At 37.4% G+C, this 120165-nt stretch overlaps 2 protein-coding genes and 1 long non-coding RNA gene across 4 annotated transcripts in view; 2 read left to right on the forward strand and 1 right to left on the reverse strand.

Moving 5' to 3' along the window:
* sfrp1a (secreted frizzled-related protein 1a) overlaps positions 1-8749 on the forward strand; it is a 10368-nt gene extending 1619 nt beyond the window's left edge. The window contains exons 3-4 of the mRNA XM_047819003.1: positions 1852-1932; positions 7414-8749. Coding sequence (XP_047674959.1) covers positions 1852-1932; positions 7414-7739 — 407 coding nt within the window. The 3' untranslated portion in view covers positions 7740-8749. The remainder of the gene's footprint in view (positions 1-1851; positions 1933-7413) is intronic.
* Positions 8750-31093: 22344 nt separating this feature from the next.
* Positions 31094-39674, reverse strand: LOC113639907. The gene is made up of 3 exons (XR_003439933.2): positions 39538-39674; positions 33665-34150; positions 31094-31753 (listed from the first exon to the last, which is right to left on the reverse strand). It is a non-coding gene; the product is annotated as an uncharacterized LOC113639907 (long non-coding RNA).
* zmat4a (zinc finger, matrin-type 4a) lies at positions 39660-99541 on the forward strand. 2 transcript variants are annotated; one of them, XM_027142143.2, is made up of 7 exons: positions 39660-39792; positions 50824-50925; positions 61028-61117; positions 68865-69021; positions 78402-78611; positions 88806-88902; positions 97572-99541. In XM_027142143.2, exons 1-7 carry the CDS (start codon positions 39706-39708, stop codon positions 97597-97599), a joined length of 771 nt encoding a protein of 256 aa, XP_026997944.1. In that variant the 5' UTR covers positions 39660-39705; the 3' UTR covers positions 97600-99541. The 2 variants fall into 2 exon arrangements, with proteins under 2 accessions (XP_026997944.1, XP_026997936.1); XM_027142135.2 differs by lacking the exon at positions 97572-99541 and adding an exon at positions 89732-90033.
* The last annotated feature ends 20624 nt before the right edge of the window (positions 99542-120165 follow it).

Here is a 120165-nt window from a genome sequence, read left to right on the forward strand (position 1 = left end):
TATGTGCATTCTTTCCCCCCTATATTTTGCTACTGCTGCATGTGGTTATACTAATTACTTTGTTAGAAATAGTTTCCCATTGTTTGTTTGAAGAGTGCTTTTTTTTTTCAAGAGATGCAGAGCTTCATTTAGTTAAGCTTCATTGTGACACAGAGCTGCCAGTAGCATCAATTTTTTTCTAAGATAATGCAACAATCTCTCAATGATGCATAGGGATGAGGCGGGGCTGAGATAGCTGCTTTTCTCTTACAGTACATATATCAACTTCCATGATTGGTAAACATTTAAAAAATAAGTTGTGCAAGTGTTCGGAAGGAAAGTCGATCCCAGAATGCCATCTTCATGCTTATATGTTTTAGTTTGCTGGAAGGTAGGCAGGGGTTCTATGGAAATTCAAAGTTCAGGGAGCATTAGAGAACAGTGGAAAGTACAAGCAGCTGATGTAACCGTCTCATAAAATTTTGTGGGTATTTCCAAACATTCATCAAGAAGGAGGAGGACTAAAAACAAGCTGAAACAAATTCTAACACAAAAAGGAGTAGAGTGATACACCTTTTATGTTCAGAAACTACAGTACTGAATAATCTATATATATCATTAACATACACACACACACACACACACACACACACACACACACACACACATATATATATATGTGTGTGTGTGTGTGTGTGTGTGTGTGTGTGTGTGTGAGTGTGTAACTTCTGATTGTTATGGTACACAGAACAGTATGGAAACCAGATAGATAAATAAATAAATAAATAAATAACTTGACATTCATGGAAGCCGTGCATGCTTCGGGGCTCCAGGAATTATCTGAGATCTCCAGCCAGTCTGTGTAATTCATGGCGCTGTAGAATAAATAGAAAACATAAAAAAAATGAAAACACATGCTCTTGGCAAGAGAAAGACTAGATACAGAAATGTTCGGCATGTTCGAATTGGAAAGCTATTGAAAATATAGTCAAGTGGCCAATAGGAATGGATTCTTGGAGGGAAAAAATGCCAGCAGTGAAGATTTTTTTGTGCTCTCTAGATTATTAGTGCTAATTTATATAAAAGATATGAAATGTTTTTGTTTACAGTGATGTGATTTTCACATTACCAAAATTTGCCAAAAGTAACTGCTCCTAATAAGAGAAATGACCACACAGAGTAGCACAACAAACATAACTGATGCTAATCAAAGAATGATTGAAATCTTAACAGAGTCTATGCAGATAAGGAGCTGTAATCTTTAGAAGATAAGGAAATAAGGAGTCTTATTTTTTCCCCTTTCCGTGACCTCAGGGGGCCCCTTCAGCTTAATGTTGCTAATAATTACAGTTGGCCTAGGGTCTTTAGGGTCTCGTCTCAAACCCCGTGCTCTTTTCACAGTAAACCGAAGAACAGCTGTTGACATACATGTGTAAATGATGTGGTCTCCAGCTAATTAGCATAACACAGAGATAGAATGGAGGAATTGGGGAGGAAAGCAGGATTAGCAGGATTTTTGTCTTTAAAATTCACCCTTGGTTTGGAATTTAAATACATAGGGTGAAAAGAGGGGGCTGTTGCAAGGTAAAAACTGCATTAACAGTGAATTTACTGTGATTTGACAAGTGGATTACAAGCAAAATGACAGGCTGAATTTCCTTAACATTTCCCTTCAATCCCAAGACTGTAAAGTTTGTCCCTGCTGTTTACGCTCATACACAAACTTTCCAAACACTTGGGAGGACGTAAATGAGTTGCTTAAGGAAACGAAGGGGAAAAACATTTGGTTTCTATTACCATGGCCCACAATGCTGATTGGGTATCTCTGTGCAGCATATTGGCCCTGACATTGTGCCTTGCTCTCTGTCTTAGGTTACTCGCCAGTCTGCCCACCATGCGACAATGAAATGAAAACCGATGCTATTCTGGAGCACATGTGTGCCAGCGAGTTTGGTAAGTGCTCTGAAACACTCCTCTCTCTCACACACGAACATATTTTGCGGTGAAAACTGAGATGGCACTTTCCAGACAACTAAAAACCTTACATTCCTGTTGGACACAGTGCTAAAACATTTTCCGTGCAGTGTGTGTTCCCAAATCATGTTCATAGTGGTAAGCGGAAAGTGGAGGTACCTCAATCCACAAATGCACATGAATTGTTTCCTGCATCACCATCCACTTAGGTTTGATATACAGAACTGAGAAAGTTGATTGTAGAACTATTTTCGTTGTCGTTTTCTCAATCTCTGTAATTGTGCAATTTGTGTGAATATAATACAATTTAATATAATTACCTTGGAGGGTTGACCAACATCCTGACATGTGCATGTTTAGTCACTGAGTAACTGAATAAACTTTTTTCCTTCTTTTCCGTCATTGGACAACACAGACTTTCACACTCTTGCCCAGGTTTAGTTAGTAGTCATGTTGGCAAAAAAGATACATGCATTTGGTTAAACTTGGTAACATTTACATAAGTAGTCACACATTCACACATTTCCCAAATAACGTTTCAGGATATTGATTGTTATATTAATTAATTTCATTACTTCCTAGGGACAAATATACTAATATATCACATGTCCTTGCATCGGCCCTTTCTGACACTATTTCTCAGGATTGCTGAAGCACGCTCATGTTTTACAATTGAACAATAATGCTGTCTTCGGTGCTTAAAATAACAGCTGCAGGCTCTTTCTAACCCTTGTAAATCCATGTCACAGTTTGGATGACCTTTTTAGAGACCACTACTCTGTGACTAATGAATTGAGGTAATTCACACAGGTCTAAACTCTTTATTTGGCCAGTGCTCAGAGCTGTAAATCAGGATGTTTGTTTTCCTGTCTGGTCCAGTGGACGTGACAACAGCACCAGAGCTGACCCCTATGCAGGGGTCAAATCAGATTTAGGTTGATATTGTTCCAGCAAATAAATGTAGTGCAGTGGTACAGTTTCCTAAGAATGATGCAGATGAATAGCACACCAAACCAAATATAGTATAAGATTTAGCTTAAGTTTTTCATCAATTCTTGTAATCCTCACCGCTTCAAATCTCATCTTTCGCTCTATATTTGTCACTTTGTTTTTTATACTCTTTTTGCTGCCAAGGATTTTCTAATGTGTGTTAAGGTTTAGACATCCATTTCTTCTGCATTGACATTTGTTCCAGCCTTCCAAGTTTCTATGAAAAGCAGAAAATTGGAAGAAACTCTCACATGCTTACTCTTGGGCCACTATTTCATTCCGGTTTTCCAGGGTCACATTCAACAATGCTTGTCCTTCTGGTTTTGATATTTGTATCAATTTTGAGTAAATATACTCATTCTGAGGGATGGCTACTGACCATTACAAATAGCCCATTACGCCTGTCATCAGGGACAGTCCCAGCAGGAGTTGCCTCAACAAAAGGAGGGTGCTGCACCAAGCACTTCCTGCTCTCCTCCCAAGAGGAAAACAAATGCTGGTTTCGGTTTGCCTCTTAGAAAACCATAAAAGCTCATTCAGACAGGGATTCGAAGGGGCTAAGCCATCATTGGTAAGCTTCCATCTTTCCTCTGGACAGCTTTGTGTAAACCAAGCCCACTGGCAACCCCCTTTGTGACCTCTGAGTTGAGCTTTAAAGCTAGCTATTGTCAGAGTGAGAAACGAGAGTGGTTCATCAGGTTTCTCATTCATGATGAATTGTCATCACTGAACAGTCACCTGGTTTGCATTAAAATCTTTTTGGTAAATAGGCTGAAAAGTTGCATGCCTTGCACCAACCCACTAGACCTGACTTTACATTGGTGATAACAGTCTTATCTAGTATGGGGTTGGCCATGGATTCACTTAGTTCAGCAATCGCGTGTTTATTACTAGATTTCGAAGGCTGTGAAATGTCACTATTGTTGTTCAGAAATTTCCCTATGCAATGCTTCAAGCAAGTTGTAACGAGCAAACATTTTAAATAGCATGGGAGATAACAAAATTCCAACAGCCCTTCTTAGAATGTTTGTTCTTGACAAACTGGCCAGACTCACTCACTAACCACTTAGCTAATAAACAGCAATGGTTTTATGGGGAATGCTGTTCATGTCCAGGACTGGCTTTTATGAACCCTCTTCCAAACCAAACCTCATGGCCTTCAACTGAGAACTTCTCTTCTCACACTTCTGTTGGCCGATCCTTCTGCGGTCAATGGCACATGTTCACTTTTAGAACAGTAAAATTGTACGGCTTGGCCATGCGCTTTGAATTCCACACACATTTATGCTTTTGAGACTGTGAAGGAAGTTGTGTTTGGGACTGTTTTCATCCCAGACGTCCCCTGCTGGGTTTATGACACTATCTGATCCGTCTGCAAGTCTGCCTCTTGTCTCGCGACAGTACAGAATGCCAAGTCAGGGAACAGAGACAGAGCTTAAAAGCTAAATCTCTGGAAACATTTATGGGTACAATACAGGGTTGTCCTGCTCTTGAAGACCCACCAAGATTCCACTTCTTAAAGTTTTCCAGACCCTACTTGTAGTGTTCAGTTCTTAATCTTACAGGCCTCATTCATCTAACCACAATCTCCCAATCCATCCAAATATTAGTCAGGTGGGCTAAATATTTCAGAAGGATGACTTTGGAAACATACAAGACCTAAATCATTCTTCATTCAAAACATTCTCTGCTACTTATCAGTGTTTGGGTTCTGCTTTCCTTGTTTACATTATAAATTATGTGCTATAAATCTAGAGGTCGCCAGCTGTTAAACAGGGTATATTTATGAGAGCTATCAAAGATTGTGTACTTATTTGGGGTGACAAACAATGTTTGGATAGAGATTAGAGCCCTACATTGCTTTTTAATAATCTGTAATGTCAAATCTAGGTATAAATAAGACTTAGTTTAGGGAAATTATGTATGTTCAGTTTGTCAATTTAAAATGAGTTCAACTTGGAGGTCAAAACGCCAGTGTTCTTCCCAGTCATTCCCTGTGACAGGCAAGCTTATGTATCCAATATATTTCATCTAGATTATTTAACCTGTATGGTGATGTGTCTAATGATAAAGCATTGTGTTTGCACCCTTGACAAAATCGCAGAAAGTGTTAAAATGTGAGATGACTATGTCTTGTATTGGTAATATAGAGTAATATAACGCATTTTTCATTTTGCTCAACATGGTCACTCCTGATTCTGGAAAAGTTGCCAACTGCATCTGTCCAAGCTCATCAATATTAGTATAGTGTAGAACAAGTCAGAGTATAGAACAAGTCCCTGCCAACAGTGTGCCAGTGTGCACAGTTTTGTCCTAAGCAGCAGTGGTCACCGGTACCAGCGAAATTAGCCATCAACCTGTCCATACATACAATACATACGTGCCTGGGATAACACCCTTTTGATTACTATGAACATTGTATTTGTCAATCTGGAGCACGTTCTTTTCTGAAACATTTGAATTAATAGAATTGTAAGAGTCTTTATTCATAACAAGTGCATTGCACTTGTTGTGCATGAACTCTGTTAACTGTGTTGTATTAGAATCATTGGTCAGGAACAGTTTTGGTATTATGGGTATAAGCACAGTCAAGGCGGTATTTAAATTGTGGCTTTGCAGCTAAGTGCACTGCGACTATGCGGATTAGAGTTACAAATGCCACAGGGTGCATAAAGAGTTCAACCAAGAGTTCGAGCTGTATTGAAAGCCCAGAAAGGTGGACTTTCCTGACTTGAGAACTCTGAAGCCTGACCAATGCTTTTATTTCATTAAACGTTAAGCCCTGTCAGAAAGCCTGTTTATGGAGCTAAGACTGCAGATCAAGTCCTTAATCCTTTCCATGTGCAGAGTTAATTCCTGAACACTGGACCATGTTTCTCTGCAGTGTTAATTTGCTATGAGCTTCTGAAGCAGTTGAAGTTACCTTTCTGAAATAATAAAATAAAACTTTGTAATGTAAAGCAACACTTTCACCACCCACTATTCAATGACAAACTCAAATATAAAATGTTATGCTGGAGCAGGAACTACTGTTTCCATCTCACAGCTCTACAGTGCCTGGTTCATTCTTGAGCTCAGGTTCCTTTACCTGTGTGTAGTTTGTTTCATTAATATTTTTCTAGCCACTAATATTCAGCACCACACAGGAAGGATTTAGTTTCAGTGTGGTCTGCTTGCTGACGGTTGATGGAGACTGATCAGCTAATTAGCAGTAAGTCATAGTTCATATGTTTTTCCATGGAAAGCTTTTTATGGGTATGCATGCAGGGTGTTTAATTGGGATAAATACCTCCAGAGGTTCACAGAAGTGTCAGACATAAAGTCATAATTCACGTTTGAGGAATTACATTAAAGCAAAGTGAATTTACCTGAAATCTACTTACAGCAACAAGCAAGACCACCCTCAGAAATGACTTAGGAGTGGCAAAAGGTTAAGCAAATTATAAGATTAGTGGATTAATACAAGGTTTCCAAGCAGCAGAGTTTTCCCAGAATATCAGTGCACTTGTTCTTACCTCTTCAGATAAGACAGTTTAAAAAGGGATAGTCGAGTCATCAAAAGTTGTTCTTAAATGCAAGCGTGGGACTTTAAGTTGCATAACAAATATATGATTAGCAATGCTAATGTAGACATATTGGCCATATTTATTTAATGAACAACTCTGATTTAAAAAAAAAATGCTACTCCTCCTGTTTAGTAAGAAAGGCTTGAAAAACAGATTATTGTCTACGTTAAATATGCTTATAATACATGGAACAAGAATTTCATTGAGTTACAGATCAAGTTTCATCTGGATGATCACAAGGCAGACAGAGTTGCAATTTGTGACCTTCTTGCCCCCTGGGAAAGCAGAGGGCAAAATAGGCATATTGATTTACATGGCCAAGACTTTATTCTGATGAAGACTCTTAAATTTGACAGAGCCTGAGACAGTGATATCTGAGTCATTATGAAGTGCTCTGGGACAACAAGAGTACCTTGGTATTGATTACAACCTCCCTTGCTGACCCCCTCCCTATCCTGTCCTCCAGATTGTCCCCTCCCTTTGTGGTCTGGCTCTGACTAAATTTCTGTGTAACCCTCATACAACCCAACTCCTGTTACTGTTTAGCCTTTCTGAGCTCGGCATACACCCCAAGGGAGTTCAGTGACTTTCTGCTTCCCAAAATGTTTTGCTGAACTGTATATATTTTAAGAAAACATGGTAAGCTTACCTAGCTGTCCAGGCTTTCCTATGTTGCCTTTTAAGTATGGAAGGTTCTCTGAAAAATGGCTCATGAGGTGAGTGAGTTTGGCGTGATGCCAGATTTGTCCTCTCTATAGCATAGCCAGCTTTTCTAAACTCTTTCTATTTTAAAAGTGAATTTTTTTTTAGCTTGAGGCTCTTGCCTGTCAATCAAAATGTCTGTTCCAAGCATATAGGATTTCATAAAATTGACTCCGCTTCATTTATGTGCTCTTTCCTCCAGCCATTAAGACCAAAATCAAGGAGGTGAAACGGGAGAATTTGGACCGCAAGGTGATCCTGCAAAAGAAGAGAAAGATTGTGAAATCGGGATCCCTTAAAAAGAAAGACCTGAAGTCCCTCACATTGTATCTGAAGAATGGTGCAGACTGTCCCTGCTCACAGCTGGACAACCTGAGCAGCGCCTACCTCATTATGGGCCGCAAGACAGACAGGCAGTTCCTCATCACCGCCATCCACAAGTGGGACAAATCCAACAAGGAGTTCAAAAAGACCTTGAAGAAACTGCAAAGCCACAAGTGCCCTGCTTACGAAAAAGTCTTCAAGTAATCCAGCAGCCAAAATAACATTTCCATCCTACTTTTGAATGAACTTGCACATATGAGCAACCTGAAAAGCTCCCTTTTGTTTATATACAGCCTATATTATATATTTCTATGTATTTTTCAGACCAACACTTTTGTCTGTAGGTTTTTTGTTTGTGCTGTTTAAGAAAAAGGACACTAATTGGAGTGATTTTACAATGGTACACTATCCAGCAAAGTACGAATCATTACTAATGTATATAGCCATGTCAGTCCAGAATATGTTCCAGAATGAACAGAATTTCTCATGAATGTATCATTACTTTTTTGAATCTGTAAACATCTAGCTTATTAGGACCACCCTTCTTGGATCATTTGAAAAGATACTTATATTTTAAACTGTGAACCCTGCACACAAGAATTTGAGCCTTGAATGTTATCACATATGTTGAACGGTATGTCTCACATTTTCAGGCATAGTTGTCTTGCTATTATTATTTTTTTTTCAATCGTACACTCATTATCATACACTTTGTGACATAATCCACAACATAACCTGTATTCAGTAATCAATCAAAAGATAATCAAGCTGCTTTTGTATTCGTTATGCTGTGATTGGTAAATAGTAGTAGATGTCCTGGTTCACACTTTCATGCAAAAAGAGACCACATACTATTTTAATACTTAACCAAGGGCAAAAAGCAAGCTTTGTAAACAACAACTATACACTATTATATTTTTAATTCCTTTTAGATCCACAAGATTCTGGTCTTGTTTGTTTTGCTATTGTTTTGGGGCTACGTTTTGTGTATTTTTAAAATTGCAATTCATACAACATCATATTACAAAATGCTTCTCGCCTAGTGGTTTAAAAAAAATGCACAATATAGATATCAAATGACTCTCTTTTTTTAACTCAGTGTAGCACTATTAGTACAATTTTCATTTGTGTCTTTTGTAAAATTATCTTTTGCCAATCATTTTGTACATAAAATTCTAACACAAATATAGAATAAAAACTGTGACACAAACACATCCTGATACACTTTGCACCTTATTGCTTGCTAATGAATAAATGTTATTTCAATGACACTATTTCAATGGTATGTATTTTCAAGGCACCTGCAAAGCCTGAGTAAACACTCTGGGAAGATTATCTTTCATTTAGCTAACACTGTAGGACTAGTATGATGACCTTTAAAACTAAATGTAAAAGTTACATTTTAAACTAAATGTCTAAATGATTAAGTTTATCTAGGAAGCTAGCAGGTAGATTGTCAACATTAGCCTTTATCAAACAGCTAATGCTGAATTAGAGAATTAGCTAAAGAGCTCACATTATTTTCCAGGGCTTACAATTCTCCCAGAACCCATGTAGGATTTTTATTAGGACAGAATGGCTTTTGATATCTTTTTTCTTCTGTGCTCCCAGGGTTGAAAATATTTTATTGTACTTGATGTAATTAATCTCCAGATCAGCTAGTTTTGCTTTGCACATGTGAAATGTATCACTAAACATGAGTGGTCCCTACTGCCTATAACCCACTAACACTTACCACTTACATATCCAATGCTCATTTTTCAATCAGGTTTTTAGCTTCTTATTCTAATTGGTTTAGTGTTTACAGCAAAATAGTTCTAATGACAACTGAATTGAAATTAATCCATCTGCAAGAAACTTACAATATAATCCTGCTTTAGAGTGTTTAGAGTTTTAAAGTGACTTTAAAACCTGCAAATAAATGAAATGCTTAAGGGATAAGAGAGTTTGTTTTACTATGCTATCAAATTCCTGATTCTGATCAGAGTCAGCACTTTCTAACTTTTAGATGTCATGGGGTTCTTTTCCAGACACGAAAAAGTCTTGAGGATCGAGGAGATTATGCTTGTTGTGGTTTCTCTGAAACAAAATTGCTTTTTGTCTTTTTTTTTAACAGGAGCTAAATAGACATTCCACAACGTAAAATGTAATAACCAGATTTTTTAAAAATCATGTTTTTATTTAATGTATTTTTATTTTTAAAAACAATAATTGTTGGCAAATTGCTGTTGGGTCAATGATTTGTTTCCAATAATAGCAGAAATGTTTTATTCCTCCATCATCCAATTTGGAGAAGACTACAATAAAGATGTTACTTAGTAAAAAAAAAAAATTATCTCAGGGAGCTCGTAATGTAGCTTAAATTTCTAACTAGGAATCTTAGATTAAGATTGATTCAGGACCAATCTCAGAGCAACTCTGAGCAAGGAAAACACAGTAGCTTTTATCTTAGAGAGAGGTATAAGATAGGTATACACATTATTTTGAAGACTGTGATGGGTTGTCTAATAAACATAAATATAGAATTGCTTTTAAATTCTTGTCTATTTTAAGCCTTCACTTTGTTTCTATGTTTAAATATCTGAGGCTATATTGTGTAGGGATTTCATTCGTGACCAGTTATATTAGAGATGCAGTGACATTTGTATGTTACAAATGTAATAAATGTAAATGTAAATATCTATGACAGCATAAAAATGTCCTAGAGCCAAATTAGACAATTTTGAAATTAGTAATTTTGGCTGTTTCAGACATGTTAGCATCTCTAAATGCCATAGTGGCAGTATATATGTATATGTCATATATAATATAATACTGATATATTGATGATTTGCTGTGGTGACCCCTAATGGGGGAAAAGGTGAAAATAGAATAACATTTATTCTCCCTCTTCCCTTTTTCCCATTTTCTCCTCTGTTAAGCCTCTTAAAAGTCTTCCTCCCTACAACCTAACAGTTTTTGACTTTAACCTAAAGAGCTCTAATGAGGGCTAACATGCTTTATAAATAACATTTATCTTTATTATGATCTTCACTTCCATTTGAAGGGGAAATGCCCACATTTCTTTGAATTATGTCACTAGGGGCAACTCTTTGCACTAAGAATATGGGCCCTGTACTCTGAGCTACTCTGGAATTTATATCTCAACCTGTGTTATCCCTATGAAAAGACATACAATTGCAGAAAGTATAAATGGTACAGATTTAGAATTAGCATTAGATTTCACTCAGGATTACACAAAGTGTTTTTGTATAAGAATAAGAATAGGAATAAGAATAATGTGATTTGAATTTGGATTGGAAAATGTACTCTGCAAATGCTTCCCTTTTTTTAATCCTAATTTAAATTTAATGACATACTTTTAATGGGAACATGGCTGTTCCTCAGCTTGACAGTTATTCTGCAAGTTTTAGGAAAATTCTCCTTCCTGGAACAGAAAATTGGTCCCATATCAACAGGAGCAGAGGTTACGTCAACAAGGATATTTTACGATCTGCGTCTTAGACACAGCGTATCCGATGGTGGCCATAAAACAGTGGAGTTCAGATCCTTCAGCAGGTTTTTTTTTTTTTTACACACTGTCTCCTGTTACACTTTGGAGCTTCTAATTCCTGTCTAGAATGTTGCAGCCATCTTAAATCCACGAGGAATAACAGCTCTTCAACAAAACCTGCCACTGGCCTGCCATGTTGCTTATGATTTATGACTTATTCTGACCAGGCTAAAGAAACCTTTGTATGAGTGAACTGACAGCCATGTCACAGATAATTATAGTTTATTTGACTGCAGGCTTTGCCGCAAGGCTTCTGGTTAGTATAGATTCCCCTTGTGGTTTTTTTTTTTTTTTTTTTTTTTTTTTTTGTCCATCACAGAGAAGCTCTTCAGGTTTAGCTATTTATTCATCCTTATGTGTGGCTACAAATTCATCCATCTGCTATTAACCAGTGCTATTAAATTAACTTGGATGTGACTTTAAAAAATCTTGTATATCAAATGCTGATTAAAATAAGCCATGGATTTAATAAAGTCATCTTTTTTAAGCCCAAGCACAACTAAAGATATCAAACAAAATGCAATTAAGACCAGCTAGAATGCACGACTTCGAAATTACGGCATAATGCGAAAACACCACTCCAAAACCTCGAACCTCATGTTAACATGGGGAGAGCAATAAAAACCAAATCATAACACAATTCTTTCTTTTATTTATTTATTTATTTATTTATTTATTTATTTATTTATTTATTTATTTTAATCTATAGAAGATACCGGAATGTCAAAAAGGCAAAAAAAAAAAAAAGAAAACAAAAAAAAGAAAACAAAACGAAAAAAGCCGTCTTTCTGGCCATGTGGTTTGAGTAAAGGCCTGCGATTTGCCAAATATATTTCAGATGTGGTTTAATCTTTGTGACAGTAACTGAAGCTGTCCCGGAAAGTGTGCCTGGAAAGGTTTAAAAAAAATGAAGAAGGAGTAAAGCCAAGATCCAAGCTTTGTAATATCCTGGAATTTATCTGAAGAAAACAAAGCAAAGCAACAACAAAAAAAACGGATGATGATTTTAACAGAGGCCATCTTTTTTTCTTTAAAGTTCACTTAAATGTTTTTTTTTTTTTCCTTTTTTTTTTTGTTTAATTTATGAATTTAACAGCATAAATTTTAAACTGGCCAAGCATCAGTCAGAGTGTATGAGAGTAAAATGATTCAAATTATTGTCATGTTCTCCAATTATTATTTCTAATTTTAAATATATTCCACAAAAACAATTTAGAAATATTTTTGGAATTTTCCAACCTTACTACAAAGATAGGTAAATAACATCATATTTCGTTTTCATTTTTGGCTTTATTTCTGATATATTTTGATTGTGTGTTTTTTTTTTTAAATAAATTGAGAAAGAAATCATTACATATGATTTGTCTAATATATTTACACACACATATTTATATAATTAATATAATGCACATATTTTGTCTAATTAGTGCATTTGTGTCTTTCAGTAGAAATTTTCTTCTTTAATGAAAGGATCTTTCAGTTTTCCCACAGCATCAAATTGAATAAACGTCTAACCAGAAAGGCTTGAATCTGTTTTTGAGTAGTTAGCAGGTCATGAGCGGTTCTTCTGCTAGAAATCATTACGATTCTGTGACAGATGAAATACTACACAAATAAAACTGAGCCATATTTTCCCCAGCAAAGTGGGACATACGAGGAATGATTTATTGGCTTGTAAACTGGATTTCCTCACATGTAGAGCAGCAGAGATTTTGCTAAAACAAGTCATTTCCAAGGAAAGATCTTTAAAAGGCTGTTCGTTGTATTCAATTTTACTGTTTTATTAGAATCACCATTAACTGTTCCATTTGTAGAAGCTAAGGTACACAATAAAATAGAAATCAAAAAAACAAAACAAAAAGGAAGATGTTATACGGCTCTGCAGGATTAGTCACTGAAAAGTCAATAAAAAATAAAATGCTGCTAATATTTAAGTACTTTATTATTATTATTATTATTATTATTATTATTATTATTATTATTGTTATTGTTATTGATATTGTTAATAACAATAACAATAACAACAATAATAATAATATATACCCTAATGTAGTTGCCATTGGTTTGTTCCAAAATCGCACATTTAAACAGTATTCAATGCCATTCTCTAGTATAAATAGTATAAATTGTGTTCACAATGAAAATTCTAAGTAAAAAAAGCAGAAGTGAAAGAAGTGCTTCCATCTGTCTACATAGGAGAAAAGGGGTGGAGAAAATTAAACATGGCTGACACTTTCATGCACAATACTCTTTAGGGTTTTCTTATGCATTTGACTGGGAATGTACTTTTAGTAAAAAAGCTTTCGTGTTCCATTTAAAAAAAAAAAAGCTGTACTTTTGCAAATAAGATTCTCAGGTTTTGGTTCCTCAGCACAAAACTCATTTAAGAGTCACTTATTGGTTTGTTTGTCTAGGGAAAACACAAAATCCTACAATACAGGTTTTCAAGTGCAATGGCTTGACCAACCAAACAATTTCCAAAGAACTATTTGTAGATTTAAAGAATGTTTCAGGCTCTGGGGTTTCTAGTGTTGACCTCTGAATCCATGCTTTGAAAATGCTGGCAAGCTCTGAATAAAAATATCAGTTTCACCTTTGACCCTTGATTGGTATTCTAGAACTCTTGTCTCTGAACTGGAAAAAAGGAGTTGATAAATATTTTCTAATAACGGCAGCTCTGTCAAGAATGTTTTACCAGTCTGATGAGAATCTACTGTACACCAATATGTATAGTTATAAATTGACACCAATTCATGATCTATCAAATGTTAACTCTATTTTTTTGGTTGTTTATATGTTACTCATTGTCATATCATGTCTTTGTCATGTCCCACTTAACAGTGGTGGTTAATAGGAAGCTCATATGAAAGTAGATACTGAAGTAGACACTAGTTTGTAGTTTGTCATAAGTATTTCTAGCCTAACAGGTTGGATATATTCTCTGAAAAGTTCAGAAATCATCCCAAAAAATGTTTTGTTTCTCCCTCCAAATACTATCTTCAAAAGAAATGGTGATATAAAACTTAGTTGTGCTCTCTGATATGCCCTCGGAGTCCTGACTCATTTTATATCAGACTTAAATAATTAATTTGTTTACACTGATTAAAAACGTCCCATAACTCAATTCAATTTCTCCACAGGACTGAACACTGAAGTACTGGGAAAAGGGTTAATAGGTAAAATTTTGCAATAGATAACCAATTGCTGTGGCATGATATATCAGAATAGGACAGCAAACACTATCCTAAGTGTTTTATTCCTTACAGAAAGATACAGGTACAGATTTCCTACTACAACTGACAGACCTGTAGATGAATCCATTAGGCATATAGCTTATAACTGTAAGCTGAAATCTTTATTCTAACATTTTTCCATCCAGCATGTCATCAAATGTTTTACACATCAAACTTCAGATCCACCCACTAACATTGTTGGTTCCTTGCACGCACCAAATTACAATCCTTCTGTGGAAAAAAGCTGACGTCAACTGAGAAGTAAATTTATTAATCTCTCCTGCTTAGACTTCTACCTGCATGATAACACAGATTCCTGGCCACGATTGGATATGTAAACACCTGGAACTTGAAAGATAGTTTACGATAATGCAGAGTCTGACGCAGTGTACGCTGGCTTATCTTCTTGTGAGGGCTGAGGGGAGATCCGTAATTTCAGGTTTGGTCTTGCCAATATAGGCCTGATGAATGGACTTGCCAACCTTTTCCTGAAACTCAATGAGTCTCTGAAAGACATCCTAAAAAGGCATTTTCTGTATCATAGCAGGCCAGAAGTTGCAGCAACTCAACACTAAGTAAAAGAATCCAGCATCTGATTCACCCAGATTTTCAGATAAAGAATATTTCCATGTAGGAAACAAATCATTTCAATCAATATACTCATCATCACTCCAGAACACTTCAGCAGGAGACACCTTTTGGACCGTTCTTCAGCTCATAGATCTTCACCCTGATCACGTCGAGCACTTGATCTTTTTAAATAAACCAGCTTTGTGCTTATCGAATCCATATGCTGCTTTTCTTGGACTATTATTAATTTGGCAGCGCATCTACATTCATCTCAATATTTATGACATCCTGCCACAACTCAGAAGTGCTTCCGCTTATGCCCATTGATAAAAACAGGACCTAATGAGCTTCACATTCAACCCAGGACAGATTTATCACCCATAAAGCTTTCCTAAAACTCAGTAGCCAAGACCAAATTTACAGCACTTTTGCTGAGTCCACGTGGCCAGTCCACAAATTTCCATTCACCAATTTCCAGTGGGGAATTTATCAGTCGGATCAAACAGTTTCTGGCCAGCATGAAACTTTCCTCTCCAGTGAAAATGACAAGCTGCAAACGGTTTAATGAGACTCCAAGAACAAATTCCATCTCACTTACCAACTTCCTATAATAGTTTGCCTGGTGTAAAGATTTTTAAACTTTTGTTCTTTCTGGACACAACCTGACTGAAAGCTAAGGGAAGCTACACAGATAACTTTACTTTTTTATTTTATTGCACAGAAGGTAGCAATGAGAAGGGATTAAGTAAAAAGCAGCCATCTGACATCTACACTACAGATAGTATCGTGTCATTTAACCCTTTGTCCCGGTACACTGCCGTTCATTCTGCAGATGGATTGGAAATCGATTTCTAGGATATTTTCTGTTGGTATAAACAAATGATTTTCTGATATAAAATTAGTCGGAACACATTTGCCATTCAGTTTGAGAAGCTTTCATTTCTGTTCAAAATTTCAGTTCTGTTCAGTTCTGGTCTGTTCTTTAATCCCTTTTAACACTGGTGATTTTTACATTTGGTCCAATGTTCTCAGCTGTTTCAGAATTACTTATTTATATATTTTAACATTTTTATTATTGTAGACTGTTTAAACTGTGGAGTATTTTTTTTATTATTTGATTGGTTATTGTTTTTGGTTTTTTCCATCCCTAACCGACTGATGTCTTTATGTCTATTATGCATCTGCCAACTTTTAAATATTTTTATATATAAAGATATATAAAAATTTAATTGCTCACACTTTTGCCCAAATGTTTCTTGCAGCCCTCAATAAATGTATGCATAAAACACACACATGCATACAAAAGCACACAAATACGGACACACACACCCAATAAAGCCGCCAGTTTTCTGGAAAAGTGGGACACAGCACTCTGGCAAGTGGTGAGCCTTTTAAAAAGGTCGCTGGCCATTACATTGATTTGTGCTTTCGCAGGGGGAAAAATGAATTTCTCTGAGCGTTTGTATGTTCAGCTGAAGCTCTGCTGTTGTAAGGTTCCTCCGGGCATAGTGAGGCCCTAAATGGAACAAAAAAAAAATTACTACGGTCTAAAATGTGTTGTTGGAGGAGGGGGGATGGAGGGGTGGGAGGGGTGGAAGAGGTGGAGGGAGGTTAAGGACTAGGCTGGATTTGTCCATAAACATTAGGCAAAGTAATGAAGTGCTAAATGACGGAGGAAATTTAGCTTGGTTGCAGCTATGACAAACCTATAAACCTGAGTGAGCCACTTAACATGATGTAGGCTCTGAGAACCAGTGCTAAGCAAATGCAGCATTCATGACAAGGAAATAGGTGGATTTTGGAAATTTGGGAAAATTTTAAACTCTTGTACTACAACAATTTGTAAATGTCTACAATACAACTGTGCACATCAAAATGTACAGTTTAAGCCTTTACATTTTTATACTGAGGAACATTCCTTACTCTTCAGCTGCTATAAACAGTTTTCCTCACCAGCATCAGTTTTTATAAGTTAATAGGATGACATGAGTGCTTCATGTTACATACAACCTAAAAGAGCTGATGCTGGAGACCCTTCGGACGTCTAAAGTCTGTTGTTCTACGAACTTACTATCTGACCAGGTCTTTAGGATTTTCTCTGATTCTTTTAATCCTTTCTGTTTGCTCAGGTTAATAATTAAAAACCCAGACAAATGACCCTAATGACATAAAAACAATGGTCACAGAGAGAGAGAGCAGAAACGAGGGGCTACAGTAAAGTGAGCCAGAATGAGGTTTAACACCCTGTGTTGCTTTATTGAGTCTTTCCACTGAATGCACTTTCATGCCCCTTTTGTTTATTCTTATCGCTCCATCACCTGCTAAGATCCTTCCTGGAAAGTGTCGAGTTGTGCCTAGGGGCTTTTATACAGATTTATACAAAGCAAAAAAATAAATAAAAAGGCATGTCTAAAGCATATATTAATGCACTTTCTCCTTCTCTCTCTTTCTCTCTCTCACACACGCGCTTCGTAGGGAGGCCAGTTGCACACCGCTGGCAATTTATGGCACTAATGAAACGGCTTTGATCGCTGACTTCCAAGAAATATGCTTGTTCTTTCATCATGCTGAAGTAAAAGTGCCTTTTGCAGTGGCACAACTCCATTGTGGTGGTCTGGATTTATTTACTTTACTGACTGTAGCATTGTTCTTAAGTGTTATTGATCAACCAACCCCCTCCACCTCCAAATGACGCAAGGCAAAGCAATCAGTATATTCCACAAGCAGCTCATAAGAAGCAAGTTATTAAAGCACAGAGAGCTCTGGACGGGATCGTATTCCTCACGGCTGAATGGAAGAGTGAACTTTTCATTAGCTGAGAGGCATGGGGCAAAAAGAGGGCAAAGAGAAACGGGGAGGTGTGTGTGTGTGTGTGTGTGTGTGTGTGTGTGTGTGTGTGTGTGTGTGTGTGTGTGTGTGTGTGTGTGTGTGTGTGTGTGTGTGTGTGTGTTTGGGGGTTGGCTAGATAGTGATTAACACACTTAGAGGGAAACCTGAGGATGATTGGGATAAAGAAAAAGAAACGGGAAAGAAAACAAAACCAGCCAATACGAGCATGTGTTCTTCCAGGGAAAGAATTAACAAGCAATGAAGCAGATTTACTGTGAAGTTTTTCCAATAAGAAGTCACCATGACCAACACAATACGCTTTTGTCCATTTATAGATACATTTAAAGTTGTGGAACCATCACAGTCTGACAAGTTCTTCATATTTCTTTCTCTAGTTTCAATTAATTCAGGGTAACACAGTGGTGCAGTGGATAGCAATCACCTGCACTGCCTCTACCTTTCCACCCCTCGAAAACCCCTTACAGCCTCAGGGTCTGGGGTTCAGTCCTGATCTCAGGTTACTGTCTGTTTGTCTGTCTGGAGATATGTATGCTCTCCCCATGTCCTCTAGCTTCTCTGATTTCCTTCCATCTTCCAAAAACAGGGCATTAGATGGATTGCAGACTTCAAATTGCCCCAGGTGTGTGTGTGAATGTGCGTGTGCATGCAGGGAGCACAGCAATGGACAACAACATCTAATCCTCACACATAGTGTTCCTGGGGTGGAATCCAGACAAAGATAAAGCAGTTACCGAAGATGAATAAAGAAATGAATAAATATGAATAAATTAGTGGTAAATGTGGAAACGTGTTCAAGTAATCAAATAAAAAATGTTCACACAAGCCTGTTTGAACTAAAACTTTTACACCATTTAAAACTAGGTGGGTTTATAGAATAGTGTGTGTGTGTGTGTGTGTGTGTGTGTGTGTGTGTGTGTGTGTGTGTGTGTGTGTGTGTGTGTGTGTGTGTGTAAGTACAGAAGAATAATATGAGTTTATTAAGCTATTGTTCCCCTTTTTAATAACTTGACTATTTGACCAGTAAGACAGTACGTTCAGATGTCAGAGATGTGAGTTAGGTTTAAGGACGAATAGTGAAATGTGTTTAGTCTGCATGTGTACCATCGCTTCCTCATCAAACCTCAAATTTCTGCAACATAGCTCATGTGAAACAGGCATAAAATGACACTGCTGGTTAAGAGAGAGAGAGAGAGAGAGAGAGAGAGAGAGAGAGAGAGAGAGAGAGAGAGAGAGAGAGAGAGAGAGAGAGAGAGAGAGAGCACGTTTATATTCCGGCTAATGAGTCCTAACTGGACTCATACCTGTGTATTTCTTCAACAATGTCTCTTTGTGAACACTTTGGAAATGCAGTAATATCATCTTTCCAACTAGCCCATGCTTCCTGAAACATGGAGCGAGCGAGGGAATGAGAGAGAGAGAGAGAGAGAGAGAGAGAGAGAGAGAGAGAGAGAGAGAGAGAGAGAGAGAGAGGATTCCCATCTGTGTGTGTGTGTGTGTGTGTGTGTGTGTGTGTGTGTGTGTGTGTGTGTGTGTGTGTGTGTGTGTGTGTGTGTGTGTGTGTGTGTGTGTGTGTGTGTGTGTGTGTGTGTGTGTGTTTGTGTGTGTGTGTGTGCAGATAGCCATCTGTAATGAAACTTTTTTCCCAAATTGGACAAAGAGAGAGAACAGGAGAGAAAGAAAACCGAGAAATAGAGACTTCATTGTAGTAGAACTTGAAACAGGCCAAGTGTCTGAGGAGTTCTGACTCCCCCTTTTGGGCTGAAGTGCATGAAACCATGTCTGTCCTACTGATTTTTTTTTTTTTTAATTTGTATGAAAAGTAAAGTAAAATTCCATTTTAAACACAGGTAAAGTGTATATGTGCATGTTTTAGAACACAGCTCCACACCCAGCCATCTATAACAACACTTTACTGGATTACTCCACAGGTGTTTGCAACACCACTGTGTTTCTTAAGGATAGAAAAGAAAATAAAGTTTAAAAAGTTAAGTTTTCTTATTCCTGTTGCTTAATTTTTTTCAGTGCCATTGTGTTTTTTGATTGATGAAGAACTTTGTACAACCCTCTGACCTAAATTGTAGCTGCTACCACATTCTGCAAAATTGCCTACAAACAAACTCTGTTTTATTACTTATTTATGAGCAGCCTGATAGATTAATGAGGTTAACAAACATTTTAATTGTAAAAATGTTTGCTGGTTGCCGGCCTAGTGGTTAGCATTTTTATGTTTATTTCTTTCCCATTCTGTGTGTGGAGTTTGTCTCTTCTCTCAGTGCTTCAAGGATTTTTTCCATGTTTTCCTGTTGCCTCCCCAGGTCCTAAGACATACAGTATGTTGGCTGGCTGACAGGTTGGTACCCTGTCCAGGGTGTCCACCACCTAATCCCCCGAGTCCCCAAGGATAGATTCCATGTTCATTCCATTGTATTTTTGTGTATTTTTGTTGGAGAAAGGCTATAACTTAGAAAAGGGGTCTATAATTGGTTGGTTAATAAGATTAGCTTTTAGCATAGCATGTAATTAGATTTTTTTTATTTTATTTTTTTTTTTGTTATTTTTAAAACAAAACCCTCTGTTTTATGTCTAGTTTGGTAGTTTGGATAAATTTCACTCTTCAAGAAATCCTGAAGTTCTGTTAAAAAATTTAAAAGACAGTTATTACCATTCAGACTTTATTTTTCTTCAAAAAACAATCTTTAATACTGTATTGCCAGTTAAATAATTCCAACTAGTTCTAGTTAAAGCAATCCCATTGACACTTTGTATGTTTATGTACATGGGGCAGTGGTGACTTGATATTTAAGGTTGTGGGTTGACAGTCCCAGCACTGCTAAGCTACCACTGGCCCTTAAACCTTAAACCTGCTGTACCATGTCTGACACATGACTGTAAGAAACTATTACATCTTCACCTTGTAGCCCATCTGCTGTATGTCCATGGAAATGGTCCACCATAGTACTTTAGGGATCAGTAACAGGTTTGTACAGTAGGTTAAAGCATGCAATCCACCCTGGAGCTGACTCAATAGATTATCCAAACCGAACACACCTATTGTATCTCATTGCTGTTAAGGAAGAAGAGGATCGTTGTCTCCAGGATGGGTTTGGTGTTAAGCCAAAAGCTGCTGACTTAATAGCCCTAAAAAAAATCTAGAGAAAATTTTGATTCAATTTAGTGTCTAACTATCCAGACAATCAACAAGGTTGAAGTGAGTAATAAAAGAAACATATTCAATGGCAAATTTGCTGTGGTATATGAAGAATCAAACACTTCATGGCATGAAGGTTAAAAATGAATTGCCATCCAAATACTTCCTGCTTGATCACTATTTGTGATTTCAGACCTCTTGTGCATACATGATCTCACAAACAGTGATTGACATGGGAGAAAGATCATGTTCCTTCCACAAAGTGAGCACATTTGGGTGCAGTAAATTTATGGAGTTTATTGTATTCTGTAAATGTATCACAATTTATGGATGTAAATCTGCATATGTCAAACTTTGCTTTAAAAATGACAGCAGTTGTAGTGAGAATTCAGATGTCAGGCAAGCTGGAACGGATTTTGCGAATGAATCACTGGAAGCCTTTCTAGAAAGTTATATTTCTCAAAGCCTCTGTGGTATAATTTTTTTTTTAATTTTGGCTCAAGTTATTATAAATGGAGCAAGACAAAGTCACGTGACACATTAGTAAAGTCATCCAGGTGCACCCAAAAATGTAGTCTTGCTCCATATGCTAAAGAAAAAAGATCTAGATGCAAATGTACCTGTATTACAGTATTTGGACATGTGTTAGAAATGTCTAAGTGACTAGCATTACATTAAGGGCTTGTCATTGCAGTAGCTAAACATAATTATACTTCAGCTCTGTTAAATTTTTGACTTTGATTGGTCAGAAGGTGTTGATTAATTTTCTAGTAGTGGAGCTACTAATCATAGGTAATTATAATGCACTCCTTTTAATAAGCTGTTGTTTCTATAGCAACAGCTTGAAGATGTAAGAATAGATGGATAAAAACGGATTTGTTTTAATTAATTCATATAATTTCCATCTCTAGCTGCAATACCATAGGTGATAACATCAACTCACTAGCTAGCATTACAGTGAAACACCATTAGAGTAGCAAAATGGTATCTAAATAAAGTAGCATAGGCTCCAAAAGCAAAGATAGATAAATATATTAAATGCTGCTAAAATGTTTATGACTCATCTTCTTTTGGTTGAGACAAGTATTTACTATCTTATGTGCTTACATCATTGCTGTTAAAAAATGTTTAAAAATGATATTATATTAAAGTGATTAAAAATCTGAGCCAAAATAGAACATTTTAACGACAACACATAAAAACAGCTTCTTTTCATCATTATTGCCTACTTTTCTAAACATTGAAATGAAGCAAATCTGTACAGGATACTGCATTGCAAATAATAAATGTCCTCCAAAATATATGATCTTTAGCAATGAAAGACTGTCACTGGGTTTTTCTAACCCAGAGGGAAAACTGGAAAAATGCCTTGTGGCCACAGAGCCAGAGGTGAGACATTGTTGGACATTTGCACCTGAACCTGATACTCCTCCTGGGAGAAAACGACGGGAACTTGTCGTCTCTCCAAGCCTGAAGAATGAGTCCGGACCGATCCAAGTCTAACAGCCGAGGGGTGCTGGCTCCCCCTTCATTGTCCACCGCCAAATCCTCCTTGGCTTGTATTCTACTTTTTTTTAGGATGCATATTTTACCTCACTGCTCAAGCTTGAGCCTGACTTAGCCTGATTATTTCTTGTTTGTTTGCTTTGGAGAATGGGAATGAGGCATAACACTTAAGGAGCTGTCAGAAGGCCGAAGCACGCTGCATTTTTTACTAAATACTCCCTTCCTCTCTGTTTTCTCTTCTTTTCCTGCCTTACAGGTTTTGAGATGGAACTCATTAGATCTTTATAGTTTCTCCTTCACATGACAAATGCATTTTTTTAGGTCAGATTAACTTTGCTGTTAAAATTAAGTAATGAGATGTTTATTTTGCATTTTTTGAAGGAGTACCCAGAGCTAGAGAATCCAGTCATCTATTGAGGAAACTCATCTATGGAGGAGTTGGTTTATGGCTTTTATTTCATGGCGTGGGATCCATGGCACTACTGTATTTTGTACTAATGCAGTAATATAACATATAGAATAAGCCTATGCCCCTAAATAGAATATCAGAGTTAACCAAATACAAGTAGCACTAGATTGCTTTCATTTTTTTGTTGTTGTTGTTGTTACTTCAAACTATTTATAAAGCTTTATAAAGCTCTATAGCAGTATGAATGCGTGTCCTGTCAACCGTGCTTGCATTTTATAACCGCAAGAGGGAGCTATAGTCATCTATATGAACATGACAAACACAATGCTAGGGGAAAAAAAGAAGATCTCCTTTAGACCAGTCATATGTTTCTCCTGAATTTGACTGGTGCACATTACATCATTTTTTTAAAGATTAGTACGAGGAAGTGATGAACAAATTTCCTGCTCTAATAGTACATGATGCGTTAACTGAAGAGTGCCTCAAAAAAGTACAGTCAAAATCAGACACTGCCATTGGTGTGTCATATGAAATGCATTATGGTACAGAAAATATGTTTTATTCATTTTTTTTTATCCAATGATGGGTTCCAGGGAGCCTGAAGTCTTTCCCCGGGACTTGGGGCACTGGGTGGAGTTGGGAATCAGATACCTTGGAGGTGCGAGACAAATGTCATTCAGAGCAGAGGGTTACACCACTATATACTAAGTAGAGATATGCCTTCACTGGCCACATTAATAGGAACACCTGTTCTCATGCAGTTTTTTGACCATCCAAGCCTATGGACTGGTGAAGGTTTCTAGTCTTCAGCTGTCCAGGTTTATTGAGTCTGTGCCCACTGAAGCCTCAGAGTCCTCTTTGTGACTGACAGGAGTGAAACCTGCCTCAAAGTTTTTATAGTCTAGTGTATTCCAAGATACCATGCTTTTTTTCCTGGACTTCCAAATTAAAGAACACATTTGATGCTCCTGCCTAAAGCAGTCCTCATTCATTTGAAGTAGATACACTAGGTCTATTTTTCCACTTACATTTCTTTGTTTTTTGAGAAAAACTAACAGAATTTGAAACTTGGAATTTCTTCTCAATTATCAGATTTCTAGTGTTATATTAATCCTTTGTGTGCAGTTTCAGAAAGGGTGAAATTAACAAATCATGCTCTTTAATAAGTGTAGCAGACTTAGTATACAAATATTAATGCACATATTTATATTCTGTTAAAACTAAAGTGGTCACTGTACTTTTACTTAAAAAAAAAAACTCTATCTTTTATATACTTTATCTTGACAATTTAAGTATAACAAGAGCATAGTGTACATTTTATTTCTGGCCATCATGGATATATAGAGATCTGAAATGCTGAAATAGAGTGTGTCCTGATCTGCACCAGTCTGTGTGTGTGTGCGTATGTGTGTGTGGGGGCTGATTATATACTCTGCCCACCATCTTTCCAGAGGCCGATGACTCACACTCACTAAGATCACAGTGTGATGAGCTGGTCAGAGCCCAAGCTGTGAGTCAGGGTGAAGAAAAACCCACAATAATCTATCAGCCGTTTAACTGCAGCCACGGCTTAGTAATGACAGTCGCTTGTTATTTATCAAGAAACCAGCGTTCTTACAGATGTACTGCTCTTAATAAATAAACCACCATCCGAAAAAATACATCAGCTGGAAATGCAGTTACTTTTTTTACATGGTCATTTGCCTTACAGGCTTTCATTATTTTGCAGATTCCTTTTTTCTATAAGAAAAAAACATAGCTACACAAGAGAATTTTTTTATCAGTTTAAATTTTACAAACAAATACAGCATCATTTCATATTTTCCATTTGAAGGGTGGCCTGTATTCATGATTCATGAGGCTCATGATTTCAAATTAAGAAAGAAAATACTGAATTCAGAAACATGACAGTGAATTTGGAACCACAATAACAAACAGAAATAAGACAACAAAATCACAAAAGCAAATAATAAAAAAAATTGGAAGACATTACTGCAAATACAGAAAGTAAACAGCAAATTGAGAAAATTCAGAAGCAAAATTTGGAAACACAACAATAAATTTTAAAACATTACAAGAAAATCCACAAAACTGATAGCTGGTGAAAGACGGAGAATTGGGGGATGTTTGCATTAAAAATGATGAAATATGACACTAATATTTATTAGTGCTGTTATCAAGGGTGTCTATATAACATTATATTAGATAATACATCAACTTTATAAGAAAATTATGAACACTGTGAAGCCTCCAAAGGAAGCTTACTCATCATTAGAGTAACATAAATGTACAAGTATGATGAAGCAATCCATATTTTTCATTGTCAGTTAATAGCTGTCATGTAAAGTTTAAGGTAATGTACAAACTTTGCTTGGAGTTACAAAATTATACAGTGGCCAAACTCCAGATTTAGCAACAACACATTGCTGCTCCATTGAAATAAAATTACTTGCGGCCAGAGTTTAATTATCTCATCTCTGCTAGCGTCAGGGTGTTCTGCCTTTTATTACTGCACGTTATGTTTGTTAATAAGGTTCATCAGCAGGGGCGACAGTTATCTATATCAAATGCGTGTTTCTCAGATTGACCCCATTTGACCAGTTTATGTATTACACAAATGGTGTTCATGCGAAGGTTAATTGTGTTACTTCAGATATTAAAAAAAAGCCTGTTAATGGCCAGTTTGAGATATTTTAGGCATCAGGATACACAATTTTCTGCAAATGCACTTATTTATGTTGTTATTTTACATTATTGTGTCTTTTTTCTTCACCCTGAGTCACAGCTTTTGCTCTGACCAGCTCATCACACCGTGATCTTAGCAAGTGAGTTTGGAAATACAGTCAGCAGAGCGTGTAATCGGCCCACATGTGAATTAGGACACTCGTCCATTTAGAAGGTCGACGCACTCTGTGATGTTAGGAAAACAAACACATTGCATTTTTGTATGGATTATCTGTTTGCATTATCTGTTTATTTCAGTTATTATATTTCTGTTTGTTTGTCAGTAGTGGTGTACCCTGATATATGATCTGCATGCACTTTTAAAATGCACACAAACTAGCAACTCAGTCAAGAAAGAGGCAGAGCAGCAACACTTTGTTTTTCTATTTAAAGTTAAACACGTGTAAGGATCGTAGTCCCTAAACTACCATGAAAATGTTTCAGGAATAAAGTTACAAATCCTGTTTACAAGTACTGTAGCACAGCGAGAACGGAAACACGTCACTCATGATATGTAGAGGTTTTCACATGCCATTGACTGTGAGAAGACAGAGTAATTCACCTCAGCGTTATGAGCGACGTCTCTAATAGCAAAAGGTTTTGCGCAAAATAATTCTTCATCTCTATCACCACCATCATTATTGTGCCACATATGACTGTGAACTTGATTTCAGAGGATAAGTCATGTATACTCTTCTGGTTTCATGCCAGAGTGGAGAAAAAAAGAATGATCATGGCATCTTATCCTTCCTCACAAACTTTAAATGGGCTTCTGAAAGACTGACAATCTGCAGACAAAACCAATCACAAATTATGCCTCTTTCTGTCATGCTAATTAATTAAAAGAAGCAAGTCACCTTTCCACAGCATGCATGGGACCATATAAGCTCAATAATGTTGAATTTACAAGCTAAAATAACACTATTTTTTTTCCCTATATGTGAAAAAAGTTCTATATTTAGTAGTCCACTACAACTAACATGTATATCACGGTGTACAGTGTTATAATCAAACAAGTCATCCAGGTTGTGTATTCTAACTGGGGTGCAAAAACATTTGCATAGAACAGAGTAAAGTCTTTAGTGTCTGTGCCAGTAACATTTACAATATATCATCTATCTAACATTAGCAAGCTAGTCCATTTATTGTCATACTGACATTAGCTAGTTGATTGCCCAATATAGACCCTAGCATTAGCTAGCTAACATGTTTTCAAGTTTTTCTCTAATGATAGCTGGGAAGCTTTTTATTCTCATTAAACATTAGTTAGCTGATGGTTTCAGTTTTCTTTTTCTAATGTTAGCCATCTAGCTTATCTGTTTAAGTAAGGGTAGCTTGGCTAACCAGGTTTAACATGTTTTTCTTGGCCTTCTTTTGAACAGGTTAATACATCTGACTGGCTGATCTCTGACATATCACGTCATGGCTCCACTCTGGATGTGATATGTTACATCCTTCTCCCTTCTCACATTGTTAAATCTAATGAAACATTAATAATGCTGAGGGTCATGTCATTGAAGGGTCAGGTATAACAAACAGAGTTATAAGATAAATTATGTATATTTGTATGACATACGTCACACAGAGGTCAAACTCAATTTCTTGCAAAATAGAAGGAGATACCATTTCTCCCACTTTAAACTGCTTCTTTAATGTTTGCCTCAGTGCTGGTCATTTTAAGAGCACTGTAAGTGTAGTCATGTGTTCACACAGAACATTCATGCGTGAAATCGTTTTTATAGATTGCAGACCAGTGGTTGAACTCAGTAGAACTTGTCTGCTTTGTCTGAATACCAGAGTGAATTTTAATATGCATGTAAATACTCCAGCGATGCTTTAAACATACAGAAATAAATGACCATGAATAAATCTTTTTATCATCAGTAAAGTCTCTTAAGTGGGATTTCATGGACTATTATCAGGATAATTCACTCCTGATGCTTATGGAAGGAGCTCATTTTATTCTTCTTCTGGAATGATATCTCTTGCCATTCTGTAGTGGCTATTATATAATATAACCAAGAAAGAGTTAGATATGATTTACTTGAAGGACTTTTGTTTTGCTGTGGTGTAGTAAAACAGCTGGAACTGAGATGCCAATGAGAAGGTATCTTTTTTCATTTTTTATCCCCCAAACCATATTTTACTACATAACCCATCAAACTCATATTGGATTGTATAATAACTATAACATGCTGTATTAAAATCCTATATTTTATTGGGTGCCAGTATATCAGGTCATAAGTACTGCTTTCTCTAGGAACTCCATATCTATCTATCATACACATTTACAGCTCTAGCTTTCCAGCATACTGATCTCTCAGACGTGCACACACACACCTATAACTCATCTCTTATAATCAGTCTATACAGAATATATACACCTCATATTGCACATTTCAAGTCTCTTCTTGTGTTACTAATGGTGTCTCACTCAGCTCTCTAGGTCATATATCAGTACTTGGACACTGATTATTTGATTTCACTACATACTTATGTTGTAAAACTGGCATTTATCAATAATGATATTTTTTCCATGCTGTTAAAAGTTCTTGTCTATATCTTTGCAACATTTCTAACCAGTGGACTTTTCAAAAAAAAAAAAATGTATATATATATATATATATATATATATATATATATATATATATATATATATATATATATATATATATATTACACACTGCAGAGTCAGACCCTGTATAGAAAAGTGCTAACATATACAGTATAATCAATTTGGTTTTTACAAGCAACTTATATCATTGTTTCTACTAAGGGAACATAATGGTGGTGCCTAGTTTTTATGGTTTCCATGGTAGCTTTTTAGGAAGCAAACATCCCAGTGCACTGAGACAGCCCTTAAAATGGCCGACTCCCTGATCAGTGCCCTGAGAATTAAAATCAGGAGTTGATTGAGACACACCTTAAACCTTCCTCATGTCTGCTGTTGCTTGTTTGACCCTGAATTCATCTTCCAGTTTTGTTTTCTTTTCTTTTTTGTAGACCTTCTGCCTGTATTTTGGTTTCTGTCACAACCGGGAAGGAAGGAGACAGACCCGTACGCAGTATGCTTCAAATGAAAGGGGTTTAATAACCGATAAAGACAACACAGTAAAAGACGATAACTAAAACAATATAAATGACACCACTTAACAATTACTACATTTAACTAATGATTCCACGATGCCACCAGCAATGCGGCTCAACGAACAACAATAACAATAGCACATGGCCAAATGTCCAGACTGATCCCTGACAGGTTCTTTGCCAGAATCTTTAATACCAAACCTTATCTGTCTGTCATTGTGTAAATAACTTAATTTCACTAATTTCATACACAATTTCACTTAACTTTAAATATTGATCTTTCCTAAAATACTACATCCTTAAAGCATTCTTTTCACACATTTTTACTCATATACTTATACCTATGGAATATTTGGAACGTTCCATAAGTCACATGATCAATAAGGAAACGCATAACCAAATTTCCTGAAGATTATAAAAAAAAAGGGGGAAGCTTATATTTACTATTTGCTTTATTTTCAGTAATATTGGCTGACGAGGTCACTTTTCTGTTTATTATAAATTAAAATTAAATAAAGAATCAATTTTGAGTACATCATTGACATGTCCTCAATTGTCCTCATGTCATTAACATGAAATGTTAAGCACATTCTCAATAATTAAGCACATTCTCACTTTAAGGGCAAAATATACAATAAACAAGTTACACAGGGAAAAAACTTTCTGTAATTGTGTCCTTCTACAAACCAATTAAATGGAACAGTAAATTTAGCACATAAAATTAGTGTACCTAAATATGGGCATAGACAAATCATGCAAATGGTGCAGAGAACATTATGCAGCAGCTAAGTAAACAGATCGATATTGAATTAGCGAATGAAGGATGGCAAACTTAAATCTTCTCTGAGTCTTTCCATGCTTTTTATAGGACAATGGTGTCTGAGACTCCAAAGCAAGATTTAACAGATAAAAGTTTAAATAAGATTCTTATGGATTAGTTTCTAATATGGTGTTTTGCTAAGCTCCAGGTGTCTAGTCCGGTTTTAACCCCTGTGGATTTTCACTTCCTCTGGGTTCTCTGGTTTCCTCCCACTTCCCAAAAACAAGCCAGATTGAACATAGAAACTGAGGAATAACGGAAAAGATAACATTACAGCAGCCAGTAAAAACTGACATATCCTGGAATTCGGTAAGATCACAAGGATGGAAATGACAAATTGAAGGCACACAGCAATGTGCGTTGCTGCCTGGAAGATGCGATGTCGGACTAGAAGAATAGATCTTTTCTTAATGTGCTAGAAATAAGATTTCATAATTTCTGTAAGTCTTAGTATGCAGCTATTAACGTTATTCGATTAGGTGTTTGACATAACTTAGCATTTATGACATCATTATCATCATCATCACTGTGGTCTGGGCTGGCATGATCAAGCAAGTGCTTACACATCATTTTTGGATTCCAATACAGTAATACCTCGAGATACAAGTTTAATTCGTTCCGTGACCTTGCTCTTATCTCAAATTGCTGGTATCTCAAGGCAATTTTCCCCATTTAAATGAATTGAAATCCCATTAATCCGTTCCAGCTCGCAAAATTCCACTCCAGTTGTTTTGTTTATGTGTTTTGAATATGAAAAATGTACAGTATCTGTATTTATAAATGAAAAATATTGTATAAAAACATACAAAAATAAAAGAGTATGTTAAAAAAAAAACTGGTTTTACTATAAAGTATTATTTACCTTGGAGATCAGACGACTTGAGCTAACGGAGGGAGGATTAAACAGGCGGAATTTTGTCTCGTACGTACACTTTCACTTTCGTTCACTTACTCGCTACTTTACACTTAAATGGTAACAAAACTTCACTAAAATTAACGAACTTAACTGAAATTCTCTTAACTGAACGTAATTGCTACAATTTCTGTTTTCTTTACATTCATTTTGCTTAATTTTCTTCATCGCTTTTCTCTTCACTTGTTTTTGCCTTTTTTGTCACTCTTTCCTCACTAACATCTGCCAGTCGTTTTAATAAAAACCTGTCCGGTCGGCATATCAGATGCGGTGTACTCGCACAAGTTCAATTTTTTTAACGGATCCAACGCTCAAAACGGATCTGAAAATTACGGATCCGCAGATGGTCGGCACCTCACGCAGCACCTTTGCGACTCTCCATAGAAAATGAATGACTTCGTTTGTGAGCAGTCTAAAGGCGGCTTTAACCGAGTGAGACGCGGGAAGCAGAGCACACGTGCTTGTTGGGGATCTTTGTTTTTCGGCGGCGGCGGCTCGGATGCTCGTATCTCAAAAATTTGTTCGTATCTCAAGGCAAAAATTTGGTCGAATCACAGCTCGTATCTCATAAAATTCGTATGTCAAAGCACTCGTATCTCGAGGAATCACTGTACTAGAACAGAGACCAGAATTGTATTGAATAATGGAAACGTACAAACCAATTAATATTTGACCTTCACTTTTCTGCTCTTACTAATGCCTTCAGTTTTTTTTTTATTATAATCAAACCCAGAACCATATTCCTTTTCCCACTGCAGACTCAGACTCCTGTTCTGGGAGTGGGATATAATATGGGATCACTCTGAGATGCTTTTCAGCTCATTATGGTTGCACAGCGTGTTTTTTATTCTGATGTTTGATACAAACTTTAATCAAAGCTCTTGTCTTGTATGTGTATGATTTGATGTAATTCTGTTTGGATAACTTGAATAACTGAGTTTTAGGTGTTCCTAAAAATATGGATGTTGAGTGCTAATTTTTACTCTAAAATATGGAAAACTGTACAAAACATGGCAGGTGTAAACCTGAGCACCAGACACATAGGTCTCATCAAGGTTTGAGAACATGAGATTCTTATATCTATCATGTAAAATTAAACTGTGTATAGATTAAATAATTAATATAGGTATATATTGATATTCATGCTTCAGGATCAGATTGCACATTGTTTGCGATTGTACATGTTAATTATTCACACCCGATTTAATTATGTATGCGCTCGGAGTCCCAGTGATGTAGAAGCACTACAACAGACGTCAACTTGTGCATCAGTGATGCCATGGCTCTGTGTGGCACCACAGCTGCTGCAGATTTAGCCAGGATTAAATGAGAAAATATTGCTGTAGTATTTCCCTGAGGGCTGACAAGCCAGTTGTCCTCTATCTGTCTTTTATTTCTTCTTTTTCTGTGTGAAGTGAGAGAGATAGATGAGATAGATGAATGCCTCAGGAGAGAGCTGTCATATTATTGGGTAACCTTGACATGTACGTGTGTGTGTGTGTGTGTGTGTGTGTGTGTGTGTGTGTGTGTGTGTGTGTGTGTGTGTGTGTGTGTGTGTGTGTGTGTGTAATATTGTGGGGAAATGTGGCTAGACCTCACTGCTAATAAAACAGAAAATCCTGTTGATCACTGAGCTTATGTTCAGGGTTAGGTTTTAGTACAACATTAATTAACCACAGTAATAGTGCTACTTGGGAGTAGTAATGTCCATGGAAAGTTCTCACAAAGTGTGTGTGTTGTGGCCATTAAAAATACTCAATTAGGTCATAAATCAAAACTACACCAGGTTATGTATGTAACCCGGATCCCTGAGAAGGAAACATGCTGCATCAAGGCTGACACTGTGAGAACGCTTCTTTGAGGGAGTGGTGTCTGAAGCTCTGTGTGCACACATGCCAATTTAATGGCCCGGGAAGAACACGTGATGAAGTGAATACACACCAGCAAATCCATATAAGGGCATCTACGTCACATTACTCCAGTTTCTGTCTGAAGGAAGCGCGAATGGACGCCCAGGGCATGAACAGTGACGCAAAGTCTGTTTCCTTCTCAGGGAACTGGGTTACACACGTAACCTGGTGTATTTCCCTTTCCAGGGAACTCAATGCTGTGTCACGGCTGACACTATGAGAACACTTTTTTGAGGAAGTGGTGTCTGTAGCTCTGTGTGCACACATGCCAATGTAATGGCTCGGGAAGGATACGTGACGAAGTGAATACACACCAGCAAATCAATATAAGGGCATCTACATCACATTACTTCAGCTTCTATTTGTCTGAAGGAAGCGCGAGAGGATGCTCGAGACATGGCCAGCAATACAGAGTCTCGTTTCCTTCTCAGGGAACCGAGTTACATAGGTAACCTGGTGTATTTCCCTTTCCAGGGAACTCAAAGCTATGGGAACCTCAATGTCACCACACACTGGTCTATGACCAGAGGCCATGAAAGAGCACAAGCAGACTGGGAACAGAATATCAATATCCGTGCAGGGTATTGATGAGCGGGGTCCAGGTCCAGGTTATAGAACCTAATAAAGGTGTGCGGAGAGGACCAACCCACCACAGCGCAAATATCTACAAGAGAAACAACCCTGGCTAAGGCACTGGACGAGGCGATACCCGTAGTGGAGTATGCACTGATGCCGAGAGGCGAGGCAACACCACACTCCTTATAGGCTGGAGTAATGGCCTCTACTACCCAGTGTGCCAGGTGCTGTTTGGAGAAAGGATTACCATTGTTAACAGAAAACAGTGAGGAGGAGTTACGCCACAAGCTCAAGCGGTAGACATAAGTCCTCAAGTCCCTTAATGAGCAAAGCAAATGTAGCATCTCCTGCGCTGCCATTAAAGCCTCCACTTCAGAGCATACAGCTTCCTAGTGGAGGGAGCCCTACCATCCAATAGTCTCCATCACCTCAGATAAGAGGAATGCCTCTAGGAACTGGTCCCACCCATTGGTCAGTCAGAGCACTCTCAATCTCTCATTATGCATGCAATCAGCTTCCTCAAGAGCCGATCGCTTGTTCCATGATAAAGAAGACAATACTCTAGTCTTTATATATCTTCTTTTGCCTAGTTGTTGACAATAAGACAGACAATAGACACCCACATACATAGAGCACTTTCTGAAGACAAAGAAGCTGGAGTAATGTGACGTAGATGCCCTTATATGGACTTGCTGGCAAGTAATCACATTGTCACGTGTCCTTCCCAAGCCATTAAATTGGCGAGTTTACACACAGAGATTCAGACACTACTTCCTCAAAGAAGCGTTCCCATAGCATCAGTCCTGACACAGCCTCAAAAGACAACTCACCTCTCCCAGCACTGAGCCAGCCTTCTCTAGCTCGCCTAATCCTGGAGGGTGAAGAGTTTAAAGCAGTTCCTGATTGGATTCCTTCGGATTTGGCGCACTTTTCATATATGTTTGTATGTGTTTGTTTTGTGTGTGTATATAAATGTCTTTATCCTTTCATGACAACCAGAATTATCCTCACAATAACCTGATCCTCACAAAATATAGAACAGCATTCAAATAAGTGTTTATGTGGGTCTCTGTGTGTGTGTTCACTCGAGCCTGAAGCCCTGTGTAGCATCTGTGAAGCGGAACACAGGATGGTGGTCTCTGGTCTGGATGTTCACTCATCTCCAAGCCGTTGTGTTTATGCATCATCACCCTTCATCCATCCGTCAGTCTGCACCTTCTTATGAAGGAAATCCTTCACGCTTTATTTATACTATATAACACTTCATTGACACCCGCTTGGTTGCATCTCCAGATAATATGCTCCCTCTGTTACTGCTGTAAGAAAGAATACACAATAATACAGTATAAGTGATGAATGTTACAAACTTGCTTTATGAATGTTTGACAGCGTTGAATTTACGTATATGTGGATGGAAGAAATGGCATTCATTCAAAAAACCTGCTGTAGCGTTAGAAATAATTATTATATAGTAAAACAATAACAGTAACTTAGAGTAGCTCCAGCATATCCTTTTGTATCATTCATAATCTGTATATAATCCATCCCACATAATAAAACATTGGATATTTCTATAAATCATCCACCAAACAGTACCAACCATCCATCGAAATCCCGCAGGGCATCAATAACGTACAGCTCTCTGCAAATTGTTTCTCATTATTGAGCCTTGCAGTCATTCATCTGAAATTTTCACAACTGCAGGAAGGTGTTTTTTTATTTATTTATTTATTTATTTATTTATTTATTTAATAGATTATTTAAAACATTTCTGCAGTTATGAATCTTTCTGAAAATGGTGAATGTGTTTAAACAACATAAAGTCCAGAATATTTATTATATTTAGACATCATACGAGTCTAATATCTGTTTGCAAAAGGCCCAACAAATTATTAAAAAATATAATCAACAATTTCTCTTTCTTTCTTTCTTTCTTTCTTTCTTTCTTTCTTTCTTTCTTTCTTTCTTTCTTTCTTTCTTTCTTTCTTTCTTTCTTTTATATGCAGAACTGACAAAATGATTAGGAAAAATGTTTACTGATGAAAATTGAAAATTTTTGTCAACAACTGTTATTTATAATTCAAGTGAACAATTCAACTTTTTTCTACTTTGGTTTTAGTAAACCAAGCTTTAAACTCTACTATATTTGTTATGTGCATCAAAAGGTCATTACAAAGTCATAAATAAATAAAAAAATCAATGTATATCCAAGAACAAATGAATGTATGTAATGTTCTTTTTGTGTTTTCTTTTCATTGTTTTCTTGTTGTGTGATTTGTTTTTAAATTTCCTTTCCCATTTTTATGGCTTTATTTTATGCTCTATGTGTATGGAATGACACCTTATGCTCTATGTGTAAAATGTAATTTAATTTATTAACTGAAATCATTTCATAAAAATGACAACTGAATACTTACATTTAATGTTTATATTCAACACATATCATTTCACATATTTATTTCAAAATATTTTATTTTAATGATTCAAATTATTACTAAGATTAATCTGCTTTATAGTGATGTACAAATGTGACGGTGAAATGATGTCTATTTACTGCCTGTAGGAGGCTGCATCCAAAAAAATGTATGCTGCAGCTTATCTCATGGTGTTACTTTACCCCAGATTTATTGTTAGTGTGTAGTTAGTTTAACCCCCTTAATTCTGTGTCTTACCTCCAGTCCCGAGTGATAAATGGAGATTGTGTTGATTGCCTTTGTGATGTATTGAGATCGTTCCAGATGGTGAAGTCAATGATTGGCTCAAGTCAGAACGTGACTGATGTTCGATATGAGCGAATACTGTATACTTAGCCACAGAGCCTGAGGAGAATACAAATGAGATTCCCAGTGGATTGGAAAGAGACGAAAATGAAAAGGGGAATCCACAAGGGACGATCCAGTTTGTCCTGGGAATACTAAGCAGGAGGATGCACAGACACAGGTTCAGAAGTGACTATGAGTTTCCTCAGGTTTCTCAGCATGATTAATAATGCGGATTGGCCTAATTTGTTGTGGAACGAATATTGTAATGAATGCTTGAATGCAGCTCTTAATTGTAAAAAAAAAAAAAAAAAAAAAAAAAAAAAGTTTGTCCTCTTCATTACACCGTATGGTCTTCTAGAAAAGGTCACGTCCTACAGCCGTCTCTCTATTTCTGGTTAATTTCTCCTAACTGTAGACATCCCAGCATGACCGTTCAGGTAAAAAAAAATGTGTGGGTAAAGTCCTTGGTCAAGGATCACTGAGAATCATGTATCTCCTGCCATGCTGTCACATATTTCCCGGTTTATTTCCACCTTTTGTTATATTTGTCATCTCAGGGAGGAATCTATAATAATTTTGCCAGGGTTGTGGATTAAGGTTTGACTCGCAGAGACATAAGTGACAGCACTGTAGCGCAGCTGATCTCGAATGGAAAAATCCTGATATCATACTAGGTGATGTATGACACCATATGCCGTATTTTTTTTGGTGTTGCAGAGCAGTAGGTTGATGTATTCGGTCCGAGGGGAAGGGGAAAAGGAAAAGCCATTCTGGTCTTGCTTGATGGGGCCTTGCCCCTGAGTCTAAAACAACTCCCTGAATGCCTTCCTTCAGCACCTCGAATGTGTCAATATTTTGCCTCTCCTGCACTTTTTTATATAACCTCAATTTCCCGTGTGAGTGGTGCGCTGAATTATTATGATAGCTTGCGCAAAAAATGGCTGGTCCTGTCAACAGGAGATTGGACACCATGCATTTGGATTCACAAAATAATTCCAGTTTCTCAGATTGTCTTGCTTCATACAGTAGATGTTTTACAGTTGCTGGGTCTGTCTCTATTAATCATATTAGTGCCATTGTTAATATGCCTGAGAAGGAAATCAGGTTAGCGTGAAGCAGAATACATTAAGAACACATTCTAGTTTTCAAAGTCGAACCCAAGGTCATTAGTGAAATGGCCTGATTTCTGTTTGTTCTGATGCATGCTGGTATAATAATATCGCTTTGGCACAGCAAATTAATCCAAAACCAGGTCCCAGATGAGTGTGCGTGTTTTTCTCAGCTCATGTTCATCTTCGGTAAGCCTGAAACTCCAGACGTGAGACAAGAATATTACCACATTCATACTCTCATTCACAACTACAGGCAATTTAGCAGTCAGTCCAACTAATAGGGAGATGTACATACTGTAGCCAAGACCCTAAAATATGTCCATTTAAAAGAAACGAGTCTACCTTTTTATTCACTTCTTTTTTTTTTCTACACATCAAATACCTAAATCTTAGTTAATGCAGTGTTAAATTAAAATTTGTAACATTATAAAGTTTAACAATACCTTATAAATGCACTGACTCTGACCTGAGCCACTGGTTAACAAACAGGCCAAGAATGAGGAAAAAAACAGGCAAGGATCACGGCTCAGCAAAGTGCTGCTCACCTCAGCCTTCAGGACAGATTTGTTTCAGTCACTCACACTTACACTCACTCACACACACACACACACACACACACACACACACACACACACACACACACACACACACACACACACACACACACAGAAAGAGAGAGAGAGAGAGAGACAGACATGTAGTGAGAAAGAGAACAATACAGAGACACAGACAGACTGGGATTGTGAGAGAAAGACTCAGTGATTAAGACAGATTAAGTCAAAGAGTCACACAGGGAGAGAGACTGCCAGCCTGAGAAAAACTGGGAGCCAGAGAGGGAGAGATGTTCAATGAGACAGAGAAAGAGAGCAAGAGAAAGAAGTCAATGTGACGCATAATAAGACCAAATGCGAGTGAGACAGGAAGATGGAGAGACTAAAACGGAGAGGAAGACTTACAGAGAAAGGCAAAAGGTGGAGATGGAGACACAGACAAACAAAGAGACAGACAGATAGACAGAGTGGCAGAGACAGACAAAAAGAAAGAAAGAGAGAAAATAGAGATAGAGCAGACAGGGAGACAGACAGAGAGCCTGAGGGGAAGTGTGAAGATGCCTTCTGGTTGAAGTGCAATTATAGCAGCTTGTTTAAGGACTGTGTGTGTGTGTGTGTGTGTGTGTGTGTGTGTGTGTGTGTGTGTGTGTGTGTGTGTGTGTGTGTGTGTGTGTGTGTGTTTGTTTATTCCCAGTGTAACTAGATAACTGCAGTATCAGGTTGTCTTTGATGACTCATGCTTATGATATATTCATAATGTGATAGAAATGCTAATGCGGAAATACAAATATAAAAATATAAACACTCACACACACACACGCTAAGCTCTATATTGTACTAAACATAGAAACTGTGTGTCATGTGGGTTCAACTCTGCAATTTTATATATATATAATTATTATATAAATATTCATATAACTGATATATTTACACAATCTACAAGAAAACACTCATGCTGGAATGTGCCGTTGTAGGAAATGCCTCAATTTCAGCATTGATTATTTTCCTATAACAGTATGTTGTATTCCTTGTGTGTTGTGAGCTGCTGACGTGTGAGACTTTAGACTCAGGGTGAAGGTACATCCTGAGTTTCTCCTGGAATACTAGTGAAAAATAGCAGGAATACACATTTGACTGGACAGCAGTCCTTCAAAGCATGCAGCATGAATCTTCAAACATCTCTGAGACAGGAAGGCTTTTGGAAATTGAATATTGTTGTGCTTTGATGGCAGACTGATTGTCAGACATTGTTGTAAGTAGATTAGATTGGATCCATTTGAGTCAGTTTGTATTAGCCCATTTTGTGTAAAGATTTGATTCATCGCTCTTGTGCTGGTGTTACACGTAACTAGATTGGTCTACTGTGGAGCCAAATCTCTCAAAGGTACTTTATTGGAGAGCAGATATAATAGTGTTGCTTTTATACAGCAAGATCATAGTTAATCATGTAAATAATGGCACCAAAAATCAATTCTTGTGGCCTTGCTTGTTCCAGAGACACATATTTACAGGAAGCCTTGTTTCAGTAACGAAACCAAAGCTTTTCCATTTTACTGAAAGGGAACTACACTAACCGTTTTCCTATTGTTCCCATTAATTATACACTATATGGTCAGACGTATTCAGACACCATAAGCATTAACATAGAGCTTTTCCACTTTTTGCTGTCATAATAAACTCTGTTATTCTGTGGAGGAGTTTCCACTAGATAATGAAGCGTAGATTTAAGGATTTGTGATAATTCAGCTTCCGATGTTATAAGAGCGAGGAGGTCTAGGATGAATTCAATGTTCCAGTTCATCCCAAACTCTGGGGTGAGTCAGAGTCACAGCTCTGTGCAGGACACTCAAGTTCTTCCACTCCAGCCTTCACACACCATGTCTACATGGAGCTCACATATGTCATGCTGGAACATTGTTTGTGCCTCCTAGATCCAGTGAAGAGAAATGCTGCACAATAAAAATAACTTCTGTATAACTGTGTGCTTCCAACATAGTTGCACCAGTTTCAGGAGGAAGCTTGTGATATGTGTGATGTGCACGTTCTTTTGGACATATTGTGTTATAGTGTAAGAACGAGAAAGAAATGACCCAAATCAAGTATAGCAACATATCAATGCAGAATATATTAATAACAGGTAGCAATGCGTGCAATTCGTGTTCTAAAGTATTTTGTTCCTGGACCCGGGATAACCTTTAAACATCACAAAATGCACCTTTAATGAGTTAGATTATGTGCATGTTGCAACACTGAAAGCGCATTTGGAAATAAGTCCTACCATTCACGTGCAGCCGCGATTGAGCGCGTGGAGCGAAAACAAAACAACTCCTTCCCGACGGCCAATGAGACGCGAGCGGCGGGGCGGAGCGTTTGACCCCCGAGCGAAACGCAGCGCGCGACCTCGCTTTCCACCCGCCAGTACCGCACGCACGCGCTCCACCGTTGCATGGATTACGCCGTTTCCCTGCAGCTTCAGCACAAGCTCGCCGAGCCTCCGACGCGTTTACCGCGCGACTACACACTGCAGCTACAGGTACGCGTCCATTCACTTGCACACACGCATGCACACGTGCCCACGACCATGCGCTCGTGTTGTAACGCATTGAGACTTATTTTATCCTCAGATTGCGCGCACTTGCCCTTGTCTGAGGTACGCGCGCCGCACGGTGCTCTGTGTTTACAAGCAAACCGAGCTGAAGCATGATTATCACACTACAGGGCATCACTTCTTTTCACGTTGATGCACTTTTATTCAGTTATTTATATTTACAAACATACATATAAGCATTAAATTAAAACAGCATGCGTGCAAAAAATTTTTTTTTCCTCGTGTATCTCTTAAACAGAATGAACACAGACAAAGAAAGGAACCATGCACAAGTGCATGAAATAATTCACAGCACCACAAGCTTCATCTATTCACCCCACAGTTGACGAGGAGTTGATAACTTTTGATAGTCAGAAAGGTTTCTGGATTGTTTACTACATCAGTATGCACTTAGTTGGAGAAGGAATACGGATATAGATGTATCCAGAGTCAGTGAATTAGGATGGCTTTGTGAGACAAACTGCTTGATTTAGCCAGATTTGTCTTGTCTTGTTTTACTCCCAAATGCACACTTTCCAGCAAACTGAAGCATTTTCTAATTAAATATCGAAGTCACCCAGCAGCCTTTACATGCTTGTAAAAAACAAACAAACAAACAAAAAAAACCAACCACAACAAAAGCAAGGATGTTTATCAGAATTCTGTGTAATTGACAGTTAGATGTAAGATATAAACATCTGTGAATAATTAATGTTTTGTTTTAACTTATTTCCTGCAATGAGAGATGTGAGGATGGCCTTTGGTTTCCCTTTGAAGGGCCTCAAGTGTGGCCGTTTGCTTTTCCTCAAACCCCCAGGCAGAGGAACGTGTGGATGTTGTGCTTCTTCTTTCATTCCTGATAAATAAAGCACAGAGAAAGCTTCTTCTTTGTGAAGCTGTCAAGAAAACACAAGAGACTTATGGCTCTGTAACACCATTTGTTTACTGTCAGGAATAAAACCACCACACTTCTCTTTTCTTTCCGGCATGACACTATTAAGAAAACATCCTTTATACTATTAGTAACCTGTAACACAACCTGTTTCTTATAATAGAAGTGAATGATACATTTAAATGAATGACATTGCAGATGTGGACAACCAATACATTTATTAACTAGCAGTCTGTTGTCTGGTTCCAGGTTTTTGTTACACAGAAACTTAAAAAAAAAATGATGACATTGCGCTCTGTCATTGCATTGGATGTTAAAAAAAAGTTTGTACAATGTACATAACAGTTTTCCTCTGGATTTTGTTTAGTCGGTTTCATTAGAATCTGGAATGAATGTCGAATATCATCTTTGAAAGAGAATACTCCTAGAAAAAACTTTCAGCCTGTGTGTCATTCAACATGTGTTGGAACACGGACATACTGTATACTCTATAATTACTGTTTAAGTTTAATCATAGCTACATAACAAATAAACACTTTTGATCTGGATTTAAGGGGTAAGATTCTTAAGACTTTTTTTCTTTTCTCCTGAGCAACAACGATACAAAATGACTAGCCTTGACACAAAATTTGCTTGTCCTGGGTTCTTGGATTACTGATTTGTTCACTCTTGAATTAACTATACAAAGCAAATTGTAATCCAATCAGTAGCATTTAAACCTGCCTAATATTGTGTAGATCCCAGTTGTGCTGCTAGAGTGATGCACTATGTTATCTGACACCTTTCTGTTCTATCCAGCATTAGAAATGAGCTTTTCAGGAATGTACTACTACTAGCACTACTACTACTGTAGCTCTTCTGCGGGATTAGACCAGGCAGGTTAGCCTAGGGTTGTGCAGCCTTTGCCCCTGATGCCAGTTCCTCCTTTGGAACTACACCACAAGTGTGTTCTTTTATGGAGATACCATGCCGCTGTCATCTAACCATCAGAATTTCACTTCACTTCATACCTAAGGTAACATTGTAATAAAATAATAATGTTATTCATGTCACCTGTTAGTGGTTTTAATGTTATAAATGATCAGTGTATATTAATTAACTTTATATTAGCATCCATTGACTTCCACCTACAGTACAATATTTAGGCCATGCTTTCTAACCAATTATGGTAAAAGTGGGGGATGTGGTAGCTTACTGATTAAACCCAGCACCACCAAGATGCCAATGCTGGGCCCCTGAGGCCCCAAGGCCCTTAATTCTCAATTGCTGAGTTGTATGAAATGCGATAAAAAAAAATGTCGCTCTGAAAATGGCGTCTGCCAAAATGCCGTAAATGCCATAAAAGTAACACCTAATTCCATGAGGTCAACCCTCGACTACTCTGAGCTCTGTGACAGTTTTTTTTCAAGGTTCCTGAAGTGCTGGTGGCAGGTATGTGATTATTTATGCATGCAGTTGGTTATGTACTAAACTGGAGGCTGTTATTTGTTGCCAACGATAATCTTACAGCTTCTGAGCAAAAGTAAATAAGCAGACATCAGACATTTATCTCTCTGAGTGAAAGCCTTTTAATACTGTACGACCGTATGGGAAATTTTAAACAAAGATGCACCTTGAGGAACTGCAGTGCTGTTAACAGGAACCCAAATTTTTAGTGGCAGGATGACTGTGTGCATAGAACATCTCTTAAATTTTTTTCTATGTGACTTTTTTCCTGATTCCATTTTTAACCGTGCATTTGGCCTCAGAGGACCTCACCATGCTGTGCAGTCTCTGGACACCTTTCCTGCTTCCCGGTCCGTGCCTCCCTGCTAATGAGAGGTTATATGGTGTGACTGTCACATTCTTGACACTGTTTATTTTATGGTTTGCAGTGATATTGAGATTGGGATGGTAACTGCCTTAGCTACGCAACCATGCAGTTTATTCGCATAAAGTTACACTTTTTTTAATTAGAGAGAAATATCTAGATTGCAAGCTGGGTCATGCTAGCTGAACTGTAGGTGCTGGGATATAAGGCAGTGTTTTAGCTGCTTCTCAACTGTACATCTGTAATCTAGAACCATTTTTCTTTACATTAAGAGCTTTGACAGTAGCTAATATTATTGCACACTATGTCCTTTGACAAGCGGATGTTTGCTTTATTGGGTTTTGGGGTCGTATGAGAGTAAAATCAAACCTACATCACTTTGTTTGGTGAAAAAAAGAAAAAAAAGGAAAAGCTTTTGGGGCTGGTGGCAGGAGATTTAGACCACAATTTTCTTGCCTTGTCGATTAGTTTAAAACTTGAATCTGCAAGGGTTTTCATCAAAATGACAACCTCAGGTTTCTGTTTATGAAAACAATGGAATTAAATGTGGTCTTAGCTCCTCTGCTTCAAGCTTAAATATTTTGTTCCTTCTGCGATCCTTTTCTGCTCAACTCATTTGTAAACGGTATTTATTTGAGTTGCTGTAGCCTTCCTTGAACCCATTGAGCCATTCTCATCTGACCTGCAGAACTGATGCTTACTGAATGTTTCTGAAACTCTGAGATTCTGAGAATCTGACAATTAACTGAATGTCTTGCCACATGATTTGAATAATTGCACTATAGAGCAGATTGGTGAAAAAGACACTTTGAATATGGAGACAAAATTTATTCAACTTAAGTAACCATTTCATCCTTTTAAAAGTTATTCTTTATCTAAACATTCAGTGTTTGTGTCCTCTTATTTTATTTATATAGATCTATATATACCCATTCTTGAAAAAAAAAAACATTTCTGTCATGTCTTATATTTACAAGGAGAACAAATTTTGTGCCTCATGTAAACATAAAAATATTTATTTTTGCTTTATTTGTGACATTTTGAATTTTAGGCATTTCTTACAGTATGCCTGTTCTGCATGCTAAAACCAATCGGAAAATTTTTAGCATGTCAGTAACATGATTATGTATTAATAGATGGAAAGCTAATAACAGTACATATTCTCAGCTATAAATTTGTACATTTTGAGATGAGTGGAGGTCATTTTCTCTAGATAGTGTGAATGTGTGCGTGCGTTTGTGTGTGTGTGTGAGTGTGTGTGAGTGTGTGTGTGTGTGTGTGTGTGTGTGTGTGAGTGTGTGGGTTGGGAGGGTTTGGGACGACAGCTGGGTTAATATCCTCCTGCAGTGTTCAGCTACAGTGTAGATTAAAATGGCAACTGGGGGTCTCCTGGAAAGCTCCAAAACTCAGTTCAACAATTTGTGTGCATGTGAGAGAGAGATTGTAGATGTAAACTGGTCCTTGAGGTTCATCCATACATATTTGTGTTTTTGGATGTGTGACCGGGTGGCAGTGGCAGCTGGGGATCTGTCTCTATTGAACAAAGAAATCAAATTTGACTACTGACCAGCTGTTCTAGTGTTTTACAAATACCTGATCATCTGCTCATCATATCTGTGTAATCGCTGCGTCTGTTCAAGCAGGAAATTTTTAACAGTGTGCACTTTCTGCTTGTAGATTGTTTCTTTGTTAAGGCAAAATTTGAGGTTTGTAATTAACCCCTGCCCTTGAGCATCCATTGCTGTGTGGCTGCCAGTGATGTATCTCTGTCCTCCACATAGAGAAGTAGAGATGGAGTGAAAGACTGAGTGAGAGAAGTGAGCTAACGACCACTAATTACTCCGAGCTTAATTGACTTTGTTGCTTGCTTGTTGTTTGCCAGCATACGCCTGCTTTGTGTACAAAAAGGCTTGCCAAAAATATTTGGAACTGGTAAGGAATGACAAATGATCAGAAACACAATTTTGTATTTTGGTCCCAATGCAGTTGGAGTAGAAAGGGCAGAACTTCTGCAGTTCTGTGGAGTTTCTTTTATACTTTTAGCCACACAGGCTTCTCAGTGTCTGGCATAAGTCTAGATGTTAGCTTCCCCTTAAATAAGCCATGGGGGTTTAAGATAAAAGCTAACTTGTCTGTGTAAGATCACCCAACGGACGTGGACGTAATATACGTCCATTAGCTAGCCCTCCAGGTAAAACTCCTATGCTTCCCATTCTTATGGTTTGGTTGCATGTAAACATGGTGGTTAACCTTATATAATGAGTAACATCAAGCTAGTTACCTTGTTCACTTTAATGTGTTAGACTAAGCGATGCCAATCACTCCATGATGATGACTATGAGAATGGAGTGATTGGCATCGCTATTATGACAGACATAAAAGACATATGAGTTCACAGGTGCTACAAATTCAAAATTCACGAAACCAGGGCAGAGGGGACATTGGTCGTGAGTAAAGGCATCATCCTCTGGATAAGAAAAACCCTTAACGAGAAGGGGATGAGAATCCAACTGCTGGCTCAATGAGTACGTCTAGCATTCCGGCCATTTGATGAATTGTCTACATGGGTACAGGGGGTGGATGAATATGCTGTAGAGTATCTGGTGATGATTGATGCCAAAACGGTTGCTAAAAGTCTTATGTTCTTGGTGGCAAAGGTTGCAGTTAGACATGGAATAATGCAGCACTGCATTTTTTCTAGTCTCGATACTACCTGTACATTAGCTGAATAATATCGGAGAGTGTTGCTGTGGCTGAAGCATTTTTGGAAAAGAAAAAAAAAAAACAAGACAGTAAAGAAAGAAAATAAAACCATGCAGTGATGGAGGGAGATTAGGTTTTAACGCTTTACTGCATTTCTCTGCATCTGAACGTGGTAAGGATTCAATAATGGTAGAATCTGCCCTGTTTAGGGATGCTGTATGGATGTGTTGTGCATTTCTAGAATGTTTCTTTGTGTGTGTGTGTGTGTGTGTGTGTGTGTGTGTGTGTGTGTGTATTTGTATATGTGCATTACTATGCTGAACTGGCTGACAGCTCAGGAAGAGCATCTTTATTTTGAGAATTCATGAATACTTTCTGAGGACACAGAGGGTTCATTGTTACATTACTTCCTTTTCTATTTTCTTTTATTACTTACCTGTATCTATATCTGTCTTCATTCATTCTTCCCTCTTCTGTTGTTTGCTTTCCTAGTATTTTTTGTCACTTTCCTTCTTATCAGTCTCATGCATTGTTTTCTTTTCTTTTCCTCATGTTCTCATGAGCTGGCTGACACAGTTCCTTCAAGTCATGAGTGCTTCAAGTTAAGACATCTGTCAAAACTTTTGGTATTTCTAAAAACATGCCTTAGAATAATTTGTCTTCCGCATAACTTTGAACACATTTTTTTCTGCACTAGTGACAAGCAGAGTTTAAAATTGCATTGCTTTGCTGTTTCTCGGAGGATGTTTTTTTTTTTTTACACAATATGCATCTCTTGTATATTTTAAGTAAGGAATAAAACACTTCAGGGAAAAAAATCAAGCATTGAAACAGTCACTGTTACTGGTTAATGATATTCCTATAGCAGCATGTCCTTTCTGAACCTCTTCTCCAACGCACATTTGCAGGGAGCCTGGAGACTATCCCAGGGAACTCTGTGGGCAAAGCATGAGACATCTGGACCAGGTGCAAGTCCATCACAATGCACAATCGCACAGACCCATTCATACACTGCTGATAGTTTAGATATGTCTAAATATGTGGACTTTGAGAGGAAACCAGAGTACCTGTAGGAAACCCCCACAGCACAGGGAGAACATGGAAACACGTGCCAATTTTCCACCGAGGCAGTTTGAGTGCTGGTTTGGAGCCTAAATTGGAACCTGTTCTGTCTTTTTCGACAGCCAAAGCACCGGCTCTGAACCAGGAAAAGTGGTTCTTAAGTAGCACCAAAACCTTGCTGATCTAGACTTAAGAACCACTTACATCAGGGGCTGTGGGCTGGGCTACTGTTAGTGCATTTAATAATGTACCTTAAGTAGACTAATGTTTAATACACTTTTACTTTACCGCAATATGATACATTATCAGCACACATGATAGTAGTTAGCTACAACATTTTTTCTGTGTTAATGATAAAGTAATGTTATGTACTTTCTCGATTACAACCACATTTTATACAAATTACATGGAGCTGCATGTACATGTTGGATTCGCCGTGTTTGGATGGCAATGTAGGTTCACAAAGCCATGAGCATTAACAAGTAAAGCAACATTCGCCATTGTTGTTGTTTGTGTTTGCCACTGCTGCGCTAACGTTGCTGGGACACGTGACACGTATACAGTAACGTCAGACTCGTCTCTGTGATGGCTCTCTAACCGATGGAAAGGCAAACCGGTTCTTAGAAGGTTAGACAGTGGAACTTTGAACCAGCACCAGCACTAGCTCTGAACCAGCACCCAGTTCTTTTTGGTGGAAAAGGGGTAATGAAAATCATGCAGGGCAGAGGCAGGAATCAAACTCCCAACCTCAGGGGTGTCAGACAAAGGTGCTAACCGCTAAACCACTTGTCGTCTACAAAAAAGATGTAACTTGTCATGTTACCGATAACTCGCTAACACAATCTGACCAATCCGAATTTAGAATTCACTTACAGGTGAATTCACGTACTACCTTCATACAAGTAGTATCTTTTGCACCAAGTATAATATATAGGCTATAATATTTATTACCTTCCTTGCTTCCTTCCTTCACCCTGCATTTTAATCTTTAATCTGGGGGTTACTCTGGATTGTTCCCCCAGATTTGAACACATGGACAGGTGTTGCGGGCTCTTGGGCATCTCTTTAAATTGTTCTTAGTGTGCGAGTGGGTGTGTAAGTGTGTCTGCAGCTGTGCCCTTTTATGGGTTGGCATCATATCCTTTGCACCCAGTCCCTCTGATAGACTTTAGGGTCCTTGTGTAGGATAAGTGCTACAGAAAATGCATGGATAGGAGGAGGGATAATTCCTTCATAAATATTCTCAAACCCTCATCAAAAAGGTAACCCCAATCCTCCTCATCTCTAGTTGTCTAGGCATTATTTAAACGGTCATTAAACTATAATTTTAAAGATGGAAAAATTCTGAGTGATTTTAAATTCTGTTTCAGTGAATGTACCCATTTTTGTCCAAGGAGATTACAACTTGCAGAAAAAAAGTGGTCTCATGAATTATTTATACATCGCTGAACTTGGCAACAAAAAGCAAAATATTTTTCCAAAATGAATCACTTTTCCTTTTTTTTTCTCCAAATGAATCATTTACCAAAAACGCTATTAATAAACTTTTATTTATTATTTAGTGGTAGAGCAGAGATATTATGGGTCTTTCAGAACAGCAAAGCGGAGTTAAACATATACTGAGGAACTAAACCTGCTTGACCTGTGATCTGGGACCAGTTCACCTGCTGTGTACTGTAATGTACCAGCATTGCATTTAGCATTTATACACAGTCTGAAACCATGCTTCTTTCTTCTTGTCTATTGGAGTCATTCAGAAGCTATTATAAGTTGTAAGTCTGTAACCTAGTGAACCAGAGTTAATGTATTCAATGATAGAGACTTAAAAGCACTTTTGGACGTCGCTCTGGATAAGGGCGTCTGCCAAATGCTGTAAATGTAAATGTTGTAAAATAATGGTGCTGTCCTCTTTCATGTTGGTCCCTAAAGAAACAAACTGGAGCCGGATGCAAAAGAATAGAGTGATAGTGACTTTATATGAAGTGACAGTATGGTCAGTGGGACTACTCAAAGCCCAAAACAGAATTGTTTTTTGTTTACCCAGGTTATGAACTGTGATAGATTATCATCACAACTGTGATAGATTGTAAAGATAAAAAAGAAAAGTACACTAATATGCATTTGCCAAAAGATAAATTGGTAGGAAGTGACTAAGAAAGAATAGCTGAATGAGTTACCTTCACATGTGTATAATTATGACTATAATAAAATGCTTAATGATAAATAATGTATAAATACTTGACCCAAACTACCATTGTTAGTTCTTGTCCAGTACTGCAAAGGGGATATGGAGGTTCCTGTTGAGGGAAATAGGGGTTTTCAAGAAAATCAAGGTTCTTGGGGAAATGTGGGTTCAATTTCTAGTCTACAGAGAGAAAATGTAGTTTCGAAATTGCAGGGCAGGAGATGCAGTGCAATGCAAATGGGAAATAGTAGTTCATGTCCTGACTACCATTAGTAGTCAAAGGTATTACAAAGGGGAAATGGAGTTCCTACCTGATACTGCAAAGCAGATATTGGAGTTCCTTTCTGGTTCTACAAAGGGGAGATGGGAGTTCCTTTCTGGAGTTGTGGGTGTATGACAATGTACTAGTGCCATGTAACCTAACTGATTGGCTCCTGCTTTTATTGTCTCCATACATGACAGAGGCTGTCTGAATGTCTTCTTACGTTTCATCCCCATTGTGGGCATATATTGGCTTTGCCTTGCCAGTTATAATCTAATTTACCCATTTTAAGCCATGACATCTCTTTCAGATTTCAGTCAATCAGCTTTCAGTTCAGTTATTCTAGTGCTGTCTAGTGCCATGGATTTTACACATCTGGTTCAATGTCACATTTTTCATTTTGTTTTTGTTCATTTGTGCCTCTATAGTGGTAATTCTTTTGATCAGTAAAACACTGCTAGGACTTTGATTTTTTTTCTTTGCTGTCCCCCTTAGTCTCACTTTTCACTTTATTCCTTCTGTAATGTTATGCCACAGAATGCTAATGAGCTCATCTGGGACACTGGGACACCAGCACAAAAGCCAAGAATGTGTGTACGTGTTGGAAAAAGGCACACAGAGATCTTCATTCAGCCTAGCAGTTGCTTTCACAGCATCACAAGCATCACAAAGTAGAGATAGTGTCTCTGTATGGGGGTGTGTTTGTCCTTCTGCTTTTGAGCCTTCCACTGATTGCTCCTTGCACTCACAGCTTTCTTCACAGCTTCCTCGGCCGGTCTTCTATTAATATGATATTCAAGGCCTCTTCCAGAAATTGTCACAAAAATGTCATTCAAACCTTCCTTCTTTATCAATTTTGTAAAAAGGAATCAACGTATAAATGTTTGGGGTTTAGAAAATTTGCTTTCTATAGCTAGGTATATCAAATAAAGTACAGATAACTAAACTATCACATCTAGATACTAATGTGTGTATTCTTATTACCCCATCAGTGTTCAGTGTATTTTATTATCAAATAATTTTTGAGCGCTTGAAGACAATCATTATTTTTCTTTAAACAACGTAACTACTGGCTAATGAAACAAATTCCCCAACAAGAATAAATCAACAGGCCATTGTTTATTAGCTTTTGAGAAATTTGAGTAATGCAGTCTGATTTCTTTTGTGCCTAAGGTTAGGGGCATGATGACGTTTATATCTGAGCGGGCTTATGAGATATGACTACAATTTCCCTTCAGTTTTCAAAACAGCACTGACTGATTTTACGGGACTGTCAGGGTGACTCACAGCAGCTCAGAAACAGTGAATTATTGCATGCAAATGTATGTTTGTTTGACTCATTTAAGAAAGTGTACTTTTGCTTTAGAAGTAGTGACAAGATTTAATCAAATGTTACTGCTCCAAACACATAATCTTAGAGTCATTTAAAAGTCTAAAAAGTCAGCTTTCGTCATCTGTAATAATGCAGAACCTTTTTACCTGAGCCAAGTATAGAATTTCTTTTTCTTTTTTTCTTTTTTTTTCTGAGATCATACGTTGTCTGGAAGGCAGAAAGATTTGAGAACATCTGCCAGCTCTGCTGTGCTCTTGCTTGCTTCCTTGCTGTGACATCCACATGTTCTTCTGACATTCTGACACACATTCTCACCCTGGGGCATTTTAGAGTAGACAGACCAACTATTATCATGTTTTGGGATGGTCTCAGGCATCATCAGTTTTGCAAATAGAAGATCTTATCCATATTTCTTTCCCTGCAATTTTTGCTTGATATGTTTTAGATTATATTACCTACCACTTTTTAGCCGTGTCCATCTGGTGTCCATGCCAAACCAAAATATGGAAATGGGCATCACACTGGAGCTGCCCCAGTGGGCTTGCTAATACCTAATACATTTGTGAGTTGTTCACCTCTGGTAATGAGCCCCGGATCCACAAGACACCATACAGCCTATTTTGCTGAGAGAATAAAATCAGCGAAATGAGTATGCTCTCAATAAGTAACAATGCTCCTTATCCTTTTCCGAATTGCCAGACGATTTATGACTTTCGTTTTTTTCTTTCAGATGAAGTCAACAGAAGTGGAACAGGGCCTTTTCACGGACACCTACTGCAAAGTGTGCAGTGCACAGCTCATCTCCGAGTCTCAGAGAGTGGCACACTACGAGGTCAGGACTCTTCTCTTCTAATCTGTCCGTCATTCTGACTTCCCATCTGTTTGCCTTCTTCGTCTTCTGTCTGTACCGTTCGCCGATGCGGTGCGTTTCTCGTGACCAGACGGCTGGGCTGATGTACCTTTGCCAATGATATGTTTTGACAGGAAAGTGTAATTTAAGGCTTGCTTTCATCTGCAGAAAAAGATCTATATTATCCACACACTAAAAACAAAAAAACGCACAATGCAAGTGGACATTTTTACCTCTTTGTTTACTTTGTGTTCCTAAAAAGATCTATACTTGAATTATTAACAGACTAAGAACAGTGTACGCTATTCTATTTACTTCAGATCTGTTTCTTTGAGGTAACTGAGCCGCTAGTAAGAATGCACGGTTCGGATGTACATTCATAACCAGGTCTCATATACTGTATATCTCGGTTTAAATGGGTTATAGAGTATATCACAAATTATATCCTATGAATAGGGTTAAAGACTTGTGTTTATGTTTGCTCTGTTCTTGTTTTTGGAGGCTTTTTGAAAGCTCTCTCTCTCACACACACACACACACTTAAGTTATAAGCCTACTAACTTGTCACTCAAATGTCAGATTGTGTACCCAGTTTTCCTTTTCAAGCGATTAGCATTAGCATGTAGTCAAGCTGCGGCATCGTCTAATGCTTTGATCCGGTTATGCTGCAGAAAGTAATTTCTTTTTGACTTGTTGCTCAGGCAAGCTCTTTGAGGCAGTGCTCTCTTAAGGAACCAAAGCTAAGCTGAAGCTACACTTTCATATAACGGATACTCTTCTGTCATTCTAGCTGTCATAAAAAATCCTGCAAATAAGTTCAGTGTAACTGCACAACATTCATCTAAATCTTAAGTTTGAAAGGGGTTTGGTGTAAAAAAAAAAATTCCCCTTCCTCGAGATTACTTTATTTTGGATTACACGTAAACCATGTACAAATCTATTGAGCCTTACAAATGCTCTTCTCCAGACGTCTTTCGGGCTTTCCTCAGCAGAGAACAACAGGCTGGAACAATTTCCTCTGCCTCACGTGATTTCTTAGTCTGTGTCATTAGCCTGCTGATGATCAGTGTGACTGTTTAATTGTCCTCCCTAAATGTAGCTGTGATAATTAGTTCCTCCACAATCACTGAGGAGCTTCCCTGAATTCATGCATGTATTAGCCGACACATTTAATACAGTCATAATAGCAGCACACTTTCACTATAGTATTCGCCTAAAGCTTCATTTGGATGGATATCAATAATCATCTGAATGCAGCAGATGCACACATTGTTCTGCCCGCGATGTTACCAGCAGAGCCAAAAGATGTTTATAAAGAACAAACCAGTGGTAATTGGGGTACTTTCAAAACCAATGCTAATTTGGAGTCAACAAATCCTCTGTGTTGTCTGATATCCCTAATGCAGCCAGCTGAAACATTTAATGCTCATATCTTTCTGATTATGCAGCAGTATCAAAGCAAATTTAACTAAAAATTTTATTAACAGTAGCTAATATGTCCAGATCTTGTCTTGATACTTTTAATAATTAGTTTTCGTCCCAAAAAACACATGGGTGTGCGCGCACACACACACACACACACACACACACACACACACACACACACACACACACACACACACACACACACACACACACACACAGGAATAACTCAGATGTCTCTTGCAAAATAATTCTCATGGTTCCTGGTTCACGAGCAGGAGTCTCTGATTGCTTGGATGTGAAAAAAGTGACAGCCAAAGACCACAGAATAAATCCTTCACTGAGTCACTGAGTATGACCTACCATTCAGACAGATGAAAGCTAAATTACGGTGGATTGTAAAATAGCATTTAATAGCATCTAATAAATATCGGATTCTCTTTGGACAGATTTATTTACAGAATTGATTTTATTGTCTAGATCAGTTTTTGGATAAATTCTTATAGATGAAATCTGTTTCTAATTCATTAGGAATTTAACACCTATATGCATATTACTGCGTCAAAACGTATTTATTACTAGATTGGTTTTGTGGTATTTATTTAAAAGTATAAAAAAGTGATTTACTAAAATTGCTAATGACACACAATCCCTAAATCAACAGATTTAGGTTTTCAGAAGACATAAATGCTTTTCAAATAAATTTGTGCTGCCAAAAAATATTTAAGAACATAATTTCTTATATTCCACATGGTTATATTTCAATGAATATGAAGTATGACATATCAGCTATAAACAGACATTCCCTTACCAGCCTCAACAACAAAAAACAGCATCATGTTACAGGAAAAGAGTAAAGTGCAAAATCATTTAAAAAAAAATAGTACAAACTGAAGTAAAAACAAAGACGCATCTGAAAGATCATCATCACCTCATTACTTTCTTTCCATTTTCATGAATAATGAACACCATGAGCACATTAGAGCAGGGGTGGACTACGATTTCACATCAAATTTTCAAACTATACAGCGAGCTGCTTCAATGCCTACAGCGTGGTGAAACTTTTTCACTAATTACATTGACCCTATCTGTATTTTCTGCCAAGTGCTCTTGAAAAAAGTCAATTTTTCAGAATGGCTCTCTTTCTCTGAGCAGCTTTCTATGCAAATATTGCTTTTGTTAGATCGCTTTATGGATGGTGGAAGGGCAGAAAAATGCATATTGCTGACTAGCAGTTTGTTGAAAAGCTTATTAACCGATTCTACGCATGACAGATTGCTAGCATAGTTACGCTGCTTGGTTGAAACGTGCACACCGAGCTTGCACATTCTCAACAAAATGACCGTGTATAAAGGCAATTTTTCTGGCATTTTTGCACATTAACAGCAAGAAAAAATGTTGTATTAAAATCATCATAAAATGCCTTTTTAATACTGACTTATGCTTATACACTACAGGAAACCTTTCAGGCATAAAACAATTCCTTTCCATTTTTGTATAGATAGTAAACCCCTTTTTATCACTTCCACCATTGGAGGCTAAGTGTGAAGCAAATAAAAGAGTGAGAGCACTATTAAATGGAAAACGATCCCCGAAGCCACTGGGAATAAATAGCAAGTCCCTTGGCATGGTGGTGGAGTTTTGTATGTCCAAGTCTTGTACGGAATATTAACCAAGATGTTTCTGAAAGCCATTTTTGTACTCAGCAGTCTGTCTGAGGGAACATTTCCTGCTGGTTCTCGGTCAGCTGTGGAAACAGATTTAATGTTGGATTATCACTAACTGGAATTAATTAAGAAGAAACTTTTTTTGCTTTGTTGATTTGAATCTCGAGACTGGTGAGCTAATCGGGAAAAAAAATGTCGTTGAAGTAAAATATATATGAAATGCTCAGGAAATTTATATTAAGTGTTTTTTATTCGCTGTAGATTTAAACTCAGTGTTTTCCCTTGGGTTGAAACCCAAGCCAATCAAGGAAGGTAAATGTCAAATAAGCAGCCATTGGGACTTAATTTTTATGGGCAGCTCTCTGTTTGTCTGGCAATTAAAAAAAAATGAGCATGAGTGAATATAAAACGATTGCATGCATGAGTACATGCTGATGTTTTTTTATTTATACACATTGCTTTTCAGGTGATTAACATGACGGATAATACTTGGGGCCATGCTGTTATATGAAAATATTCAAAAATGAGGTATTACTGTAAGAAAAAAGTTTTCTTATGCCACAACAAAAAAGTTCCAATTACAATGTTCAATTTATTAGTAAACAACACACCAAGCTTTTTTTTATCCATTTTTACCGACATTTAATATGGTGGAACATCCACAAATCAAGTTAGTTCCTGTTATCACCTGCATTAAAGCAGCTATAAATGATACTTATTTTTTAAACCTTTGAAAGTAAAAAAAAAAAAAAAATCATTTTACATGTCCTTCCTTTTATTATAATGAAACATCTCTCTCCAAACAAGAAACAGAAGCATTAAAATTTTTTTTTCAGGCTTAAATTATGTCCACCATACTGTACAAGTTCCTTTGAATGAGCAGTTAATATAGAAATGTTAACGTGTTATCATTTTGTAGGTTCATTAAGGCCCCAGTGGATGGAATGTTCCACATTTTTCTGCTCTGTGGTCACTTCTGCAGTGAGCAGGATGCACAATTTTTCAGCCTTTCACAATTTCTAAATGTACTTCATGAGATCGACACATTTTGTACTGAGGTAGTCCCACGAGCAAACAGAACAGGATGTGTTTTGAGAAGAAAGTGCACACTCTGAAAACCGAAAAAGGCAAAGGTTTTTACTCTATCTATCCATTTGCTATTGTTTAGGTCACCATCAAATGTTAATAAGGTAAGGCATGCATGTGTTTATTTGCATGCATGTTCTTGGTGGTACACCCTTCACTTAATTATCTGTCCTGTCTGTTCTGCTTTTCTTATTTGGTCTTTGATTTCTGTTTGTTTTCTTTTTTTTTTTTCAATTTGAAAGCAATCTAAGCATTTTCCCTCAATTGGATGTTTTCCCTTGTAAAAAAATATTTCCTAGTTTGCTGAACTGTGCTTTTTTCTGTTTTATTATTACATCTGTTTTTGGTATATGATTAACTATTGTGGATAAGCGGTAGAAAATGGTTAGATGGATGGATGGATGGATTCAGAAAGTGTTCAGTCCCCTTTACCTGTTGCACACTTTATTGTTTCAACATTTAATTACCTAAAATGTCAAACAAGTACTCCATTATTTATTTATACTAGAGATGTGTCTTTGAGTCCATCTTTTCCAAGTCATTTGGAAAGGCACACTGCAATTTACACTGCAGTCTGGACATAAACTAAACCTTGCAGTCCAAGAAACAGTCTGTGGATCTCTGATCAGATTTTGGCAAAGCATAGATCAAGGCAAGGATACAAACCAATTTCTAAGGCTAATTTCTTTGTGTTTAAAGGATCAAAGTGACCTCAACAGTTTTGAAATGGTAGAAGTTTGGAACAATATTCCTAGAGTTGGCAATCCGGGAAAGATAGGGAGGGACAGAGAGAAGAAAAAGAAGAGATAGGGAGATAAGAAGTCTAAAAGAGCTCCAAAAGTCCTGTGCAGATATTGGGGAACCTGCACATCACCTGGCTAATACCATCCCGACTGTGAAACATAGTGGCAGCAGCATCATGTGATGAGGATCCAGCAGCAGGGACAGGAAGGCTAGTAACAGTTGAGGGATAGCAGGAATAAAAATAGGAACATTCTTGACAAAAACCTTCTCCAGAGAAAAAGCCTTTTGTGACACTTCACCTTTCAGTCTGACAATGACACAAAGCATGGGCAAGTTTCTTAATGACCTTGAGTGGCCAAGTCTAAACCTAGCATTAAACACCAATGAATGTCTGCACATTTGAAGGTGCATAGGTGGTCAACATCCAATCTGATGAAGCTTGATAGGATCTTACATGAAGAATGACATAAACTGTCCAAATCTCTGTTGGCAAAGTTCTGAATACTTTTGATCTACTGTATTAGTAGTCTGCTTACTAACCCTTCAGTCTCATGTTCCGTCCTCGGAAACATAGTATACGAGCATACCTGTTTATGTCTCCGTATACTGTATATACAAAGTGAGGAAAAGGGCTCAGAAAATCACTCTAGATCCCTAACATCCAAGTCATCCACTTTTTGAACTTTTACCATCTGGCCGACAATACAGAGCCCAAAATACTAGCACAGCCATGCACATGTACAGTTTCTTCCCCCAGGCAATCTACCTCATGAACAGTTAAATGTTCCCAACATTATGCAATAACAATGTGCAATAACCTTACATTTAATTGTTACCATCTCCATTCTAGTACATTGCTGCATCTTATTCTGTTCTATTCTATTCCATTCTACTATCTACTGTATAGCACAACAGTACATACAATTTATTTATTTTTCAATTTATTTTTCAGTTTTTTGCATATGTGTATTTTTTTGTACCCATCTTGTGGTCTCTGTGTACTGGAAGCGTATGACACTAAAACAAATTCCTTGTATGCGCAAGCATACTTGGCAATAAAGCTCCTTCTGATACTGAAGGATGCAGTCCGATCAGCTATATGTCCAGTCTTTCCAGAGGTGCGTGTCTGCTGGGAAACAGGCGAGATGTCTGGCTTTACAAGACTATGTGATGTCTTTGTGTCTGCGATCGTTGTCACTTTTCTGCCTTAAAAGGCGCTTGATTCATGAAACTTGGTTGTTAAATAACTGTAGAAGGTGGTGAGAAAATGGTGGTGAGGTAAAAGCAAGTGATGTCTGAAGAAAAACAACAGCGCACATTGTGCTTTGATGAATTCTATAGATTTATTGATTAATTGACCTCTAGAGATACAACTTTCTGTTTACAAGAGTGCCTTATTTTCAGACTACAAAAGGCTGCAGTTTGCTTCTTGGAAGGTTGTCAGATGGATCTCGTCATGAGGGCACACTGACTGTGTCCTATCAATTACACTTCGACTGTGCATCCTGATGTCTAGCCTTCTTTAAAGTCAACAGGGAATGTGTACAGGAACAATCCTTTGCAGCCTAAATAGTTGACAAACAGCATTTATTACCTCTATGGTCACTGTCTGTAGATGGCCATCACAGTGGGGAATGGCTGTGCTTGGAATTCATTAAGAAAACACTGAAAATGTGTGAAGTAACTATTAAAGTTATAAAAAGGTAAAGTTATAATGAGTTTTTATACTCTATGATGATAATATTAAACCTTATAGCCTGAAAGTTATCCAGGCTACCAACATACACTCTTCAGAAACTCCTAAGTGTGAAAAACACTGATGTCGCCAATCTGCCTCAAGGTTCAAAATAATACACTTTCTGCGATACTTTTCTGCTTAACATCATTTGAGGTATGATAGCCAACCTGCCAAGTTGAATCAGCTTGGCCATTTTTTCTAAACTTTTATGAACAAAGTTGCTGCCAAGCAGCAGAAATACTCAAACCAGTACTCAAACTCAGTTGGTTTTATTTATTTGTACACTACTGTCCTGTACTATGGATTTTAAATGCTTTCATATTTTCACCATTTTTATGATCTGAGGCATCAAAAATGAAGTAAGAAGAATTGCTTTTAAACTAGTCCAAAAGAAGGAGCAAGGCTGCAGTATAGCTTTTCTGATTTCTTCAGTTTGTCAGTTTCAATAACTTTCAGGACTGTTTTTCTCTTTTTCTCTTTTTCAATTTAATAACCAACCTCCCTATCCACAACTTCTAAGAGAAAAGAAAACAAATAGGAAATTTTTGACAGACTTTCAGTCATCTATAAAAATTGGATGATACCGTTGAGCTAGGCTGATCCTACTTATGATCCAGTTCAGTCTAGAGGTGTGTTTTTTAAATTACATGCAAACCCATCTCCCAATGGAACACTGATGAATTCCACCTTTTTCCAGAGGAATTCTGACTAATTACCCACTTCCAAACCCATCTGCAATATTTTCTAATGAACATCGTTGGCTTTATTTACTTAGGATTATTAATAAATTGGTCTTTTAAATCACTTTTTTTGTTGTTCTTGGGTCTTGTGAGCTCTTGGACATGGTGCACAGCACTAGCTCAATCTGGTGTTTTATAACTTTATTTTATCCACCCAAAATACATAAAAATGACCAGTGTATCACTGTCACTGTCTTTTTTTTAATATTTTGTAGTCTCCCACCTTCCATGGCAATGACAAATGAATGTAAGTAGAAAATGCTTTACCTAAGAAGGTACTGTTATAACCTTGGCCGTGATTAAAAGAGTCTTCTCTCCTCTATTAAATGACTTTTTTTCTCTCTTTCACAGATGGATGTCATCTGTAAAATGTGAGAGACAGATGGTGGCTTTTCTTGAATGTAACATCTGCATTAGGCTACAGGCAGAATGTTGAGTCAGGCTTATAAGTTTTTCTGGTGAAAAGTGCTTCAGTTCAGGTTGTTTCCTTAGCCTGTATTCCTGACACCTGCTTGTCGTCAGCAACAACTTGAGTGTTACTCACAGTGGTATGGGGCATATGATTAGAATACCTCTTCCTCAAATAACAACAGTAACCAATATTACCTAAGGTACCAATCACCAGCTTTGTTTCTGGATTTTTCCCTTCCAACAGAAATCCAGCTTAAGATCAGCGCAACAGACCTGTATCAGATAATCAGATTTGATTTGTCATCTATTTTGTTAAAATGAAATGCTGTACGAAGATAAATCTCCAGAATCAGTGTAAGCAATCAGTGATCTAAGTCAGGATTATACCTGATGCAGAGCTTTCCAATTGCCAATGTTTACACACTTTCCTTTGGTACATCTGTTCACTGATTAAGGCTTCAGGGCAAAAATGAAACATATACCCAGAATACATCTTTCCTCCTGGAATACCTTCTTTGACCCTGTCCTAAAGATGGCAAGGTTATGGTGCTTGAGATATGGTCTTGAGAAGATCATAGAAACAGTGGCATCGGTGTCAATGTAGATAGAATAGAACATGACAATGAACATTATATTTGACAATGTCAAATGAAAATGGTTTAGTGTAATTCTTTGAGTTATTCTTTTGAATTATTTGATTCATTACCAAAGAGCAAATTTTGCTTGGTTCTGGCTGTTTCACTACACTAGTAAACATCTCTTGCTCTATGGCCAACAGCAATTTCCATTTCTCTTGTTTTTTTTTTCATGCTGCTTGTGTCATGGCAACTGCTGTAGTATTGGTTGCTTTAGTTCTGCAGATTCTGCAGCCAAACCCACACCAGTTCCTGATCTGATCTTGGCTAGTGTCCTACTGGCTCTACTTCATGGACCTGTCTTTGACAACCACTGTACTCCAAATCCACATGCCAGAGTGTGAATATGTGTAGCATCTGGCGGTCTTTCTTTCTTTCTTTCTTTCTTTCTTTCTTTCTTTCTTTCTTTCTTTCTTTCTTTCTTTCTTTCTTTCTTTCTTTCTTTCTTTCAATTCTGCTACCCATTTCTCTCTCTCTCTCTCTCTCTCTCTCTCTCTCTCTCTCTCTCTCTCTCTCTCTCTCTCTCTCTCTCTCTCTCTCTGCCCTACCATCCAACTCTTCTTGTCAAATGGCGTAACTTCTACATAAACTGAAGCAGCAAATCGATTGGATCCGGCTGAAGGCATTGATGAATTTGTGACCTATCGTTTTGTAATAGTGGCTGCAATAATAATTTATCAGTGAGAACAGTCTTTTTTTTCTTTTGTTCCCCACACTCTCCTTCAGTCAATGCACATTCCAGCTGTGCATATTGTCTATTCTGGCCCAGTTAACAGAATTTAAATCATTATCTTTGTAAAGAACAGTTTATTTTTGTCATTTTCGCAGTGTCAGATAGATAGTTTTGCACTCCACCAGAAGGAGTCTGGAAAAGTGTCACATAGACAAGCTGTGGTGAATCGGTTAAGTCTAGCCTCGTCATTTTGCTGTGAAGACAAACTGCTTTCAATAAAATGGGCCTGGATATTTGTACATAAAAAAGACATTGTACTCCCTCATGCTATCCATTTTTATATTTCATACTATTTACATATGTCTAACTGTTTTTAAATCTATGATCCCACTAGCAAGTGACCAACAGGGGTTACTTGTCTCTTGTGGGTGTGGCCTGTTCAATGTCTCATTTACTATTAGTGAACATGTTAGTAGCTATATACAGATTCTAAATGTAATAAGATTAACACTAAATTAATACAACACTAGTAATTTGCTAACTAACTGACTACATACACCTACCGGATCCTTCTTATTTTCTTTTTAGAAGCTAAAACTTTTTAAAAGTTTATATTTAAAAATGTTAAAAGAGCTTGTATATGACAAGTTAAGATTTTCTTCTGTTTTCATTAGAAAATTGCGTTTTTTAACCATAATGTTGTAATTGGGAAGCTGAAGAAAAGGAAGGCATTTTGCTGTGTTCATTCTTCATGAAAGAAATGGGAGGGGAAGGAACTGCTGTTTATAGTTGCTATAACACAAGAGAAAAAATTAACTTCCTTGTTTCGTGGAAAATCCACAACATATATAATAGTATAATATCCACTTCAATATAGTATAATATCCACTTTTACAGTTATTGCCTTGGAGTTGAATATTTTCACACATCCAAGTGTGTCCTGACTTTTATTTTTCATTCTTTTGCAGAGTCGAAAACATGCGAACAAAGTGCGTCTCTACTACATGCTTCACCCAGTGGATGGAGGATGTCCGGCCAAGAAACTACGGACACACAACGTGAGTATTATCCTTTTTTTATTATGGGGGGGGGATTTTGGGGTGTTGTGAATGGATAAACGGCCTCGTTTCTGCCTTGCTGGATTTACAAGCGATGTGCACTCAGAGCAATTTGAGCGTCATTCCAATTTTCTTTCAAGCGAAGAGAAGAAAATGCTTCAAGCTCAAAGTCAGACGCTGTTCCCGCTGTCATAATTCGTGTTATGACAGCGGGAACAGCGTTGGGTTGTCAGCTTGTAGCCAACAAAGGGTGAACATTTTGTGGTAAACAGAGAAGCCGTGTTCCTCTAGCGAGGATGGTGGACAAGGTGCTCTTGTTGAATGTTACAGTATGAAAATTTCAGTCTGTGATGTATTTGATTCAAATCTTAATTAGACCTGATTAGACCATTTGTTGGCATTTAAGCAGTTTTGGTCAATGTATTAGAATTAATTAATTTCTATGAGTTTGTCTCATGAAGCCAGCTTACTGAATGTCCATTCTGGCATCTGATTGGTCAGAAGTATATTGGCCAATTTTCCACAATAGCAGCTCTGACAGTCATTCTGGCTTCAAAGCAAATCACAGGTATTATATTAATAGGCTCATAGTAACATTATATTTTCTGTAGTAACTATAAAAGTTGATTAATTTGGGACAATATTTTTAAGATTTAAGATGATTAAATAGATAAATAAATAATGTACTCAAAATCTTTAAATTTCAATGTTCTGTTTCTTTCGGTTATATTTTTGGTCTGCTTTCCCACAGATGTCGAAGGATTTATAGTTTCTATAGTAACTAGTGTCTATGGTGACATCTTACTAATAGTCCTCTGGTGTTTTTGCAATATCATTATTAACATTACTAAAGAGAAAAGCCTTTTGCTCGTTAATAAATGCTGTGCCAGAAGAGGAATAAAAGATATTATTATTACTATTCAGCTAGTTAAAAGTTGTTAGAGGTGGGTTCTGGTCTAGATAAAAGTGATTTTGAATTAAAAAAAAGTCTCTAAAATTCTGTGCACTTGAGTTGGATAGTTTTTTGGAATAAATGGTGATTCTGAGCCTGTTTGCTTTTGATTTGTTTAATGCAAGTAAAAATATTCTTTTGTTGCTTTACAACCTTTTCCCTGACCATAAGCATTCATTGAGGCGTTAAAAATACAGTACATGGCTGTGTTTTAATTACTTTTTTTTCCCCTCGTTGTTGTTGCACTGTTCTCAGCCTCCTGCTCTCCTCCCTGTGTTCCCGCAGTGCTAGATGCCTGTGGAGTTCGCAGATGCTGCGTTTAACATCCCATTGCCTCTAAACACACCCACAAAAGAGCTCTCTCCATGGGGCCTAGCGTGTCCTTTAAATGTTGATTTGAGAAGAGAAGCCCTGAGATCCAAACACTGTGATGTAATTCAATTAAGGAACTAAAATAAGTTTTTTAACTTCTTATTGCAAGGAATTTCGAGTTTGTGTAGTGTACAAAGTATAGATTGTTTGCGTTTCTTAGGAACAATGAACGTTGTTTCTGTGCCACCTGAAAAAAAAAAAACAGCTCAGATGTATATGCTCTGACAATGAAGACGTAGCACTTGGGGCTGAATGGAGCGTTGAGACTGAAATCCCTGCGGTGTTTAATCTCTATCTGCCATCTGTTAACGGAACACTTCGGCGGAAAATCAAATTTCCGCTTCAGATGGAGCCAGTCAGCCAAGACATGATTGCTATCTTGCGTTGTGTACTAGAGCTTTGATGCTAATGCAGCTAGCATGGGAATATTTATATATTTATTTTTGTTTTTAAGTAAGGAGTCTTAGTGTCGTCCATAAACATATGTATAAATTTTGACCATGAAGGTGTGGTTATGTTGCCTAGAAAGATAAAATCAGCTAATGTACTAACATAAAAATGAGCATACAATTATATGTCCCTAATTTCATACATCCACATAAACATAAACATAAAGTTATTGTGTTTCAGCAATAGAGTGAGTTTTGTGTTGACGCTGAAAGTGTGAAATGTTGGACGGTTCCAGCACTTAATGCTTGTGGCATTGTTTATGTAGAGAAACAGGGGCAGTGTTACCATGAGCTGTCACTGGATAAGAAACAATTTTCAAGATGGCCACTGACATTTTGATAGGCAAGATGTCAGAACTGCCATTAAATGTGTCTGACATCCTTTGACATCCTTTGTCAGCCTTTGTCATTAAAAGGGAAACAGTTTGTACTTCCTGTTTGCAAAATAAAAAAAAGTGTTTTATTGGAGACTATACAAGTCTGCTAAAATTCATACACTAGAGTACGTAGTGCATAGTGTGTAGCGAGTCATTTGGGACTAAAGTCATCTGGTTTTCTGGGCAATGTTTTGTCAGTCTCTAGCTAGTGTTTATGCTTTGTCTGGTGTGAAGTAAGTGACAGTGTACAGACCTCTGTTTCTCCATGTGGTTGTCAGAATCAAGAAAGTATTTATGAATACTTTCATTCATTGATTTTATAATCGAACCGCCGATAGAAAATGTTTTTGTTGCAGGCACAATAAAATGAAAAGACTCCACTTTTCATCGGATTTAACATGTGAAACCTTTTTTTTTTATTACTCTCAGAGATCCCGGCAGAGTTTAACGTCAGCACTTTACTGAGAGAGGAAAACAATATAGAGGTGGAAGCAATTATTTTTTTCAGTCAGAAATGTGAGCTTTGCATGGCGGCTGTTCTGATAGAAACGGCAGATTATTATGATGCGTAGAGCTATAATGTGTTTTACTCTAACGCTAAAGGTTGTTTTCTGCTTGAAGGCGAGAATAACTTTAAGATGATTGCTGTATGATGTGATAATCTCGCTTATGTTTGGGAAGAAGATTAAAAACAGTCTAAATACAATCTAAAACCTCTTTATTTCTGCTTCTTAATATTTCCTGTAAATGTGTCACTAGAGATCTGCTTTCCCACATGTAGGAGGATTTTTGTTATTTATTTATTATGTCACTTTCGCTAAAGGCAAACGTTGTCATGTTCTAGTTTTGTCAAGTTGTGAACTTTCTGCATGATGAAATACACAGTGATGCACAGTGAAACCTGATACAGATTCCACACTGTATAAACAGTACCATGTTACAGGGTAAGCTTTACAAAATATTCACTATTTATTAACCCGAAAAGAAAAGAAATCATTACAGCATCATTGTCTCGTCTTGGTAATGGAGCCTCAATGAGCAGACAGTAAAACCTCAGTGAATCAGAACTTGCTCTTTCTGCACTGATATGGATACTACCAAACTGCTAAAACTCCACAACAGCCTGTTAAAGATGACACAATTAGCATCCTGGGACGTGTTTCCGAGTCGTCTGGGGTTTAATTAGTGATCTAATTAGCAGTGTTTAAAATCGACCTGAACTTGGAGGAAGAGTGAAAACCGATATGCTGACTTTTCTTCTCTGTCCGTTTGCATGATGTCTACATACTGCTGTAACTTGCCTTTGAGGAAAAACACAAGTCTGTTTAATAGGGAGCAATCCAGGAACAGTGTATCTTCTCATGATCATTTCATCCCAATGACAGGTCATCGGTGAGAATATGATGCTTAGATTAACAGGGTAAATAGCAGGAGAAGACTTTGTGAAGAGACACAGAAACTAAGGCAAACTAATCAAAGAGCTAACACAGAACAGGTGAATATGTGAACTAAAACAAAAAACATCAGAAAAGCTCAGTTGTTCTTAGAAGTGCAGTATGTACATTATTAAACTTATACATGTAAATGAAACTCCAATATTTTCAATTTAAACTGTGTTAAATTGCACATATGCACTATATTAAATATATTTAGTATGAGAAATAGCTTTTTTACTTCATTGTATTCTTTTTTTTTTATTAAAATGATTAGGTTATTGTTATGGTCAAATCGTCATATCGCTATAGAATAATATACTCACAGCATCAGGAGATATCAATGTTATGGGAGCTGACAATATTAGGCTAAATAATAGGCAAAAATGTAAAGGTTCTGGAGGTTTCTGGGATTATGAACTTTTTAAAGGAAATCATACCTTTCTTTTGTACAAAAGTCACTTATTAATGAACTACCATTTTATGCTTCTCTCGATAGAGAGACGCTGCTAAGAGAACCATATGTAACGCACTCCTCATGTTGTTTATAAAGCATAAGTACCACAGCAAAAATGATGCTCATAACAAATATTAAAGTTGCAGATGGTGCGTTAAAGTGGCTCAGGCTGGTTTAATTACAGGAAAAAAGTTTGAAGAATAAAATCTCTCTCAGTTTGTAAGCAGGATAATTACTACCAGAATCAGAAGGTGTGAAGAATAAAAATGAAGTAATTTTCTGTCTTTGACTATGTGTTACATATTTTAATTACGCTCACTGGCTGTAATGGAGCTGAATGCAATAGCCATCATTATGATCAAAGAGCTCTCAGAAATCCTGAAGCTCCATATATATTCTGATTAAAAATAAAAAGTTAAAAAGGACATTGAGCACGGCACAACCTACTTCCCGGGAAACTGCGTATGGAGTGTGTGACATCGTGAGGAAGATGATTCAAGGCAGATGGAGAATACTCAGGCCAAGCAGTACTTCCTGAAATGGCATGTTTATTTCTGATCAGAATCCCACTTTAATGTCTCAGAACCTGCTGCCGAGTTTAAATCCGACTCTAATTGAACACACCTGATCCACGTACTCATCGTCCAGCATGTCTAAAGATTATATAAAGCAAATGTAGTGTACTTCAGTTACTAACATACAGACTGGGAGGGAAAATGTAGAACAGTGCACAAATGTGTGAGATTATGTGAGATTTCACATAATATGTACATTCAATGGACAACTTCACTGCCGTCAAAGAAAATCTCAGATTGTCAGTGTTAACTCACAAACACATTGCTGTCAGAAATTTTAAATTTGTTTCTTAAAATGCAAATGGAAATTTAAAATTGTAAAATGAAGATGCATTTTTACATTTTTCTTAGCACTCATTTTTAAGCTCTCAATCCAGGAAGGAAGGAACAAATGAATGAAACAGAAATGCCTGAATAAAAATGCAAATGGAAATTTCTGAAAGAAAATAAAAAAAATATTAAAATTAAAGAAATAGTATAAGGAATATATACTGTAGTAATAATAAATAAGTAAGAAAGAAAGAAAGAAAGAAAGAAAGAAAGAAAGAAAGAAAGAAAGAAAGAAAGAACAAATGGATGAATAGAGAGAAATGAATGAAGAGAGAAAGAAAATAGAAGGAAAAACTAATTTTGGGAAAGAACTCGAATGAAGGAAGGAAAGGTAAATGTCAAAGAAATGACAAAAGAAATAATTTTAAAAAAGTTATAAGGACATTTTTTGAAAGACAGAGGAGGAAAAAACATCTGAAAGTAAAATAACAAAACTTATATATTAAGATTAATATATTAAGCTTGTCAGAAAAAAAACAAAGGATGCCAAAGAATACAAAACAACAAAATAAACAAATACCACAGAAGAATGAGAAGGAAGGAAGAAGGATTAAATGTCAGTAAGACCAATGATAAATGAAAATTGATGACAAACAATATAGGAAAGTAAGAATATCAGAAAATAATCTGGCAAAAGAAATAATGGGTGGGGTGAAAGAAAAGTAGAAAGAATATCTGAAAAAAAAGGTAAAATGAAAAATGCCAGAAAGAAAAAAGAGGAGAAAGAAAGAGGAAAACAATGAAACTAACCTCAAATGGGACTAAGAAAGAAAGTTCTAAATTTCTAATGAAGTCATTTCTACTCAGTACATGTGAACGTGTGATTTGAGGCTGATTCCTTTCTTGTCTTTTTTATTTTAAGACTGAAGTGAGTGTGGATGCAGTGACAGCAGATATCCAGTCTTCTATTATCCACATACATTCAGGTGTCCTTGTACTGAAAGTGAACTTACTGCCTGCATTGATTTTGTTCCTCAGTACATTGTGAAGTTCACTGTGAGTCATTGTAGTGAGGTTCTTCAGTCTTGTCCTGTCACAGAGCAACTCTGGAAGGGTGCCATTATTTCTGCTCGGCATATTGAGCTTTGAGAACTGAGTCGTCTGTGCAAAACATGACAGATTTCGTCTTGTCTCGTCTCACCTCAGCTCATCTCACCTCAGCTCTGACTTCTTTCTGGAAATGTACCTCACATCTGTTTTGTTTCTGAAACAACCGATTACTGATGCACAGAATTACACAAAAATACGCAAACAGATACATTGCAGACACAATGCACTGAAAATACTGCTCGTGTGTGTGTGTGTGTGTGTGTGCGCGCACTTTACCTTTGTCTGAGGATAAAGTGAGGATACAGTGTGTGTGTCTGCGTGTGCACTTTACCTTGTTTACCCCTTTGTTTGAAGAGCTTGCTTTGTTTGTTTGTGTGTGTGTGTTGTGTGTGTGTGTGTGTGTGTGTGTCTGTGTGTGTGCACTTTTCCTTTGAAGAATGGACTTGGTATGCCTGTGTATGTGTGCAGGGATTATTCCTTGATTTGGAGGCTGTATTTTTTAAGGGTGTTCCTGTGTGTTTCCTTTAAAGACTGTCCTATGTATGTGTGCATATATATATATATATATACGTGTGTGTGTGTGTGTGTGTGCGTGTGTGTGTGTGCACTTTACCTTTGTCTGAGGATAAAGTGAGGATACAGTGTGTGTGTCTGCGTGTGCACTTTACCTTGTTTACCCCTTTGTTTGAAGAGCTTGCTTTGTTTGTGTGTGTGTGTGTGTGTGTGTGTGTGTGTGTGTGTGTGTGTGTGTGTGTGTGTGTGTGTGTGTGTGTGTGAATCTGTGTGTGCACTTTTCCTTTGAAGAATGGACTTGGTATCTGTGTATGCCTGTGTATGTGTGCAGGGATTATTCCTTGATTTGGAGGCTGTATTTTTTAAGGGTGTTCCTGTGTGTTTCCTTTAAAGACTCTCCTATGTATGTGTGCATATATATGTGTGTGTGTGTGTGTGTGTGTGTGTGTGTGTGTGTGTGTGTGTGTGTGTGTGTGTGTGTGTGTGTGTGTGTGTGTGTGTGTGTATGCGTGTGTGTGCGCGTGTGGGCGTGTGCGCGTGCGTGCATGGGCGTGCGCGTGTGTGTGTGCGTGCGTGTGTGTAGACTCCTATTTAACAAGTCACAAGTTGGACACACTCCATGAGGGAGTGTGTAATGTGTCTCACACAATCCACATAGGGAGATGATGGGAAAGCTCTCCAAATGCTTCACAAGTCAGGATGTGCAAAACACACACATGCACACCCACAGAGCAGGTAAATGAGCTCTTCCTATGCAGCACTCATCTTCTCTATGTGTCTATCTGATGATATCATTTCTCTCTCATTTATATTCATTTATATCAATTACACTACAGTGCAGTTGGATTCTCAATTCTGATTGTTCAGAAGGCGTTGATTCGTTTCCTGTAACAGCAGCTCTAACAGGTTTATTATAATGTGCTTGTTCTAATATCGCAATCCTTTCTATTTCTTGCTCATACAATTGGCTTGACTAGTGGATGGAAAGTATTCTGGCTTGAATTATTTTCTTCAACATTTATGGATGGAGTCTCCAGCATCAGTGCTTTGGAGTCAGAGGTGAAGCTGTGCTGTTAGTGTTTTCTGTATAAGTAGTGATTTAACACAGCTAGTGCCAATGCAGAAGCTAAAGGCTGGAGCAATCTTTAATAAAAGTCCATGTTTTGGTGTGTGTGTGTGTGTGTGTGTGTGTGTGTGTGCGCGTGTGCGTGTGTGTGTGTGCATGCATGTGTGTTGCAGGGCAGCGAGGAAGGAGATGTGGACAAGAATAAGTGCTGCACTTTGTGTAACATGTCCTTTACCTCAGCCGTGGTTGCACAATCGCATTATCAAGGCAAGATCCACGCTAAGAGACTCAAGCTAGTGCTGGGAGAACAGCCTAACATCATAGGGAAAGGTAACACGCATGCACACACAAACACATGCACAAAGAAATGAAAACCTGAGGGGAATTATTATAACCTGGTAAACCTATTGAAAAATATGTTGTTATAAGTTGACATTGGTGTTTTTTTATTGTTGTTGTTCACCTGCTAAATCTGTCACAAACACTGTGTTGTAAAAATGTAATTCTTTATGTATTCACAACTTTCTCATAACTTTGGTCTCACAGGTTGTGACACCATATTGACATTTTCAAGTATGGCGGCTCCCACAGAAGTTTAATTAGCGCTCGATGTTAAGAGCAATTGAATTGCAATTTTAGTTATTCTGAGTTTTTTCTTAGTAATTTAACAGCACATCTGAGGGAAATATTAATATTTTCTTTAATTTTGTCTCGTGTTTTTTTATAGCAGTGGGTCGCCATAGCATTTAAACAGCATCTATGTGTCCGTTTTAAAAGAAGTAATGAATTTTTATGGCCTTTTTAGCTCTGCTTGCTCAATTAGCACAGCAGATTTAGCTGAATTATTTTTTCACAGGAAAAAAATGAAAGACATGAAAGTACTAAGACCTGTGCCTGTCTGTGTATGTGCTCAGAGATATGAGATTGCTGGATGAAATCGATACACTCATGTCCTGCTCTTATTATGTTTCAGAATTGAACAATAAACTGCAATTTTTGTTTTTTGGTGTGTGTGTATATGTGTGTGTGTGTGTGTGTGTGTGTGTGTGTGTGTGTGTGTGTGTGTGTGTGTGTGTGTGTGTGTGTGTGTGTGTGTGTGTGGATGAGAGATAAGGCAGTGCTATATAGATGTGTAAGATAGTGTTAGGGTGAATGAGTGCGTATATATGCTTATACATCATTGTCTGTGTGCCAATGTGTCTGATCAGGTCATTGTGGGTCATCCTTTCAAACGTGTGCTACCCTATAGGTAGAATTGACCCACTATGGGAAGTTTGTGTGTTTGTGTGTGAGAGAGTTATAGGGCCTGAGAGAGGATGTAAGTAGAGCTTAAAAGAGAGCCACTCAACTGGATGCTTTCAAACAGGCTATCTCTCTCTCTCTAGAAACACAGTATTTACTACACTAAAATTTATGACTTAACTGTACCATTTTTTTTTAAACAATTATACATTTAGTTAATACTACTAATTATAATATCTGCTAATAACACAACGGCATCTCAATAAATTAGAATGTAAGTTCAGTTCAGAAAAGTTGATTTATTTCGGTAACTCAAATAGTGAAACTCGTGTATTATATAAATTCAGTATACACCGACTGAAATAGTTTAAATCTTTGGTTCTTTTAATTGTGATAATTTTGGCTCACATTTAACAAAAACAAAGCAATTTACTATCTCAGAAAATTAAAATACTTCATAAGACCAATAAAAAATTCTAATAATATAATACATTATATATATATATATATATATATATATATATATATATATATATATATATATATATATTATAATAATAAAAACCAAGATTTTTAGTAAATTGTTGGCCTTATGAAAAGTATGATCATTTACTGTATATGTACTCAATACATGGTAGGCTTCTTTTCAATAAATTAGAATGTCGTGTGTAAGTTCATTTATTTCAGTAATTCAACTCAAATAGTGAAACTTGTGTATTATATAAATTCAGTACACATAGACTAAAGTAGTTTAAGTCTTTAATTGTGATGATTTTGGCTCACATTTAACAAAAATCCACCAGTCTCAAAAAATTTGTATATGGTGACATGCCAATCAGCTAATCAACCCAAAACACCTGCCATCAAAATGGCCTCTCAATTTTGTTCACTAAGATACACAGTCATGGGGAAGACTGCTGATCTGACAGTTTTCCAGAAGACAATCATCGACACCCTTCACAAGGAGGGAAAGCCACAATCATTCATTGCCAAAGAAGCTGGCTGTTCACAGAGTTCTGTATCAAAGCATGTTAACAGAAAGTTGAGTGAAAGGAAAAAGTGTGGAAGAAAAAAATGCACAACCGACCGACAGAACCGCAGCATTGAGAGGCTTGTCAAGCAAAATCGATTCAAGAATTTGGGTGAACTTCACAAGGAATGGACTGAGGCCGGGGTCAAGGCATCAAGAGCCCCCACACACAGACGTGTCAAGGAATCTGGCTACAGTTGTATTCCTCTTGTTAATCCACTCCTGTACCACAGACAAGGTGGGCAAAGCAGAAAAAGAACTGGAATGTTGCCCAGTGGTCCAAAAGTCCTCTTTTCAGATCAGAGCAAGTTTTGTATTTCATTTGGAAACCGAGGTTCTAGAGTCTGGAGGAAGGGTGGAGACGCTCATAGCACAAGTTGGTTGAAATCCAGTGTTAAGTCTCCACAGTCTGTGATGATTTGGGTTGCAATGTAATCTGCTGGTATTGCTCCACTGTGTGTTTTGAAAACAGAAAAAAGAAATTTTAGAACACTTCATGCTTCCTCCTGCTGGCCAGCTTTTTAAAGATGTGCTTGACTGGCCAGCAAACTCACCAGACCTGAACCCCATAGAAAATTTATGTGGTATTGTAAAGAGGAAAATGAGAAACAAGAGACTAAAAATTCAGATGAGCTGAAAGCCACTGTCAAAGAAACCTGGGCTTCCATACCACATCAGCAGTGTCACAGACTGATCACCTTCATGCCATGCCGAGCCGAATTGACTCAGTAATTAAAGCAAAAGGAGCCCCTACCATGTATTGAGTACATATACAGTAAATTAACATACTTTCCATAAAGCCAACTATCAACTAAAAAGGTTTTTTTAGTTGGTCTTATGAAGTATTCAAAAAACATTTTTTTATTCGAGTTTTTGTTAAATGTAAGTCAAAATCATCACAATTAAAAGAACCAAAGACTTAAACTACTTCAGTCTGTGTGTACTGGATTTATATAATACACGATTTTTGCTATTTGAGTTGAATTACTGAAATAAATGAACTTTTCCACGACATTCTAATTTATTGAAATGCACCTGTGTGTTATACTATTAAATAATAGTTACATTAACTGTACTTAAATTGATTACGGTGTTATTTAATAATACTGTATTGTCTTATGTACGTTTGAATATAAATTTTACTGAATGGATATAGATTACTACAATACAGTAGAAGTGAGTTCAAATATAACTCTGTCTTTCAGAATGACTACTTTCAGAAGTAAATATTTGTAATAATCGTATGAGTAAGGGTTTAGGCTAGGGTTTAGGTTAACGGATTAACTCCTCCGTCTATCGTTGTCAGAAACTTTGTTCATAAATCCTGGAACATGGTGACGTTCCATGAAGAGAAAAGGTGTGTGTTCGATAACTTCATTGCCTCATTAAGAATCTCTGAATTGGTCACTGGGAGAGCACAAATATCACGGCTCTTTTTGTTTCTTTATTCCTAGGGTAACTGAATTTGTGCTGAATTACGACAGTTACAACATTCCCCTCTGTACTTTATTCCTCTTACACCATAGCAACAGATTTTTACTGATTTATGAACAACATACACTTCTATCTGTACCCCTAATCGCTACATTAGCTACAAGTTAGTTCTGATTTTTGTCATCACAAATTCCACTTTACTACTTTACACACTTTACTATGTGTTTCCTAGTGTTGGTTATATTCAGCTTTGTTTTGTTTTCTGTCCTGCCTCCAAACCCTTGTCTTAATATTGTTGCTCTAATGTGGTTACCTGTACCAGGTCCTTGATTTCTTTGATTATTTATCTTCTTATATCATTGGATCTAAAGTTTTATCATTTAAGTTTATATAAATACACATTTCCCAAGCCTTGTTTTCTCTTTCTGTTTCTTTACTCAGCTTTTCATACACATTTTTTTTAACTTTATGTGGAGTTTTTACTATTGTAGTAGTTACAATAAAATGATAACATATTAAAATTAATATATTAATGTCAATCTTTATACAAAAAAAGACAATTTAACTGCATTTTTCTGAATATTCAGGTTTCTGAGTTCACCAGCTGCTTTTGTTTGTTCACTTGATACAGCAGGCTTTAGCCAGACTGCAGAAATAAAGAACTGAATCTCCAAGAGGGAGCACAGAGGAAGGAATAACTTATATAACTTTCATAAATGACTTTGATTTTCTTCTCTTTGATCATGGTTCTTTTGAGTTGATACCATTAAGCATAAAATAAATAAATAAATAAATAAATAAATAGAAAACATGGAAAAGGATGCGGAACACTGAAGCACACAGATTTTTATGATTTCCAGCATGTTTAGACTTTTTAAAATAAATTGTTGGTTTTTAAAGTCTCTTGTCCTCCAGCACATTTCACATAGCAAACTTTTATAAGTGGAAACAGACTTCAAAAGCGGAGAATTTCTTTTCCTTGGCAACAGAAAAAGAGAAGGTTTACAATATAGGGACAACTCAGATATGAAGAAATATATATAGAGTGTATAATAAAATCCTTCCTCATTTTTTTAGGACGTTATTACAGTATGTGCTTCACAATCCATTGGGTGCCTCATTTGTCTGCTGGAAGTCTCCGGAAAGTCGACTTTCTCTTCCTGAGCCTCCTGATTGCCTGAAGTGTCACTGGGCTTTTACCTGGAGCTCTTCTGCGACTTCCTCTCACTTAAAGAGACTCATTAACTTTACAAATCCCTGACATGCAGCTGTCACTGGATGATTATTTTGTAAGAACATGGAGTGCAAAATGTGGAGGAAACATAATTTTCCAGAAAGTCATGCAGAGGCCAAGTTAGTTATGAAGATTTTCCATATGTGGAAAAGGTTTAGGCATTGTCCACATTCAAGATGAATGTTTTCACAGGATCGATTTATTCTTTTGATTGACATTTAATCTCAGAGTTCACTTTGAAGCACTCATCATTATCATCCTCTTCTCTGTGCTTGAATGTATGGTTGGAAGCTTTAATTTAGATTTAATCTCTGCTGTTCTTTCCTCAGCTCTAATCCTGTGACTTAAAATATATATATTGCCGCAGAGTTTGCTAAGTGCTTTCAAAGTGCTTTTTGTGCACAAGGAGCCTCAGCGTGAGTTCTTCAGCCAGCAGGGAGAGATGGATGATAATACCTCTCAGGCTTCCGGAAAGCGCTGGGTCTTTTGCTCCCATCTGCTGGGGAGTCGGGGGAGAAATCAGCGTGTTGCTAATGATGCTTGCCATTTTAGGATATTATTTATTGGGATCTTCATTCATCTACCTGAGTCCTCGCCTTAGGAAGAAAAACTTACATATACTGCTCACAATACTGCTTATGTCTTGATATACAATTAATGAATAAAAGATGACAGAGTGTCTTAGCTGTTAAAAGGACTTAATCAAGGACTTACTTACTGATGCTAGTAATGGCACATTCCGCTACCATAGCCATACCATATCGATTCTTGGTTTAACGCTTTGTTCGGAGGTTTAGGGGTTCAAACTGCTGATGTTTGACCCTTAAACAAAGCTTTTAACCTTTTGTTTCCTAAGACACTATTTTGATTTTTTTTCTCTTAAAACAAAGCTGTCTGTCTCGATTCTTTTAAACTGGACTAAAGAATATATCATTCTAACTTTGGACCAATCAGATTCGAATTTAAAATCTGAAAACTGAGATGTTTCAATCAAAATCCCTAACATGAGTCAAGTCAGGGATTTTGATTGAAACATTATAGTCTGGTGGAAATGGAACTGTTTGTGTCTACAGTATGACAGAGATGCTTAAAAGAAGCTGCCAAACAAAAGAAAAAAACAAAACAAAATAAATGGCACCTTTCTTCTCCCTGCTGAACGTAAGGACATTAACAAAAACTGATTTGATACTAATGGATCCTTCAGTGTCTGTGGAGTCTCCGTGCAAAGAAAGGGAACTTAATTTGGGACCTCTTAAGGGCCATTAAGGCTGGAGTGAAGCTCCTACAATTCCATGGGGTGAGATCGTAGAGGAGAGGGAAGACTGTGATGATGACAAATAACACCAGGCAGAAGCGCTGCCCAAGAATAGTGATTATTTTTGGAATTAGGGATTTACATGTATCAAATTTGCAACTAACAACTCATCTATTAGAGAATGTGTAAGATATTATGCATGTTATGACCTACAGTATTAGGAATTTTAGAAAGGAAGATGGATGAAAATAAAGGAAGCCACCGTTCAGACAGCTAATATTAAGCAAAATGTTATTTTATTACTAAAACCCACAGAGCTAATGTGGGCCAATATTAATAGGAAAGGTAGCAGGAAGCTTAAAATAGTATAGGAAAACCTTTCGGCTATATTCTGCAATGCATTTGTGAGGAAAGGATTAATTCCCAAGAATCTGAAATAGAACCAAAGCGATTTTAATTTACATTTTCAGTACAACAAATTTTGCAAATTGTAATAACCTTTTAGATAGCGTGTACAGTACAGACCAAAAGTTTGGACACACCTTCTCATTCAAAGAGTTTTCTTTATTTTCATGACTATGAAAATTGTAGATTCACACTGAAGGCATCAAAACTATGAATTAACACATGTGGAATTATATACGTACAAAACAAAAAAGTGGTGTGAAACAACTGAAAATATGTCATATTCTAGGTTCTTCAAAGTAGCCACCTTTTGCTTTGATTACTGCTTTGCACACTCTTGGCATTCTCTTGATGAGCTTCAAGAGGTCACCTGAAATGGTCTTCCAACAGTCTTGAAGGAGTTCCCAGAGATGTTTAGCACTTGTTTGGCCTTTTTGCCTTCACTCTGCGGTCCAGCTCACCCCAAACCATCTCGAGTGGGTTCAGGTCCAGTGACTGTGGAGGCCAGGTCATCTGGCGCAGCACCCCTTCACTCTCCTTCATGGTCAAATAGTCCTTAAACAGCCTGGAGGTGTGTTTGGGGTCATTGTCCTGTTGAAAAGGTGGTGTGTCCAAACTTTTGGTCTGTACTGTACATATCAATACTTAGAGGATTTTACCATTTTGCGCTTGCAGAAATTAACACAAAATTAAGTAAACTTTGTGATTTTATGTTTTTGGCACAAAAGGATGGCACGGACTTGACACATGGTTCAAACTCAATGCCTCTTATGCTGGATCTGCTGAGATTTCCCTTGTCTTGGCTAATAAAACCAAAGCTTTTATCCTCTCTGAAATAAAACATAGCTCACTCAGATTTTTTTCCTGGAAACAATGGTCTCGCTCCTGTATTTTTTTTTTCTGCCTAATAGATGTTTTCTACAAAAAGTCATGCGTCAGCCATGCTTTGCTGCTAGCTCATGCTGCTTCTCCAGCTATAAGAAAAGTTGAACTGACACTGAGTGCAATGTCTGCATTACTCAAATGCACAAATAAAACTGAGCTCAGTGTTTATAAAGCTTTTAGGGGTTTGACACAATAACACAACATGCAAAGCTTATACAGTAAAGCCATCAAACCAGACTAAAAAATTAAAAATTTTGTATTGGTGCTTAAGAGAATGATTTATTTTGATATTCCAAACTCTTCTGTATATTTACAGAGGTGCACAGCAGAGCTCCAAGACAAGTTCTTATATTTATTTTCAAATTGTCATTTTATTAAACAAACATTATGTTTTAGTGAAAGAATCAAAAATGTGTTTTTTGGAAGTTTTTATTTGTGGTATTGTTTCAAAGGGATATTCCTATCGTATGGCAAATTATTTTATTTATGCATGTTTTTCATGTTGTGAAATGTCATTGAAACAAGTTATCTTTCATATCATAGCAGTTACCAACAGTTAAACAATAAACAATAAAATAGAGTAGCTTGTCTTGTTAGTGAGTAACTGGAAAGTCAAATTGTTAGATGTTTTGTTGAAACAAAACTTTAAAAATCCTAACATTTTAATAGAATAAGCACAAAATTGATCAAGGCTTTTTCATACAGAGAAATAAATGGAATTATAATAAAAAGCAATATATTCATAAAGTATTTAAATTTGTGGGCATCTAGGCAATCTGGAAACAGCAGCTGCTTGAATTTATTGGCACAAACTGAAAAAGGAAACATGCCAAATTTTTCAGATGAAATGATTTTCCATTGAAATTAAGCACTTTTCTTTCGTTTCGTTCTGTTATATTGTCACGCTTCACCGAATTCAGTAAGCCATGTTTTCCTCTTGACTCTTCAGCTAATTCACATTCACAATTCGTCATCTCATTTGCAGAAGTTAATTACCCGAATTAGATTTTGCCCAAACCATGAGCACTTCATTTCAAAGTCTCAAGAACAATGGTAAAAGGGAAGAAATGCTGTTAACAAAAAAAAAAAAAAAAAAAAACAGACAGAAGAAAGAAATCTCAGCCCTTGGCATGGTGCAATTATCTCAGTGGGAAGAAGGATATTTCTGCATGCCTGCTGTTTATGGTTGTGTCCTAGATTTCTGAGCTCCTGCTGATAAATGAAAGCATTGTAGTAATCAGCCTGGCTATTGTCTACGTGATGATGAAAAACATAAACATTAACTTTGCTCCTCAGTGTCTCTATGTTGAGTGACATAAAATAGTCTACAATTTGGTCCTGATAACAAATTCTGTTTGACTCTATTGGCTTGTAATGATAAACAGCTGGAAACTGCAAAGCTGGTTAGCATTCCAATGTTTATTATGGTGGGGTCATTTGACAAAATGACATATCAAGATTTCAGGACCATGGAAGACAGTAATGTCGTTGTCATTGCAAACAAATCCGAATGTCGACACCAAGATATGGGTGGTCAAAAATCAAGTTTGATCAAGAAAACAGAATTGAGGTTTTTCAATGACTTGCTGCTTAATACCAGCACAGGGTCAGTTATGTTAAGTCATCCACACAAAAGATAAGCGAGCAGCAATAAGCAGATTAGGGTTTAAGTTTATTTTTCACCCACCGATTGTCAGGCATTCTTGCTTATGCGGCAGATTAAGGCAAGCGCTCATTATTTCCAAGCCTGTGGCGATGCTGCAGATGGCAAAATCAGGCAGAAGGAACCATCTCAAGCAATTCCTAGTAATTGCTGGATTCTTGTCTAAATTTTAACATAAAAAGTGAGAGGAAAAGAAAAGGGTATGAGGAAGAGAAGAGATGGACTAACAAAATATTTCCTGAGTAATACTGTACATTTCATCCTCTCTTTCCTTAACAAGAGATGACTGAGAGGAGAGGAAGGGAAGGAAGGGAAAACAAAGGATAAACAGGAAAAGGGGAACAAGAGGAAGGAGTGGAAATGAAGTAAAAGGATAACAAAGGAAAAGAGTGGGGAGGCAGTGGAAGGAGTGGAAAGGAAGTGGAAGGAAAGGAAAGGAAATGGACAGGAAAGAAAAGGAATAGAAAGAAAAGATCAGGAAAGGTAGGGCCAGCAATTGAAAAAAGTGAAAGCTCTCCATTCTTATCCTTGAAGATTACTTGTCATTCTCTCTATCCTTCAGAGGTTGCACCCAGTCCAGTTAAAATGCCATCTGAAAGCTGGCCACAGCTGAATGGGGACTCAGATCGCTACTGCCAGCTGTGCCACGCGTGGTTCAACAACCCGGGCATGGCACGACAACATTACGATGGCAAGAAGCACAAGAAGAATGCAGCACGTGCCGACCTGCTGGAGCAGTTAGGCAAGACACTGGACATGGGCGAAATGAAAGGTAATGCTGGACTTCATGGTTTCTTCCCATCTCCTCCCAAAAACATATCAGTAGCTGGACTAGTTAGTTCATTGTGTGCATGGTAGCCTGCAATAATCTGAAGTTTCATGTATTGTGTATTCCTACCTCACTCTTTCAGAACTGTTCCCAAAATCCGGACCCAGAATGAAGGAAAAGGAAACAAAAATATGATCTGCATTACAGTATCTCTCAAATAATTTCTGTCAGTAAATAAAGGTACTGTTAGGTTACTACCAGATTTTCAAAAAACTCAGGGACTGAAGGCTTCCTGAAACAGGGTGGTAGAGTTTTATTCATTGCACAGCTCAGGACACATAGGATTTTTAGTGTGGAAGTCACAGCCATCATTCACTGAGACTGGTGCTTGATTTATTGGTCTTTCATCAATATTAACATGTTAAGCAAATTGATTGTATTTTTATATATCTGTTACTGTTTGGTTTATTTTGTACATGACAAAAGAAAGTTTGTTAGGATCAGTGAGCTATTAACATTTTGCTCACTTGCTCAATGTATATGACCAATCCAACCTTCTACTGGCAAGTACATAATTCATAAGAGAGGTTCTTTTGATGGTTGACCCCCTCAGTGATTAATCCTTTGTGATATTTTTGGAAGTAAATGACATGGAATCCGGAAGTTGTTTGACCAAAACTTGAGGTTAAAATGCTTATTCGCAACTAAGCTAAATATCTACAATTAATTCCACTGTACTCTTAGTATTTATGACATAATTAGCCCAATCAGCCTAAAGGTATGAGAACCTTAACTGTTAATGGTGTCCCATATTTTACAACTACAAAGACCACAACAAAGGATCCAACCTTGAATTGTCCTTGAGGCAAGCTTGTTCAAAAGAGGTACAAAAAATTTTAAGTCAAGTCAAGAAGCTTTTATTGTCATTTCATCCATATATAGCTGATGTAGTACACAGTGAACCATGGTGCAACATAAAATGACATAAAGCTACATAAAACAACACAGAGATAAGGACTTAAGTCTTAGCCAAATAAAGTGCAACGTATACAGCCTAGTGTAACAGTGTGAGACAAAAGACAAAGACTACCAGACAATGCAAAACACTGCAAGACAAAGTACACAAAAGGGTGCTGACCAGTGTGCATACTGTATATTATAAAGTTCCTTTTTGTGGTACCTTTTTCCTGATGGCACGAGAGGAAAGTGTGTGTGTGATGGGTGTGTGGGGTCAGCATGTTTTATGAATGTCCATGATGGAGGGAAAAGAGTTTCCAATGATCCTCTCAGCTGTCCTCATTATCCTCTGCAGAGACTTGCGATCAGAGTCAATGCAGTTTATCGGACAAGACTGTGATGCAGCTGCTCAGGATGCTCTAAATGGTCCCTCTATGGAAATTGGTCAGGATAGGGGGAGGGAGATGGTCTTTCCTCAGACTTTGTAGGAATTAGAGGCACTGCTGGGCTTTCTTACTGATGGAGCTAGTGTTGAGTGAAAAGATGAACACCAAAGAATTTGCATCTCTTGATGATCTCCACAGAAGATCTGTCAATGTTCAGTGGAGGGTGGTTGCTCTGTGCTTTCCTGACAACAATCAACCATCTATTTAGTTGTTTTAAAGTTTACATACAGCGTCAATTGGCTCCTTCTCTCTCTATGCTGACCCATCGTTCTTACTAATGAGACAAACCACGGTCATGTCATCAGCGAACTTGATGCTGTGTTTCAAGCTGTACATTGCTACACATTTGTGAATCAGAAGAGTGAACAGCAGAGAACTGAGCACATAGCCCCAGTGTTTAGTGTGGTGGTCCTGAAGTCTAGTATCCATTTGCAGAGGGAGGTGATCAGCAGAGCAGGCTAAACTTTTCAGTCAGGTGCTGAGGGTTGATTGGGTTAAACGCTGATCTGAAGACTAAGAACAACCTTTCGTACATATGTATCTTTATTGTCCAGGTGCAGACCTGCCAACCTTTACGCATTTTGTGTAGCAGATACACATTTAGACATCAAAGTACGCTGCTACGATTTGTCACTTCAAAATACGCATTGTAAAAACCATTGACGCCTTTGAGTTCAACTGTCTGTGCATTTGCGCACCAGGCAATGCGCCTATGGGTGTAACCCCATTGTGCCCAATCATAGCGCCAGATTAAAACTCTTCAACGCTACAAGCGGAGAGCCGTCAAAACGTGTGAATGGTTTTCATCTGTCTCTGTCCGTCTTCAATTCTTCTTACAGTGACTGTTTTTTACAAGTGAGGACTTAACATTTCAAAGGTAAATGGCCAGAATTGTGAATTTCATCCATTTTAATAAGCCTGCCGAACCACAGGCGTCGTTAGACTCCTTTACTGGGGCATGGTGTCCGGTGTTGTGCCTCAAGTTTAAGTTTTACAAACAGATCAAGTTTTACTATATTTGCCAGTATTTATATAGGAAACGTAAGTCATGCCCGTAAACGCATCGCTGTCGTACTTTAACGGAAAAGACAAACTGGCGCGAGCACGCAGAAATCAATATCCGCGAGCGTCTGTGTATCCCTTTTATAGCACGCAGTCATGCTATAACATGACGAAACTAATGTCATTTTTTAAATATCAATCGTATTCTGACTCGATTGTTACTGGCTCCTGTAGATCACATCTGATGGACATCAGATTTTTTTGTGAAAAGCAGGGAAATAGAAGCATAAAGTGAGGGAGGTTTTATTATATGATCAGCCAGTCAAAACCATAGCGAAGTCTAGAGTCTTGCATTATTGCTGAGAAAATTAACACATGTATGTGTTGTCAGATGTGAAGTTACTGTTTAGTTCATTAGATCTAATTTATGACAATACATAGAGTTGATAAAATAGTATGCAGATATTATACACAAACGATCATGCACATAACGCTATACTCTTTATTTTAGTAGCAGCCAAGTATTATTATTGTTAGTGTAAAAATATCACACGTTTTGAGATTTTATTTATTTTGTTGTCTGATATGTGTTCAAGATTATTTATAAAGTTTAAAAGACCTTTTGAAAGCCCTTTTTTCTGTTATTTATACAGTATTTTTTATACAGTATGCTATTTGTTGATTTTTGTTATTTATAATGTCCCATGTATTTAAGTAATGTTTAAGAGACATGTTTTTGTTTTCATGTTGCTTTTTCAATAAAAGAGTTCTTCATGGTCTACTTGTATGTTGAATAACTAGATATGGTGGTGAGTGAGAACTATGTGCTAATAAAAAGTTGTGATGAGTGAGCATGTGAAATTAATCAACACTGACCAGCAAATGTGCCTGACCTCGCGCCGCATCGCTGCAGTAAGTTGCTACTCAAAAAATTTTTCCAAGGTTGGCAGGTCTGCAGGTGGCTGAGGGCCAGATGTAGGGTAATTGCAAAGGTATTGTCTATGGAGCAGTCCATGCATTGACCCTGCAGGGGTCCAGTGAATGTGGTAGCTGAGTCTTGATGTGCCTAATGACAAGTATTTTGAAACGATTTATCACAATTTGCGTGAGTGCGATGGGATGATACTCTTCGAGGCAAGAGACTGTACGGTTTTTAGCAGAGGGACGATTGTGGTTGTCTTAAGGCTTGTAAGAACAATGGCACTACTCAGGAAAATGTTGAAGATGTCAATGAAGGCATCCGCTAGCTGTTCTGCACATTCACTGAGCACCAGGAATGTTGTCTGGTCTGGCAGACTTTTGTGGTGTAACTTTACTTGGAGTTGTCCTCACATCAGTAACAACAGGTACAACAGTGCCTGGCCATTGGAGGAGGGATGGTCTTCCTAGCTGCTTCTTTTTCCTATGTATCCGGTAGGGGGCTTCACTGTCATAGGCAGGTAAAGTTGTCCTTTAGTTTGCCTGGATGCCCTGCCATATGCGCCGGGTATCTCCACTTTCTAGGAAGTGGCTGTGGATTATCTTGGCTTGTGTGCACATTGCCTCTCTGATGGCTTGGGATGATTTGGCCCTTGCTGTTCTTAAGGCTGTCTTGTCCCCTGCTCTCTATATTACAGTCATCCACAGCATCTGGTTGGAGCGTGTGGTGATAGACTCGGAGACAATCATGTCATCAATGCACTTGCCGATGTAAGATTGAAATCTCCAGCCATAATAAACAGTCCATCTGGATGAACATTCTGCAGATCGCTATTAGCCCCATAGAGCTCACATAGTCTCTCCTTAACAATTGCACTGGGTTTAATGCACACTCTGACTATGAAAATTGTGGTGAATTCTCATGGTAAATAAAATGGTCTGCATCTAACCGTCACAAACTTCACTAGCGATGAGCAGTAACTAGAAACAAGCACAGAGTTCAGAGAACCATTCCGTGTTGATGTCAATGCACATGCCACCACCGCAATGCACATGCCACCACCAATGCAGCAAAGAGCTGCATTTCTGTCTGTACGAAACGAGGTGAGCCCATCTAGCTGATATAGCGGCGTCCAGAACTCTGCAGATGAGCCATGTCTCTGTGAAAACAAAGACACAGCTGTCTCTAAACTCTCACCGTGTTGTCAGCTTGAGTCGGATATAGTCCATTTATTATCCAGGGAGCAAACAGGAAGTATAATAGACAGAAGAGCTAGGCTATATCTATAAAAGCATTGGAATTGCATAGTTAGAGGTCAAGGCAGGTGGACTTGGGGTGAAATGACATGGCCTTTAATGACAGTTTTCTGTGTAAAAATGAAACTCAAATGATGATTCATGCCTTTATATTCTTTTCTGCATCCTAATCTTATCTCTGACTGGGAATGCTTTCAAAAACCCCAGTTCTGTTGGGGGGAGAGTCACCATTGTTATATCCCCAAATGCCCTCTAATTTTGATGAAATGGGTGATCATTCTCTAAAAGCTTATGCAATTACTCAACAAAAACTGTATCAATAATAATTTCCAAAACACATATCTGCTCATTTAAAGTTCTGCTTCAATGAGCATCTTATTTATTTATTTATTTACTTACTTACTTACTTACTTACTTACTTACTTACTTACTTACTTACTTATTTACTTACTTACTTACTATCCTAGATTTGATGTTGATTTAAGGCAATCAAAGTACGTAGAAATACATCAACATCTAATTGTAGAATTTCATTTTTAAATACAGGTTTTGCTTTTTGTTTTTTTTTTTCAGAAATGTTGCAAAATATTGGCACTCCTAATAAACATGTAAAATAAATGCAAACAACTTTTTAAGGGAACAAAATATAATTTTTTGCTTTTTCTGTTTCTCTGTCATATGTCAAAACATGCCATCCATTATAAAAAAAAATAGATTTCAACACAAAAAAGGTCTTTGGAAGATTAATAGCATCATGAATTTTGATAATTACCAATTTCATTTTAAAACCTGGCTGGTTCAAACAAGATACATGATCCCAAACAGATACCGCACAGAAATGTAATTCAAAGTAAAAAAAAAATGAGACTATGACCTGTACAAGAACCAGTGAATATTACAAAAATGTTCTGAGTACAAAATGATCAAAACTCTCTAAATATGTCCCCAACCTTGTTATATACTGCAGGAAGATGGGAAACCCGACAAAAAACTTGTGTAATATGACTGTGGCCATAAGGACAATTTTGGTTTTATCATTTTTAAATAGTGTTGGGGGAGCTTCTGCTTGTTCAATTTAGTCACAATGTACACAATAGAGAAACTTGCATACATACTTTATTATTAATTACTAACATTTTGATCCTGCTTTGTGGCCCTGTATGAAATGAATGATTTATGATCTAATCTAATGAATGCTGGACTGAACATCCATTCCCGACCAAGATTTTATTGAAGAATCTATTCAGTGCAAACAAATCAAATGTCTTTTGTTAACTGCAGACTCTCCCCTCTCTCCTACCTAATAAGAAATTCTGTGTTTGTCTGAGCTAGCTGTTTGTTAAAGTTGTGCGGCCGTTTCCTCAGGCTGTAAATGTCAACGTGGTCCTAATGAGGGAGCCTCACCATTGCAATTATCAATTAGTAATGATGTTGCAAATCATTATAACCTTTAAAAGGAGAGCAAAACAATGGTGTGATGGCTGAGCAACTTCAGGAGAAGGATGCGATGGGGTTGTGTAATTTGTCGGATTGCTGGAGGCAGTCTCATCTTTCACACAATGAGTGTACAGTCAGCTGCAAGATCAGCGTGTTCTCGCTCATTGTCTCTCTCACCACCCTTCTCAGTGTCTGTATTTTCTTCCTTGCCTCCCCATCCCTAGCTCTGCAGTGTCCTTTTGGTGTTTTAGGGATTCACTGCAGCGCAATGGAAAGATGGTAGAACTTGATTGCCAGATGATAAAAGTTTCATAGTTGTTCATTGGAGTAGCTCACCCTTGAGTTGGGTTTTTTGTTTGTTTGTTTCTGTTTATGTGTCTGTCTTTCTTTGTGGGTGCTGCTCATCTTTGATTTCCACATATCCCTCTTCTTCCATTCCCTCAACTAATTTTCAGAGGTTTGCATTGCAATTAGTTTTGCTTCCTGGCGTTTCTGGACAATCCGTCTCAGTTGGTATGGTACTTACATTGAACTTGATGAAATGTTTTAATGAAATTATTGAAGCAGGTGCTTTTTGTCCCCTGGAGGTCCATTGTTCTCAATGGTTTTGATTCCTGGGCAGCAAACCGACCCAGCCACTGAGGAGTTATTTGTCAGAGCAGGTGCCAAGCCCGGATTAAAACGGGAGGGTTGCCTCAGTAAGGGCATCCGGTGTAAAACGTGTGCCAAATCAAATATGTGAACCAGATGATCCGCTGTGGCAACCCCAAACAGGGAGCTGCCAAAAGAACAATAGCAATGAAGCAGGTGCTTTTCAAGACCAAAGCTGAGAACAACTTAAAATTATGGGAGAATAATCTGGATTTACACTGGCATTAGAGGACCAGAAGCTCTAATATAGCTGCTACCAAGGGGATTATAGGAGCTAAATTTCCCATAGCAAAGTTCCACACTGGAATCAGACATGTCTATGGCCACCACACAAGATTAGGAAAGATAATAATGAAAGATAAAAAACCTTCCATTCGCTATAATAAGCACACTAGTATTATGGGAGCAGAAACCTACTGTTACTGTTACCTTTCTGCCTGTCTGTCATGTCAAGGCATTCCCTCCCTCTTTAATTCGCCACTGTTTGTTCATCTGTTGATTTTTAATCGCTGGTTTTCTGAGTGACATTAAATGCTTTAAGCAGATTGAGAGAAATCTTCTCGATATGACCTTTTCTTTTTTTTAGCCAGCCAATAATTTCATAGGTAATTTTTTTATTGGATTTTTAATATGTTTTAAATGTTTTCTTTTGGTTACTGCATAGAAACAACCATTAGTTTCTTGAACATGACTTTAGTGCATTCTTCTTCTTCTTCTTCTTCTTCTTCTTTTTGGTTCAATACTTTGACGTTGAAATCGCAGAGCGATGCAGTTATGATTATTTAGAGCTTGTGGCCTGTGGGCCTGATACCACTAATCTAGAGCAGTTGAGTCCTAGGAAATCCTCAGTGCTTAAGACTTCCAATATTTATGCTCAATAAGGTGAGAAAGTAATTATACTGTGTCCGTCCCATCTGCTAGATTCGGCGATAACAGATCAATGTGCCATGATTATTATTTTTACACCATCTGCTTGTTACTGAACAGATGTGAGTGGTAAAATCTCATTCATTCTTTTGGAATCATATTACGCACATTTCAGTCTGTGCTGATTAGCGATGCGGTTATACCAAAACACTGTCAGGAATTTTCAGCTGAAAGAAATTTAAAAAGCAAGATGCATCTCCTGACATCATATACAGGACAAACCAGTAGTGGCAGCTTGATGATTTGGGGATTTGAACTTACAGCCTTCTAATTAGTGGGCTAGTTTCTTAACTGAAATCAAGCATTAACAGTTTCATCCAGAACAATAACATCTGGACAATATTCAGAGAATCGACCGGCTCCTTCTGATCTGGTCATGTGAACTGCATCTGATACTGTGTATACACCAGGTCCACCAAGCAGCCACTGCTTGGCCCTTGAGTAAGGCCCTTATCTCTCAATTGCTCAGTTGTTGTATAGAATTCAATCAAATTTAAGTCGCTCTGGATAAGGGTGTATGCCAAATGCTGTACATACAAATATACATATACTTAAATATATAAATAGACTACTAGAAGATCAGCTTGTTCTCGCTCATTGTCTCTCTCACCACCCTGCTCAGTGTCTGTATTTTCTTCCTTGCCTCCTCATCCCTAGCTTTGCAGTGTCCTTTTGGTGTTTTGAGGGATTCACTGCAGCGCAATGGAAAGATGGAGGAACTTTATTGCCAGACGATAAAAGATTTATAGTTGTTCATTGGAGTAGCTCACCCTTGAGTTGGGTTTTTTGTTTGTTTCTGTTTATGTGTCTGTCTTTCTTTGTGGGTGCTGCTCAGCTTTGATTTCCACATATCCCTCTTCTTCCATTCCCTCAACTAATTTTCAGAGATTTGCATTGAAGTTAGTTTTGCTTCCTGGCTTTTCTGGACAATCCATCTCAGTTGGTATGGTACTTACATTGAACTTGATGAAATGTTTTAATGGAATTATTGAAGCAGGTGCTTTTGTCCCCTGGAGGTCCATTGTCAGGATCCCATGCTCTTGATGGTTTTGATTCCTGGGCAGCAAACCGATCCAGCCACTGAGGAGTTATTTGTCAGAGCAGGTGCCAAGCCCAGATAAAAATGGCAGGGTTGCCTCAGTAAGGGCATCCGGTGGAAAATGTTTGCCAAGTCAAATATGTGAACCAGATCATCCACTGTGGCAACCCCAAACAGGGAGAAGCAATGAAAGGTGCTTTTCAAGACCAAGGCTGAGAACAATTTGAAATTATAAGAGCAGAATCTGGATGTACACTGGCATTAGGGGACCAGAAGCTCAAATATAGCTGCAATATAAAATGTTGGTGTAGCTGTTGCTTTTTTTTCTTCTTCTTTTCAGTTCAATACTTTTCTGTAGAAATCTCAGAGCACTGCAGTTGTGATTATCTTGTGCTTGTGGCCAGTGGGCCTAATACCACAAATCTAGAGTTGAGTCCAAGGAAATCCTTGGTGCTTAAGATTTCCAATATTTATGCTCAATAAGGTGAGAAAATAATTATACTGTGTCCGTCCCATCTGCTAGAATCGGCAATAACAGATCAATGTGCCATGATTATTATATTTACACCATCTGCTTGTTACTGAACAGATGTGAGTGGTTAAATCTCATTCATTCTTTTGGAATCACATAACGCACATTTCAGCCTGTGCTGATTAGCGATGCGGTTATACCAAAACACTGTCAGGAATTTTTCAGCTGAAAGAAATTTAAAAAGCAAGATGCATCTTCTGACATCATATACACCAGTAGTGGCAGCTTGATTTGGGGATTTGAACTTATGACCTTCTGATTAGTGGGCTAGTGTCTTAACTGAAATCAAGCATTAACAGTTTCACGCAGAACAATAACATCTGGACAATATTCATGTGAACTGCATCTGATACTGTGTATACACTAGGTCCACCAAGCCGCCACTTCTGGGCCCCAGAGCAAGGCCCTTGTCTCTCAATTGCTCAGTTGTTGTATAACATTAAACCAAATTTAAGTTGCTCTGTATAAGAACCTCTGGGAAATGCCGTAAATACAAATACACAAGGATGCATGGAATTGATCATTCTAAAGGCTAATTCCACCTTAATAAGATTTAACACTATGCACACATCAGTAGATATTGCTTAGTAAATAATAAGAGATGTCTGCAATAATTTATTGTGTATGTATATTCCTGGTGATAAGAGTGTATCTGTGGTAGTCTTGTTTATATTGTGCACGTTACAGCGGCTTTCACATTTACACCAGTGATGGATCATTTTCTCCTCTTCATTTAATCACACTTATGAAATAGCGCATTATGGAAATGGCTCTGGATTTAATATTCCGTGACTTAATTCCGTGTCTCTTAATGCCCTCTGATGTCACATTAATAAAGATCTCCCAACATCATACATATTAATTATATTCTTCTCTCTTTCTCCCTCTCTAGAGCTCATTTGTGTGATTCGTGAGGATTGGATCTGAGCTACATGACTCCATGCTTATAATTGTTGCCGTGTGTGTTGAGTTGTGTTGAGCTGCATTATTTTTGCTAAGCGTGTGTATGTGCTTCTGGCTTGTCGTTGCAGGTCTGAAGCGTAGCTACACTTGCGACGTGTGCAGCGTCACGCTCAACTCCGTGGCACAGTACCACGCACACCTGCAGGGCTCCAAACACCAAAACAAGTGAGGATACAGTCACACTCTACACTGCATATACACTAATGTTTAGAATCCAGAATGTGTGTGTGTGTGTGTGTGTGTGTGTGTGTGTGTGTGCGTGTGTGTGTGTGTGCGTGTGTGCGTGTGTGCGTGTGTGTGTGTGTGCGTGTGTGTGTGTGTTCTGATAAGCCCCAGTCTGGGCTTTTGTGAATGTAAAATGTCAGTTCTTATATCCGTCACACTGTCCCTGATAGATTTTGGCTTACAGGTGGTGCAGATTAAATTCTCTCATGCCTCAGCAGCCCTATAATGCAGCTTAATATAGGAAAACTTCTTCCATGCATAAATCAATGGCAAGTCACATTAGAGACTCATGAGGAGACTGAGAGAGAGAAAAAGAAATGATGTGATTGTTAAAATTGATGATTGCTGCTCTGATTGGACAAGCCCACTATATCCACAATGTTGAAAAATAATCTAGCATCACATTTATTACTTCTTACTCATATTTTCCAAAATGATAGTTCTTCCTCTATTGTTCATCTGCTGTACTTATCAGGCTCTCACACGTTATCTACCATGTTCAACCACCAAACATGATACTTTGTGAACTCCATATTTGTCTCTGAGGTCCACTGGTTCATTGGCTCTCTAGAACTATGTCTTAAACCTTCATCATTCCATTACATCCAATCAGACAATTGAAAAGTTAATGTGCCTCAAAACTTAAAGCAGTGAGGCTGGAGCTCAGTGCAGCTGATGCTTCAGGATTGCACTGATTGTAATCTTCTTCTTCTTCTTCTTCTTCTTCTTCTTCTTCTTCTTCTTCTTCTTCTTCTTCTTCTTCTTCTAGAATTTTAACATCAAACTGCAAATTGTCATCAACAAGCAACTAGCAACAAGTAACAAGCAACTAACGGGATTGTTAGTCGGATAGTCCATCAAATAATGTTAATCCAAGAACCTCATGACATTGCTCAATTTTTGCCTAAAATAAACATTCTGCATTCTTAAATTGCTGGACAATTCTGTCTCACATTATAGCCTACTCTCAATTTCGAATGTTCTGTGTAGCTCTGCAGTTTATCCATGTGAAAAATAAACACGTCTCCACAGAGAGTAGAGACAAAACAAGAAGTATTGATTGTTACTTTCACACTTGCCCTTTTTCCCCCTCAGCTGCCAGCACATTCTACATGTAATCCTATGGGATGTGGTTGCAAGGTGCACCTCTTTTAAAAAAGCACTGCCATCTTTAACATTTATTTATTTATTTATTTATTTATTTATTTATTTATTTATTTATGGTCACAGAACAACTTTCAAAGTTGAAAAAGTTCAGAAAATTTTAGTGATGCCAAGCACGTTTTTACATGCTGACCGAAAAAAAGTCACATTTTAGGACATGAACGTGAGGAGATTAACAATAAAATATTTAATTTGCAATATTTCAACATTGCTGTGTAGCTAAAAATAACCTTTTGTCCAAGCTACAGCTAAGAAAAAAAAAACCTCATGTTACACCATCTGCATTACTGATCATAATATATCTAATAGGGAGAGCGAACTCAGCTGGTTAGTTAGCCGATATTCTAACTAAGAATGGTTTTTTCTGGCTTCAGTGCACATCACACAAAACAGAAAACATAAGTGTGCTAATTAGGTCAATTTCAAAGGTTTATGCTATGAAGAGCAAAAAAAAAAAGAGTCTTAAAGTGAGTGTAATGCTAAACTGGCAGCTATGAGATTAATTTTTGCTTCCTTGTGTCTGAATGCTGCAGTATGTGACTCATACTCACAATCCACCTTTATTCTGCTTGCTTAACCCTCCAGCTTTAGTGAAAATATGAGTGTTTGATGTTTGACTTTGATGGATGTAGCTTGAGACTTTGCGATCTCTCTAAAGCCCACAAGTATGACTTGAATGTGCCTCAGGATGACTTGTTTATCACCGAACACCATTCCTCATTTCCCAGGTTAAAACTCAAGAGTCCTGCTCATAAAGTCGTGAAGAGGACAGGAATCTGAGTAGAAAACAGGAGGTGATGAGAAAGAGAGGAAGGAAAGATCACCACGGCTGGTGTTGAGTGTGAAATATAAATCTGTCAGTGCTATAGTGCAGTGGTAATCTGTAATGCTAGCAGATGCACTAAGGCTATAATAGTATTATGGCTATTAAAGCTGCAAGCAGGATTTTCAGGGGACCAAACATCCAGACATTCACACACATTCTACACGTTTTGCCTAAGCAATTGCAAGAAAGAAGAGCTATAACTTGAGGCAAAGGTATTCAATAGAAATTTGTAGTTTATTTTTCTTCTTGCAAATTTAAAACATCTAATGTATTTACAGTACTGTGTTTTTTCATCAGTTGTAATGTTTAATGCTCCCTTTGATAGTATTTCTTTAGACAGGTTGCAAAATGATGTCAGCCAAATTTAATGAGGATTAGACAAATGGTGCAAAAACGGCACTTAGATAACTGCAGTTTGGGCGTCATTGTAATGTTTGACAAGTAAGTGGTACTGTTTTATAAAATTTATTAAGTTGCTTACCAAAATTTGTTGTAGTTCAGATATAGCTTCATGACTGCTTTTCTGTCAGATTTGTTGGCTCCTTACAGCAAAACTGTAGAGCATCATATGTTTTTGATAATGTTTGTGAGGCATACTCAAGATGATACAGTGGGGCTCGAAAGTTTGGGCACCCCAGGTAAAAATTTGTATTAATGTGCATAAAGAAGCCAAGAAAAGATGGAAAAATCTACAAAGGGCATCAAATTACAGATCAAACATTCTTATAATTTGTCCATCATTTACACTTTCAAAATAACAGAAACAAAAAAAATGTTTTCTGCACCCTGCAGAGTTAATACCTTGTACTGCCCCCTATGGCAAGTATTACAGCTTGTAAACGCTTTTTGTAGCCAGCCAGGAGTCTTTCAATTCTTGTTTGAGGTATCTTCGCCCATTCTTCCTTACAAAAGTCTTCCAGTTGTTTGAGATTTCTGGGCTGTCTGTCACGCACTGTTCTTTTAAGGTCTATCCATAGATTTTCAATTATGTTGAGGTCAGGAGATTGTGAAGGCCATGGTAAAGCCTTCAGTTTACGCCTCTTGATGTAATCCACCGTGGATTTTGAGGTGTGTTTAGGATCATTATCCATTTGTAGAATCCATCCTCTCTTTAACTTCAGCTTCTTCACAGATGGCATCAAGTTAGCATCCAAAATTTGCTGAAATGTTATTGAATCCATTTTTCCTTCTACTCATGAAATGTTCCCTGTGCCACTGGCTGCAATACAACCGCAAAGCATGATTGATCCACCCCCATGCTTAACAGTTGGACATAGGTTCTTTTCATTAAATTCTGTGCCCTTTCTTCTCCAAACGTACTTTTGCTTATTCTGGCCAAAAAGTTCTATTTTAACCTCATCGGTCCACAGAACTTGTTTCCAAAATGCATCAGGCATGTCTATAGAGTATGTTCATTTACAAACTTCAAACGCTGATTTTTGTGGTGAGGACGTAGAAGAGGTTTTCTTCTGATGACTCTTCCATGAAGACCATATTTGTACAAGTATTGCTTTATAGTGGAATGGTGTACCACAACTCCGGTGTCTGCCAGATCTTTCTGGAGGGATCGTGCAGTCAAACGTGGGTTTTGACTTGCTTTTCTCACAATCCTGCGAGCTGTTCTGTCTGATATTTTCTTGGTCTTCCAGATATTGCTTTAACTTCCACTGTTCCTGATGACTGCCATTTCTTAATTACATTCCGAACAGAGGATATTGGCATCTTTGCTGCCTTCTTATAGCTTCTCTTGCTTTGTGAGTGTCAACTATTTTCAGTTTCAGTTTTCTAGACAACTGCTTAGAAGAACCCATGGTGCTGATTATTGGGGCAAGGTCAGATGAGTCTGGGCATTTAAACCCTTTGATATTGACATCACCTGGTCTTTCCAGACGATGATTGAGAACTGTCCATGACACTGTCAGGTCTCATCTTGCCAAAGGGGGCAGTACAAAGTATTAACCTCTGCAGGGTGCTTGTTATTTTGAAAGTGTAAATGATGGAAATAAAATCTAACTATTTTTTGACAAATTATAAGAATGTTTAATCTGTAATTTGATGCCTTTTGGAGATTTTTCCATCTTTTCTTGGCTTCTTTATGCACATTAATACAAATTTTTACCTGGGGTGCCCAAACTTTCGAGCCCCACTGTATAGGGTGACTTTAGTGATGTCTGAACATTATTTTTGGAGGAATAGCTTTGGACAAAATCGAAACAGAAATGTAAACAAATTAAAATACAGAAAAAATACAAGAAAAAATGCTTATAATATGTTAAGAAACAATACACAACTTAATTTTTAAAAAGCATAAGGAAAGATGTATTTCAGTCAGGACCACTTTGTCAAATGAGAACTTATTAGATGATATGCATACAGTTAGTGTTGGCGGTATGGTTCTGTTCTGGGCAAAAATCGACGCGCCCGTCTGTGCGCATGCATGGACAGAGTGGGGAGAGCAGCCACTAGAAAATGGAATAGACCCCAGTATAACTGCAGAACCATTAATCATGCATATTATTAAATATGCTCGCTTACATGTTTTGGAAAAAATGAATAAACAAATAAATAGAGAGAGGGAGAGAGAAAAAACATGAAGATTTATAGCGTAAACGAACAACGGGTTCTGGCTAGGTGGAGTCGGGGTTGGAGCAGGGAGTTTAAATCGCAGCAGCGGCGATGCACTAGAAAGCGGCTCAATGAATGGGAATTTAAAGGGTCGGATAATATGGATGTCGTAACCAGATTGGTGTGCGTCCTGAACAGCTGATTAAAAGCTGATGCATGCTTGATGACATGGCCAGCCTGAACTAACACGATGCTTGATTTCAGTCAGGGCCACTTTGTCAAATGAGAATTTATTAGATGATAGCATACAGTTAGTGTTGGCGGTATGGTTCTGTTCTGGGCAAAAATCCACGCGCCCTTCCGTGCGCATGCATGGACAAAGCGGGGAGAGCAGCAACTAGAAAATGGAATAGACCCCCAAAACAAACCATATGCTAAAAGGAAAAAACCCCAACGTAACTGTTGCAGTGTGAAAGCTAGTACATCCAACGTAAATTTAAAGCGTATTCAAGCTAATGTTACAACAAATACATAAAGCAATGAGAATAGCATTTATAAAGAAAAAGAAATGACAACCTAAGGAATGTAGGAGAAAATAGAGTAAATCAATTTTCATAACTCTCCTGAGAGTCTCATCAGGCAAGCCTGGCACCACTGCGAAAACCCGCTTACACACTCAGTGAATCGTGAACAACCAAACAGCTGGGGAGGTTCCCCTGACTGTTCCATGAAACACAAACCAGCAGTGGACAAACAGGAAAGAAAAAGCTTTCTTATGTCTTCATCGACAAGCTTAGAAGAAAAGAGGTATAAAGTCGTAGAGAGCTCTGAAGTATCCAAGATGTCCTTTCATCCCCCATAACACAGTAAGCGACTGGAATATGAGTTTCACCTGCTAATAGATGCCATCTGTTCCATCTTTCTCTTTTAATTCATGTACAAAGTCGACCTCCTTTCCCTCGAGTAATTAGATATTCGCTTTGTAGCGAGAGCTAGCAAAGACCAAAGTAAGCCATATGGCAAGTGAATCCTTCTAAAACTAAGAGATTCTCTGAACATTTTCTCAAAGGTTCACTGAAAGTTGCACCATTGTGAACCACTGAACACTGAGGACCATTTTGACTACTGTATTTTTTTTACAGGTCATTTTATTGGAAGTGTTTGTGTTGTAGCATAAGCAAAACATATTCTATGGTTCTAGAGTTCCAGTTCTATTTAAATTAAATGTTTCGCAAAAGCACAAAGTGGCATCAAGCTTTGTTTAGTCCCACAACAATTTGTTGAAAGTGGATTACAACTTGCCAAAGCACAGAATTTGCAACAGCCATTGCAAAGAGCACTTACAGTTACCCCTTTTCCACCAAAAAGAACCGGGTGCTGGTTCAGATCTAGCAACGTGTGCTGGTTCAAAGTTGGTTCCACTGACGAACCTTCTAAGAACCGGTTTGCCTTTCCATCGGCTAGAGAGCCATCACAGAGCCGAATCTGCCATCACTGTATACGGGTCACGTTTCCTAGAAACATTATCGCAGCAGTGGCAAACACAACATCAACAATGGTGGATGTTGCTTTACTGTTTATGCTCATGGCTTTGTGAACCTACATTGGCATCCAACCACGGTGAATCCAACGTGTACGTGCAGCTCCATGTAATCTGTATAAACAGAGGTTGTAATCAAGAAATATAACATTATTTTATCATTAACACAGAAAAAAGCCTCAGCATGTAGCTAACTACTATCATGTGTGCTTATAATTGATCATATTGCAGTAAAGTAAAAGTGTATTAAACATTAGTATATTATCAAAGGCACTAACAGTAGCCCTGATGCAAGCGGTTCTTAAGTCTAGACCTTTGGTGCTACTTAAGAACCACATTTCCTGGTTCAGAGCCGGTGCTTTGGCTGTCGAAAAAGAAAGAACTGGTTCTAAATTAGGCTCTGGCTCCAAACTAGCACTCAAACTGCTTCAGTGGAAAAGGGGCATGTAAGCAGCCTCAGAATACAGAGGTATAACAAGAGGTACAAGTAGGGTATATATGTTTATACCAATTTCAGTAGTTTTTCACTACTTTGTACTAGCTAAGGCACATGAGTGGCGATAACTATGCCAGCTCGTTGACACAATACATTTAAGATGGTCTGTATGTTAGCACAGCACTTCCAAGAGCAGCTTATTCCAGAGCTTTCTGGTGGGACTTGGTAAAATTCAGCATTAGATAGTGCTTTCACATTCCTTCATCTTTAAAGAGAAAGAAGTCTTGTCGCACAGGCAGAAATGCTCGTAGCTCATGCATATTAATAAACCCTAAGCCAAGGCCCACGGTACATTTTCACTACAGTGAACTGAGGATCTGAATTTTGTACAGCGTATTAATATGTAGATGGCCCATGCTGGGAATGAAATGAATAATCTGCTTCCATTTCTCAGACCAGACTGGTTATAAAATTGAAAAAAGTGGGAACTTAATAGGTCATTTGCCTTTTTTTTTTAAAGATTGTTGAAACACGCAGGAATGGAAATCTCTGAGATTTGAGGTCTATTTCTTCTACTAAGAATGGGTGGACTAATTTGAGACAATCTAAATGACCTTGTGTCTGCCCTAAATATATTCTTGAATTATGCGGATGCTTTGGAAAAACAGAAGAAAGACTTACACTTATTTGTGTTTTAGAAACTTGGCCATTTTTACTAACCAAATACTGCCCTTTAAGCTTGGCATTTTGAAAGGGATGAACAATTGACTGGGATGTAGACTGTGATGTCGAGACAGATCAGGGGCCTTCAGTTGCCAAGGTAATGGCTAAACAATGGCACTCTCTGTCTTTCACCCAACTCAAACAGACCATTAAAATGTCATACTATGATACTGATGCTTTGTTTTCTATCGTGAAAAATAGGAACACCTGTTTTGACAGTGTAGAATAATTAACACCTAAAAACTGTCCTCTTAGGCAATATAAATGTCATTGCTATTTATTACTATGCAATACTGAAATATTGATTAATTTGAAGCCACAAGTAAATTGTCCAGATGATAACCTGACTAGTTGTCAAAGGTAGATGATAGGTTGTCTGAATCAAATCTGATGGCTTTGGTGTTTAGAAGAAAACAAAATGATTGAAGATGACATTAGATAAAGCTGCGCTGGTGAACCTTATGTTGTGAACCTTAATGAGAAAAATGTAGTCCCTGTTGCTTTGATAACCATTTGAGCAAGCAGGACATCCTTGACTTAAATCCAGATGGTTTTATATTGCAGTGCCCAAACCATGAGCACCGCCTGCCTAAAGGGTTCAATGAGAGTGAGCTATTTACCCAGTAATTCTTGGTCGACTCCTTGTGCAATACCTGTCCAATACCTGTATCATTCCACTCCCATATTGCTCAGATCCCTTTACTTATATATATATATATATATATATATATATATATATATATATATATATATATATATATATATATACTATCTATATATATTTTAAATGCACCTAAAGCTGTCCTTTACAGCTTTATGTCAACCATTCCCCCAACTCAGCACTCCAGCCAAGGTGCCATTATTCTGAGTTCATATAAATGACGCTCCAGCTATTAACCTCCAGCTACTGCAAAAGGACTACAATGACCATTTGTTAAGCCCCTCATGTGCTATAACAGGTTTGATAATAGGGAAGTTTTTAACAGCAACAAGACAAAGAGCAAAAGTGAGAGTAGGTCCATATAGATAAGGCACAAGTTCAGCTTGTTTATCTGTCAGTCTCAGTAAAGAAGGTGTGGCCTCTCGCAAGTCATCAATCTGTCAATCATTATATTTCATGCACACATTGATTTCATTACCTCGATTTAGCATGAGTAACTGTTGCAGCATGTTGTCAGATAATAAAATGAAAGAAAATTGGATTTGCTGGATCAAGTGCTATTTGATAGCAGATAACCACCAGAATACAGACTAAATTACTGCTTTAAGGTAACATGCTTTCTGTTTACAGTGCATGCTAATATTTACTCTGTGCACTGATGATGTGTCTCTCTGTTTGTCTTCCTCCCTCACAGCTTAAAGAATCAGTTATGTGTCCAGTAAAGCGGCGCAGGAAGCTAACTGTCAGATTGATTGATGTCACACGGGCTTTGATTAGCTCGCCCAGAATCTCTGCCACTTCCCTTTGTCTGTTACTTTTTCCATGTCTGCATTTTGAAGTCGCTGTCTGTCCATCCAAACCAGGAAGACCAATATTTATTTATTTATTTATTTATTTATTTATTTATGACTATAAGAATGTCATTATACCCACTGCTTAAAAAATACTTCACATTTTATTTCGACAAACAGATTGCATTTTTCATGTCATGTTTGTAGGATTATTTACAGAACCGTATCTTCTCTCTCATCCTGTATGTTTGCGGGTTTAACAAATTCGACTTTCATTGCGTTCTGTCAGCCAGGTGTTGCGATGATGCATGAACATTTTTTTTTAACCCAGCTAAGCAATATGTATTAAAAAAATCAAATGTATTATTACTGAAATGGATTCTGACTTAATAGCAACACTGAAAGAGAAATATGGCAAATAGTACTTTAAAGCCAGATATACGTGCATCTCACTTTGTACAACAAGGGCATTGTGGGTAATCTGTTAGGAGATATGGCCATATCATCAGGGTTTGAAATACTAAGATGTCACTAGTACTTTGGTTTAAATTGACAAGTGCAACACAGTGTCTTCCTCATTTTACCCCAAATATAGTGGATCAACCAAAATTTGATGTCAGATGTTTGCATTATTAGTTTTGACCTGGAGCTGCGAGGCTAATGAGTATGAAATATTCAAGCCTCCAGTTTAGCATCACTTACCTGCATGCCCAAGCAGACAAGAACAAACCATGTTAATCGACTATATTTGAGCTAATGAAGACATGTGTGTAAATATTTAAATATTGAAATCCATCCTAGTTTTAATAACAATGTGTTTGTGTGTTCTTTGTAATATATACACTCACAAATGTATGTGTGTGTGTATATATCTCCATTTTCTTTTAATATATACAGTATATATTACATTTTAAGTGTGGCCATAGAATTCTTATAGGTATAAATCTAAGATAGAATTATAATAAGACTTGCATTGTCATTTTATAATAAATTAATTAAATTATTTGATATTAGGAAGAAATACCATTTATTTTTATTGTCATTAATGACTTACTGTGTATGTTTGAAAGTCATTTTATGTTTCGTAGGTGTCTGGATATTTGATTGTTTTTTGTTTTTTATTATTAACAATAGATGCATTATATAATATTAAAAAGACTGATTTGCATTTTTAAAGACAAAGTTCAGCAGGGAAAAAATAGACAATTTCTCTGTCTTTACTTTCCTATCTGAGTTATGAGGTTAATGTCGAGTACTTAGCCAGAATGACATTGAAAAGCTGACACATTATGTTATCTGAATTTTTACAATGTATCTATGAGGCTAATGTAGCTAGTTTACAAACATCTGTAAATTTACAAATGGCTTTATGAAGCTTTGAAATACAGCTTTACAGTTCTGCAGTTCTAAACCACATCAGCAAGTCTAAATGACCAGATGTTTTTGGAAATGTTGGTACTTGCTAGCTACATTTGCAAATAGCTCAAGAAGAAATCCATACACCAAAAATAAATCGGCTTATTCATTACAATCTGTATGGGAAATTGTGTAAATTTGTTTTTGTTTTGTTTTTTCTGAACTTTTTGATTGATCTCCTTAATGTTTGAAAAAAAAACTTGAATTACATTTGATAATAACGATGCCAATTCTGTGCACGAACAAGTCAGCATAAATGTTCTCAAGGTCTGAGTAATTGGGTTTTCTCATTGTTGCACTGAAGCTGTGTGAATGGTGGTGTGTTCCCTTATAGAGAACAACCTTCAGTTCTACCTGAACACACTCCTTTTTTGTGCTATTGATCATGCGATCGACTGTAAATACTGAATAAAAGACGCTTGCAGCCCTCTTAAGTGGTCTAAATGTTTTCAAAGTCATCATTGGTCTTTTGCATTTTGTTGTGGGTATTTTTGCTTAAGTTGAAGCCTTGTTGCATTTAAATTACAGGAGGCAATTTACATTTACAGCATTTGGCAGATTCTCTTATCCAGAGCAAAGTACAAAAGTGCTTTTAAGTCTCTATCTTTGAATACATTAACTCTGGTTTAATAGGTTACAGGCTTAAGATTCCATGAGCCTAAAATACTATTAAATTATCATTGTTTTTTTATTGTATAATATTATTGTATTATTATTATTATTATTATTATTATTATTATTATAATACTACACATATACACACATACAACAAACAGAGGAGAAAGTGCTAGTTCAAGTATTTCATGAAGAAGCCTGTGACTCAACTGTTTGGACATCTAGGGGAAGTTCATTCCACCACCTCAAAGCCAGAAAGGAAAAGATTCTTATTGTATACTTACCTTTTACTCTGAGAGATGGTGGGACCAGTTGAGCAGTGCTGGTAGCTCTGAGGGTGTGAGGTGCAGTGCAAGGAGTGACGAGGTCTTTGAAATAAGAGGGAGCTGGCCCATTTTTGGCTTTGTAGTCAAGCATCAGTGTTTTGAATCTAAAGCGTGCAGCTACCAGATGCCAGTGGAGGGAGCGCAGCAGCGGGGTGGTATCCAAAAACTTAGGCAGGTTGAAATGAAGTCGTGCAGCTGCATTTTGGATTATTTGATGTGGACAAATTGCGTTCCTAGGTAGACCTGCCAGCAGTGAGTTGCAGTAGTTCAGCCTTGAGATGACTAGAGACTGAACAATTACCTGAGCAGCCTGTGTGGACAAAAATGGCCGTTATCCTTCTAATATTGTAGAGAATGAACCGACGTGAGCTTGTTACATTAGTAACGTGAGGAAAAGGACAGTTGATTGTCTATGGTTACCCCAAGGTTGTTAGCTGTGACTGAAGGGGAGATCAAATCATTGTGCAGGGATATTGCAAGATCATGACTTTGGGATGAAACACCTGGGATGATCATTGGTTCAGTTTTGCTAGGACTGAGCTTCAACTGATGAGCCGTCATCCATGATGAAATGTCTGCCAGACATGATGAGATCCGAGCAGAAGCTGTGGTATCTGAGGGTGGAAAGGAGAAGATAAGTTGAGTATCATCAGCATAGCAGTGGTAAGAGAACCCATGTATGGAAAAACTTCACCAAGAGAGTGAGTATACAGGGAGAAAAGGAGAGGAATTTAGCTAGGTACAATAAGAAAAAATCACTCAATTGTAGCAGTTACCCTTTCCCTGGCATTACAGGAGACACCTTAATGTCACTTGCCTTTTCAGTTAAAATAGAGGTCAAATAAACAAACAAAAAAAACAAATCAAATTAACTCATGAGAATTGCCAAGTCACTAAAGATGAAAGGACATAGACTTTGAAAATCACATTTGCTTTTGGTTGTGGTTCCCTTTTTTCTTTTTTTACTTGGCACGGTTTTTATATATTCAAGGTTGACCTTTGATTCACAAGCCTCAATGTTGTGAGAAAATAGAATCCAGTGGGGTTGGGAATGTGGTCTTTAATGGTCACACTGGACCTTTGGCCTCACTGTTGTCTTTCTTTTTCTATTGATAAAAAAAACTAGCCACTGACCTACCATGTGGTAAAAATTTTGTTTTTGTTTTTTTTTATGACAGATGGTATAAAATGTCTCTTACTCTAAAATTCATCAGCAGACTTTGTGTTCTCCTTCACAACGTCAGGTTTTCTTATTTTACTACATGAATTATTCATGGCTCTATTAATTTATGGCCTGGATTTCTATTCGTATTATAGTGACATATTTCCGTGCCATAATTTCCAAGCTTCTGTTAAATGCTTTTACCTTTTTTAATTCTTTATTATTCTAAAGGGTTTATTGGGTAATTAAGGGTTTGCTAGCCTCTTAAAAGTCCTGTTAAACCTTGCTGCAGAGCTTTTTAAATGTTCTACTTCTTTAATATTCCATTGTCGATTGAAAATAGATGAGACCTCAATGTGGCTGTTTCTAAATGCTGAACACAGATAATGTTACATTGAATACTATGTTTATTCATTGTAACAGTCACTTTTTTTTTTTTTGGAGATTTTTAATGAATGTAGTTAAAGGAGACATTTCTGGCCATCTTCCCTGTACTGTCTTGTGAAAGTTTGATCAGATTATATAAAGAGATTACTAGCCTACTGCACCTCACCCCTGCATACCATCTGACCTTTACAACTGATCCAGAACACAGCTACACGTTTTCCCCACATCAACCCTTGCTGCTTTCCCACCACTGGTTTCCCGTTGCTACCTGAATCAGATTTATTCCTCTCTTTAAGCTTTTAGAATGGCTTAACTGGACCCACCATCCTTCAAGGTACAAGGAAGGCATGTATCAGTACTCTTCTCTATCTGCTTTTAAACAAAGATTTAAGTTCTTACTATTCACCATGTGTGTACTGACCTTTCCCGCAAGCTCTGTGTACTTAGACTGTGACCTATGGAACTAACAGGAAGATATGTATAGATAGTTACTAGAACCAAAACCATCTGTTAGTTGCTCTGGATAAGAATGACTGCAAAAAGCAATTAATGTAAATTGAAATGAAAAGTATATACTGTTAGAAGTAATCTGATTAAACTGATAATCCAGATAAGTAAATCCATGGGTAGATCCAGAGTTGTAAGCAACAATAATGTTCATACTTCAGTCTTTACCAATGAACTTTTTTCCAAAAACATTACCCTAAAGCATAAGATTATATGTGTATGTGTCTTGTATTGATTGAAACTCAAGCATATTTTTAACTACAAAATCGCAGTGTGTTTGCTTTTTTCAAGGTCCTGTTATGACCGTTGATAGCTTTAAAATCTGTTCAACTTAAACCTTCCTACTAATTTTACCTCTCTTCCTCTGCCTATTTGGATGTCACCATCTAAGCCAAAGATGTAGAGTTTTCTGATTAATGGTGACAGAGATATGGCAGCCTGTCAACAGACCAGAGTCATTAATTCCCCTACTCTCTGGGACATTTAAATAATAAAATATAAATGGAAAGACATTCTTATTTCCTCAGTTTAGGTAACTGTACACACCTCAGAGGGCTCATAGAAAAGATATCATTTAAAAACAAAGAGCTGGCGCATAGAATCTTCAGCTGTGAGTTAAGAGTTTCATAGCTGTCTAGAAATCAGTCATGGGAAATCTTTGTCATTTAAAAAATGCAAGCAAATGTACTATTGCAGCCTAATTTACAATCAAAGTCCAAATTAAAAATTTATTACCATCAGCCTAGGTTTCTTGTCACATATACTATTTTTGGGTTTAGGCACATCAAGGTCAATTACGTGGTGGGTAGTCAGGAGAAAATGAACATATTGCTTCAAGAAGAAAAGGGCAAAGAAGGAGAAATTGATTGAAGGTGAATCCTACTGAGAGCTTTAGAAATAAACATTAAAACCTTTAATTGAATCTTTAAATGAGAATCTATAATGGGATTTTAGCACTAAGGTGATGTTCATATCAAAACAGTCAGTGTATCCACAATGAATATAATAATAAATTAAGTTGTACTAAAATTTAAAACTTAAATAAACAATTTTAAAATAAAAGTTTGGTCCTGCCAATCCTGAATGGATCAAAATTACTTCAGTGTGGCTTTCCTTTATTGAACATCTGTACTGATGTCTCAATCAGAAATATGTTTCGGTGATGTTAAATATGTTAGAACATAAGAAAATTTGGTGTTATTACGCTCACTCTTTCATACTGTTCACTGGAAGTTCAACATGGCACCTCATAGCAAAGAACACTCTGAGGATCTGAAAAAAAGAATTACATACATAAAGACAGCTTAGGCTATAAGAAGATTGCCAAGACCCTGAAACTGAGCTGTAGCACGGTGTCCAAGACCATACAGCAGTTTAACAGGACAAGTTCCACTCAGAAAAGGCCTTGCCAGGGTCGATCAAAGAAGTTGAGTGCACGTGATCGGCATCATATACACTGAGTGCACTGGGGAGCGGACAGAACATAATCCCCTTCCTTTGGAGACTGGGCCACAGTGCAGTATCCCAACATGATAAGGACCCCAAACACTCCCCCAAGACCAGTGCCTTGCTAAAGAAGCTGAGGGTAAAGGTGATGCACTGGCCACGGAAGGTGGAAGTGCGCAAGGTATCTAACATCCACCAGATCTGTGATGTCGTCATGGAGGAGTGAAAGATGACTCCAGTGGCCACCTGTGATGCTCTAGTGAACTCCATGCCCAAGAAAAAATAATAATGGAATGGAATGTAGTGCAATGGAAAATAATTGTGGACACACAAAATATTGACACTTTGGGCCCAATTTGGACATTTTCACTTTTGTGTACTCACTTTGTGGCCAGCGATTGTTGAAAAATAGGTTATCTCTTCAGTGGTGTGAAAAGCCAAGCCTGCATTTCAAGGATCATTTCAAGGACCACCAAACCCTAGAATGGTAAATTCATTGAAAAGCCTTACCATTCAGAAGAAACCTGCAAAAGGTATAATTACTCTTTTTTTTCAACAGGAAGAGTGATTTACTTAAGCGATGTGCCTGAATTTATCATAAATGAGTTTTTTTGACTCATCTGTACACCATCAAGATCTTGATCTCGGTTAAGATCTAGGTCATGGAGGAATTTTTCTTTTGCTAATTATACAGATATATACATCTTTTAATTTAATATTTTGTTATTTAAAATGCATCTTTAATAACTAGTCAACCAGCAATATAAAAAGCAAAAATTATTTTGTGCTATTTTTAGCCTGTTGTGCAGAAAAATGTGTAAATCGCTTCAATTAGGAGTTTAAAAAATTTAATAAATCATTTTAACATATTACATTTTTTTACCCCAAAGGACACATCAGTTTTTGAAATACATTTATCTGGACAAGCAAGTGTGCACAGCATGGAATATATACCTCTGTATAGCTTAATTTGCATTTAAAAAAAGGAATTCCTTGTTGACATTCCCAAAGCTAGCTAGCTACAGTATATAGTCCCTGCAAATGGGTTTTATAAATATAAAAAGTATTGAAGGACACATTCTAACCAATTAGAACTGCAAATCCATCAGGTCTCATATAATTTTTAATGGTCTAGTTTTCAACAAGGAAAATAAATCACAATTGTAATTAAATCTTGACTTTTTGCATTTATTTCCCTGACTGCACTGCAGATGCTCTGCTCCGTGGGCTTTTTGTTTCTTTTGTTGTTCCTGGTGACCTCTGTTAAACGTGAATATAGGATCAGTAGTGCAGGCTCTGATCCAACCTCTGACTGAAATATCAAAGACCCAACAGACTCACCATAGAAGATAACAAAGAGGGTGATAATTGAATATGGCATCTAGAAAGTAAGCTAGGACTATCAAAAAACATGGCAACACTTTTCAAAAGTTTCGAATACTGAGTGTGTTCATGGAAAGAGTTTCTCCATGTATTAACTCGTAAATTCTAGTGGTTTTTAGGAGCTTACTCATTCATTTATCTATCCCTTCATCCATTTGTTTTTCTATACCACTTATCCTATGCAGGGAACCTGATGCCTATCCCTAGGGCCTTAGACCAAAAGGTATAGAACATCCTGAACAAGGTCAATCAGTCCATCAAAAGACACAGTCACAACATACAATTTTGAGATGCCAATCATCTTTAGACTGCGGAAGGTACCTGGAAGAAACCCCTAAAGCATGCGGAAAAAATAGCAAAGCCAAAATTTACTCTCAAGTCCAGAGGTGTAGGGCAAATGTGGTAACCACTAGGCCAACCTGCCGTCTTGAGCTGAGTATACATTATAATAAGCTTGTCATGATCTACTAAGGTAGTGGTAGCTCAAGTGATTAAGGGTCTGTGTTTCTGATCTGAAGATCAGGTTTCAAGCCCTAGCAATGCCAAGCTGCCCCATTGGACCATTGAGCAAGACCCTTAACTCTCCTTCCTTCATGGGTGCTGCATAATAGCCAACACCAGCTTTCAGCTTATTCTTATTTAATGTGACTGAGGAGCATGGCCACAGTTTGACAGTTCCACCCCACACCACCAGAGACCCCATCACCAAAAGAGTATTCTACTTCCTGCTCAACTGAACATTTATTTTAAAGAGTAGGGGGTGAATTCATGCATTATTCATAGCTTTAAAGGCCAACTGATCTTCTGAAGTATGCTCTGAACCAGAGTGAATGTGATTCTCTGCATGGGGTCACCATTTTTATTCATTTGGAAAAAGGAGTAGGAGCCTATCAGATCTCCATGAAGAGAACAGATAGCTGTGGCCTCATGATAATCAAGGTAACAAGGTAGGTATGAATTCTTTTCATGTGTCTCGTTTAAATTATTTTGTGTAAGAACAATAATATGGCTGTTTCTATACTGTGAACTTTTATTCTGACCAAAAACTGGAAGAATTTGCTATTGCATATTACTTTATTTTTTAACCCCATGATATTTGTATTATCTACATACTAATATGAGGTCCATTTTGTATGCTAATAAGTGTTACTTATCGTCGCTGTCGGGTGGAAACCTCATATGTCCTAATTTTGTCAATTTCATATTTTTTTACATATCGAAGCTATTGGTCAGTACCCACGTGGGTCTGTTATTTTTACAAGTTATTAACCAATCTAAAGTCTTGAAAATAGCTTGAGCGCAAGCTCAAGATCTCTTGACTCCATTGGACACTTCAACTGTCCACCTCTTCTTCACTCCGCGGGAGAGCTTCGCGGCTTATACTCAAGATTAAGAATCGCAACGAATCAACATGTCTTCTGAGGTAAATGTTCTCAAAACACTGGGCTCAAAGAAAAAAAAACTCTTGACCCCCGCTAGTTCTGGTGCTCGTCTGAGGACAGGAATTTAGCGCAAGACAATCCACTGCAACACGGACTAAACCCTGTGCATTGCAGATAAGATACAGCATTTTTTTTTTAATTTCCTGAAAATAATGGTTTTGGAGATACGAGGATTCCGCCCGACAGCGACATTGTGGTTTGTTATTTTCCATCTCTGTTTACAGTCTAAGTTAATAACCTTAAGGGGTTTGTACTAATTGCTAGCAAGACAGCCTAGTTGGCAGGAAAGATTGTTGTAATTTGCTGTGGCATAAAAGGAATAAAACACTTGAAAATACAAACTAATAATTATTTTAAGTGTTTTATTCCTTAAATAACACAAAGCCAGCTGCACAAGCTTTGCTCATGATGGAGCTGTGATTACTCTTCAGAGTCGGGCTAGCTATATGGTTGTTCAGTTAAAGTGTGTGTGCAGTGTGTCTTTGATTTATTGATCATTTTTCCCTTAATTAAAAGTGTCTTTAGGGGCAGATTTTTTCAGTGTGACTGAGTGTGTCCTGAATACTTAATGGGTTATAAGGAAGTGCTAGTGGGAGCTCCAGTTTGGTGGTGTTGGCATGTAAATATACAATTCCTTAAAATACAAAAGGCTGTGAGTTTCTGAAAATACAGATAGGAAATAAATTCTCTCAAATTTGTTTGAAGGCTGATTTATCTGCACTCTCAGCACATTTGGTTTACACAAATATACTATGTGTATACCCCAGTGATCAGTGTATACAACCCCCCCTTAATCTCCAGTATGCTGTGAAGTGGGAATGTTTCCGTGGACTGTAACAGATGGTGTTCTGTGTAATGGACCATCAGGTTAGTGGTTGTGCAGCTTGTTTTATTGCTCTGTGGAGTCACTGAGCCAGCTGCCCAATTTTTGTCGTTTTAGTATAATATTTGTGACCCTGACAATGCCACACTTATTTTTAAGCATGAGGTATTTGGCTCATTCCTTTTACTCCTTTGATCTTAGATGGAGAATATCCGTTCAGTAAGAATTAATTGGAATGCAACGGAGTATTGTAGGTATCAGTTTTATGGTTTGTGGTTTACGGATAAACAGCAAAACTTTCTTAAATAAACTTTAAGATTTGCCCAGGAAAATGTATTTTCTTATTCATGGTATTTTTTTAAAAACCTTTCCAAGCTTTGGCAGTATCTTCAGGGTCATTTAAATATTTTTCTAGTTTCGCCTTGTATTTGGCTCCAATTATCTAGCCCTCTACCCTGACCATTTTCCCAGGTCCTAGAAATTCTACCACCACCATGCTTTACTGTTTGAATGGTGTACACAAGCCAATGAACAGTATTGGGTTTCTTTCAAGCATTCCACTTTGTGCCAGTGCTAAAAAGTAAATGTTTGGTCTCAACAACCCAGTGTTTGTGCAGTGATTTGTGTAGTGTTAAACTTGAATATCTTCACATCCTGTGGATCCTCAACATTGGATATCTCAAGCTCTTTGTGTAATGGGCTACCTTTCTGACTAATCCCTACTTCACCCAGTTACTGAATTTGGTAGATATTTTGGTTAATAAAATCCAAAAAAAATGTTTTATGGAAAAAAAAATGGCTGGAGATGACTATAATTAACACTTAAAGGCAGGGTCTCCGATTTTTGAGAAATGCTTCAGAAAATTGAGTCGGGCCGAATAATAAACAAAAATCAAAACAACCGTGTAGTTAATGAGCAGAAAGGAGTGGGGCTTGTCAATATATGGCAGAGAGAGTGTTCAGTGCACATGTGTGACATTAGCAGAAAGCGGTTTTAACAATGACATGGAGGATAAAAACAAAGAAAGACAGCAAAGAAAGGCTTACGACAAGGCAAGAAGAAGGACCCATGTTAATATAGGATCAGCTTTCCAGCGCTGGGGAGAACTGAAGGAGCGGGAAGTTGGCCGCATATTCACAGATTGAACTTTCCCGAGTCAATAACTCCTGAGCTAAACACTGTTACTACACAAATAACACCTCTTTTCTATCATAGTAATGTAGAGAGGCAGCTACAACCGCATTTTGTGTAGTAACAGAGTTTGGCTCAGGAGTTATTGACTCGAGAAATTGACTTTACTTAAGACGCAGTGGCGCTTAATTTCTTCTCAATAGGTGAGTAACGTTGGTTTTGCTTTGTTTCACAGAACTAATATATGCCGTCCTTTGGATGATTATGCTTGTGTGTCATTTTTGCTTGTTTGTTTATATGCAATCATATTGTTCTTCCCTTCAGCTATAATAAAGACACATTTCTTTCCATTAGTTGCCTGGGTTACGTATGTACTGTATGTGTGGGTGGAGCTATCAATACAGGGGTGGGACCCATTTGGGTTAGGGGTTTGTTTGTTTTGGTGATTTCAAATGTCGACATTGGCTTTCAAAAATCGGAGACCCTGCTTTTAATATCTTGAAATTATTTATAAAGCTCATTGAAATTCATTATCCGTGTTTGCCTTAAAAACTCTGGGGACTTCCAGGAACTATATTTGAGTTATTTAAGAATTATTTTGAAATCCTTATTGTGCTTCTTTTCTGCAGGTTAAAATCATTCAAATAATTGTGGCTTCCAATGTCAATTGGCCCAAGAAATAAATTTGGGTGTTTTTGCAACTAATTTAAATTATATTTATATTTGTAAATGATTTAGTAAAACATCTAGAGGTTTTATTTTCTTACTTGTGCTGTATGGGACATTCCATACACAACATAATTTAAAACTAGGAATGTGTGCCTTCAGCTATGTCGAAACGTGTTCCAGCATAAAATATTCTGAGGTTGAACAGGAAATCCATCAAATAAGTTTCACAAATGAGTTTTCCGAAGCAAGTCTCTGAGAATTCAAGAAAGAACTACGTAGCATTAAGCAAGAGGAATATAAATCTCACTAGAGATTTAACAGATTAGCACGCTAGAATGCAAAATCTCTGGCTAGACTTCAAATTCAGTTTACTTTAACCCTTACTGCTGCACAAATGTTTGACCTTTTTTTTTTCTGGCTGAATATTAATATTGGTGGTCTGAGCTGCCCAGAATAAGAGCCTGACAGCCTCTGTAGCATCAAGTATCCTGTTTCCTGAGTTTAGTTTGCGCTGTGCCTTTATTTCTCATTTCTCTATTGCGATCCATTATTCATGCTTTCCGTTTCCTCCAGCACTCTCACACATTTTGACAAGAGCCTTGTGTATATATACATCAGATACAGCAATAATTTATCATTTTGTCAGGAGTACAGGATGGAGTTAGGGTGATTATATGCCTATTTGACAGGAACAGCATTATGAAAGCAAGGCAAACAGATTTAAATAAATAAAGGCATTTTTGCGTCATGTACTGCAATTTGTAATGAGTTTGCATTCTTAACATGCAGTGTCTAATTTTTGATGCATGTAACTGTGGGTCCCCCAACACCCCAGCCCCCTTCTGAATGCAGGTTCATTTGTCCTGGTTGTGTATAGATTTTTGTTACTGTTTCAGTTTCAAAAATCAGATTATTCTCTAAGTGAGTGAGCCATTATAAGACAATTTGCTTAAAATGTTGACCAATGGTTCTTTTGATCAAGATTCAAGATTTTTATTTGTCACATTCACAAGTATATAGAGCATATATAACCAGCAGTGAAATGTGAGTCAGGTCCGCTCCATGGACAGTGCAATTATTAAAAAATACAACACAAATGAAAATATACCTAATCATAGACACTAATAAAAATTATTAAACAAATAATTTTGGAGCCTAAAATTGCTCAAAATGCTGTTTATAAAGTGTAGAAGAAACTGTGTTGTTACTTGACCATTTTAACACAATAAGGGCTTCTATAGTGCTGAAAAAATATGGATTAGATAACAGTTTAAAAGGATTGGGATCAATTAGTGATTGTTTTGGTACTTTAAGGATAGTCTTAGGAAACCTTCATGGCTTCATTTTGGTTATTTTCTAGATATTATAATGCACTTAGTAGTATTCTTTTTGACTGGACTCTAATCCAACAAGTGAAAACCTAAAACTTCTTGTTTTGTTTTGTTTTTGTTTATCTGGTATTAGTAACAGATGTGAAAGAACATGGGCTATTGAAACTGAATTACATAAAGAACACAAAAGTTCAAAAGCAGCATAAAACTTCATGGTTAAAATTCAGCCATGTCATGTTCTCATGGCTGTGAGTTTCTGACTGAATCCTGAGGTTTCTGTGGTGTTTAAGATGACCGATGTGATAGGATATCTGTCTCAATTGAGTTCTTTTTATGGCTCTTTCCACAGCAAGCTCCTCAGAGGAGATCCTCTTTATCCCCTGACCAAATAATTCTATCAGACCATTACAATAATGGAGATTATCTTCCTTTTGTAAAAGAGCTCTATTAATTGACAATGTGAAGCTGCGATTAAAAACAAACAAACACACAAACCCCCAAGCCGTTGCTAATATTTTGCTGCTACTGTCCGATCCTATCAGGTTAGAGCCGTCAGAGACTAACCGTGCTGTGACCTTTCCGTGCTTCCAGTCCTGATGATAAAGAATGGTTCACAGGATGCTTTTATCAGTATGAAAGAGGAGAGGAACCAGCCAAATTGTCAATCTTCTACAGAAATCACTTTCAGCTATTTGCCATGAGGCATTTTATCAGTAAATAAGTCTCAGGCATGTTTATTTTCTTCACAGTTTATTCGGAGAGACGCTTAAGAAGCACGGCTGTTTTAAATTCTTTTAGTTCTTGTTTCCTTCTTTTAGCTGACTGATTTAAACACCACACTGGATGAACAGCAAAGCTTCGAGATATATCTGAATTAGAAATCTGTACATTGAGACCTTTTAGATTTTGTTTAATGTGGAACAAACTGGCATGTCCACTGCCCTCAAAAAATAGAATTCATTCTTTACCATGAAATCAAATACTCTATAAGCTTATTGTGAAGTCCAAGCAAAAAAAGTCCACTTCCCCATTGGGTAGACCTTAGAAACTATGGAAGCTTTGTAGTTGTTGCTCCACGGTGTCCTTGCCAATTCTTTTTATGTAATCCATCATCGTTAGAAATTGATTTGAATGTTAGAATAATGATACAGTCCACCAAATTTCAGCTTGACTGAATTTGCTGTTGCTGGATAAGGAATGGTTATGCTTATCCTGGGTCCCTATGAGTCACCAAATACCCCAAAAATGTCAAGGTTGTTCCTGTACTTTAAGGTCTAGAGGAGAGAGTACAAGTATATTAATTTTAGGGCAGAAGAAGAAAATTCTAGCAAAAACAAAAGTGTTCCGCCATCCTAATTTAAGCAAGAATGTTCCAAGTACTTTCTAAAAATATTGGAGTAGAAATTCCACAAATTCAGAATTTTTGGTGCTTGGGGCCCTAAATAGGTTGTAAATGCACTGGAACTGTGACAAATTTCTCCATAATAGTAATCCTGACCATTTTTTCCTGTTAGACACCTAATATGGCTAGTCACTCTCCTGTTCTTTGTTAGTTGTTTGGCTGTAACCTGGTACTAGCAGATATGCTATCAGCTTTGTACTGAGGAGTACTGGATGATGCTTGAATGTGATATTGGACATGACCCATAGAGTTCACTGCTTAAACCCCACACGCCGTCTGCTAATCCTCCTGTTAGAGTTCAAAGTGTCAAAGCTTTCATTCCCTCTTATCTGATCTTGGTTCAGGTTACAGCAGGTGCGTCCTTTGATAAATAGCAGATGGCCATTCCTTTATAAAAAATAACATGGAGAAAAATATATTGGTCAATAGAAATAAGTTGTTTATCAAGTAGCTTATTGAAAGTTAAGTTAGTTAGTTAGTTAGTTAACTAACTAACCAGCTATCATACCAGCCTGTTGATTATTTTCCCTATAGCAACATGCCCTCTAGTGTTTCTTTATGCAATGATTCATTCTGAATAGCAAACTGCATTGCTGTTTAAAAACAGCTAAACATTTCATATTTATACTATAGTATGTGTGTAACTCTGTTTATAAAACCCCTGATATTTAACACCCAAAACACTGCTGGTTAGTATATTGAGTTGAGTATATGAGGTAATACATGATATTACTGTAAAAAATATTACAGTTTACCACAAACTCTTCTTGCTTTCCTATTTGTTACTTTACAGATGACTGTAGGTTCATTCAATTCCAAACACCTTCAAGCTATTTAGGGTTTGACTTGATTTCTAGAAGATGACAAGTTCTTGATGGATAAATGCGAGAGGAAGTATGTGAGAGCTTTTTCTGTATAGATGCAGTGGGGCAAAAATGTATTTAGTCAGCCACCAATTGTGCAAGTTCTCCGACTTAAAAATGGGCTAAACTACCAGCACCAGTGTGTAAAAGCCTTGTGGAGACTTACAGAAATGTTTGACCTCTGTCATTGCCAACAAACGGTATATAACAAAGTATTGAGATTAAGTTTTGTTATTGACCAAATACTTATTTCCCGAGGAATTTACCAATTAATTCATTAAAAATCCTACAATGTGATTTCCTGGATTCTTTCCCCCATTCTGTCTCTCATAGTTGAAGTGTACCTATGATGAAAATTACAGGCCTCTCTCATCTTTTTAAGTGGGAGAACTTGCTTAATTGGTGGCTGACTAAATACTTTTTTTTGTCCCACTGTATTTGCTCTTGCTTATATGTGGAATAGCTTGGTCCGGTGGCAGTTCCTGAAAGAGATTCTTTCACGTCATGATTCATTCATAACAATTATTCTCCTTTATATCCCATAACACTGTGCTGTATGGGATGCTGAGTCTAGTGTGGACTGATTAATTCATTTGCTGCTCCCACATTAGGTGAGAGCTTGTTGACCTCTCTCTGGTCTGAAATGTACAGTAAAACAAAAATGCTTAAATGTACGCTTCCCTGTACATACTATCATTAATTTAAACTAGCCAAGCAGCATTATTTACATCAAGTGTTTAATTTAGACAGTGGGGCAGATTTATTAGGGCTATTTACAGTTGTAATGAGGAACTGAACTCATTATTACACCAAAGGGCTTTATGATCATGGGCAAAATCCCAAAAAAAACAATAAAATTTAGGCTGGTTTGGGGAAAAGTGAGAAGATAGTGTGCATTTTGAGCATTTAATTTGTAAACGTCCTTTCCCTCTTTCACTCTCTGGCTCTCTGTTGCTTTAGGGTAACATTATGCAACAGTGCGTGAAGGATGTTTCAAATGGGTCAAACACAGAAATGTGTGTAACCTAGCTTGACTAGCAACCTGACAGAGGATGCATGTGGCTAGAACGCTAATTTAACAGTTAAAATATTTTGTTATCTGTCTAAATATGTTTGTTGGAGGTGTCTTTGATACGAGTTAGACAGACTCCTTGTCTACTAGATACCATTTCAAAACACTAACTTCCTTCAATCTTGTAATAAGATTTAGAGATTCTTTCTTTTGCTTATTTATTCCAAAAAAGAAATAATAATCAGCCCATCCAACTAAAGTATGGTTTGACAGGTTCTTTGATGCATATTAGTCTAAATATATCAATTTCCTGAATCTGGGACATCTGTAACCCTGAATATGTTCGATGCATTTGTGTCATAAGGGAGTAGCATTTCCATATACCACATTTTGTCTGAGGGGGAGGGGAATGTTCACATCAAACGCAAGAGAATTCATGTTCAACATTTTAATGAAGAAAACCACACGTGAGGCAACTTGCTAAATGAACATGCTGTGAGCTATAAAGTTAATTTTATATTCAAGGTTAATATATACTAAAAATCACAGATGACAAATATCCACCATCATTCACCCACAATCACTCAGACTATGGAGATTGTCAATAGTCAATATTTAAATCATGATTTCATGTTAATTGAAGAAATTAGTCTGTGTAAGAAACATACTTTACTGGAGGAATAGAGTACTTGAAGCTTCTTATACCCTAGTGTGTGCACATGTTAATATCTACCTCTAAATCTGTTGTATTTATCTTCCAGCAGTGACCTGAGGAACATGGCCTGATACTTTTACCAATACTAATGTCTCTGCTATTTCTGGCCAAGCAGCAGTGCCTTATTAATGTTTGCTCAGGTATTAAATTCACATTCATGTAAGTTATACGACAGTGCTTTTAAATTATTGTTTTTGACTAGTCAGACGGTATAGATTTTCTTTAACTCAAGCTTTCAAACTAGTATTGATGCAAATTATGATAGTCTATTTCTACAGGCTTGAAATAAACATACATCTCCATTATAAAGAGAGCTGACTCCCATGATGAATATGATGGTGCAAATAAAGTAAACAAATCTACAGATTTTTTTTTTTTTTATGTACTAGGAAATAATTGCTACACCCTTATCCACAGCAACTTGCATTTTTAGCTCATTTTTATACAAGTGAGCCACTGAGGGCTAGGGACGTTGCTCTGTGGCCCAGCAGTTGTGGCTTGGTGGACCTGGGATTTAAAAAATCGCAACCTTCCAATCAGCAGTCCAACACCTTAACCACTAAGCTACTGTACCCCATCCCCAAAAGACAAGATGTGCAGATTATAGCCCAGGGGTCTTTGATCTTCACAAAGGGATGGAGTGAGTGCTTGAAGTGAGACACTTGAAGTGACACTTTAAAAAAACAAAACAATCGCCTGATTAAATGAGTGCAAACTGGTGTGGTTCCTGCTTTATTGAAATGAAAACCTGTGCTTTGCAGATAAGATCAAACACTTCTGGTCTAGCCAAACAGGAAGTTCTGCTTAAGTAAATACTAGCAGTGCTAAATTTATCAATCTCTCATTGTATGAAAAAAACTAATTACATATACAGTCTAATAATACAAATACCATTTATTGTGGCACCACTGACTTATCCCCCAAAGTTACTATACTGTGTGTGTGTGTGTATATAGCTCACTCGGATTTAAAACACTCAGAGAATCTTCTCGAATCTCCAGATACTGCCAGCACCGAGCTAAAATGTTTATCAAAAAGTGCAGATTTCAAAGCAACAATACAGCAGCCAACAACAGTGGCTCATTGGGAAGCTTCCAACTTCTTTAATTACATACTCCAATATTGCACAGAGAACAACAATGGACAGAAGTTAGTAAAAGTTACAATGAAAATCTCGAAAGATATCATCCCATCACTTCCTGTATGAGCAGCCATTATTTCAATTTATTCCACTGAGGAACCCTGACAAGTGTAGCGATTTTGGCTCGCGAAGCAAGGTAAATATTTATAAGTAATTGTAATGTGTTATAGTGACTCTAAATATTTTAACCTAAGTTGAAATTAATGGTAATGGAATTAACGTTACACTTATTTGGTCTGTTCGTCCACCGAACAGGCCGTGTAACTTTATTAATTCTATGAAGGAGGTATCTTCCCGGCCTGGGAAGGTTCACTCCCTTTTTACTCTACACCGTAATTTAAATTGAATTAACTTAATAGAGCATGTAGTTCAGACCTGATGTTGCAGGTACCTTAATTTGTGAGCGATACTCAGCGACAATCACTTATTTGGCACAAAGATATGGCATTTAATGAATGAGACAAACACAACATAAAACTAACTACACAAACAAACAAAAGAAATGGGGAAAATGAAGATTAAAATAAAATAAAACAAAAGAAATTAAAATTGGGGAAAGGGAGGAAGAGACTGGAAAGAAGAAATTAGAGAAAGGAAGGAAAGGAATGGCAAGCTTAGACTCAAAAATGAATCACACCCTAATTGGGAAATCGTCACAGAAACTTAAATTCACCTTATGATTCAATGAAAGATTCCTACTTAAAATTACGCATCTAAATTGATTGGTAGAGGAAACGGTTACTTGTATTGTACAGTATTGGATTACTGCACAAGAGTCCGGGTGCAACAGAGAAATCTCTGAAAAGTCAGTTAGGGTGGGGTCAGACGTTCTTCCAAGTTCTCCTGAAGATCAGAGCAGTTGTCGTTCTTGGAAGTGAAGCTTGCTGGAACTTCTTTGAAGGAAGATGGAGTCATCTTGAAGCTGTTCTGAAAGTCTGACCACGGATTAGTGGTGTTTGTGACAATTTAAAGGTTGTGAACTCCACCCATCTTTGGGGAGATGACCAATACTTCAGTCAAGGTTTTGGAGGGAAAAACTCCCTTTGTTTCAGGTGTCTGTGGGCGTGATTTAGCTATCAAACTTTTAGATGACTTTAAAGTTTGATCCAGTGTGTATTAAGACGGTATGGCACCTTTCGTGCCCAAATAAAATACACCATTGTTTGAAAAAAAGAGTAACCGATAATTTTGTGGTCATTTGGATACTAAACATGAAGGGTAATGATGGTATGAAGGCAGCGGTACATTACATACACAGATCCGTAATCGAAGGGTAACTGATGTCAATACAATATTGTGTTCTTATAAAGGCAAAGAAACAGAAATGAAACACAGAACAAAAATGCACTTTCCTTAGGGAAGTAAAAAGAAAACGATAGCTTCGTATACATTCTGACATCAGACCTTAAAGGGGCATACGGCATTAGAACAGGTATACATTAACATGCCATGATCAGTAATTAGAGTCTAACTGATTTTAAAATACAATGATGTTTTCTGACACATGAATAAAATACACCCTTGTCAGGAAATTAAGGAGCAAATAATTTTAAGTCGGGCAAGCCTTAAAAGAAGGACACATTACGAAAAGGGTTATAAGAATGAGAACCTTAGAGTACCTTATCTTTGGGTTTTATTAGTAAAAGGAATGTCTCGTGTTGTGTGTGTGTGTGTGTGTGTGTGTGTGTGTGTGTGTGTGTGTGTGTTCTGTTTGCGGGCCCCTAATAAGCCGCATGGGGTTATCTGGTCTTTGTGGAGGCTCCAGACATTCTGGAGCCAGGTGTGGGTGTGTGACGCTGTGGAGTGTAGCCCTCAATAAAAATCGTAAAACTGAGTGGTCATCGGTTAATTGAACAGTAGATGTTGAAATTTAGGGTGCCTGAGACATGAAATCTAAAATGACCGGTACTAGACGCTACACAAGTCTACTTGTTTTTGTTTCATACTGGAACCTAAGACAACTGACTGGTCTACTCTTTGTTTCCTCCATCTACAAGAGGCAACAATTTGCTGTACCAACAATAAAGCTCCTCTTGGCTGACATTATTACTGTTTTTACTCAATCATCGCTATTTGTGCAGCAGAGATAACAGCCTACCCTTCAGACTACTCTTCTGTACACTTCTCTTCTGTACCATGTACCATTTAAGATCTTTCTTATTCTGGAATTTTTTATTAGTGTAGTATGATCACAATTCATTAAACACACAGGAAAGAACCTTGGACTAATTCTGTGTATCCTGCTGAAATACAGAATTCTTAACTGCAAAAACAGCATGGTTTTGGTATGGTTTGCCTCACAGTTGTTGCCTCACAGCTTCATTATCCAAAATTCAATCTTTGGCTTTTGGTTACTGACTTGTCTGCTGACCATTGCCCTATCTAGTGTGTATTTCCTGTCTTACACCCTTGTATTCCCTGATCCAGAGTTCTGGATCTACCATAACCCTCGATAAAGTGGTTACTTAAGTCTTAAGTTCAGAAACCTGAATTTCCAGACTGTTACTACACATCTCTAATTGCTGGTTTTCTGTCATATGCAACAACCAACTTCACAACCTGTTTTATTTAGTCTGCGTAGCTTCTTCCACATCTACATACTTTGGTTTCAAAACCAAACCCCATCAGCACAAAAACTCTTTATTTACTTAAACCTCTATAACACTCTTCAGACCACATCTGGGACAACTATTCTTGTATTTCTTAGAATTGGTTTGTGTTTGTAACACTGTAGAAAGCTGACTGGCAGACTTGCCTGTATGGCTCCTTCACAGGCTCCACAAGGGAAAAATCAGTCAAATATTTTCTTCTCACTTTTCTTGCCAGATCTCAAATGACACTATCACATTACCCTGGTTCAGATCCACACATGAATTCAGGTCTTCATGGCCTGAGCGAGATCCAAATTGTCAAGTGTTCTCATTCTTTTCCAAAAACCTTTACTCTCATCAATCACATCAGATTTATATTTCTCAGGACAACAGGTTTATATTTCTGACAGCTGGAATTTATTGTAAGAGAAAAGGTAAAATCCAGATTTCAATACTATTAAAACATATTCTAAGACTGAGGACTGGTCTGAAATCCCCAAACAATCTGCAGAACATTGTGTTCAATATAACTTTGGTCAAAGGAACTCACTATCAGAGCAACTCTAAGTTCAAAAAGGGCAAAAGATGTGGTGTTTGATCTATACACTGGTACATACTGTACACCAGTCCTTCCTCAGGTCTTGTCTTCATTAATGTAAACTTAATATTATCTGGGGGAACAATTCTGGACTTCACACATTTTTTGTTGTTTGAATTGGTTTCCTTTTTTATATAGTTACTTACAAGTCCACTCTATCATTGTGCCTTAATTCCTTTTGCACTTTTTGTCCATGAGTCAGGAACATCTGCCAAATGACTAAATGTAAATGCTGGTAAACAAAATGAGTGTAAAGATTGCCTCTCCGTCTATTGCATGTCCTCTCTTGGCAAAATTCTGTGTGGAATTCAGGTGGGAGGCCTAAGAGTGCAGTAATTAGCACAGCATGTCATCAGAATAGTAGTGATTCAAAACGCCCATCCGTCGATGGCCTGAAAATAGGCTGCTTGTTTTCTCCAATGATAAGAGTTGAGCTCAGAAAACTTCATGCTACAGCTTTAGCTGTGCACTTTCATCACAGAAAGGTCTTCCAGGTTGAACCTTATTTTGTACAGTTTCTTGGTAACAAGCTGGACTTGTCCTAACCTTTAAGAGAAAGTGAAGCAGTATGATAGAACTTTAAAATAGCTAGAAACAAGTAGTCCATGGTAGTTTTGCTGAATGGAGTTGAGATGAGACCTGCTAAATTGATGCTAAATTTAACTCTACTTCAAACTGTCTTTCAGTTTCCGATATCAGCAAGTCCTGATGTTTTATTCCTGACATATTACTTGCATACAGTAGACCTCAGCTGGAAGTTATTTTTATTAGTAAGATTGTGATTTGTTCTAGGACTAGGAGAAGTGACACAAAAAATCAATGCTTTTTCAATTCCAATCCTTGGGATATTTCCAAAAATGATTGTAGTGCATTGATTTGACTGCATTACTGTAGGTATTAGTCTTCAGCTTATGCCTTATTTAAAGCACGATAAATTGCTCTGACTTTTTTTTTTTTTTTTTTGGTGTGAATAAAAGGTCACTTTCAAATCTGGATTGCAGAAATGTCACGTCGAGCTCAGACTGACCTTTCAGAGTCATGGCCCAGGAAATTCTGCAAACTCGCCAGGATCATTAGGAATGCATTCAAATGTCGTTCCGAATGTTGAGCCATTTGGTCAAATTCCTATCCCCTGTGGCTGACTATAGTAATGAAGGGAAAGTTATATTGGAAGATGTATGTTATAGGATGTGTTTATTGAAAGGAAATATAAGTGGATGGATTATGTGATGTAAATATGGTTGCTGTTATCTAATAAAAATAAATAGGAAATCCTTGTGCAATAAGTATGCAATATATTCAGGAACTTGAGGATGGAAAAAAGTCAGCTCAGGTTAAGGATGTCTCATTTCAAACACATTTCATCGCAATGCATTACTAAATCAGAATAATGGATTGATCTGGCAGTCAACAGAGCACCGCACCATTAATCTTGATTTATGGCTCAGGATGGCCCATCTGGCTCCAACATGCAACACTCTTTATTAAATTCAATCAGCATGCTGTTATACAAAAACACGTAAAACATCAGCATGT

This window comes from Tachysurus fulvidraco, chromosome 9 (genome assembly GCF_022655615.1).
Source record: "Tachysurus fulvidraco isolate hzauxx_2018 chromosome 9, HZAU_PFXX_2.0, whole genome shotgun sequence".
NCBI classification, from domain to species: Eukaryota; Metazoa; Chordata; class Actinopteri; order Siluriformes; family Bagridae; genus Tachysurus; species Tachysurus fulvidraco.

Bases quoted from the DNA above. Each gene is read 5' to 3' on its own strand.
- zmat4a (XM_027142135.2), top strand. From the start codon at position 39,706: ATGGATTACGCCGTTTCCCTGCAGCTTCAGCACAAGCTCGCCGAGCCT. The intron at 50,926-61,027 runs GTCAGGACTCTT...ATTCTTTTGCAG, and splicing joins AGAGAGTGGCACACTACGAG to AGTCGAAAACATGCGAACAA. The intron at 69,022-78,401 runs GTAACACGCATG...TCTATCCTTCAG, and splicing joins GCCTAACATCATAGGGAAAG to AGGTTGCACCCAGTCCAGTT.